Source organism: Strix aluco, chromosome 4, assembly GCF_031877795.1.
Source record: "Strix aluco isolate bStrAlu1 chromosome 4, bStrAlu1.hap1, whole genome shotgun sequence".
NCBI lineage: Eukaryota > Metazoa > Chordata > Aves > Strigiformes > Strigidae > Strix > Strix aluco.
The window spans coordinates 31,476,228-31,598,123 of NC_133934.1; the positions used below are offsets into that span (position 1 = coordinate 31,476,228).

Consider the following 121,896-nt stretch of genomic DNA (forward strand, 5'->3'; position numbering starts at 1 on the left):
TGCCTCACTTTACATGTTTAACATTCATTTGGTGGATAAGAATTAGCTGGATGGTCACACTCAAAGAGTTGCAGTCAGTGGCTCAATGTCCAAGTGGAGAGCAGTGACGAGTGTGTTCCTCAGGGGACAGTGTTGGGACCAGGGCTGTTTAACATCTCTGTTGGTGACATGGACAGTGGGATGGAGTGCACCCTCAGCAAGTTTGCCAATGACACCAAGATGTGTGGTGCAGTCGACACACTGGAAAGAAGGGATGTCATCCAGCGGGACCTGGGCAGGCTTGAGAGGTGGGCCCGTGTGAACCTCATGAAGTTCAACAAGGCCAAGTGCAAGGTCCTGCACATGGGCCAGGGCAATCCTAAACACAGATACAGGCTGAGTGATGAGTGGATTGAGAACAGCCCTGTGGAGAAGGACTTGGGGGTATTAGTGGATGGAAAACTGACTATGAACCAGCAATGTGCGCTCACAACCCAGAAAGCCAACTGCATCCTGGGCTGCATCAGAAGTGTGGCCAGCAGGTTGAGGGAGGTGATTCTGCCCCACTACTATGCTCTTGTGAGACCCCACCTGTGTCCAGCTCTGGGGTTCCTGACATAAGAAGGACATGGAGCTGCTCCAGTGGGTCCAGAGAAGGCCACAAAGATGATCAGGGGGCTGGAGCACCTCCCTTATGAGGACAGGCTGAGAGTTGGGGTTGTTCAGCCTGGAGAAGAGAAGGCTCCAGGGAGACCTTATAGCAGCCTTCCAGTACTTAAAGGGGGCTACAGGAAAGATGGGGAGGGACTCTTGATCAGGGACTGTATTTATAGGGTGAGGGGTAATGGTTTTAAACTGAAAGACAATAGATGTAGATTAGATATAAGGAAGAAATTCTTTACTGTGAGGGTGGTGAGACACTGGAACAGGTTGCCCAGAGAAGTTGTGGCTGCCCCCTCCCTGGCAGTGTTCAAGGCCAGGCTGGACGGGGCTTTGAGCAACCTGGTCTAGTGGAAGGTGTCCCTGCCCATGGCAGGGAGGCTGGAGCTAGATAATCTTTAAGGTCCCTTCCAACACAAACCCTTCTATGATTCTATGATTAAGTAAAAGCTGATTTTATTCAGTTTCACAGCATTATTTCAAAATAATTTGGTTGTCTTAAAGTAATAGTATTTGCCCTGCTTTCTACAAAGAATTACAAGCATGCGGAGTGGTATTTAAATGTTTATTACTGTTACAGAGGGAAAAAAATGGAATATTTCATTTTACAGTTTACAAAACATTGCATCTCAAAGTTAGCCACATATATGAGGCAAATAAAAAATTAGCAGAGAACCTTCCAGCCTGTCATGCATACATTCAGTAACATATAAACCTAATCCCAGAATGAGCCTTTTTCTACCATCTATTCATTATGAAACAGACACCAGCTTTCATCTGTCACAGGAAATCCTTTCTGTTATCTTGGCACCAGATGTCACCAGCTGCCTAATTAAAACTGCAACTTTGTGGAAAGAAACTACTCTTTAGACACAGTAAAGAGCTTGATCCCAACTAAATACTGTTTTGCTACTCACAAAGGGAAATATTCAGTGTGCACCACATCCCTTTACAATCACTTTAATCTTTCAGCAATACTAAGGAGAATAAACCTAACGTAGTCTAGAAGGGAATAGGATGGGAGACTTGGCAACATATTGGAAAAGTGGTTAGAAATAGTAAACCAGTAAAAGAGATAATCTATTTACATTAATGAGAAGGAACTAAAAGTGTCAGGATTCTTCTGTTTGGGGTACTGTGCACATCAACAAGGAAGATTTCATTCTCAAACTCACATTTCTAGGGACTTGTTTGCTCACCAGAGTTTTACTTCAAGATCAAATAAGTCAGAAGTTATTTCACTTCCCTCTGTTGCTACTGTTCATTCCTGCATCTACATCAACCTCTCCTTCTGCTGGCAAAAGCAATTATAAGGCCAACCTGGTCTGGGGAGCTTATTGCTTCCTGCTGCTGCTGGATCATTTTCAACTTGGACTAAGTCCCCAGTTCAGTTTCCCACACAGCCAACACAAATTCGTGCTGGCACAAGGGAGATTGCAGAGACAGGACAAGCAATTCTCTACACATGGATAATATACTGATAACACACAAGACAACATAAGAAATTTGGACAGGATGACATGGATTGGTAATGGTAACAACTGAGCATCTGAGCATCTCTCTCTCCCTCTGATGTCTCCTAGTTTCCTTCATCACTTACACCAAAAAAACCCAAACCTATTACAAGAATTAAAGTTCAAAGTTTCTACTTCAAAATTTTACTTCTAACACAAGATGACCATTTTTATTACACATGCATGAAAGAAAATTATTATTTGATCAAATCTTTTGCCTTAAAAAAATTACATGAACAAGTTCAGTCACAAACTGCTGCCAAAAATGCCTGACATATTCCAATCTTCCTAAGAAAAGGGGAAATATTTTAGAAAAAAAAATAAACCAGAAAAATTCTAAAGATAGGTTTCATTACATCACATTTCTAAAAATAATGCTGGGAACAAATCCTTTTCCCTCAGCCAAGGTTGACTGAGTTGCTGTAAAAAGTAAGGCCACACCACATCTGGGCTCTAACTACAAGTATACATTAATAATGTGCTTAAATCTAAAAGCAGAACTAAACAGCAAATGTGGTAATGGAACATTAAGGATTTTGGATGGACATGATTTATGCTCCTCAACAACCACCTGAGGTTGCCAAAAGAAGCCCCAGAATGTATTTTGGACTGCAAGAAGGCTGAAAGAAAGTCAGTCATATAAAAAAGAGAAGGCAGATTCAGAAAAAGGAAAATTGTCAGGAATTAGTTCTTGAACAATGTTCTGAATGGTCCCACACCTTCAGAGATCATACAACTCTTTTCAATTTGTAGCATATGCTATAAGATATAAAAGCATCCTAAGAACTTGCTGGTGCAGTTCCCTAGGTGGAAGGAGGTGCTTGGGGACTAAACAGAAGCAGCAACTACCTGTAAGAGCTGAAGGCTGGAGTGAGAAGTTGGGCCATAAAATTATTACAATTTATATTATAATTTATAATTATAATTTATAACTTTTAGTTAAAAATCATATTATAATCTATATTTATAATGCATATTATAATTTATTATTATTAGAATTTATATTTACATAAAATTATTATAAAAATAAGATGTGCTGATACTAATTGAGAGTCACTCACAGAACCATCAAAGGAAGATAGAAACTTAAGTGATGGCAGAGTCAGACATCAAGAAATTATAGGCTTAATATTAATACAGCCAGTTTTGAAGACTTCTGAATGTGGATCAGTGCAGAACAGACTGTTTTCTTACATACACTTTGCACTCTAAGAAAAACTGAAATTGGGATTTTTATTTGATAAAAAACATGAAAAATGTTGTCTTGACAACCGACATTCAGTTTAAAACTGGTTTCTCTTCTTTTGGTAACTTTTGAGGCATAAGAACATTTTAAAACCAATAAAAGTTTCTCTTCCAATAGTTTGTACCAGTTTAATCAAAGTGCAATCAAACCAAATTTTAATTCTGCTTGATGTGGCTGATATTTGTAAATTGGACCTAATACACCCATTTTCATTTATTTGCAAACAGCCAGCAATGCAGTTGCGTGTCGTGCATTAAGCCTCAGATCATGGTTATTGTATGCTTTCATTTATATCTGAAAAGCAACTGCCCTGATATTGACACAAAGATATTTTAAAAAGCCTGACTGATACAAGAAACAGGTGTAATAGACAAACATAACATAAAATTAAGATACTTTTAATAAAACTATTGTTTTCCCTGTTATGCTTCTCTCTTGTGTTTCTGTTATTATATTTACCATTGATGCACATTTCACTACCTTGTCTTTTATCTCCATTTTTCAAATCGGACATATTTCTCATGAAATCAATACTGGTTTTAATGTCACAAGTGAATTTATTCACAGCATCTCTATGGAAGGGACATGGTTAAATTAGAGTTGAATTTGACTCACTATACAAGAATATTTATCACTGTTCTGCAGTTGTCTATTCAATGACCTGATGTAAACCCCAGAAGTCAGCTGCAGGACTCCAGTTAATGTCAATAGGGTTTAGACCTGATTGTCAATGAAGCTAAAGAGAAACTAAAGAAAATTAACAAAGACAGATAGATCATCTTATCTATAATACCTGGCAGTATTACAGTCAGGTCTGATTGTCTGATTTAGATCAGAAAATTTTACCTTAGAAAGTTGCATATTGTGTAGTGTTTTTCCTATAGCAAATCTGCAAGAATACGACTGAGAACTTGCAAGAAAAAATTAAAGCCATAGCTCTGGAGAAAAGTGCAGAGTAAGAAAAAAAAATCAGTAAATCTGATGATAGAAAAGCTGGTGTCAGGTTCCTGGAATGTGTTAATTAGTTTTAAAGTTGGTTGCTCAAAGACGATGACACTGTAAAATCATAATGTGATGGTTTAGCCCCTGCCGGGGTCTGAGACCACGTGGCCGCTGCCCCTCCCCCACAAAGGGAGTGAAATACAAAGCCCCAAGACTGAAATAAGGAAAGGTTTAATACAACAGTGCAATAGCAACACAACAAACAATAACAATAACAGTAATAGTGATAGCAATGAACAGAGCAAAATAGCTACCAAATACAGCAGTGAGAGGAGCAGATGTACAAAACCACGAGTGCACCGCGCTCCCGCGCCAGGAAAATGTGACCTGCCAGGATGTGACGTCCGCATGGTATCTGAATAACCCGGCTAGAGCTCCCCCCCCACTGCTGGGGAAACTTAACCCTATCCTGGTTAAACCAGGACACATAAGGCCAGTTCTTTGACAGTATTTAGGCACCTGAAGATGTAAATTCATACTTAACAGAATTTTCAAAATGCATATTTAAACCCTAAGTACTTTCACAAACTTTACTCATATGTTTGTGTGTCCAAAGTGTTTGGAAAGCCAAGGTTACTTCAGCTAGATCATGTTTATCTATGTGCCTACTGAATCCTCCAAGGAACCTCAATAATTCCATGGGACAGGACCTCCTTCCACAAAAGCCACACTGATTCTTCTCCACTATATCATATTTATTCATGAATCTATCTATTGTCCTTATAGTTGCTTCAAAAAAACATATTCTTAGGATTTCTACATATTCTACATGTATGTATTGACTTCTGTAATGTGTTACTTATTTTATATCATAAGATAATTTAGACTGTAAGTTCATCAGGTCAGTATTTGTCTCTTATACAACAAATAATATAGCATGAGGAATCACCACTTATCTCCTTTAAGCTAACTTTCTGTCTTTTAACTTCTAGTGGATTAAAAAACATCCAGAAAGACTCAAATGCTTTCAATGACATAAGGAACAATATAACATAACATTGTTACACAAAAGTTATACTTAAATTGTGTGAGGCAAACAACCCCACTAGATGAGAAGGATGAGAAAGATTTGGAATCTGTTGTGCAGCCATTCATGCCTTAAACTGATCTCCCTCTGTTCAAACTTCTGTAGATGCACCAGTGGGGACAAAGTTGATGTTCTTCTCATTGTGTCACTTACACTCTGGGTGATATGATATCATGGAGACCAAGCACTGGGTAGCCACCACCTGCAGACTAGATGTATCCAGGAAGGGTTTGAAAATCAACAATTTTCAGAAAGAAGAACCATAATTAAAAGGCTTGTTAAAGATGGCAGTATAATTTGGAAGATCCTGAATGTCCAGTCCCTTTTCAGTCTATTTTGCTGATTTTCTGTCTTATTTCATTCATGATCACCGTTCTCATTATGCTTTTACCTTTAGAACAAAATTACACTGAGCTTTGACTGATCTCACACAATAAAATATGTGTCACCCCATTTCCCTTCATAGTTTTTATGAAAACACACCTCAGTGAGATAGACAGCTTACACACAATATTTAGGTTTTGTTCACAAGGATGCTGCAGTCAAAACACATGACGCAGTTTGAACCTTGCTGGTGAAAGCTTGCATGTGGTCGTGCTCTCTCAAATCAAAAGATGACCTATTCCAGACAGGAGGGTGCATCCATCCTGACCAAGAGACCACTCTACACCGAGGAGTTAGTGATCCACATGACAGTTGACCTGAGTAGGCAGTTAACGTGCTGCATTTTGCAGCGTGGCCTTCAGGCTGCGCTGTGCTGAACCACTTTCCTTGGCCACAGGACAACCTCAGCCACCTTACTGCAACACTGGAGCCTGTGGGCAGCCAGCACTTAGTACCAGCAATTACACCACCTGCATGGCCTTGCCTTTATCTAAAAATACAGGAAGAAGTTCTCACATGAATATCCTTTATGAAAAGAGTTGTTTTCTTGTAAGAAAAGTATATAATAGCTCGAACATCTAGAAAGAAGGAACCTCTCTCCATGGAGGGGATCTGCATAGCATGCCATGGGAAAATCCACCCAGGGTCTGTCTGATGCTGCATGAATGTGGGGTGCCCGGCATCTTAAGGGGATTTATTCACTATCTATATTCCTCTTTTTATTATGTCTTATTAAAGAGCTATTTTATTAAGTCATTTGTTCTCAGGCATTTCTTACCGAAACCCAGACAGAACACTGTACCATCTCTTTCTCACCTCCCCACCTCTGCTGCTGGTGAAGAACAGAGAATTTACAGATGAGTTTGCACTGATATAAGTAAAATTATAAATTAAGATATAACTTTGGTTTCAGCTTGTGCCAGGAATTCTTTAACTCAAAATTTACCTCTATATCTGATACCTGAGTCATTGTACCTCTCACTGCCCAGTTTTTTCATCTAATGAAAGGAACCTGCCTAAAAACTGCTGAAACATATACTGAAGATGCGAGGTACTATGAAGCGCAAAACATTGTCACTGAAAATTCTTGGGGCACATGTATCAGTCTGGAAACTGCTGCTCAATGATCTCATGAAACCATAAATAGAGCATCATGCTGCCTTCTGAAGAAACTTCATAGGATTTGAAAGACCCCTCAAGCCCTTCACACTTGGTTTGCTTCTCCAGTTATGAACTTCTTCAAAAACAACCTAGCCTAGAGGTGAAAGCACTGCATCGAGTAATTAAAGAACAACTGAGAAACAAAACCTTAATTTAAAGAGCAAGTGGAAGCTCCACATTTACCTCTGCCAGGGACAGCCGGTGTGCCCAGCAGCAGGGCATGCCTTTAGTAAGACAGAACCTTACTTTAAAAATGTGCCATCAGGTCTATTAGGGAAAGCATCAATAATTAAAGTTAATGCCTGGAAACTGGCATCAGCTACGGGCATGATGACTCAATCTCTTGGAGATCCATTCATTACATTCAACTACAAAGGCTAGAAGTTATAAAAAATGCATGAATAAATTCTTTAAGTATTAACACGCTACTTCTTTCAATGTTTGTTCTGACCCAGGTGGCACTGCTCTGACTTTCTCTGCAGCTTCTTTTCACTTAAATGACCTTAGATTATTGTAGCTGTCTCTCAGGATTAAACAAATTACTCTCTTAAAAATGTATTATTAAAGGTTCCTACTTTGTAAGAGAGAAAATGCTCTCTGGCATCCTCTCTTCAACCTCATTACAAAATGTTAGATTTCACAGCAAAGATTAAAATCTTACATTTAAGTATTTTGAGCTAGAAATGCCATTTGCTAAATTCACTTCTGGGCTGGGCAAAATTAGCTAAAATCAGGCTAAGAACTACAGAAGATACCCTTAGTTTGTGTCTCCAAACCTCACTAAGGTAAAGCAGGTAGACACAGTTTCACAGCATATCTTCTGGTCAGAGGTGGTAACACTCAATTATCTTCCACATCAAATCAACAGCAGTCACAAATGAAAACAACCTTATGGAGATTTGGGCATTTTTCATGTGGCAGAGTGAAAAATCTTTTCTGGGATTTGGGGCTTTAAGTTTCTAGATTGCATTCATTTGCTATTTTCCTTAAGTTTGGTTTTAGGGTGATTTATTTCAAGATTCCTTGTTGATGGGTTATTTTTGGTGGTTTTTTGCTCCCTGGTAGGGTTTGGCTGGAGTTTATAAATCCACAGATTCACAGATCATCAGGAATGTGATGATCTTGAACTTTTCTTTCCAGAGCAAGAGGAGTCAGTAACATCTTGCAGATGAAAGAAGAGCCAGATATTTCAAAGCAAGAGAGCTTGAACCTTGCTGTTTCTGGCTCTGCAGCCAAATATCCAGAAATTGCAAGCTACCTGTCATTCTTTCTCAAAAAGGTAATCTTTAAAAAAACCCCAAACAGATTAGTTAGCATCTGGGTAAAAAGTAATTGAAGTCATTACGGCTGTATTATATTACTTAATCCAAGCTAGAAAGAGAAATCTGGACATTGTAGGAAATAGATGTCTTGACTTAGGAGGCATATAGCGAAAATTCTACTTTTGAAAATCATCACCATTTTAAGTACTGCTACCTAGTTTCAAAAAGATCCAGTTCTTCAGCTCACATATTGCTGCTGTTGTCCTAGTTTTTCTGGACCACCCATATGTTACACGTTTCAAGTGCAGACTTGACCATTATTGACCATTCGTCATTATCCTACTAGCTGAATGCTATAGCATCTTTTTGTTATCCCTTAGTACATTCATGAATCAATCACTGCTGGTATACTGCAGTAAATAAATTTTTTTTCAAGTATGCATACATTGGGTTGGATTTTTCAATTCCATTTACATCCTTCTCTGCAAAATTATGGGGTTGAATCCTGTGATAGTTTGAGAAAAGCTTGCCAGCTCTGTAAAGTATTGAAATCTCAGTTCCCACTGACATTAATGATGGTCGAAAAATAGCGAGCGCATCCCTCCCTCACAGAGTCAGGCCCAGAAAGTCGCACAGGGGGAATTCCTTCTCCACAAAGCAGGCAGCTGAGAATATAACCAAAAGGCTTCCTATCATGACTTAACAATTCACCACTTCTGGTACCAGCAGCAAGAATATTGCATTGGAGTTGATTCTGACAAAGGCAAATGTAGTAACGTGCTGTCTAACTCAAAGCCCCTTGATGAAAGCACATTACTGCAGCACTTCCAGCAAGTGGGGAACTGCCTAAAGTGTGGTTATGGCCAGAAAAGTGGCTATGGAGGAATGACACCTTCATACCACACAGTACTGATCTTAGTGGTGTAAACTGCTACATCACTTTTGTTTATCTCATCAGTAAAAATGCAAAGGCACCATTTTTTGACTACTTTTAGTGCCATGGAATGAATCCAGTTACCAAAGAATATAAAATATTCTTTTTTGAGTCAACTTGTTCATATTTTAAAATAAATTCCAAACACATATTTTTTACCATAAGGTGTGTATGTCTGTAAGATACATAGCTAGATATTAATCATAACTGACATAACTTAATTGGGAACAGTTATAGCAGAAAAAAAAGTAATTTTATGTGCAAATTTCCATTAAAACTTTCAAGACTGACTGTAAAAAATAGTATTTTCATTCAGAAACTAAGCTAAATGCTGATATTTCTTATCAACACCAAAACTGAACAGCTAGAATTACTTACATAGTCTGTTATCTAGTTACTAACAGTCAGTAAGTCAGTAGATAAGTAACACCCACTGTATGTAAAGGTGACAGTGTGGCCCAGAAATGGCTTTAAAACTGAGACTAAAAACGTGAGTGTTACAAATTCCATGTTTGTAATATGTCTTTAAAACAGAACAACATTTTAATTCAGCATGATAGTTTTATTTTAACGAATTTCATAAGACATCTATGAATTTTTTCATTGAATTCATGAAGAATTCACATCAGCAATCTACACAGCTGATTAATAAGCTGTTACAACATTAACTGCAGTAACTACCTGTTAATTCAATCTAATTACACTGTATACCTTACTACATTTAAAAGCCATATGAATTATAAGCCAATTAAAGCTACAGAAGAGTGGTATTTAGCATTAGAGACAGACACTGTCTGACCTTCATGTGACTAACTACAGGAGAATCCAGATCCCAAGCTAGCTATGTAATTTCTTAGGAGAACATGTGGAGTAGAAATAGGATTAAGATACATCCTATTTCGACCCCAAAGAGATTTTATGTATGGTTTGAAATCCCTTTAGAGGACTGTCCTACATCCTGGGTGACTGCTTTGACCAGAAATAAAAGGGCTGCCTTTGTGGATGGGGAGTCTGAAGAAGTTTAGGGATCAGTACTTTGGTACCTAGAATCGTGGAAGATACAGCACTTCTGGGTATCAGCCTGGAAGGCAGAAGATTGTCACGCTATCCTGATGTGGTCAGTACCACAACTCCGGCACCAAATTAGTTGCTTATCATGACAGTTATGTCTTATTCATTACAAAAAAAATTCCAGCAAAAGTGATGCTAAAATCCTTCCTAGGATCAAGTTCTTGTGCTTCACTACCTTTATAATAAGTTCTTGAGATCTAATGAAAACCTTCTTGCTGCACATTTTGTTTTGTCCATTGTAGGTATGACATGAAGAAAAACTTCATCACCCTTCTCTTCACAGAAAGTTTCTATACACTGAGAGTTTTATTTAGTCCATGGAAGGAAAACAATGAGAGGGTGAAGCAAATTTTCTCCTCAACAATCTGATTTTCTAAATCTCTGATGACAGTTTTGCAGACCCTTGGGATTCTTTCTTCCTATTATTCACATGTGGATCCCAGACTAAATGGTGTGCTCCAGGAACCTATAATCTCCAGGAATACCTTCAAGATTTATGTACCACAGTTGAGGAAAGGATGTTCTTCTAGTGCTTAAGGCTAAACATGAGCCAGAAATGTGCTCTTGCCTCAAAGAAGGCAAATGGTATCCTGGGCTATGTTAGAGAAGTATTGCCAGCAGGTTGAGGGAGGTGATCCTTCCCATCTACTCAGCACTGGTGAGCACACACCTGGAGTCCTGTGTTCAGTTCTGGGATCCTTAGTACAAAAGAGATACAGACACAGTGGATAGAGTCCAACGAAGGGCCATGAAGATCATTAAGAGACTGGAGCAGCTCTCTCACAAGGAGAGGCTGAGAGAGATGTGACTGTTTAGCCTCAAGAAGAGATGGTTCAGGGGCATCTTATCAAAGTGTATAAATGCCTGAAGGGAGGGTGCAAAGAGGACAGAGCCAGGCTCTTTTCAGTGCTACCCAGTGATAGGATCAGAGGCAGTGGGCACAAACTGAGACACTCTGAACATCGGGAAACACTTTTTAGCTGTGAGGGTGACCAAGCACTGGAACAGATTGCCCAGAAAGGTGGTGGAGTCTCCATCCTTGGAGATATTCAAAAGCCCTCTGGAGACAGTCTGGGGCAACCGGCTCTAGGTGGCCCTGCTTGAACAGGGGGGTTGTACAACATGACCTCTAGAGATGCCTTCCAACTTCAACTGTTCTGTGATTCTGTGATAACAATCTTAATATAAATTTTTTTTCATGGAGACTTAGTATAAAAGAAACCAAATTTGATCTTTGCCTGAATATTACAATTGGTATCAGCTCTTACTGGACAGTGCTGACCATTATGTAGCAAAATATTTCAAAAGGGGGAGTTTACAGCAAACATCACTGCTTTGAGGTCTCTGCAATATATCTGTTGACTGTAATTACCATTGCTAAAATACTGAAGAAGCTTGTCCATGCTTTTTATTTCTGTGCCACTGTTTATTCATGCAAGAGGTGGAAAAAGCAAACATTTACAAGAGCCACCCCCACACTGGACCTCCCAATCCCAAGAGCTGAGAAGGTTTTTAAACTTTTTTTCTGTATTCCATTACCTGGTTCACCTTAAGTAGACAAATTCTTACAGAGTTTAAACTGCAATGTCTTTATTTATAAAATAAAGACTCACAAGCCCTGCTGACTCTATGATAATAATGCATAAAAATGTAGATGGACATCTACCGTGTGAGTGGGAGATGTTCTCCTTGTTTTGAGGGCATTTCCACCATCAAAATATAGTGTAAGTATAGTGAAATTCATAAGGAGCAAAGTAAAGCAGAAGAAGCATCCCCTTGAAATGGTTAGACTACTGCTGTCTAACTATGCACATATTGTTATTGTAAAAAATTATGTTTTTCTCAAGGCCACTTAAACTTTTAAAATGTATCTGTCACCATAACGGGAGTTGAAAAGAAGATAGAGGGCTTAGTGGTTCTGGAAGATGGTCACTGTCCCCAAATGGACCACTCAAAGCACAGATGCCTTTAGACACAGACGTGAAATAACTGGGCTGATAGTAGTAGATGGATATGCTGAGGAGATGCGTTTCCTCCTGGATATATTTAGTGCAAAACAGAGACCTGCAGACATGAAATCATACCTATCTTCTAAATAAACAGACCAAGTTTGTCCTTTGTGGAAAGTGACTTGCAGTTCTATGTAGGCCAATATCTGGCTTTTGAGGTATTATGTGGCTCTCAAACTAACCAAGGCAGCTTCCCTCTGGAGCTACAGTACTACAAGACAGGTGAAGGATTGTGTTGGTCTGGAGGAGATGATGAGCTACTAGGCATTTTCAGTGTTAACTGTAATGCACTACTCGAGACTAGATGTTTACCCACCCTCTTCATCTGCAAAGGAAAGCTGTGCAAGTACCGTCATCACCTTCTGGATTAGCTTCTCCCTTACTACATAGTTTTCCAAGGTATATGAGATATTTCTTTCCATGGCTGATCACACAAATATTTTGGCATTCAGGTTATAGAATCAGAAATGTTATCGGCCTTTGAAACAGCTAATATTAAGGGAGTGAATCAATAAAAATATGATCCTTTGTCTCAGGACACAGGATGCTCTCCCATGCTCATGCCTATCACATGATGAAATGGGATGGTTCTCATACCCTGCTCCTTTAAGCTGCTCTGTCTCAAATAGTCCTTTCAAAGAAGAAATTATTCCAACAACTTTGAATCTTAGAGCAAAACACTGAAAAATTTCTTCTGGTTTAGTACGATCCAAAATGCAAATTCACTTTTTTTAAAAAAAAAAAAAAAAAAAAAGAGGGGGAAGGTAAAACACAGTTTGCTTGCTTTGTGCCTTAAGGTCTTCACAAAATTTCCATGATCTCTTTTGGGTTTCTCTCAAGGTCTTCCACTCCCTGGATGAAGCTTATTTTTCTGCTTCTGCATCTATATGTGCCTTTCCTTCCCCTACATATTCATATACACATGCAAGCTAACAGCACTGAAAAATGTGAATTCTACCACTGAGTAAGATGAAGAGTGAAAACAGAAGAAACACTGATACATTGAGAGGCTATATGAACCATTACTTACTAGGAATACTATAAAGTCTCCCAATGTTAAAAAAATTAATTCTTTATATGGGATACTAACTCTTTGTGCCTATAAATGCCCATTCAAACTCAGTGAAAATCTCTTGATAAGGCCAAGTAATAACACTCTCTGGGAAATCACACACAGTCCACATCAGCACCATTTCATTCATTGTCTCCACTAGTAGTTGATTATTATTCTTAGTGAAGAAATGTCAGTGGATTATTGTGCTCCCTCTCTCCATTCCTCTCTACAATATTTACATAGGGAACAACACCTCTTACACATTATTTCTTTAACAGCATATTATATCACATTTACTACTTTCACAGTTTTGGAAGAACAAGAAACTAGATTTCAATGTTCTGTTTAAGTTCTTTTTTAAATAAAAATTCACAAAACCATGACCATCATGAACCTATACACTTTGCTAAAACATACAGAATGTTGCCTTTGACATTTTCAAATTGAGTTACGTTATTGTAGCATAGCTTGGACATTGTTCAGAGGTTGATTTATCACTGCGAATTTTAAATATTGCCTTTTATTTGCTTAGTATTGACAAAAGAGTCTGATTAAAAATACTTAACCTTTTATACCCATCTAGAACCATTATTTGATTCCATTAAATAATTCTGTGAAGTCTCTCCTTGCTTTCCTGTCTATGTCATTAAACACACCAATAACCAAAAGCACTCTGGGCTATCGCTGAAGACCACAAAGTATCCTACAGATACACTTCAGTGTTCTAATAGGGTCAGTAAGTTCCCCCATTTCTCCATTCTCAACAGAGACGAATCAAGTTTCTTACTTCAAAGTTCCCTGCAGAGAACATAATCAATTAACTCCAGTACCTGGCACATCATGATATAAAAACTACTGCTTTCATTAGAACAGGAATACACTGGGTAAATAGCATTAGAAAAGTACTTAGAGAGACTTTTAGCCTCAGGGACTGATCCTTTGAATGAAGACTAGGTCACTTAAAAGTGCCTTCATTTAAGTGCCTGAAGTAAATAGTTTAGAAATATAAAAAGAATCCTACAATGGGCAATAAAAATTTTCCCTTATTCATAATTAAAAAAAAAATCTTCAGCTTTATCTCTAAAAAGACTTCTATGTCAAATTGTAGTGCTGTTGACATACAAACTATATCTTGATTGTTATAACATCAGTTACTTATATACTACCTCATCCTGTCATGGGAAGAACTCGAAAGTTTTTCTCCATGTACAAAGTCTACCCCAACTCGCCATTTCTTCCTGTACAGATGTTCTTTCTGCAGGTCTAGAACAAATGCTGCTGTCCCAGTGACAGTAACATCATCTCCATGAGTCTTCCCATTTATCAATGTAATATAAGCTATGCACACAAAAATCATCAGACAGCACTCATCATCATTCATCACCAATATACGCTCATGTGTACAAAAGTATAGATTTCACTATTTTGACACTGTAAATAGCATTCATTTCTTAATAAAAAGAATAGCAAATAATTGTCAAAGCACTGACCTTCCTTCTTTGCCTTTGAAAATACAACCTCAAATATTTTAAGGGCTTTTAAATTAATTTTTTAAATTTGAATGTACACACCTAGAGCTATGAAGTCTCCTTCAGCTTCACATAATATTTCAGAAGCAAAAGTCTGAACTTTGAAATTTTCAGTGTCTCTGAATTTTCCAAACTGTATTAAATAGCATTCACCTGGTGCATGTCCTTGCCTTATAATAATGGTTCAAACTTCACACCTAAATACACATATGTAAAAGAAAAAAACTAAACATGATGCAATGTCATCAGTAAATAATTATAAAATGTTGGCAGCAACATGTAGAGATCAGAACACTTAGAAAATCAAACATAAGATTCCCTCACTGGCACGTTATGAAGTGTTATATGGCTGACAAGACTATTTTTAAGTCATACTAGGGTCAGAACAACTCACAAAGTCACTAACATATGCATCTCTCCTGTACAATTACTATCAAATCAACATCAAAATACCTGATTAATAACTTGCACATACGTTTACTTCAGCAGTTCTCCAGCACATCAGTCACACTTATGCATTAGACATATAAATACTAATTTTCGCACAAAATCTTTGTACCCAGTATTCTAAAAGTCTGATTTTTTTTACTAAGGTATTGATCTGCAAGTCTTTTAAAGGCCTAAAAAAAGGAAATAGCAAAGTAATTGCAAAATTCATTTATGCTGTCTTGAGACATGTCACACATGCAGGTCATCCTTTCAGAAATGTTTACAAAGGAGCAAATTTTCCAGTGTAGTGGGTCCCCAAAACCATGGAAGCACTACAGTTTTCCAAAGGAGTTGACCACCCCAGTTCCCTTTGACCTCATAAGTAGACAGATATACACATACCCTTTAAAAATGTATACCTATATATTTATTTTTGTAATAAATCCTGGGATGGTAGATATAGGCTGATTCACTAACATCGATTACATGATTATATGTGCTTATGATACAAGAAACACTAACAACAGTCATTTGTTAATAGCTGGTGGAGTGGGGGTTGATCAGCAATCTAGTTGGGATCCATCTGGCTGCAGAACAGAATGGAAATATGAAGTGACTGGTATGCAGCAAGAGGAGGCATGTGCTTCCTACCTCTTTCCCTACAATGCCTTGGATCACAAATGGTATTAAAAATGTCAAATATTAAATATCTTACTAGGTCCGAAGGGATGATGTGTCTAACGGTCTCATACTGCCAGCCCAGTCTCATATAGCCTTCATCTATTCTCACTACAGCCTAGGCATAAATGTGTTACATTATCCCACAATGCAAGAGAAAAGAGCACAAAAGAGATCTGAAGACTTGTTAGCATGTTCCTGGTGCTTATCAAGAGATCAGTTTTGCACAGCAAGACCTGCTTTTGTCCAGTATTCATGGGCTTTTGTCCACATCCTAAGCCTTGAACAAGGCAACCCCCCGAAAGTGAGAGAAAATTTTGGAGGGATGTGGAAGACAGCAGGATAACCTACTTGAGGCTGGGAAATTTCTTGAACAGTTTGAAAAATTTAACATCTAAATAATCTTCTTCAACATTTTAAAGAGTATCCTTCTATATAGCATGCTGGTTTTGTTATGATGCATAATATTGGTTTTGCTGCAGTGGACGTTTACTTCTTACCTAATTTGGACACAGTTTGATCGGGCTGTGGCTTAAATTACAAAATGAGAGAAAGATACTTGCCAACATTTCATTTTGCAAGGTCAAGAGTTTGAGGTATGATTAACATTTTTTTATGAGACTCGGGGTTTGGATTTATTTGAAAATACTGCTTCTTTGAAGAATGGTACAATGTTCTTTCCTCTAACTTTTGATAAACTACAGTTTGGCAGGTGTGTTTTACTAGATAAATACTGAAATGTTCTGTTCTTCAGAATTATTTGAGTCTTAAAAAAAAAGAAAAAAACCCCAATTTTCTATTAATAAAGAGCTCATGGAAGCTGACAGAAAACACAAGAGCTACCTGAAGGTGCACTGTGGTGAAGGTGAAGTTGAAATCTGCTGGAAACTACTGGCAGGAAAGTTTGCAAACAATGCTTTTGTTGGCTCAGTCACAGCAGTACTTCTATTGCAAGGTTAGTGCTAGTTTGGTTTGTCTAGTTCTGTCTTATAAGGTCAGCCACTGCATAAAAAAGATAAGCCATCTCCTTGCTTGAAAGTCTCTTTTGTCGCATATTCCTTCACCTTCCTTGAATAGGAGGCATACTACCCCCTATATAACCTATTCCTCTAGGTCTTACAGTGAAACTATTCACCTTTATCATCCTCAACTCAGGGCTTTTCTCACACCTGAAGTGAAAGGGGACAGAGGAACAAGTTGTACCAGCTGTTCCCATGCCCACTTCATTGCCATCTGGCCTACAATTTGCTGTCCCTCATCAAAGTGCACACAGGACTATCCTATCTCACCACCTTCTGATAAAAAGAGAGGGGAGAGGGTTGCAAACTTCATGTTAGTCAAGTAGAGGAACAAAAGGTGATGCCAGCCATGATAGCCTCTTGGAAGAAGAAAGTGGAGTAAGGCTCAGCTTTTCTAACATCTGAGGAAGAAACTGGTGAGGGTGCTACTATGGGAATGAAGATGTTTGTCAGTACAGGTTACTGGAGATGCACACTGATGTTGAAGAAGTGAGAAGAGTGTTGGTGGGTCCAAAAGCCTAAATAGTCCCTAAAGCAACCCACCACTAACAATCCAAGAGCCGAACTGGAAATTACCTCATCAGTGTGAGCCACAAGACTTCACGTCATTAACACATTTGCCAAATTAAGAAGTGTTTGGTAGAATACAGCACTGATTAGACTGTAAATTCTGTGAACTGTCAAAAAAAGGCTTACAAAATTTTTAAACTGGAAGCATTACAGAAGTGATATCTAGTTTATCAGTTACCTTTCTGATGAATGAGACAGCCGATGCTGTCAGTATTTGCCAAATGCTATAGACCAAGCCTCATGCTTAAAGGTTTATCCTATTAGCGTAGCTAAACAAAAACCTGTTAACTCCAAAAAGTCTGTCTATTCTGTATGCACTAAAAAAAAATGAGTCTAAATTTCTTTTCTCATTATTATATATGAGGATTACTCTATTTAAAGTGCAGAAAAACATCTTGCCCCTCTATATCCTTCTTGTCCTGCTGAACTGTGAGAAAAAACTCAATAACCCTGTAGAGATTGTCTTTGAACTAGTTTGAAAGTCTAAAAAACCTCATGTATTCAGAAGTAAATTGTCCATCCTGAATTCATTGTCCTGGTATTAAAGAACTGTTTTCATGCATCCTTAATTATCTCATTTCACCCTTGTTCTTACTCTTTCCCCTCTGCAGAATGTTTTCCCCAGAAAAACAGCAAGGACTCAACCCAAATTGCTGTTTCAATATGAGAAATAGTCACAGTTCTCTCAATGTACCAGCATATTTTAGTACTCTAGTATTTATGCCTAATAATATATACTGAAGGGCCAAGCTTCCCCAGAGTATACACATCGCCAGTGTTCAATACTGTCATCTGCTCTTCTTTCATACCACAGAAAAGACTGCCAAGTGCAGGTCCCTCAAGATCAGGAAACTGGTATCAGCTAGATTAGCACTCTTACACTCAAGGCAGGAATGACAGCTTCAAGTGAAATAGTCTAAAATGTCAGAACCATCAATAATGTTGCACACTCCAAGCAAATGCTCTTTCCCCTTCTAAATGATATTTGCATAGATGTAATGGTTATGTATATGAGGCACCAGTATTACTGGATTAATTATTTATCAGCAGAAATCTATTTTACTTACCTGCCTGCAGTCTTATGGGCTTCTTTGCTTGGAGCAACTATTCAGCAAATACTTACGCTTTTCAAAACCTTTGCTCTGAAACAAGGGGAATATGCAAATATTGGTCTCTGCGATTACATGGATTATATCCCACCTTTCCTCATGGATACTTAACATATTTTAATTATAAAAGTTTCTGCAGTACCCATGGGGAAACATCTGAGATATACAAACTTATTTTTCTTCAGAAAAAGTACTGAAGTACATCTTAATCTAATCAACAGATTCTTTATAAAATACAATAATGTGCAGGTTGTGAAATACTTAACAGAAAATAGTTTTATTTGAATGCTTTCTACTACACAAATAAGAAGTCAGCCAACAGCTACAGCTTTCTATTTTGAGTTTAAGCTTTGTATTGTAGCTAATTTGGTGTCTGCTCAGTCCACTACAGAGTCCAGATCTGAAAGGTGTTGAACTTTCTGGTCTGTTTTCTTACTGCTGCTTCAAGAATATAGGAAATGGTAGAAAGAATGCATTGGGATCTGTCCAGGCAGATCATTACATTTGGTCAAATATCCTATAAGTGAAGAAGGCTGTACATATATGCAGGGTCAGCACACATAGGCAGACTACAACAGAGTTGAGGACTGAATGGGTAAAATGAAGAATAAGTCTCCTTGAGTAGACAACATCCTGACAACATCTTGTGAAAGACATTGCATACCACAAAAATTGATAGGGATTGTAATATTTAACAAGATAAAAACTAACACACGCAAAACAATCTATTAGGGAAGAAACTGTGTGCTTTGCGGAGATAAGTTGTGGTTGTACATATATTAAACTGTCCAAAAAGAGTTGACAATCATATTGACACACTGTCCAGCTGATGGAGTATGCACAGATTTCCAAGAGATTTCTACAAGCTCTCACCAAAGTCTCTGAAGGGAACTAGAAATACAGACTGACATAGCTAAGGCTCACACAGGGTAAAAAGGAAATTCCTCCCATGAACCCATGAGTAGGGAAAAGAGAGAGAACAAAAGGCAAGAAACAAATGGTTAGTTTTCATCATGAAAAAAAGTTACTTCAGGTTCTTCAGGGATCTGCACTGGAATCTAAACTGCCCAATATATGGACAAGCGAACTGGAAAAAAGGGAGTAAATAATGAGGTAACAAAATTTATTGAGAATTCAGTTGTTCAGGTTGGTCAAATCTAGAGCTGACAATGAGTAACAAATAGGTGATATTTTGGTGGGCTGCTACAGTCAGCTGAGAGGTCCTCTCCAAAAGTAGAACAAGAAAAAACCTGAGGCAAATGCAGCAAGATTGATCAAAGATAGAAGGAGAGTGTAAGCAGGTTAGGGTCTTTCAATTTACAAATTAAATGACTAGGGGGGAGGATGTGATAAAAGCCTATAAAATCACAAACAGTTTGGAAATAGAAAATAACCACTCACTATTTCTCACAACACAAGCACTAGGAGATGTCCAAAGATATTATCAGATAGCAGGTTTAAAACGAACAAAAGGAAATACATTCTTATCCAACATACTAACTGATTTATGGAACTCACTGCCACAGGATGCTAAGGAGGATAATAGTGTAAATCCTTTAAAAATGAAATTAGGTAATTTCATAGAAGATGTGTCTACTGGCGGCTACTAAGCATAATGGACTGAACACAACCTCAGGCTTAGAAAGTCCCTAAGACTCAGCCAGAATCCCACTGAGTTTAGGAAAGACCATTCTGCCTGTGCCCAACTTGGATTCTTTCTGTACCGATACTCCATGTCAGAGTGAAAGCAGGATACTGAGAAGCAGGGGAAATCTCCCTTTTGGCCTAATACGGTGGCTGTTTTATCTTCTTGGTATCAGAGGTACTCTTCCTGTGCACTCTTACTATGGAGAATACATGAACAGTAAAAACATCAACCAGGTTACTTGTAAAATAGTCACTGATTTTGAACAACAGTTCTCTTCCAACATGAGAGCCTAGGCTGAACATTGCCCACTGCACTGCTGGACTCCTGCCAATGTATCTAGGAAAAAAATAAAAAAAGGTGTACAAAAAGTTGTTACTTGAATGAAAGAAAAATACTTCAAAACGGCTTAAACATTTATGTATGTACTTAGTTTTAAATGAGAACAGTTAATCCGGTGAGATTATTCATTTGCTTCAAGGGAAAGCAGCTGGAGAGGAGCAAAGCAATGAAAACATAGTGTACACCAAGGAAAGAATGCACACGTGTTGCTATGTGTACATTATTTAAAATGTACATTTATAATTTAAATCACCATCATAACCATCTGCAACATTCTAGACTAGAAAATATGGCATCCACAATTGTGCCAAGTGCACATGTGCAAGTACATGCAATCACTATTGCCACATATCAATTTTTTCCATCTCTTGGTTAATGTTACTGACAGACATTTGAAAACCTACGCAAGAGAGAGCACACCCAGACCAGTAAGTGCTTCAGCTGGAGTTCATGCTCTATCAGAGCACCCACTCCAGAAGAAATTGAAACTGAGGTGGTGTGGATTCTCTGGTGTCCAATAAGACATTAATTCCAATCAAATTTTTTTCTGCAGTTAGGACATTCACAGCAGCTCTCATCAGCTTGGTCTGATGTCTAAGCAGGGAATAGCTCCCACACAGCCATAGCGCAACTCTGCTACAAAAATCAACCAGCCACCAGGCAGAAGTTCTTTGGAAACCAAGTTTAATTAGTTCCAGAACAAATTAATTAATTAATTAATTAGTTCAACGCAAGGGCTTGATTCTGAGATGTTTTTATGTTTGGCAGATGCAACGAAGCCTCGCTATCCTGTCGCAATATGCTTAAATCATTGTGGGGGGAGGGTGGGTGGGAATATGTTACTTTTATTCAATATTGTTTCCAGGCTATTGGAAAAATTTACCAAAGAATTAAAAAAAAATTGACAGTCTCTAGACTGGATTAACTAAACAGTGAAATTGAACGAACCTTCTCAGCAAAATGACAAATCTGTTGGTAATTTTATGATCAGTGTAAACAACACTTTTTTTTATAAAGGCTGCTTCTGTCTGTTCAAGACTGCAAAAATCATGAAGTATTGTGCTGGAATGAAAGATACTGTTTTCTCTTTTTATTCAGTTATTGTTTGGTGAAAACATTTTTAAAGGTGACAAATCTGAGCAGTTTTGAGTCCCAAGAAGCAAAGTAGCAGAAACATTTTATTTATATGCTTAATGCATTGTGAAGATAAGTCTTGCCAGGCTTCTGTATCAATCACTCACATGGTCACAGTGTGTAGACTTCACACTACTGCCTCATGATTCAATCATGGCTTTTTATACAATAAAATATTACCCACTTATTTACAATTTTAATATAATATTTTACCGTATCACTTTGCACAACATCTTTTCAACTTCAAAGACCCATAGTAATTTTCTCTAAAATTTCATTTAGATAACAACTAATTCAAAAAGTCCATGTAAACCAGTGTTTAGTAAAGATTTCCCCATAAATCCAGCTACTTGACTTCAAGCATATACTGCTTGTGATAGAAATAAGAGGTACAGCACCTGAATTTCCCGCTGCCAATGTAATCAAAATAAGGCTATGCTTCTTCCGGAATTTAGTGTCTAAATGAGTGAGTGGAAAAGCACAGAACCTTTTCAAGCTTTCATTCTCCAGTTGCTGAATGGAGAGAGCACTTGAGTTCACCAAATACAGGAAGTCTGCAACACAAGAAGGATTTTGCAGGTGTTATTCTCCATGACTGGCTTTAGGCAACAAACAGGAGGGACATTAGAAACAATATTAAAGATCTGAATTTGAATAAGATAACATGCAGCATCAAATAAGACTAACACACAATAGAGAAAAAAGCTAGAACACTTGACCTAGTTGTTCAAACTGATAAGGCCAACAAGTCTGCATCCATCTATAATAACTTGAATATACTTGAAATAAAGACTAGAGAACTGAGGAAATTATTTAATGACTGAATTGGAATGTAAAGCTTCTTATGGAAAACAGACGGGGAACAGATGATGCAAGTGCAATCCAGGTTATGAACTGAGGCCTGGCAGAGACAAAAAGAGGTTGACCCACACTTTCCCCATCTTTCTGCAATATTCTCTAGTTCAAACTCAAAGTTCAGAAAATAAAAAATATGAAGCACTCTGTAATTCTATTTTATTGAACTTACACTAATACGCTTTTTTTTTTTTTCCAGTTATAGGGTGAAATGTAAGAATTGAATAAAGACTAAGAAAAAACTATAACGAATCCAAGTTTTCATCACCAAACATCAAGGAGTTCCCAAGTCAAAAAACAGAAGTTTGCCCTGGTCACCTACTCTTTCTTTCAAATGCCCTGCATCAAATCATGCTCATTTTATGCACCCAGAGAGCTCTAAGACTGCCAGGTGGGTAAGGCAAACAGGGGGGTATTAGAGTTCTTTACATGCTGCTGTTTGGTATATGAGACTTTATGACCACTGTAGAAGTTATGGCTTTGATTAGGAGCAGACCAGACAAATGAGCTATATTGGGTTGATCCTGCCTTGAGAAAGGCAAATGACCTACTAGTCTTGTGAGTAGTTTCAACTTCGAGTAGTTTCTTCCATGTCCAGGAGTCCAATGAAACTGGACAATGCAGAACAGCCATTTGCCTTCACTGCAACAAATCCTTCTGGCTCCATGAAGAGGAAGCTAGAAACTAGTTTAAGATCAGATCACATAATCTACAAATGCTGGGTCATTACGTTTCAGTTAATTATCCTTGTACTGAACCCTGTACTCTATAGTTGACTAAAGTTACTCTTTGACAATGCCAGCCACCTTTGAAAGCATTTGGAGATGTGTCCTCCATTCCCTACTAGCTTTTCCCATGATGAATTAAATGTATTCTCAACATTTTTGTATTTTATTTCTTCTCTAAACGTATTTGACATTAACCTTTTTGAGTAACTGACAGAATAGGAACTTATAAATATCTCTATAGAATAAAACGTATTTTAAGCCGCACAACTGTCAACTATGTGCTCATCCCCTAAATACAATATCCATACAAATTATGCAGTTGTATAGATTCCCGACTCTTTATGAATTTTTTAAAAATGGATTAGCTATCCAGCAGAAGTTTATAGTGTTTTAAGAGTGCTTTGCATCACGTTGATGTATTGATTTTAAATATAAATCCACTTTAATCTGAAGTAATTGACTATCTGCATTAATAATAATGTTCAGTTTTCATGAGGGAAGAGAATGGTTCTGGTGCCAAGACAAATGAAATTTATTACTAGAGACTACAGAGGTAGAGATGAAAATCATTATTAAAAAGTATGAAGAGGCTTTTGACAGAAGATCTGTTAAAGTTGCTCTGGGTATCTCTTGAAGAAAAACTGGGTTTATTCAAAAAATGTACAAGCAAATAAGAACATAAAAGGGCAGTTTGGCTGGCATCACAATCTAGTTTAGTTCATATGTAATTAGGAAGATACTTCTTGACTTCCTGGTCAATGTAATTCTCTACTGTGCTTTCTCCCCTGTATGTTTATGAAACACACCACCAGGAGTTACTGTTCTGAACACAGCTGTCAAAATCTTGAGCCAAGGTCTCAAAAGCTTCCAGCTGTCATTGATATGCCTAGAAACTCACAGGATTTTTTTAAACTTTTTTTTTACTATCTTTTTTTACTCTACTACTGTCTTTAGGGTTTTACCTCCACAAAGCAAACTGTATGACACTGAATGGGTTATATTTGAATAACAAAGTGCTGAATCCATCAAGCCAGGATTTTATGCTGTTAATTAAATGTGGCTCCAATTCATCAATGTGTTATTATGTGCTTTGCTGAATAGGAACCTAAGCTCTTATTATATAAGTTAACTTATTTAAGGCTCTAATTTTTAGCTCATACATGTGTAAAATTTAACGTGTAAATTCTTCATAGAGGAATTGGATACTTCCTACTTATATGTTATATTTCAAAATATGCTTCTAAATTTCGACCCTAAAACAGCATCAGGTTACTATTGTATGAAGAACGAGTATGTATTTTCTGTTGAAAACAAAGGTTTGGGTGAGATGTTGGCATGGTGTGGCATCATTTGTCCCAATGATGGTCATGATTACATTTTGAGGATGATAAACTAGTATAACCTCAGTATAAACTTGACAAATTTGAGCTTCAGTTAAATAAAATCTCAAGCAAACTCTTTTCTCTCCTTTCTTCCAAGAAAAGAGAACAGCACTACTTTTTTAAACGCAGAAATTACATCATACAATTAGAGAAACCAATCATATTTGAGTTTTAGTGTTCTTTACCAGAACTGATGACATCTTGAGTCATCCTCTGAGCACCCATATATCCTGAGGTTGGTACAAGACTCTTTTAATGGGATACCAAAAGGAATTCAGGAGAAAAGTGGTTCTGCAAAAACATTTTAACCAACTGGTGTCTTCTCCAGCATGTATTTCTATGCTGCTATTTTAAACTCTATGACTCAAGCCATACCTCACTGAATAGCACTTCTGCATGAAACACTCTTATCTCTGCTGCTTCAAACAATTCTCAGTACAACATAATGAGGTTTATGCTTCACTGCACAAGGATCTAATTTTATTGGCATAGCTATCAAAACATGTGAATAAGTAACCATAACTAGGAGGCAGATCATCTATAAATGTCAGTGGGAAGAGACCTGAGAAAAGTAAATCATTAGTAAAAAGTGGGGGAAAAACAGGTGATGATCAGCTTTGGAAATCTCTCTATACAGCCAGCTCATTATAGAATGTTTCTTATTAGTTCTAGTTTATACTCTAAAATCTCATCTATGATGTTAAAATAGTGGTCTGGAGTCCTAAAGCTGTCAAGAATACTTACAGACAATAAACTAAGTGTTAACAGAGAAAACCATACCTGGCTGAAACCTCAAATAGAAAAAACAGCTATAGGAAATTTAAATAAAATGATAAATTCTGTTTTTCAGTCTACAGGGGTCCTTTGCAGCTCTGAAATTATTCTGAATGTTGCATTTTCCTTCCTTTTATTTTGTAACATTGTCAACCAAGGAGCAAAGGGAAAGATGCTTCCAGCGAACACTGCTTTGTAAGGGTGTGCTTCTTGCCAGGAATTTGAGAGACCAAATGTACATCCTCTGGAGGGATTCAACATGCAGAATACAGTAAAGTTGCACCTAAACATGGTGACTGTTCTACTGTGCCAGTAATGACTGACTACTCTGAAGCCCACCAGAATCAAAGCAAATTTTCTTATTGACATTAAGGATTTTGGATCAAGCCCCAAGTAATCAGTTACATGTATATGCTAATGCACATTAGTAGATCCAAAGGAGTATAGGGACCCATCATATATAGTCTTTCTAAAGCTGGTGAATTGATTTTTACCAGAATAGTGTGACTGAGAAATGATCAAGATTAGAGAGATTTATCCCTTCTAGGACCTGCTATGACATCTATCGAAGTTAATGTCCTGGGCACAGCAAGGAAAACTGTATCTGGACATGGGAAAAGTTTGCAGAGGAAAGACAGGGCACAAAAAGGAATAGAAGTAATTCATATTTAGCAAAAAAGATCTAAAACACTCCCCTGGTGACTACTTCATGTTGTAGACCTTTGGTCTTCCTTTGTAGACTGCTGTGAGCCTGGGTTGGGGTTGTGCAGCTGTCACAATCATCTGTAATTCATCTCTCTGGACACTTACAGGTAAATCCCAGTTAAATTTGGATTTAAATTTGCTTGTGGCCCTGGTAACAAAGAGCTTAGTTTGTTCTGGTTTATGTCCATATGACCCACATTCATAAGTGGGATTAGCTAAGGTAGGGACAGCTGGCTGGAGTGTTGGATGACAGAATGGGAAGTTGATCCCGGTCCATGGTTAGTGTGTTCTTGCTGGCTGGGTAAGTTACTGTCAAACTGTTGGTTTTCAGTTATGAACTGTTAGGATTTGGGCCTACAGTACTGCAGTTAAGGTGGATCTGCAATCCGATCGCTCCAAACATCTACTCATCTTTTTTTGCATTCAGCAATAATAATACCAGCAAGAAGAAATATTAAAGCTCATAATGGCAGGCTTTGAGTGGGATGAAATTTGAGTGACCTGGAGAGCTTCAAATTGCAGACCACTGGGATTTTCTATCATAGCCTCGAATCGCATATGCTTCTTTTCCAGGGAAAGCATGCTTACACATGTGCTTACACAGTGCTTACCTGCTCTCAGTTAAACTCTAGTTTTGTATATGAAATCTGTGTTATTTTTTGCATGAGTCATCAGAAAAGAGCTTCTAAGTCCGTAAGAGGTATATGTTGCAGAAGATGAAAGAAAAAAGAAAGAAGAGGTATAATATTGGAAGAAAAGCAACAGGCAGAACACAGAGCAAGAAAACAGATGACAGAAGAATGCGTAAGTAGGCAAGAAGCTCTGGGCAGGAACTGCAGATGCTCTTTACCTACTGTAAGAACCATCCTTCAAAATTTTTAATATACTGACAACAAAACAAGGAGAAGTAAAAATTAGCTTTATGCATGCTGTAGAGGAGGGAGATTCAAAAGCCTACCAAGCCTTATTTCCAGTCCATCCAAGTCAGCAAAGTCAGAGAGAAATAGAGAGGAAGAAAATTATCTTGTGAATCACCTCCAAAATGGAATGGTCATTTCTCCCCATTGTAATCTAGTGAGGGAGAAAAGATTGTGAAGAATAGGGTAGATATGAATAAAATTGTTTATGGGCATTATCCCAAATACTACAGGAAGTCCTGATACCAGCTGCACCAAAACTGTCCTACATTTGAACAGAGGATGGGTGAATAAAGAATCAAAAGCATCAAGAGCAATAGTGTGCTGGGTTTGTGTGTATGGCAGGGTTTTGGTAGCAGGGGAGGGGCTACAGCAGTGCCCCCCTGTGAGAAGCTTCTCAAAGCTCCCCTGCTCCAAGTCAGTCCTGCCTCTGGCCAAGGCCAAGTCAATTTGCTGTGCCTCTGTGATAATGTATTTAAGTAGGGGATCCTAGGAGGAGGAGTGGGAGTTGTGAGGAGGAGTTGCAAGGATACCAATGCGAACACCGAGGTCAGTGGAAGAGAGGAGGAGGAAGGAAGGGGAAGTGCACCCTGGATCCTCCCCCTGCCACCCATGCAGGTCTACGGTGGAGCAGATGCCAATTTGCAGCCTGTTGAGGACCCCACACTGGAGCAGGTGACTGCACTTGAAGAAGGCCAGGACTCTGGGGGAGGAAGAAGCTCCCGCTGTCTTAGTTTGGCACTGGGAGGACTGCAACATGCGGGAGGGATCCACGCTGGAGCAGCTTGGGAAGGGCTGTGGCCCATGGGAAGGACTCATGTCGGAGAAAGTTTGTGGAGGACTGTCTTCCATGAGAGGGGAACCACGCTGAGCGGAGGAAGAATTTGAGGAGTTCCCCCCAGCCCCCAAGGGGAAAGGAGCAGTGGGACTGACCACACCCCCATCCCCTTCCCCCTGTGCCACTGGCAGGGGGGAGGTAGAGAAATCAGGAGCAAAACTGAGCCCTGGAAGAAGGGAGGGGTGGGGGAAAGGTGTTTTTAAGATGTGGTAATGCTTCTCACTGTCCTATTCTGTCTGTTAAGTGTTGTTGTTGTTCGTGTCTGAATTAAATTGATGTTTTCTTCCCCTAATAAATCTGTCTTTTGCCCATGACCATAATGGGTGAGTCATCCCTCTCTGTCCTTATCTCGGTTCCTGAGTGTCTTCTTTAGTTTCTGCTTCAGTCCTGAGGGGGAAGCGGGGAGTGAGCGGCTGCACGGTGCTTGGTTGTCCTCTGGGCTCAAACTACGTCAAATAGTGAATTACTAATTTTTCTGGTTTTTATTAAAACATTCAACATTAAAATCACCATTGTACCTTTCAGCATACATACTCAGAGTGGTTGTTTAATGTAGCATTTGAGAATGCATTAAAGGATATTGTAGAAGTAAATTATAATACTTTTTGAAATATAATTTGATTTAAGAGAAGATATAAGAAAAGTAGTGACATCACAGGATAGGCTCTTCTGAGCACTATCTGCATCCACAGCAGCTCAGAAATAAATCCAGAGGAATCTTTTACTAAAATCTATATAGCAGTTTTCTTTGGGGTTTTTGGGCAGCTGCATTTAACATGTAGAAATGCTTAAATTATTACATAAGTCATCAAAAACTTTTGCTCCTTTTCCAAAAGATTTCTAAATATGAAAACTGTAATTTATCTGAGTCTATGCTTTAAGAGTATGTGGTTTGGGATATAATATGCAGATATTTATGAATGTGTTTGCCATGAGCCTCACATTTACCCAGCGTGTACCCAGATGCTCAAGTCAGTATACAGACAATGCTCTTCCCATACAGTGAAATCTAAGCAGGCATGGCCAGAAGGTAGGAGGTAGAGGAGCAGCTGAACATTCATTAGTACTGCTCAGAGAGCAGCTACGCAGCCCTAAAGCCCCACCTAAAGCCCAGTCATGGCTTTCAATGTGAAGCTCTGTTAATGCACAAATTTCTACTAGCCATGTACTACTGACCAGAGTGGCACAATATTAATATACAAGAATATCCAAAAAGACAAAAAGTTTAAGAGTATTAATATATTAAGCCTCAAAACACTCGTGAAAACTGAGGCAGAATGACTTACAGTTTGATCAAATTGTGAAAAATAAAAATCTAACTCAAGAAAGGCAAGAGCAACATACCACTGTTGTCTCAGCTCCATCACTTCCACAATGCCAGTGAGGCTTCACTCACCATCTAGGCAGTTTCTCCAGTACCAGCTGAACTTTTCAAAGGGCAAAAACTGATGGAAAATTCTTCCAGAGCTGAAAGTATTTTTCTGAGGCTATTTTTGTCTGTACATTTGTTGCTTCACAACTGCAAAAAGAAATTCAAACAACTGAGAGGCAATGTGAGCTACAGACTGGCTGAGTCAGAATCAGCTTCCTAAGGAGGGCTTTGGCACTGAGTATGAACACCGAAACTTACAATCATGATGCTATTAACACTGGTGGTAATGAAGAGAAGTCTGGGGTATGGGCCTTGACAATTCTGCCAAAGTCCGGCACAAAAAAAGGGACCGTGAACTGCAAGGCAATTTGTACATCAGTCCCATATTCACGGGGTGGCCAGGTCATCAAAGTTGTGGGCAGGCAACTGGGCATCCCTGAGCCTCAGCTATGCTGAGGAAGGTCTCCATATCAAGGCACTTTCCTGACATGCAGTTGTCTCGGTGTGGAAGTGAGCATTATGCTCGTTTCCTAAAAATAAGCCTTTACAGGGAAGAGGTGAAATTTGTCCTTAAGCCTTGTACTAATAAAATATATCCAAAACCTGAAGCTTAGAGTAACTTTACTCTCCCAAAGCAGGGATGAAAATTAATCTATAGATTTAAGAATCACAACCGTGTTTCCAAACACATGGGACCAAAAGGGAGCAGAATAAATCAAAACCTTCTAGTTTCTTTGCAATCCCTTTCCCACTCATCTAGCCAATATGCTTAGTATCTATAGCAGAGGACGATTCTCCCTAATTTTTAATTAATCATCACTTGGGATGAATGGCTAAGCTACTATCTAAGAAGTCATGGCAGTCCAGTGAAGTTCCCGCTGACTGGAAAAGGGGAAACATAACCCCCATTTTTAAAAAGGGAAAAAAGGGGAACTACAGGCCAGTCAGTCTCACCTCTGTGCCCAACAAGATCATGGAGTGAATCCTCCTGGAAACTATGCTAGGGCACATGGAAAATAAGAAGGTGATTGGTGACAGCCAGCATGGCTTCACTAAGGGAAAATCGTGCCTGACAAATCTGGTGGCCTTCTACAATGGGGTTAGAGCATTGGTGGATAAGAGAAGAGCAACTGACGTCATCTACCTGGACTTGTGCAAAGCATTTGACACTGTCCCACATAACATCCTTGTCTGTAAATTGGAGAGACATGGATTTGATGGATGGACCACTCAGTGGATAAGGAATTGGCTGGATGGTCGCACTCAAAGAGTTGTGGTCAGCCGCCCAATGTCCAGGTGGAGAGCAGTGACAAGTGGCGTTCCTCAGGGGCCAGTGTTGGGACCAGGGCTGTTTAACATCTCTGTTGGTGACATGGACAGTGGGATGGAGTGCACCCTCAACAAGTTTGCCAATGACACCAAGATGTGTGGTGCGGTCAGCATGCTGGAGGGAAGGAAGGATGCCAGCCAGAGGGACCTGGACAGGCTGGAGAGGTGGGCCCCTGTGAACCTCATGAAGTTCAACAAGACCAAGTGCAAGGTCCTGCACATGGGCCAGGGCAATCCCAAGCACAAATACGGGCTGGGCAATGAGTGGATTGAGAAGAGCCCTGTGGAGAAGGACTTGGGGGTATTAGTGGATGGAAAACTGACTATGAACCAGCAATGTGCGCTCACAACCCAGAAAGCCAACCATGTCCTGGGCTGCATCAGAAGTGTGGCCAGCAGGTTGAGGGAGGTGATTCTGCCCTGCTACTATGCTCTTGTGAGACCCCACCTGCAGTACTGTGTCCAGCTCTGGGGTTCCTGACATAAGAAGGACATGGAGCTGCTTGAGTGGGTCCAGAGAAGGCCACAAAGATGATCAGGGGGCTGGAGCACCTCCCTTATGAGGACAGGCTGAGAGAGTTGGGGTTGTTCAGCCTGGAGAAGAGAAGGCTCCAGGGAGACCTTATAGCAGCCTTTCAGTACTTAAAGGGGGCTACAGGAAAGATGGGGAGGGACTCTTGATCAGGGACTGTATTTATAGGGTGAGGGGTAATGGTTTTAAACTGAAAGACAATAGATTTAGATTAGATATAAGGAAGAAATTCTTCACTGTGAAGGTGGTGAGGCACTGGAACAGGTTGCCCAGAGAAGTTGTGGCTGCCCCCTCCCTGGAAGTGTTCAAGGCCAGGCTGGACGGGGCTTTGAGCAACCTGGTCTAGTGGAAGGTGTCCCTGCCCATGGCAGGGGGGTTGGAACTAGATGATCTTTTAAGGTCCCTTCCAACCCCAACCATTCTGTGATTCTATGATAATTTTACATCAACATCATTTTACTCCATTCAATTTTGCTTCTCATCAGCCAGGCCCCATGTAGATCCATGGCACTAAATTATTCTAACAATATTGTCCAAAACCTTTTTTTTTTTTTTGAATCCTTAGATTTTTTTTACCTCCCCTTCTAAATCTTCACTGCAGCACTCAGTTTTATTTTAAGGTTAGATTCCTTTCTAATTTACATTGAGACTGTAAGAATGAAAAACCCAATAAGGTATTTAGGCCTAATAAACTTGAGCATAAGAATTAGAGGAGAATATCCAAGCTCTATAAGCAGCCAGAAATGAGTCCAAAGGGAAGACTCTCGGGCTCCTGAAGATACTGAAATTAGACGAGTACTTGCCCCAGGAACTTTACGCACGCACCTGGAGAATGGCAGGAACAACAAAAATTTCTGCACATCTATTCATGCCCGAGGTAAAGGGCCCCTCGCCTGTCTCAGCACACCGCGGACGGCAGTTTGCTCTGGTCCCCAGACTGTGCCCTCCTCTTGCGCGGAGGCGACTTCACCTGCTGTTCCTCAGGAGCAGCATAAGGCCGCTTCCCCCTTAGCTCTGCTAACTGCCGTAACGCCGTTAGTAACAGCCTAGGTAAGGCCATCGTGTCGCTGTTATAAACTCTCGTAACTCTTTTATCTGCTGACAAACGAACCGCGCTAACTGACAGCTCCTCTTTCGGCCCGCTGCCTCGCCCTGGCTGCCGTGCGTGCCCGTTCCCCCGCTCAGGCTCTCCCCGCCGGCCGGGGACGGCCCGGGCCCGCGCCCCGACGGCGCCTCTGCCCCGCCGCGGCCGCCGGGACCTCGCTCCCCACCGGCGGGGCAGCAGCGCCGGCCCCGGCCCTCTGCCACGGGAGCGTCCCGCCGGGGCGGGCCGCGGGCCCCCGCCGGCACGGAGAGGGCGGGCACGCGTGGGGCGGGGAGATCCGCGGCCCGGCCTCCCCCCGCGCCGGCGGCCGGAGCCTTAACGGCGGCTGGCCCCGGCGGTGCGGGGGGCTGGCCGGGAGGGAGCGGGGCCCCGCCGGGGGCCGCTGCTGGCGATGCCTCCCCCGCGGCCGGGGGCCCCGCGCGGCCGGGGCGCAGCCTCCGCCGCGGTGCCCCGCGGGTGCGGCGGCTGCGGGGCGCGGGGGGCCGGTACCCGCCGCTGAGGGGCTCCGCGGGGCGGGGAGGGGAGGGGGGGGGCGATGTCCTCGCTGGTGAAGGAGGAGCTGGCGAAGAGGCTCTTCGGCCCTCGGCGGCAGCGGCTGCACGAGTTCATCGAGGTGGAGGGCTCGGGCGCCGAGCGCTGCTACCTGTGCGCCGCAGGTACCGGGCAGCCCGCCGGGCGGGGGGCGGGCCTGGGCGCGCAGCGGCGGGGCAGGGGGTGCCCGAGGGTGGCACCGCGGGTGGGTGCGTGGGGACGCGAGGGGCAGCGGGGACGGAGCGGGGGAGCGGGCAGCGGCCGGGGCCGGGGCCGCGGCAGCCCCGGGCGCGCCCCGCCGCCCCGGCAGGGTCCCGGCAGGGCCCCGGGGTGGCTCAGCCCCCGCCCTGCCCGCCGCTGCAGGAACGGCGCTTTCCCCGCTTCCGACTCGAACGGGCTGGAGCTTCGGGAGCGGCGGGGAAGCGGGGCACTTCCCACGGCGCTGCTGGGAGCGCTCGGGACGCGGCGGTGCTGCGAGTGCCTCACCGCCTCTGAAAGAGCCGAACCCTACTCCGGGTCTAACCGGTTTTTCCATGGGAAAGCATAGCAATACCTTAACACTGCGGGGAGCATTGGTAATTTTTAGCGCTTTTGCACTATTCCTGGTCTAATGTCCTACATCTTGTCCCCATTCCTTTGGGAACAATAAACTAGACTGTGGTTTAAATAAATAGACATTTGGGTTAGTAATTAGCACAAACCGTGAGTAAAACAAGATTGCTGTGAGTGGTAAATTTAATTATCTGTTTCTTTACTAAAGTTGAGTTCAACGGTATCTGTTTCATAAGGCTTTTAGAAAAAGGTTTGAGAAAAGCTTGTTGGTTTTGTTTGTTTGGTTTTTAATTTCACAACACTGAAAGATACTCAAAAAGAGCAATGCTCTCATTCCTAAGTAGGTTGAAGGGAATGTTTCTCCCAGTCTGTTTCCTCTTCAGGTCCAAAATACATAGAATAGGTAGAAATAATCTATGTACTTGAGACATAGATTGGGTTAATATCCAATATGGGATGATGTCAACCATGTTCTGTGATCATTCTCTTTCTAAACATCTGAAATCTTTACAATATTTAGGTTGTTTTACAGATTACTGGAAATACTGAACAAGCCATGCTCCCTGTGGTCATGTAATTTTAGTAGAACAGGCTTTGTATTTTAGAACTGTAAAAAATAGTTTTAAGAAATGGATTCCTGAACATCATAGAGCTTCTAAATGTACAGAAATACCAGCCTGACTCATAGTTTATAAAGCTATCTGGTAGAAGTATGTTTAGTTGCATGTGGTAGATCTAAACAGTTTGTTGTTATGAAACATCCAAAGAGGAGAAATAACATTATGCACCCACTAAAAATTTCTTTTTAAGGTAGATGAGAACAAGCCGTTAAAGAAAGCCAGATTAACTGATTGGAAGTCTCTGAAAACATAAAGGAAAAATTATGTAGAGTATTAAGAGTGGGATCTCTCTGGTATCCAATATTAAAGTCTCTTAATATATTCAGGCAAAGTCAAGTAAGTGGGGAGTAAAGTGGAAATCTGATTCTGAAAGATGGGTTGCATCCGCCTGCCAGCAGCTACTGTAGTCTGCTGTGATTCGGTAGGAGCAAAACACATTAGCTAAAATCTTATCCCTGCAATGCAACCACAGCACATGCCTGTTGATTTCAAATTACCATAACAACAAAAAAACCCCAGTCAAAATATAGGCAAAGCTTTAGAAGTCTATGCTTTTTGAAATCTATATTACAACAAAATCTTGGTGTGGATGGCTGAATAATCTTATTTTTGTGCTATATGTCCAACATTATTCCCCGTCCTTTTCACAACAGCAGTCCCAGATCTTGTGTGAGGGCAATAGTATCCTTTCACTAAATGCTTTATGAACCCTGGAATAATGTGCAGCTTAAATGCAGCCACATTCTGGGATTTTCACAACCCAGTATTGGTATGTCCGAGAAGAACGGTAAGGATAACATCGTATTATGCACAGAAAAAAGTGTTCAGTCCATGGAAGACCTAAAGAAATAGTTTGTGCTCTGTGAAGGCATTGCCATAGCCATGCCCTCGCCCAGAAAAGCTTTTAAAGTTTAATAGAATGACATGGTAGATCTGTGCTCATGTTCTATATAAAAAATGAAATTTTCTTTAACTGTGTTAACTGAGTGTAAGAACAAGCAATATCTAAAATGGAGGAAAAGTAAATACTTTTTTCTTTTTTTTTTTTTAAATAGTCCACCCAAGTTTCACCACTGGGCAGGACACGCTCCTGGTTTTGTTATTCCTAACACATCTGTGCTCTGGCCTTATGTCATATGATTTCTGCTCCTGCATGAGGAGTAGGGAGGTGTCAGTGTGTGGGACCTGGGGGCCACCAGGATATCCCCTTGTATTTCTCACAGGGCTGGGGGCTTTGGGTCTTGGTCTTGTTTCCTTTTGTTTGAACTCTGAGGGAGTCAACCTATTCCCTCACAAGCAAGAAAACAAACAAAATAAGAGAAACTGAAAGTATGAAGAGAACTTTCTAAGATTAGCCTACTGGATTTGCTTGCAAATGAAAACCACTGTAACTTCTCCATAGAAGACAACACAGTGCTGGCCCTTTGGTTAAAAATCATTGAGCAACTATGATGGATAGGACCAGGAAAAAAAGCAACAGTGTTTTGTATTTCCCAGGCAGGGAAGCTATAGGCTGAGAGAAATTATAATCAATTTATATATTTTCCACTGTTTTTCTTTGCAGTGGAAAGGAGGCATATCTTCAATATATATCCTTTTTTCATCTTTATTTAATAACCATTTTCTTATAAACAGGTGAGAAGTAAGAGATGCTTTAACACGACTAAGATAAAATTAGTCAGGTTTCAAAATTCAGGCAGTATTTAGAAATTAAAAATTTTGTTCCTGCATCGGTAGCCTTGTGCTATGATGTCAAAATGCTCCTGCCAGACATAGGTGACATCTCGCCCTTACCTTAGGCTACCGCATGGCGTGGGAAAGCGGTCTGCCCTGCAGCCATCATACTGGATGTGCAGGAGATTGTTCAGGCTCCTTTTCACACTCATTATTGTGCGACAGAAATCCAATCTGCTATGCAGTGTTTAGTGTAATCAGCCAATAATGGTAGTTATTGCAAAGAGTGTCTTCATGCTCTTTTTACTCTCCTTTCCCATCTAAGTCGGAAAATAGCAAAGTTGCCCCAGGCAACTTGAAGCTTTAAGAAATACTGTTTATGTTATTTTTGTTAAGTGGCCTACTTAAATATTTTATAGGGAAATAAGGCTCTTGCTTTAAAAAAAGTAATGGCTTTGTAAGAGAACTTCATTCACAGCATGGAAAGTACAGCACAAGTCATGTAAACACAGAACCTTGATAGCGGTTTTGCAACTTTCTGACTCTAGCACACCAAAAGCTTCCCCCTTGAAGTAAGCAGGATAAGTGGATTATCCATACAGATTCAGTGACAGAATTAGGCTTTCATTGCATTACTAGTGAATTCAGCTGAAAGGCTTTTGCATGGACAAGGTTCTCCTTTCACAGGATGGGTAAGGTAAATCCTAAATCTACTAAAAACTGACTGAGAACATGGTGCTATTCCTACTACCTGAGCAAAATAAAACTGTTATGTTCAGTACAGCCCTATACAGCCCTGCCCATCATCATTTAAGTTATTATCTAAAATGTAGTTTGATTAAGTCTTTTATTATTGGAACTTTTGGGAAGTACTTGCTTGCATATCTAAACTATTTTTTTCTTGCAGTGACTAAAAGTGAAGAAGTAGAAATATGTATGGTTAAACACTTGAGAGTGGATCGAGAGGAGAAATATGAAATAGTTGAAAAGTGGTTTTTGAAAGATCTGCAGATGATTGATGGAAAAGAAGCAGATACCGTACGTGTTATGTATTATTATTAAATACATATATTATACTTTTCTTGTGTTGCAATTTGGGACACAAGTATTAAAATGCAATTAAAATGCATTTTCTGAAAAAGAAGATTAGGTAAAAAACAAAACAAATCAAACCTCCAAGGAATTTTGGTTTTATTGCATGTGAGAAGCTCCATAACGCATTTGCACTGTCCTGGGGGAAAGGGGAGGGAGAGATTTTCTTGTTTGTTGTGATCTTCATCTCTCCAGTTGAGATCTGAGGGACAAGCTGGATGTTTTCTAATCATCATAACTGGGAATAAAAGTTCTCCACCTGCAGCATCCAGTGTAAACTGGAGTTAATTGCATAGATTTTCATGCATATTTGAAAACGAAATTTCGTTAAATATTTTTATGGAGAATGTGACCCAGTCATTTGAATGTATGAACCTGTTCTCTATGTGACAGCATCTTGCAAGTGCATGGTTTGGTGTACCAGCTCACAAAGTTGTGCCTCTTTCACATAGCTTAATCTCACATCACTTGGATCAATTAAATAGTTGTGTATTTGTGTATGTAAATATGAAACAGCTTTGGCTAGATCTGGCTGACTTACTGCTAAAAAAGTCCTAATCTCTCAGGTACAACTTCAGAAGGTTAAAACGAGGCTGCAGTAGTACACTATAGAACAATACCAAAAGTAGAATTAAATCCTATTTTACAAAAACTAGAAGAATATGCCAAGGAGAATATATTACTGCATGTATGAGAAGCCATTTTAACAGTTGCCTGTGCATAATAATGTAGTCCAGGAAAAAATTACTTTTTTCCCATTGAAAGTGCTTTCAAATGAACATGAAATAGAATTCAGATTACATTATCCTAGTGAAGGACAGATCAAGAGCCCACAGGAAAGGTTTCAGAGCCTCGCCCCAAGGAAAATGACAAACTGGTTGTTCTCTTTCTGTCCTGTGTACATTGCCCTCAAGTCTGAAACTAGGAACCTGGGAGACAGAGGAGGTGAGCTCAGGTTCAGAGTCTCCCTGCACCCTGCAGTTTAGGCCAGAGCGAGAAAAAACTCCAAACCTAATAATACTTTACATCCTTTCTCCAAGTCGTGGAGATGTTCCTGTCCTTTCCCTAGCCAAGGCAGCCAAAGGATTTCCTCATCTCTTGCCTGCATGAATTTACTTTAGCTTTTTCCTGAAGTATTCTGCTAAAATATCCTTCAGAGATGATTCAGCCTTCCACAACTGGGATGATCAAAATCTGTCTCATTTTTGGTTAAAGAAAAGCCTAAATGAACCTCAAACTCATAATTATAGGGTGATTAACACTGCTATAAATATGCCTAATAGTTACTCATATCCATAGAATTTACAGAATTTAGCTGCAGCTAGGATTAATTTTGCCAAAGAGCCAGAAAGCACAGAGATTTACAATTTAGGCAGGAAGAGCAATCAATATTCCTCTTCTGACAGGCATATACAAGTGCTTTTCATATAGTGTGTTTTAGGCAACATGACAAATTGGTTCATTTCAAAACAAGATTGTATAATCCCAATAAAGTGCTGCGTATCGCTTGAGCAAATTCTGAAAGTTTTACTCAGGCAAAACTCCTAATGGCAAAGAATAGCAGCTAATTATAAATGGCTACTTTGTAAAGTTTAAAAAGACTCTTTAGTATGAATAGCCAAAATACACAAAGTCTTTTTGAATCCATCAAACTGAGAAAAAGCCCTGAAGGTAGCTGGGCAGAGAACAACAGACTGCCATTCTAACATCTGTAATGAATGTCGTAATTTCATTCTCTCTGTTTTTTCAGGATAATCCATATTTTGATATGCACTTCCACAGAGTCTACAATCTGGAAGCATATAGTTGTGCATCTAAATATACCTTTGCTCGAACGCTAAACAAACTGAATGAAATGTACCTTAAGAAGGACTTGAAGATTGTGAACTTTGATGACACCTACCTAAATGATGATTCAATCTGGTCATCCAACAATAGGGATTGCTTAGTACTTATGAGGATATGCTTCTACGCTTCCAACCTTTTATGTCTCTCCCTGTGTCCTTTGTCCTAAAGATGCGTTTTCTAACATTAAAATGACTGGTTGACTTTCACTGACCAGCATTTCATAAATAATCTGATCAAAAAGATAGTAAGTGATATGCAGTATCTGCTTTTTAATGTTACATATAAGTAAAAAAATGGAACATACTTTTTACATAAACAATTGACCGTTCATTTGCATATATTAGGAGAGCCTCACTCTGGCAAATACTGACAAATATGAGAGACTTTCAACATAGGACCAATAATTCTCATGGTCAGTGGTGATTGCTTATGTAAGTAGAGCTCAGCATTTGCTCATATGTTCATGGAGGTATAAATTATCTTTTGTTAATAGCTGGAAAGATTTTTAAAGCATTAAGAGCATTAACAGTTATTTTTTACACCCTAGAAGTAGAAAAAAGAAAGCAACCAAATGAGTTCTGTACAAGAATGATGCACATTTCTGCTTTAACCGCATTAAAGAGATCATGCCTACATCAACACAAGAATCAACCCCGCATCCCGATGAATCGGAGTTTTGCATTCAGGTACCATGGGACCAACTTTTCACCTTTTGGCCTTTCCATTATTTGTGGTACTTAGAAAATTAACGTTCTTAAACAGAATTGCTTTATATATCAGATGTTTCAGAACTTTTTTTCTTTTATATCATTAACATCATCTTCCTGGCACTTTGTTGTTTATGTATATGAATAGGCCCAGTTAGGGAACAGAAATTGTTTGCTCATGTCTCTTCTCTACCTCTGAACCAAGAGTTAACAAAATACTACATAAACAGAAGTTGTGGCAACTACAATTACTTTGTAGGCAAGTGGTAGACTTTTCAAAATTCACAGAAATATGAGAATAATTTTTACCAGTTTATAGCTATTTGTTGGCATATTCAATGCACCACTTAAGTGTGTATTAGTAGAGTTACTTTAACATGGGTTGGAGTCTACTGAGTGGTTTGGAAGATCTCACCCGTAACAAAAAATAACAGCTGGACTTGTGACAGCATGATATTACAGTAGAAACAGAGGATGAATTAAAGCTGTATTGACCAAGAGCTGAAGAGGAACAATGTTGACAATAAGAAGCACAGTGATATTGCCCAGTGTCAGTAAGCTAAGCTAGTTGGCTGCTCTTCCCATAGCCAACAGAGAAAGAAATGCCAACCCAAAAGGTAATCGGGAGAAGCTTCTGGTCAGAACATCCTGCAGGAGAAAATTTGCTTTCTCTTTTGGCACCCAAGAGAGTACAGGGAGACTAGCTGTGGACTAAACCAGCTACATACCTACAGCTGACCAATGTAAATAGCTCCTAGGAAGTCACGAGCTGGTTACTGTCCTCTCTCAGTACCTGCCATCTGTAAAATGGGATAGTTGCGCAAGGGTACTGTGACTCGTACTTCACTGTTGTCTTTCACAGGGACTCCCACCTTTGAAAACATTTGTGTAAATGTACTTTGGATTCAAAGTTGAAATAACATCAAATAAGGAAGAATATATTTGAAAAACTGTATATAAAATGTACAGCTTTCTACATTACTTTTAAAATGTTATCCTATTGCTTGTATATAGGAAAGGCCATAACTTTGATTAGCTAATCTTCAGAAGCTATATATTTATTCTAGGCATATGTTGTAAATTACATTCATTCTAATCGAAATCTTAGTAATTATGCATATCTTGTCAGTTGTGAAGGTAGTTTATATGGGTAACACAAATCTTCTGGAATTTGTAAGAACTTAAGTCTTACATTTGCCACCTAAATACTGTTAGAGAGAAGGACTGTATTTATAGTAATTGTTTATGAAACACAGTTGTTCTTTTCAGACTGTCTTTGGGATAATCCAGTGCAAGGATATGTGTTGTAACATGTGGTCCATAGCTACAACAAGCATTTGCCCAACATCCAGGTTACACAAAACCATCTTCAGTAGCAAGTATAAGTCAGACTACTGTTACGTATGATGCATTGTCTTGTTTGGACTGTGTATTAATTGTAGAGGTTACAATGTTTTCTGTAATGTTTACAAATTCTTTGCTTAATAGGCACAAGGAGATATTTTCTGGGTGGAAAAGCTCCCGTCATTCATCTTGTAATTGTAATAAAAACATAGAACCTCTAATAAGAAGCACTTCAGAGCATTCTTTTGAAATAAAGTACAGGTATAGTGAATTCCTGACCAATAATTGTCTGTATCGTGTTAGAAACTGGTAAGCTAAAAATGACTGTAATGTTCAACAGTATTTAATGGACTTGCATCGGTAGTTTATATCTTTCTATTCTTGTACTGTATAAATGTTAAGTTGACTATATTAGAAGACAAATAACCCCGCATTTTATGTGGAATTATATGCTATTAAAATCTGTTTGGCATTTCTTCTGTCTGATAAAATAATATTTCAGTTATTCTTCACTAAGCGATCAGACTAAGCAAAAGGAAAGAAGTCCATGTAAATTATTTCAGTTATTATCAAAAGGAAAAATACTTTAAAAGATCTTTGCAGACCTAATCTAGGGACTCCTTTCATTTACACAGTTCTTTGTAAGATGTCAAATACCAAGACACTGTGTAATTGCTAGTGACCTGATTGCACTATGGAAAGTCTTTGTCCTGAAGTGCAGGAGACTGTCACTTGCGGTTAGTATAGCACAGCTGCACCACAGGAGATGAAGAATATGCTAAATTATAAATGGAAAAGGTCTGACAGGCTAAATAGTACATCGTGCAGTTAATGCAGAAGTGTTTCCTACATCACATTTCCTGACATTGCATATACAGAATACAGTTTGAAATAATTCGTCTGCTTCTCCTGGAAGACTTCTCCAAAATTGAGTAGGCAGAAACTTACGGGAGTAAAGGGTTATCACAAATGGATTTGTAGCTTCCTTATAAAAGGTTTCAACTAAATGATGAATTAATATGTGGGATTGTGGATATAATGTGAATTTTCTTCAGAACAGAGGAATTGTTACCAGACATATCTGTTGCAGAGAAAAGAAAAAATATGGCAGCCTGAAAAGGAAGAAGAGTGATAGTGAGCAAACAGGACTTCATGCTCACTTGTTTAAGAGGCAGAGAGAGAATAGAGGCTTTCATAAAAGACAGATTATGTTTTTTTCCTAAGTGTATTTTTTTAAACTCTAACCAACATCAGAACTAAGAATATGGGGAGACCTATAACAAAAGAATTTGAGAATATTTTGTATGTAGCATTTATCACTACCAGATATGTCTTATTCTATACTTTAAAAAAATACATCAGTTTCCTGCAGCTCCATGCTATAAAAAAGCATTTAACATCATCATTCAGATACGATAGTTCCATATTAACCAAAAAGACACTGGTGAGGTTCCACTGGAGTTCATGGATTTAAGATAATTCTCACAATCTAAGGACCCATGGCCTTATATTTAAAACAGAAGGGCTTTTCCTGTGTGTTTATCTTTCATGGATAACTAATCTTTTCTTGCATCTTAAATTAAGCTAATACAAATCAATGCAGAATTTTAAAAATAACTTTGGAAGTGAAACAGAGCAGGGAGGGGAGCCTGTTCTGGACTGTGCCTTAGAGGTTATTTCCCCTTATTCTTCACCTTTGTATGTTGGAGTCATACATAGAGTAACCCACCTCTTCCCACTGAAAGCCTGTACTACTTCTTTCTCTGTCATCTACCTATTCCCCAATATTTTCAGTCACTTTCAGCATATAAATCTATAATTATTGCAGTAAACTGAGGGATTGTATTACATAATTTGTAATATGTAATTTACAAATAGTTTGTCATGAGTTGAAGTCAGCATTGGAAGATCAAAGCCCCTTTCTAAAGAGCAACTGTGGGAAGCTGAAGTAGGTGAGGAGGCAATGGCACTGTGCATCCTGTAAGATGATCTCACATCAGTTTTAACATGTGTAACTACATTTTAGCACGAGCAAACTATGTTTTGTTTTTTTGCCCTGAAGCAAAATTAACAGCTAAAGATGAGAAACTAGAAGAGTTTTGACCACCACCACCAAAAGCTTTATGAAACCCTGTCTAATCTTTTATGGCTGCCTTGCCCAGTCTTTATAGATCTAGCCAGAGACAGTTACATTTTTGTGGCTGAATTGAGAAGTTACCAAACTGTAACTTCTCTTTTAACCTTGGCCCTCATGAATGATAAATTGTAGAAGTATACAGCATATTGTTTTGTAAGTCAGAAATAGAAGTACATTCAGCAAGACTTTGGTCAGTCATGTTTAATGCTTTCAAACAAGCGGAAAAATTATATAGGAATGATGAAATCAGTTTTACATCTTAAAAGTCCATGTTTTGGCTATTTATAACAGTAACTTGGAAAAGATGTCTTCTGTTGTTCTTCATGTGTCATGGCCTGGCTAATAAATTTTATCAACCATACCTTAAAGGCATACTTATGTATTAACATGAATAAATCATGCAGTTCAAGTAATCTGCAATGATTTCAGCCTTCCCTTAATTCTGCATGCAAGCCTTGAAGAAATACTGTATTAATTTATGTGAATAGTGCTAAAAATGAGTGAAGTATCTTGACCATGTGGAGAACCTCTGTCACGGTGAAGTTTGAACTGGAAGGTAGTTCCAGTTCTCACTGAAATCAGCAGTGGCCCAAGTAGCTATGGCCAGATTTGGACATCATTTCTCATGGTGAGATTCCATATCCTAAATGTCACTATCACTAGTCACACAGCAACATTTCCCTCTGAGTTATCACTGCCATCAAAGACTGTCAGTTATTAAGGGTGCTTCTGCTTAGGGGTAAAGCGAAAATCTGAATGCTTTTCACTGAAGTTATATTAATCCTGAAGCTGTGGCCAAATTGCATTACAGTCGTTCTGTTGCAGCTGCTGTTGGAGATGGACTTGTAATTTGAAATTCTAAGATACTGTCATATCGTAATGTGTTGTGTGTATCTTTCAATCCTGGGCATATCTGCATTTCTTTTGTGAGTATACTTGTCTCCTAAAAGACATAAAACTTCCTAATAACTCTGCCATGAGGTCAGTTTAGGACACAGACATCAGAATCAAGCTGACATGACATTGGTTTTGCTTTTGGTGCAACCCATGTTATTTCTCCCATGTCATTTCGCTCTTCTGTTACAAGCTCTTTGACGGCAAGAGCTCTCCCATCATACCAGCATGTGGAACACCTCTTGCAGGTTGCAGTACAGAGATCTTACTTGCTTTCTTTCTCCACTCTTCTTGCTGGTTTATGCCTTGTAATTACACTGCAGGTTTTACCAAACAGCTGAACAGACCTAACCATTCCCAGCTACTGGAGGGAGCTTCTTCTCTTCAGCTCGTTAGAGTCTGGCAAGGTTTTTCAGGCTTTTTCCTTGTTTCTTCCCCTACTTGAATCACCCCACCTCAGAGCTGGGCAGGAGCTGCCTCAGGAAGGCGCACCCAGACACAACAGAAAGAAGGGGGACCACCCTTTACCAAGGCACCGCTAAACACCCTCTGGGGTCCCTTCACCACCAGAGAACCCCTGGGGGCTCACGGGGCGCTGCCAACTGTGCCACCGGCGAGGCCCGGCTCAAACTAGGCCCGGCCATTCACAGTTACCGCTCCTGCCCTCCTGCCTAGCAATGCCACCTACCCGCCCCGTAGGCTTGTAGTGCCCAGGCTGGCTCGGCACCGCTTTTAGGGCCATAGCACGACGCCGGCGCCAAGGGGGGGTGTGGGGGAGCAGCCCCTGACCCCGCGCCAGCCCCAGGCCGCTCCCCTCTGCCCTCACACCCTATGGCTGCCCCCGCCCTGCCCCCGGCCCCGCCCTCGCTCCTATTGGCTTGACTCGAGGGTAGGGAGGCTCTGCAGAGAGATCTGGACAGGCTGGAGCGATGGGCTAAGGCCAACTGTAGGAGTTTCAATAAGGCCAAATGCCGGGTGCTGCACTTGGGCCACAACAACCCCCAGCAGCGCTACAGGCTTGGGGAGGAGTGGCTGGAGAGCTGCCACTCAGAGAGGGACCTGGGGGTGTTGATTGACAGCCAGCTGAACATGAGCCAGCAGTGTGCCCAGGTGGCCAAGAAGGCCAATGGTATCCTGGCTTGTATCAGAAATAGCGTGGCCAGCAGGGACAGGCAAGGGATCTTACCCCTGTACTCGGCACTGGTGAGGCCGCACCTCAATTACTGTGTTCAGTTTTGGGCCCCTCACTACAAAAAGGACATTGAATTACTCGAGCGTGTCCAGAGAAGGGCAACGAAGCTGGTGAAGGGTCTGGAGCACATGTCGTACGAGGAGCAGCTGAGGGAACTGGGGTTGTTTAGTCTGGAGAAGAGGAGGCTGAGGGGAGACCTCATCACCCTCTACAGCTACCTGAAAGGAGGTTGCAGAGAGCTGGGGATGAGTCTCTTTAACCAAGTAACAAGTGACAGGACAAGAGGTAATGGCCTCAAGTTGCGCCAGGGAAGGTTTAGACTGGATATTAGGAAGCATTTCTTCACAGAATGGGTTGTTAGGCGTTGGAATGGGCTGCCCAGGGAGGTGGTGGAGTCCCCATCCCTGGAAGTATTTAAGAGTCAGGTTGACACAGCGCTGAGGGATATGGTGTAGTTGGAAACTGTCAGTGATAGGTTAACGGTTGGACTAGATGACCTTCAAGGCCCCTTCCAACCTAGATGATTCTGTGATTCTGTGACCCACCCCACCCCGCGCCGTGGGCGGGGCCCCTTCCGGCCGCTCCAGGCGTGGCGCCCTCCGGTCCGGCAGGGGGCGCTGCGCGGGCGGCCAGGGCTTCCCAGCCTGCCGGCTCGCTGCTGGCGTCACGTGAGCGGAAGCGGCACCGTGGGCAGCGCGCAGCGGCGGGGGGTTACGGTCGGAGCCGCCGCGCCTGGAGGCGGCCCCTTCCCCCTCCCGGTCCCGGTCCGGCTGGCCCTGGCTCCGCGGTGAGAGTGAGGCGGCTCCGGCACCCTCCGTCTCTTCCCACGCCGCGGGTGTGGGGGTCTGCCGCTCCTTCCTCCGGGGGCTGGGCTCCACCGGTCGCCCCGGGGCGGCTTGGCCGTGTCCGGCCGCCGGGCTCGGGGTGGAGCGGTGGCGGGAGGGGGGCCCCGCGGCTGCGGCTGTCCCCTGCCGGTGGTTGCGCGGAGGGCTGTCTGCGGGGCGGTCTCTGCAGGACTCGCAGGTGGGAGGCGGTGAGGCCGGTGCCAGACGGGCCCTTGGGAGGCCGAAGCTGCTATAAGTAACTTCCGAGTTCTCCTGTTAAACGATTGATCTTTTGATCGACTTTTGACTATGAAGGGCCTTCCCGGGGACGTTACACTTCCCATGTTTTAACCGGATGGTATGCAGAAGTAGCATGTTTTCCCGTTTGCACACTTAGGCTAAGCAGTGCTCACTGGGCAGCCTTACCAGATTGCTCTGTTGGATCTGTCCCGTGTGTTTCCTGGACAGGCTATGTCTGTGATGTGATGTCTTTGATAGATCTCATGTAGCTGAGGCTTTGTCTGTAACATTACTGGAAAAAACCCCAGTGCAGCACTGTCTGAAAAGATTGTTGGAGACTGGTGTGGTCTTCAGCTCACTTGAAGCATTTTTCTGAGGAAGCAGCTTTATCTCCAGCTCTTTATGCTTAATTCTGTGTTCTTTGGGACAGCAGGATTCACATGTGAAGAGCTTAATGATGTGCTTGGTCCTGGCACATTGTGAAAGTTTTGGTGGCTGTGACTAAGGGGGCTGAGTTTGTAATAGAAGTTGGACTATATGTCAGAGAAAGTCTTTAATCTTGGGTTTAGTGTATTCTGTTTTATGTGAAAGGTGTATTCTGCACAACCTGGACAACTTGTGTTAGCACTGAAATGGGAGAGTCAGCAAGTTGCAGCAGTCTGAATGTGACTTTGAGCAGAAAGTAAAATCCTGAATCAGGAAGGAAAGGGGATATTTCTGAAGTGCAGCAGGTTGTTGGTGTTTTGTGTGTTTGTCACCTGCTGAAGAGTAACAAGAATGACAACATTTGATGCAATTTGGGAAACAAAAGATGGGCCCAGCATTTGATGAAAGGGGAGGAAAATTGTTAGGCAGACTTTATGGAGTGTTACGTTGCCATAGGGGTGTTGCATAACCAGCATTTCTTTGGATGCCCTGAGTGAGCTCTGTACACTTGATGCTGCTGATCCCTGCTTGGTATGTTTGCCCTTGTTTTCCCAAAGCCCTTGGGTTACTAATCTTTATAACTGCCAGATTGCCCAAGATGAGAGATGTGGTGGTGGGCAGTTGAGCTGAGCCATAGTGGGACATAAGACTAAAAGAAAAGTCAGTGCCTTTTCTGTTTCAAGCTCCGAGGGAACATTTTTGTCTCAGCTGTGTGTTTGCCAGAGAAAGCAACCCAGGCATCTCCAGGAGAAAAATCCAACCTAAAATTTAACTCCATATATCATCTCAGCATCAGGCAGTGTAGCATGTGATGTATACTAATAATGTTTTTAATGCAACTGTAGCATTTTAAGGCACAAGTTCAGAGTAATATTGGAGCTTCCATATTTAAATAAAAACATTGAAATGGGATGTTTAAGTGTTGCTCTTTTTAATCTACCTACAATCTCTCTGTAGTGTGAGGAACGGTGAATATTGCTAGTTACTTAATTTTCTGGAGCTTGGTGGGGTTTTTGTTTTGGTTTTGTTTTTTTCTTATATGATTCATCGGTGCAAGCTTGTGTATTGGGTGGTGTTGTGCCATTCCCCCCCCCCCCCCCCCCCCCCCCCCGATTTTCTAGAATCTGGTAGGGATGAGACCACGCTTTGTTAGGGAGCCAGGTGATTATACTGAAGTCTATCTCGGAAGTCTCTTTAAGAATTTTGTGACTTCCTTGGGATTTTATTTTTGTTTGGTGTGTGGTTAATTTAATGTTGGTCTTATTTTACCTCTGCATATTCTTCATCATAATTGAACATGGTAGAAATACAAATGCTTTCTTTTTGAGTATGTTGCAAACTTACTTGAAGGCATTGCCAAAGAAAATTAGAACTCTCAGTGAATGTTTTTAAATAAACCCGTTGTTAACGCATCCCCTAATCTGAACAGCTTTCTTTTCTTACAGCCCCCTCTCACCCTTGACTTTCTCCCACTGCTGGTTGCTGTTATTGCAGAGGTAAATCACTTGAAGGGAAACCCCGTGAACAGACTCAACTCCTCTCTTCTCGCTACCTCCTGCAAATCACCTGAAAACTGCTCCTGATGAGGAGAAAAACTAGAAAGCAAACTTTTGGGTGTTGTTAGGAAAGTACTTTTGCTGTTAATGGCAGATGCACCTCATTTATGCAGCCTAATGGTCTGATCTGGTGTGTGACTAAGTCATGGACATTAAACTGTATCTGCCAGTGTACCGAAAGGTGTAAAGGGCAGTCCTTGATGGCCTTGTACAATCTCCTGTGTTTGCTGTTACAGGCTATGAGAATGAGTAAGTAATGTCTATTATCTTTCAGCAGAAGTCTGTATTTTTAAGCATTTGGTTAGAGCACAGGGTTCAGGGTCAGCACTTGATTCCTGGAAAAAAATCTCTGGATTTTTTACCAAGTGTACATGCTTACTTTCTCTTCTTGAAATATCCTGTTACTCCCTTGCTAGATAAGAAACTTCATAATTAAAGAAATGTTCCATTTCTGAGCTCCAATTCATGCGTCCAAGAAAAGGCAGCAAACTAGTCAAACCTAATGGACTTATCTTGGCAAAATTGTGTTGTGGCCTTTTCAGATCTAGATAGCCTTGAAGTCAAACTTTCTACCAGCTACAGAGATGCATTTCTTTATTCTGCATTACTGTAACAATTGCCAGATTCTCATTTGAGGATAGAAAGGAAGAAGAACAGTGTTACATTTAATAGTGTGTGGTAGCCGGCAAGAGCTCTGAAACAGGTCTTTTTTGTAAAACATTAAAACACAAAACAAACCAACCCAATGCTGTATTTCTGGGGGCTTGGAGACTTGTTGCCCTGGGTCTGTATCTGTCCCCATAGTTTGTGTCTTCCAGGGGCTGTTCTAAGGAAGCTTTTATGAAAGAGACTTCAATATCCAGAAGATAAATCCGACTTAAGACTTCAGAAAAACTTACTAAATTCTATTACATGGGCCCTCTGCAGTGCCTTCTGGTTTTATTAATTAAAAAAAGAAAGTAATTTCTGCTTGCTGGGTAAAGTTAGGTTATAAACACGGTGCCACTCATATGTTAATAATAACTTTCTAGTAACTCTCCAGGAATTGGCAATGATGAATTTGACAACAGATAACCACCACCAGTGTTCTTTACAGAGGTATCCTGGGAAAACTGTAGTACAGACTGGGTTGGGTTTGGCTGGTTGGTTTGGGGTTGGTTTTTTGCCACCAAATAGAATGTGGTGTACTTTGCTTTAAGAAAGCTGTTTGAGCAGGATACTTGAGAATACTCTCGTAAGGTCAGATCAAGTACTAATTTAGAATTTCTCTTACGATACCAAGGGAGGAGGGAGTGAGGAAGCATATAGGGACACTGATCCTGAATCAGAATGATTTTTTCCCTGTTCCAGAAGAGAATTAGGATGTATATGTGGTACACCAAGACTTAAATGTAATAATTTGTTAGTCTTGAAACTGTGGCATTTGAGAGGTGGATTGAAAGATTGCTATGATGTACTGTATTCAGAATATATTCCAGAAATCTTCCTGCAAAGCAGGGAGCCAGACACACTTTTTCTCCCTCTAAATGCTACATTATTTTCAATTTGGTCTGCCTGAGGTATAAACTTGATTTGGTGAAACAGTCCTGAAAATGTAGTTGAAGGTTTTAGATATATTTGAAGGATTCTGGACTTTAAGTTTCATTTAAGGTCAGCACTGTAGTGAATTTAGTTTCACGTTCTCCATCCTGTCAAATTCTGTGGGTTTTTTCTGTTCACCTGTCTTCACACGGATTTTTACCGATCCATGGCATTCATACCCGTTCTAAAATTCTACCTCTTCGTGAGGGAGTCTTTTTTCTGCATTCCCATTTCAACTTCTTTTGTTAATGCCTCCCATTCCACTTTACTGCTAAGAAGCTTTTTGTTCTCCATTAAATTAAGCAGAAGGATCATCCCAGTGTTGATAAATTACGGTTGTCTAACTGAAGTAAGGTAGTGAGCTTTATGTTGGACTTTTCCCTAAAGTGGACTCATCTTCTACGTAAATGATGCTTCATGATTCATTAAGTTACCTGTAAAATTTAATTTCAAAAAACTGTAGTTGCTCTAAGTGACTGGTTCTTTTTGTGTGTGCATGTTAAATGTGCCTGAATGTATTATGACTTCTCAAAACCTTTCAGCTGAGAGAAAATGACTGCAATCAAGCATGCTTTACAGAGGGATATTTTCACTCCCAATGATGAACGCTTGTTGAGCATTGTGAATGTGTGCAAAGCAGGCAAAAAGAAGAGAAACTGCTTTTTGTGTGCCACAGGTATGTAGTAATTCCACACCATATTTCTTGTCTTCACTTCTGTTCTTTATTCATTTGCATTTGTGTTAGCTTTATTTACAGTATTTATCCTTGCCCCATATAAAACAGATGCTTTCCATTTCTAATGGAGAAAATCAGTTGTATCTTATACTTCCATTATTGCTTCTACTAAAAAAGGAAAAAAAACCTCTGTACTTTTATTTCCAGATCACATTGTAATTTGAAATGAAAGAATCAAAATTATTTGCGTGGACCTGCTGGGCTTTTGAAGCAGGCTTTATATAGTGCTGAAAAGGGGATTTGGTAGGCATCTAGGGTGATCAGCCTAAATAAAATGTAATAGAGTCCTGGGTAGAGGCCAAGGCAGAGGGCTCTGGAAAGGCACAGTAGCTGAACTGAGTTCTAGTGTTCCTTTGACTTTATGTGTATTAGATTGCATCTCTTCAAAAAATTAGGCGCTTTGGTTCACTCTGTCAATAAATTAGCTTGCTAGAATATTTTTTTCCACAGAGAAATCTCAGAAAACATTTGTATTCTGACTATAATCTCTACTTGCCTCTGTGCTTTTTCAGTTATGTGGCCATGGTCTGAGGTCTGCTGTATCAAAGAAATATCTGTAAATTGGGTTCATTATTTCACAAGCTGTGTAGAGATGTGTATCTGGTTGAGACTTAAACTGAACTGTGGATATTGTGAATGAAAATGTTTCAAAGGGTCTCTTTTAATCAAGTAATTATCATTAAATCTTCCCCACAGATAATTCCTTTCAGAAGTTGAAGTAATGCAGAAACAAATTAAAGCAATTTGTGCATTTTGAAATTACTCTTTTACTTCATTTAACAGTGACAACGGAACGACCAGTGCAAGTAAATGTGGTAAAAGTGAAAAAATCTGACAAGGGCGATTTCTACAAAAGGCAGACAGCATGGGCACTTCGAGATCTTGCTGTTGTTGATGCCAAAGATGCTGTTAAAGTATGTGTAACTTTTTTTGGTTTAGTGCTGTGCTCAGAACATCCTCTTGGTGCCAAGTTAGAGTAAACTTCCTTGATACTGACTGCTCTAAAGCTTAGACTGAAAACACATTAATTAGGAATTAGGATGATACATTCCTGTGCTGCTTATGCCTGCATTTTCTTCCAGCCTTTCCAAGAATATAACTCAGGAAAACTGAGTAAGAGTGGTCTAGATATGCTTGAATAGCAATATTCTGAATATCTGCCCTGTTTACTGTAGTGATCTCTCAGTGACTGTAGAGTGCTTGTGCTAAGGACCAGTACTTTTTTATTTGTTTCAAGTCTTAAGTAAATTTTCACTCCAAGCTTAGTTTCCCATTAAAAAAAAAAAGACCATCTTACTAATGACACTGAGCTACATGTAATGTTTTTTTCCAGGACACTTAAAACATTCTTAGTGAGCAGTATATAAGCTTGAAGGTGAGCTCTTACAACTTGTTCTCCAAATCATGACATTGGCCATTTGTTGGAAAGCATGCAGTCCTGAGGTGGTGTTCTTTTCCACAGAACAACAAGAGCAACTTATTTCTGACCATTTAAATTTATCTGTTGTCATAAACTAAGATGTACAAACAGACAGAGGTGAAAAATCTTCATCCCATGATGTCTGGTTTTATGTTCTGTTAACTGGTGATTTGGAAGAATAGTGCAGAAAACCATGAAGTTGAAAATTCTTTGCTTTCCCCCTCCCCAAGTGTAGGTTAAATATGTTTTGTTATTTCAGTTATCCATGTACTTGTTGGTTAGATTTAAGATTTTTTCCTTGCTGTTCCTAAATACCATGTTAGAGAATTGCTTCTTTCAGATTAAGGCTCTGTTTACAAGTATACTGTTTTTCAGGGCTTTTTCTTGCAAAACAGAATTCGGTAACTGTTTTCAGAAATATGCTATAATGTATATACCACTCTGATGAGAGATTTGGAAATTTTCTTTCAAAAAACAAATGTTGCATGCCAAATTCTCTCATATTAAAAAACATCAGAATTAAAGTTGATAGGTGCATCATGTTTTGGTTTCCCTATGTGATCATATGCAATGCTTTTGACACAGGCCTTTCCTGCACTAGCTGTGTAACAGCTCAAATTGTATGTAATGATATTGTTTGTTTAGAAATGTATGGTAATTATCAATATGAGCTACAGAAAAAAGCAGAACTGCTTTTATTGTGCTGTACAGGAAATACCATTTCCTGCCACGTGTGGTTTCGTGTGCAGCCTGCTTCTACAGATAGTAGTGACTATATAAGTAATAAGTAGCAACAATAGTAGCTTTTACAAACTATATATAAGTAAGAATTTAACATGTATCAGAGGTAGTATTTTTCATCAGAAGGAGGCTGGACCTTGTAAAAGGCTTGTAATGTGATCTTTAAAACAGACTATTACCAGTTACAGTCCATACTGAGTTTGTAAGCGGCTGTAGAAAGGAAAGCACTTTATTCAGTTGTTATCAAAGTAATGTTCGCATCAGGAAATAAATCTAGTTGAAAATACTTCTCCAGTAATTTTTTACCATTAAAATGCCAAATGGTCTTTTCTATCCTGTTCAGTGCTATCAAATACCATCCTAGCTATAAAATATATAAAATGCTTATAAATTTTTTCCCTTGGCTGTTCCCCTAAGTCTCCTTCAATTGTGTTGTATATGTTGTCAGTAATTCCAGCTACCATTTTTAGTTTCAGAAGGCTAACACACGGCATCAGTCATTCTGAGGACAGTGCTTCAGGGCAGACCACACTGTCAAATGTTTGTTGAAACTGTTACAGATCTCTGTATTATGTGTTATTGTTGCCTTATCTGGCTTGGCAAAAGACTGTCTTCATAGTGTGGATTCTGGTTTTTCACTTTCAGTGTTTTAGCACCTTCATTAAGGTGCATCAGGGTGCCAGAGTTGATGTATCAGCTTAAGGTTGGCATCTGTGCAATTTCATTTTTATCCTGTCATCTCAATAATTAAATGTGTAAACAGTCTTTGCTGCTCAGAGAATCAGTTGACTGTTGAGCCTGTAACATATCTCATCTTTTGCAGGAGAATCCTGAATTTGATTTGCATTTTGACAAAGTGTACAAATGGGTTGCAAGCAGCACAGCGGAAAAGAACACCTTCATTTCATGTATCTGGAAACTCAATCAGAGATATCTTAGAAAGAAAATTGACTTTATTAATGTTAGTTCACAGCTTTTGGAAGGTAAATTTCTACCACTGTATGTTAAGTATAAATAATAATTATTGATGTAAAACAGACTAAAAAAAAATCCTAATCCTGATGGTTCTTCCTATTTAATTTTATTCTTTTATATTTTCTAAGTCTTCAGATAAGCAAGGTGACTAGATAACAGATTTTCTGTTAGAAAACTGAGAACTGGAACAAAATACTTTATTAATATTTAGAACTTCATTAACAAGCTTATTGTATTTCTAAGACATTCTGTTTCTTGAAAAGAATAAAATCTACCTGCAAGATGTGGTAAGTCTAAATGTATCACAAATCTGCTTTTGTTCCCATTTTCATTTCCTCGAATTAGAAAAATGTTTTAAAAAGTGACACTTCAGTAGCATGTTAAAGGTTATATGAGGTTTTATATGATATTTCTATTTGATAAACTGTGAAACGTGTGTTATTCTGCTGGCCCTATTACAGTTTATGTGACTGGTTGCTAAGAAGGCTTTGTGTCTTGTTTGCTCATGCTGTAGTGAATATTTTTACAGTCAAATTCTCTTTTAATAGTTAAAATTTTTTAGTAAAACATATTTCATGTTGAGTCTGAGTAAGCATATCTCATGTTGAGTCTGTCAGAAGTGGTTAAACTGTTATTAAGTACTAGACTGGCTTGTGCAGAAGAATTTGAATTAGAAATGTAAAACAGGGAGGATAGCATTTCTGTATTTTGGTGTTGACTGAAATTTGTTTTTAACCAACATCTAACTTTTCAAGTTTGTGCAGTATTAAAACATTCAAACTTACTGCCACTTAAAAATACACACACTGTTCATGCTTTGTCTAGCTAACATTCTCTGCTTCCTTTCCTCTGCTTTTCCATACCTTTTAATTCTTCAGAACTACCTAAAGTTGCAGAAGGTGCGTAACACCTTTTTCCTTTATTTTGCTTTGTAAGCAATTTTTCTTAAATAATATGCTTTTTTTTTTTTAATAGTGATTTGGATAGCTTTTCAAGTTGCTAGACGTGAGAGATGTTTCAAATGTCCTTTATAAATGCTTTCTGGCTGGACTACATTAATGTTCTGTAAATCGTTTGTCAGCCTTTGAATGGCTTGTTGAATTAAGTAAGCACTGCTGTGAGAAATCATAGTTCACGAAAACATTGTTATATAACTTTCACTTACCTCAGTACTGATTCCCCTGCTGCAAAACTTATCTTGAGCATCAAGATAATTTTTATTTATTCAGTGATGTATTTCTTAATCAACTTCAGTATGTTATACTCTGTCTACCAAAGGAGAGACTCAAACTTCTACTGATCTTCTGCTAACAAGTCTAGCATAATACTGTAAGATATTCTGATGGTGATTACCAGCATGAGAGGTGAATAAACCAAGATGGTATGTCCCTTTATACATGCAGTGAAGGAAGGTGGCTATTTGTATTTTGCTTATATTGCCTAATTTGGAAAACATCACTGTTGGGAACCAGTTCTGGAAATCTTAATGAAGCCCATGGAAGACTGAGACTTGAAAAAAAGTGTATGTAGGTAGTAGGTGCTTGTTATGCAAGTTGTATCATTGTTTCATTTACTTAAAGATAGTTGAACATACTTAAGTACTCTTAAAATGCTTGTGACTTTCTGCACTTGATAACATGTTTTCTTTCCCTTCTCTACATAAGAATCTGTTCCAAGTGGAGAGAATCAAAGTGTAGCAGGAGGTGATGAAGAAGCTGTGGATGAATACCAGGAGTTAAACGCAAGAGAGGAACAGGATATTGAAATAATGATGGAAGGGTGTGAATATGCTATTTCTAATGCTGAAGCCTTTGCAGAGAAGTTGTCGAGAGAGCTACAAGTGCTAGATGGGGTAAATATTTCTTCTAATGTACAGTGTGTTACCATGTGGAATTGTTTTCATTGATACTGACTAGGTAGTGTTCGTTAAGAAGATAACTAACATGTTCTGCCACAATTTAAATGTAAATGTGTATCTGCTTCTAAGCAGAGCTACATCCTGTCTATTACCAGATTTTAAAGGCTTCAATTTTGCTCTTTACCTTTCAGACCTTCTGGGGTGAGTCTCAGGCTTTCAAAGAAGGAGTTGAGAAGGAAAAAGGGAGGCATTCTGCATATACCTTTCTTGAAGGCAAGGGTGCAGGGAGAGAGAGGATAGACATTCATGTTCATGTCCATGGATGTGAACTCTTATGCCTAAAATACTACTCTCGGTGTAATTAGGAAACTGGTTTAGTATGATATCATTGCAGTATTCAGCTGTCTGTAACAGTACCATATTGTTTGCCATTTTGCTTTTTTAAACCACACAACACTCTAGAGGTCACTTAGAAAACTTTAAGGAGATGCAGGGGATACAGTCTTGAGGGAACAGTCAACAACTTCCTCAAATTGTCGAGTTCTATGTTTTTGTTAAATTTTGAAAATGGCTGTTATCATAGAGATAGCTGATCTTGCAACAGAAAATGTGACCTTATCACCTAAGTTGTTTTTCTGAAACCACAAACGTTTCAGTATAGTAGAGATTACTGTTTGGTTTTTATTTTTGTACAGATTGATAATGTAAGTTCTAAGTTTTGGTTTTGGTTTTCTATCTTTTCTTTATGGAATAAAGAAGTGTCCTAGACTGAGGAACTGCTGTGTTTACTAACACTTTAAATGAGAAGAATTACAAGCTTATATTGTTTTGTTCCTTTCATCAGGAGTTTTGGAAAGTGTTTATTTGACAGTAATAGAGACAGAAGGAGATACCAGAATGCTTTTGAGATACAAAAACGTCTCTAAAATGTTTTGCCTTATTTTTGCGCAGGCAAATATCCAATCAATTATGGCCTCGGAGAAACAAGTGAATATCTTGATGAAGTTGCTGGATGAAGCTCTAAAGGAAGTTGACCAAATTGAGCTAAAGCTGAGCAGTTATGAAGAAATGCTTCAGAGTGTAAAAGAGCAAATGGACCAAATTTCAGAAAGCAACCACCTAATCCATCTCAGCAACACAAATAATGTGAAACTGCTGTCGGAGATAGAGTTCTTAGTGGTAAGCATTTTTATTGGTTACTGTGGTTGTTCACATCAGGTATAAAATTCTTTTAGGTTGCTACCCTTTTTAGCAACTATAGTTGAGGTTCATTTAAAATGATGAGTTTATTTTTCTGTTTTATTATTGCACTAACTTCAGTAAGTTTTTGTAATGATGGAATTGTATGTATTGTTCTTGGTTCATCAGCATAACAAACTAACCTGCTTCTGGTTTATGTACAGTACTATCCATTCTTTTGTAGAATCACATGGATTTGGCTAAAGGTCATATAAAGGCCCTTCAGGAGGGAGATCTGACATCTTCTCGAGGCATTGAGGCCTGCACTAATGCAGCAGATGCCCTTCTGCAGTGTATGAATGTAGCTCTTCGTCCAGGTAATGGTTTTGTTAGACTACAGTCTAACATACCAAATTTATTATGATAGTGCCTTTATTGTATGTGCCTTTCCAATTAATCTCACATTTTGTTTCTGTAAATTGGGGGACTTATGGTCTTCTTGGTTCCCTCATACAATATATTACTATATATTTTGTACTCTGTGAAGTTCTTTTTGTTTTTAGGACATGATATGCTTCATGCAGTGAAACAGCAACAGCAGCGGTTTAGTGACTTGCGTGAGCAATTTGCACGGAGACTCGCCAGTCATTTGAACAGTGTATTTGTTCAGCAGGTATTACTTCTTACTATTCTATATGAAATTTTCAGTCACAAACTTTTCCTGAGAAGAAAAACAATCCACCCAAAATTGGACATGTTCTATGATGTAATTAGTAAATGAATGGACTACTAGAGGAACTTCAGGCAGAGATATTACTAAGCATACCAAACTATAGTTGCCTGCAGAAGTATCTTGCATTTAAAAAAATACCTCTTTTTAGTGGGTTTGCTATCTGAATTAAACACATAATGTGATATATAAGGCTTTATTTTAATTGTAAAGCTTGATTAATTGAGGAGAAAAAGCACTGACTTTTTTTTAAGGGTGTCAGAGGCTGAGAACACTGAATTCTGAACTTCCAGGGCCACAAAAAAAATCAAACCCTAAAGTAAAATGTCTAAACCTTTATTTTTGAGCCTTAACTTGAAATACTCAGAAATCACTGTCCTGATACTTGTTTCCTAAAGGCTGAATGTCTTTTTCAGCATCAGTTTTTTAATTTCTGTATTTTTTTATCTCCAATTAGTTTACTCAGACCCTCCTTCAACTCTATAACAGGTCCTACTATCTTTCAGTTCCAGTGAGTACATCAGGTTTGATACAAGCTTTTCTAACTATTTTTTTTGAGCTTGACTTACCTAACTAGCAGCTGCATCTTCAGCTTTACAAAAAGAAATTTGTCTTTACCAATTGCAGAGCATCAGACTTATGCCCCTTCTCGCTTCCATTATTTTTATCAGCCCTCAGGCTTTGTTTATCTGTTTGTGAGCTAACATTCATCTGATCTGTTCTCCAGAAATTGCTAAGAGACAGATTGAGGTGTATGGAGGTAGAATATTTTCAGGAAACTGTATATGTGTACAACTGTACAGATAGTGCAGTTGTGTGAAATTGTAGTTTTATAAATAAAAAATTATGTATTTATATATATTAATGCAGTCAAAGTTTTAGTTTTTATGTATTAGACTGCATGCAGAAAATGCAATAGAGTTATGCTGGACAATTGTATAGAAACTTGCATTTGGGAGCACCTGCCTGGCTTTTTATGACACACTTTGCAGAAAAATTCCAGTTCTACAACATGTTATTTTTTTGTCTTCAGGACAAAGTTCTTAAGAAGGTATGTTTCTCCTGTTACTTTTCGTATTTTGAAAAACTGTGCACAGACTCTGTGTCCTGGCCTCTAAATGAGCAGGTAGAAGCTATGTTGTATAAGTCCTGTATAAATGCATTCCCAAAGTTTGAATGTTGGACTTTTTTGTCTGAAAAAACAGCCACTTTCAGAATGCCTTTTCTGTTGTTCAGTTCTGAAGATTTTAATTTAAAAAATGGTAAGAGATTAGTATTACTATATAATACTATGTATATTAATTAGATGAGACTTTTCAGTGCTATTGAGAATGCTATTATCAATTTGCAATTTTAATTTTTTTTTTAAATTCTAGTACTAATAGTGGCTTCACATTGTTTTTCATATAAATCTGCCCTCTGAAAAGTTTTAGCCTGCTGTTAGCTGTGAGGTATTAATCAGCAGATAAAAAATATGACCTCGCTGTAAGGTTAAGCAGGAGTACTTCATTAACTGCAAGAGATGAGCCTCTGCAAAGCCTTTTGCCTTGTTGTAAAAGAAAAAAAAAAAAGGTTCTGTACTTTGTTTTGAGGTACGGATTCAAGTGTTGGAGGTATAACAGATTTTTTTGTGTTCTCTTACTAAAATGACCCTGTTTTGTTAGTCTGATGAATAGAGATACAGCAATTTCTCAGTTACATGTTTTTGAAAAGTCTAACTGGAATACTTTGTTACCTTTAACATCCGAAGAGTTGCATTATTTGTTTAGAGTGCTTCCTTAAAAAATAAATTGAAGCACTTAAAAAAAAACAACTAAGGCAGATAAAGAGTTCTAAATTAAAATTGCAAATGAAAACATGATAACTAGGCAGATGCTAATACAAGCAAGACATATTCTGATTCAGAACTCATTAGATATCAGTGCAGCTTTGGTTTTCCATTTTGGCCTAAATATATTATCCTGGAAGTATGAAATTGTTCTTTATCTTTAAAAGCAAACAAACTCAATGCTGTGATTCAGACTACTGTTGTAAGATACTAAGATGCTTCATCTCATTTACATAATGAGAATAAATCTTTAAAGTTTTAAACAGAAATGCAACTTTGGATTGCCATTCACTGCAGTGTTAAAAACTGTTTGCAGTAACGTTACTAACAGTTAATGTAGTTGTCTTTATTGTGTCCTAATAATATTTGATTAACCTTATTCTGTGTCTATAACTTTAAAGACATTTTTTTTAACAACTGTGTCAGCATTCAATTAAAAGGCAACTCTGGGCGTTCTGCCTTTGAAATACGAAATAATTTGAAGCTTTGAAACTATGAAGTAGTTGAATAACAAACTTGCAGTATCATTTGATAACAGTTGGTATGAATGTAGGTGTAGTGAGAGGGAGGAGGGAGCCTGTTAATTAGATGGAGGAGGTACGCCTAGAAGCTCCACAATGTTTTGGGGCAGACTTGAACAGGACATGATTTAGGATAACCAGAATGATTAGTCCCATGGAAAAGTTGCCTTGGAGAGAGAAATTTATCTCAGGAGGGGATTTGTCATCTAGCTTTATGAAGAATGCAACTACTAAGCAAAAATAAAAAGTTCAATGTAGCAAAGGGACAGGAATAAAACTGGTATATGAAAGAAGCAATAAATATTTGGATAGCTGAGTGTTTCCTAGCAGTAATATGAACTAGCCTTTGGACTGACTTAGTTGAAGAAAGCTGTGAAAGCCACCAGGTAAATTATCTTAAAACTATAATGAACTTGAACATGACGATGCATGCTGTGGAAATGTTGCACACCAGGGAGTAGGAGAGAGAACCATAAATGGTTTTCTTGATCTAGTTTTTATAAAAGCATATCAAAGATCTGTTTGAAAGTATTTGCTATATGCATGCCCAGAAGTACACACAGTATGAGCGTGACCTCAGTAATTGCATCAGCAGCTGTGTGGCTAATGCTGGCTGGATTCCAATTCCAAATTATATATTGCAATAATTACAAAGTTAGCTTTTTGTTGGAGTCAGAGTACAAGATTGTTTTTAGGAGTGAGATTTATAGTGTGACCCTTCCCCACTGTCTGTGAGAATAAATGAATGAAGTTGATTAGGACCTGATTCTTTGGGCCCATTTGTGTCTCAGTTTATGTAGTTAAGAGAACAAGACTCAAAGTAAATGCATGTTCATGCTGGATACAAAACAGGAGTTCAGCTTATTCAGAAGCTGGCATGTTGGCACTGCATTACTTAGTAAAGGTTAGTCCCTTACAAATAATATCAAAACTCCTATCTTCATTTATTTAAAACAAAAATCTGTGAATATTCTGTGGAAGGTTTTTGGGCTTTTTTAACCGAAGACTTGAACTGATTAGTACCCAGTATAATAGAGAGGGGTGAGCCAGCTTTAGTTGTGACTCTGTGGTCCAGACTGGCTTCTGTTCCAACTTAAAGACATGCAAAGGTGGTTTTTAAACTGTATAGCTTATATTCTGCCAGCTTGTCATATCCAAGACAGAGCTGTCCAGGAATGCTTCCCCTGTCAGGGACTGACATTGACTGACCTGCATCAACCACCCGCATGTTATGCTACAGGAACTGGAGACCAATTAGGACAATCCTTCTGTGTTGCCACGGCACAAGCTATACTTAAGATTAAATTCTGTTGCTGTATTTATTGCAAGCCTGGTAAAAAAGACTTTATAGAAAATAATTAAAGCTATTTTGAAATTAAGTGCTCTCCTCCCTTCTGTTACCCCAGGGCTAATGGTTGTGTGTTCTGCTACGTGGCTGAACTGTGGTGTTACCTTCCTTCCCAAGTTGCCCAGGAAGTTTATGAGTTCAAGCAAGTGAAAGCTTAAAAAAGCTAAATCATATCTTGTTCAAGCCATATGATGTGATCTTCGCTTAAAGAATAGTGTGTTTTTCAGGAGATAAGCCAGAGAAAAGTAGGAGTGTGAAATTAATAGCTTGCTGTTAAAATGGATTGGTTTATGCTGCAAGTTGTAAACTGTTTAGTAAATGTTTACTGAAAGTGTGTGTCTACATTTGTGTGGAGGGAGAGAGAATGTGTGTGAACTGATGTTTTTAGGACTTGATCAAGGCTTGGCCAAAGCAGACTAAAGTAGCTTGAATTGGAGCAGGCTTTCAGAGGTGTAGCATAAAGCTTATTAACACCTAGGCCACCCATTGACCAGGGACTTGAAATGTCTTGCAGTATATGGGAAGAACATCTTTAAAAAGAAGCAGCTAAGGATTTTTTTTTTTTAGAGAAATAATGTAATAGTATCTTAGAATTTTTCAGAAACAAATGAACACTTGGCATTAAATCTTCACTCAGGTGTACTTCACATTCTGGTGCAAAAAAATGCTGTATTGACTCACCCTGGAGGCAAAGTGGTAACCAAGAACCTTACAATGAGCAAGCTTACTAAGATGCCACAATAGAATATCTCAGTGTCTGTATTGTTAGGTGTCTTTTCAATCTCTATCTAGACTTTGTTTCTATGCAATGTATTTTGATGCTTTTCTGTGTGTCTGAATGGGATGCTGTCTTCATGTTAAGTTTTTCGGCAACTTCTAGTACATCTGTATAGTGCTTCCAGATTTACTTTAATATTTTGTTTTATCAAGGGTCATGATCAGAGTTCTACTCTTGCCCAGCACTCTGTTGAATTGACATTACCCAATCACCATCCATTTCACAGAGATTTACTTCGATATGCTAAACTCATGGAGTGGCTCAAGAACACAGATTATGGAAAATACGAAGGGCTAACAAAGGTATGTGAAGTGCTCAAATGATGCTAGAGAATGTACATAATATATTATTTTTGAGAGTCAAAAGAATTGCCTGTGTGTATATGCATGTTCTTTTAATATCCCTTTATATTAAATTTAATTCACTGCTCCTCTTTTCTTGTTCCTTTTTGGAATAGGAAACTTCATTTTTTGGTATTTGTGACACCCTGTTTTGTTTTTTTTTTCTCCAAGATTCTATGTGTCTCTTCTGAAGTATCATAAGATACTAATATTAATGTAAAACAAGTTTGCCATTTTACAGTCTAGTAAGCTATTTTCATGTTGATGTGCTTATTGCTTGTGTGCATCTTTATTTCAGCAGATCTTCAATCCACTTGAGAATCTCAAATTTCAGAGGTCTCCTGTAAAGTAGATTAAATAGAAACCTTTTGGCTTTGTATATATGTAACTTTTAACTCCCTTGTTTAAAACTGACATGGAGTGAAAAAATTACTGCAGAAGTATAGAAAACGTTTAGATAGAAGTCAAGGGAAAGTTAGTCCTTACAGAACAAGTCTTCTTTTATTGAAGTACTGTCATTTGTAAAAACTCAAACATGGAAGATTTAAATTAGACTCTTAAAATGGCTTTTAAATAGTTGTTCTTTTGCCTTCAGTGTAGACGTATTTATGTATTGTGTGCTAAGTAACAAAATTTTGAAGAACATAGAAAAAAAATCTTGGGTGATCTTTGTCAATAAATAAAATATTATTACAACCTTTGTACTAAAAATCTAAACAAACCAGATAATCTTCAAACTTATTTCAGTTGTGCCTCTTGTCTTTTTAAAATTTGAGCTTAGTTTTGGCAGTGTTGCAAATAAATTATTTTGGGACTGATTGAATCTTACAGTAAGTAGGCACGCAGAGTTTGTGCCTCCCAGAATTTTCTGGTCTTTTGTTTTCCTTCTGAGAATAGTAATAAAGGAGGTCACATAGTCAGGAAGATGTGTAGGAATGGCATCCCGTTTGCTTTGTTTTGGCCATAGTAAGAGTCTAGAGAAAGAGACTACAGAGAATGGTGCTGAATTCTCTCCATTCTACCCTTAAATTGAATGACATAATGCTCTAGTACTATTTGTATGCACCACATGGCGTATCTTCCCTTATGGAGGAGAAGTAGCAGTTTATGATTGATGCTCAATGAATTTGCTAGGAAAATGAATTTAACCTGCTTAAATATCATGACTATATTTTTGTGCATGCTACATAAATATATATATATATCTATATATAGTCCAAAGCAGTTTGTTATTTAGTAGAACTTGCATACTTGCCGGGTTTTAAGAACTATTTAACTGTAATAGAACAAAGTCAGTATGTATACCTGTTAACTAACTTTACATTTCTCTTTAAAGAATTACATGGATTATTTATCACGACTATATGAAAGGGAAATAAAAGATTTCTTTGAAGTTGCCAAGATCAAGATGACGGGCACAACCAGAGAAGGAAAAAAGTTTGGTAAGCTTCCAGGAGGCACATATCTTGCTTTGAATCTTATTATTTCCTTATAAAATCCTCGTTACCACACCTATGACCAACTTTATAATGGTGTGAATTGTTTACTTTTGGCGTGGTAGAAGAAGTTGGATGAAAAATATGATTGGTAAAACCTCTGACTTCCATAAGACCAAAGTAGCACAAGTGAAATCTTGTGAAATTGGTCAAGATAGAAAGATAAAATGTTTATATTTCTTAGATTTTCACATCTGCATTCACTTTTTAACAAACTACCAACCGTATTTTTATTACTTGAACTATCTCACTTTTACTGAAACATATTTGAAAAATCAACGCTTGTAATTAAAGAAAGCTTGGGCAGCATGTGTGTGTGTTCCTTCTGCTACTATTTCTGCTTTTTGGGTAGATTTTGAAGAAGCTAGTTTTAATGCTAATTCTGCATAAGGAAACTTATGTATTTCATTGTGCTTTCAGTGGGATTTACCTATGTAGTCTGAGACTAGAAATCATACTTTATTATAGGCCTTTCTGTTTAAGGGAATATGTATTCCTACTAGGATTAAATAGTCTAGTGTGAGTATGGAAGTGAAGCTTTTAAAAAAATAACCTGAATACTTAGAAAGCAATAGTGACATAGGTGTATTTATAGATAAGCTATTCTACATTTTAAAGTGCCCTGTTTCAAAACTTAAGACATTTATATTTGCCACAGTTCACCAGTTTCCAAATTCTGTATTCAGAAATTATGTGCAGCTTTAGCAAATAAGTTCTGTCAAGCCTATTTTGGGTCCTGAACTTCTGCTTTGAAGTTTGATGGTAGAGAATAGAAAAAAGTAATGAAAGGAAAAAAGCAGAAGAATGGTGAGGCTTGATTGAGGGAGGGGGAAGCTGGAAAGATAAGTCTGGGCAAGCTGTTGGACACGGAGAGCAAGTGGTGCCATAATGTGTCATTGTCAGAACAGTTAAATTCATAAATCTTGAAAAGCTATCTTACTGCAAGAAAAAAACTTTATCCTAATATACATTGATTTCTAAAACATTCTAAGCACTTTTATCTTGGCACTTCTGTGATCTCCGTTTGTGAGGAGACAGTTTTTGTAGCAATTTCCTAACTTCTATAAATGTTATGTAGTGATCAGGCATTTTGGAGAAAGAGGTCCTTCAGTTCATCTGCATAAGAGCTGCACCTTGAGAAGGCTTCTGTCGTGTATTTGTGCACATGTATTTATTTTGTAACAGCTTATAATGGTGTGTAATTTCAAAGGCTTCTATGTTGAAGGTAGTAGTTGTACTATTACTAGTTGCACATTAATTCAAAATACATCACTTCTTAATAGTAAACTTATTTAAGGAATAGTGTAGTTGCATAATGCTCCCATTGTACTCGGACACTAAAGATGACCTGTTTCCAAGCTGTGTTGGTGTGTGTTCTTGCCTTTTTTTGTGCTTTGGGAATAGCACTGCTATTTGAATGCCTCAAACGCAGAGGGGATGCTGGGAGAATTCTGGCATTCTGTGCTAGTGCAAGGTTCTTTGTCTGCATTTTTATGGCAAAAAAAAAATCTGGGTCGTGAGCATTCACACTTGTCTTAAGTAGTCTTTTTTTTTTCCTTCTTTTCTGATGAAGCCAAGACTTTGATACTTAAATACCATAAAATCAATGTGGGAAAGAGTGCTACTACTGTCATGTTTATATGCAGCTTCTCAAAAGCCACTGTGGCTCCCCTGATTGTCCAGGGCCTGATCTTTGCCTGTAGTTCTTTACATTCTGTAATTCAGTCCCATGCACTTGGAAATTGAGGATGATGAAGTGGTGGGACCAATGTATGACAGATGCATATGCCAAATGTATCAGGCCTAAACCTTGTTACTCAAAAATTGCCAAAACCCTCAAGATCTAAAAACTAGGCTGGAATTAAATTCAAGTTTGACATTATAATTGTCAGTAGTGTTGCCTACTTGAGAACATCTGGTATTTAAGACATGTTTGTGGCATTTAGAAGTATTTACTCATTCTATTACAGTAGGTTCTGCTTGCCTGCTCCATTTTGGGGGGCTTGTAGCATCCATCCTCATCAAGATCTTCTTAATACCACATACTGCTTTTAGTGTATGTATGCAAATGCCTTTTACTGGTTAGGGATTCTCTATGCAAATGCCCATTTACTCTAAATTTCATACTGAAGTCCACTTGAGGCAACTGTTTTATTCTGTAAAAAACCAGGAAAAAATTAAAAAAAAAATGTAAATTTTTTTACTGTATACTTATTGTTTTCATCCTCTCCAAATTTGCAGTCATCAGTTTTTGGTGCAGCATGAATACAAAAGATGTATTCTCTATGTAAACATCCTGATTTGCAAACAACAGAAAAGGATAGCCAGTCTTACTGTTGATATGAATGATTTTGCAGTATTGGTGTGTTTTTTAAACTGAAGACATGGACAATATCTCTGACTCAGTACTAAATTACATAAGTACATTTTAATTTCTTTTTGTCTATTATCGATATGATGATTGAGCTTGAAAACTGAGTCTTTTGCAGTATTAACTCTGACAAATAAAACCTTAATTTAATGGACTTCTCAATTTTGGAGAACCTAAATACATGTTACGAAAATTGTTCTTTGAACACACTATATAAGAAAAAACAAAGTTTAATACCTAGAAACTTAACTCTGTTTTCTATGTAGCTTAGATACTGAATTTCTAGAATAGTACCTCTCCAACTAAATGTGTTTGCAATGTAGTTACTTGCTGCTTATAGTTCTCCGCATGTTTCTTTCCAGTTAGAGCTTAACTTGCATCTTGTGCATGGTTTGTGCAAACTGCATTTTAACTTGTCTTTGTCTTTGCTTGCAACCTAATCCATCCCAGCTACACTGCCTCGAAAAGAAAGTGCTGTCAAACAGGAAACTGAGAGTGAGTATAACTAGTTGCATTAGTTGGTATTGTCAATGCATGTGTGTCAATGTAAAGATGTAGTGCTTCATCATGGAAAATCTATCTAACACTGAAGGACTCCGTTCAGAATGAAATAAGCATTAGCAGAATCATTGTTTTTGCAAGGCAAAAATGAAGCACGGCTAAAATGGCCCAGCATAGAAGTTGAGAAGGTTTACAGGTAAAGGCAACATCTTTTGGTTTTCCTATGCTACTGGTTGATCCAAAAAAAATATATTTGTACCACCTTAGAGCTTGTCATAGTTTTCTAACTATTCCAGTAGGTTGAGATAACAACTCTTGTTAGATCTATAGACTTTGTCTTGTGTCCCTAGACTAGAGGCCAACATAGCAGTTAAATGAAACTTGCAGGATTGCTTTTAAGTTTCCTTGTGGTTGAGATGTGAGAAGTTTATATGGACGTCAAATACTGACGATTTCTTGGTCTTTTTTGTTACTAGCTTTCTCCATCCTGTTCCAACATTTCTGAAAATTTAGGGGAAAAAAAAAAAAAAGATATACTCCTCACCTAGGAGAAGGCCCCACAATATCAGCATGAAACACATCATGATCAAAAGGAGGGGGGAGCATTAGCAGTAGCGTTACTATGGGATTGCAGATCCATCAGAATAGCTGGAGCAAACTATGTAGACAAAAGGATGTAAACAGCAGAAACATCAAGTTCAAGATGAAAAAGTGCCTGTGTGTATGTATATCAAGCTTTTTAATTTTTTTCCCTTTTTGTGGATTAATTCTTCTGATTTTGGCAGCCTTTGCCCAAAATACATTCACAAAGATCATAACTGATCTTTGCTTCCAAGGGGAATATCTACCCAGTGTTCCTGTATTTCACAGTTTTGGTCCTTTTATGCCTTTTTCCATACTTTACTGTTTTATACTATATTGGGCTTATATAGCTACATTGTACTTTGAAACTTGGTGAAGTATTTCAGGTACTTTGTAAGGAGAAAATAACGTGTTTGTAGCAAAAGCATTTGCAGCTTAGACAAAAATTAGTTGTGTGATTTTAATGTAGGACTACTAGCAACTCTTGATCTCATATGTTCTGTAATGAACCTGTTCATCTTGAGTATTTTATTCTGCCTTTTCTTCCCTCCTTCATAGTGTCTTTTATTTCACAGGTCTTCATGGAAGTTCTGGGAAGCTGACTGGATCTACTTCTAGCCTAAATAAACTCTCTGTTCAGAGTTCGGGAAACCGTAGGTCTCAGTCATCCTCACTGTTGGATATGGGAAACATGTCTGCTTCTGACCTTGATGTGGCTGATAGAACAAAATTTGATAAGGTAAAACAAAAATGTTGCATAGGATTCCTTCTTAGTTTTGTACTGGAAGTGTCTTACATATCCTTCTTGTATAGTTTAAAAATCTTTACTGTTTAAATCTTAAAACGTGCCAATTTCAAATCTGTATGCACCACACATCTAATAAAGGCAGTTTTGAAGAAATATGTAGATCAGAGTATTATTCTCTGATTATAAGATTCCATTTAGTTCCTTTATATGCTGCCTGTGATCTTTAAAGAATATCGAGCATAAAAAAAGTCTAAGTTTAAGCCCTGTGGGCGTTTTTAAGCAAATAGGAATTGAACTGATGGATTCTTCAACTGATTGTATTTTTCTCAATACAAATATTCATGTGTTCTGTTGCATTTTGCCAGTATGTAAGCAAAAGTGAAAAATAAAGCATAAATCTTCTTTTAGCCAGGACTTGAGCATGGCCATAAAATGTTATTTATACTGGCTTCACGTCAAAGTTATCATCAGTTTTCAGCTTTAGCCAGTGGCACTAAGTTGTTATGGGAGTGTCCTCAGCATCTGTGTGTTTTAAAGGTTCAGGAAAAAAAGGAAAAGTGACAGTATTCCTCACTTCTTGTGGGATTAACTCCTCAGTACTGTGGAGGGAAAATGAGCTGTTAATCAGAGTGGGAGAAAAAAATAATTTTCTTGTTCTCTATTGAATTATTTGATGGAAATGAGTTGTTTTTCTTCTAACTTCCTGAAATCCTTGCTCAGTCTTTTTCTGGGAAGAAATAGGTGTCTTAATATTAACTGTTAAGTTATTACACACCTGTAGCAGCAACTTGTCTAGAATTAAAATGCTAACTTTTTAAAACAATTTTATACAAGTACAAATATTGTGCTAATTTTTTCAACAACTTCTGACTTCTCTCTCACACCCATCAGGGACATGTGAGTGTGACTGAGGTATACAGAGTTGTAAGCTATTGAGCTGACCTAGTAGGTTTTTTCAATCTTTGTTTTTCCAGGGGAATATTCAGGAGTGTGAGTTTACTATGTGGCTAGATTGGTTTCATTCATGTAAATCATTGCATATCTTAATTCTTAAACCAGTCCAGAGAAAATTGTGTTGTGTAAAGGTGACAGAGAAGAATGTCTAACACCTGACTTACAATTTCAGTAGTTAGTATTAACAAAATTATTCTAATGAATTATTGCCAAAATAGTGTTTCTTTTTAGATTAAATCTAAAAATCGTGATAAATACTTCTATTTCAGTACAAAACCTGATGTTGGTTTCTGTACCAGCTATGTAGAAACTTTTTCTGCAGAGCAGTTATCTTCTACATACCCAGTTCACCTGTTTTTCTTCCCTGAGGCTTTTAAGTCTGTCTTCTTCCTCTCAGCAACCCAGGCAGAAAAGAGGGTGGCAGAACCCATGACTTGCTAGGCTGTGACTAGAAAACTTGTAGATGTGGAAAAATACAGATTGTTCTTTTCTTCCCAGTGCCATATGGATGAGAAGGGACCATGTTGAAGATGCAGATATCACTTTTAAACATACGAGTACAAGCTGTTTCCATTTCTATTAAGTAGAAATAAGCCTTCTAAAGCTTACTGAAGATGAAGTGTACAATCCTATGCAACGAACATAGGATTACTAGTATTAGTAATTAGTACTAGTATTAGTAATTAGTATTACTAACTGTTCATAGTATTTGGTGTGTTGATAAAATATTTGACTTTCTTTAGATTTTTGAGCAAGTGTTAAGTGAACTAGAGCCTCTGTGTCTGGCAGAACAGGACTTCATTAGTAAGTTTTTCAAACTACAGCAACACCAGAGCATCTCGGGAACAACAACGGTATGACTCTTCATTCTGTCACTGAAGTAAAAAATACTGAACAGGCCTTATAAGGGACCTGTTTAAAAGATAACTTCTGATTTTATCTGGCAGTTATGTGATCCAGGTGATCAATGCTTTGTTTTTTCTCCATTAGCTAGCAGAATCTTTATTTTTGGCTGACCAATAATACAAAATCTATTAAAGGAGGACTGACATGTTTCTTGTGCCATGGCTTTGTTTTCTCATAAGATCACAGTAAACATGTCATCATGCTATGTAAGAAGGCAATAGGAAGTAATTGCGGATAGTATTGAATTTGGTGGAACATCACCAGAAAACTACCAGAACCTTGCAAGCCACTGTATTTGCTACTTTGGGGGGTGGGGGTGGAAGCTGGTAATTATGTTGGTTTTGTCAGATACACTTATCACTTAAATACAGAATCTGAGACAAGCTTTCAGCTTCCTTTATATACATTGCTTGTTCTCACAGAATGAAGCGGAGGAGATGGATGGAGGAACATTATCTCGTTCATACACTTCTGGTATTCCACAAACAATATCATCTGAGTATGTGCTGCTGGTGTTTATTATTGATTCTTAAACCTACATGTGAATTTATTTGGCATATAAAACTTTTTTCTATAATCGGAAATTGTTCCCATTTAGTGAAAGTGAATAGTGATCTCTTTGTACCTAGACACTGAATGTGTCAGTAAATACAAAAATTTTTATATACAGGATGGATGTTTCTGTCTATAGTAGTGTAAAAAAGATGCTTAATTCTCTAATAGTTTGCAAAGTGAAACTAGGCACTGTAATATGTAAAATATGCTTAGGCAAATATGCTTAGCAAAGTTCTGAATTTGAGTGTGTGGCAGCTTCCACACAAAAAATACTTCTTGGAATATTTTATACCTGTGATTATTGATTTTTTTTTACTGTGTGGCATTGGCATTTTTTCCCTTAGCAACATTCTGAAAATCATGAGATTTGTTGATTGCAAATGAGACTACTATATCCAATAAATTTGTCCTAAAAATGTTATCAAAGAACATGTAAAATAGCCTAGTAAACTGTCAGAGTAATATTTTTATCTTATGCATTTTTAATAGGAAGGACATGATCCGACAAATGATGACAAAAATATTTCGTTGTATTGAACCTGAGCTGAATAATCTTATAGCGCTGGGGGACAAGATCGATAGCTTTAATTCCCTTTATATGTTAGTTAAGATGAGTCATCATGTATGGACAGCACAAAATGTGGACCCAGCTTCCTTTCTCAGCACAACACTTGGAAACGTTTTGGTGACTGTCAAACGGAACTTTGATAAATGCATTGTAAGTTCTTTAGTTATTCCTCATTAACTATAGTATAGGAAGCCCACTCCTACCCGGTTTGATTTTGCATTTCTTTATGGTTACATTTTTGCTTTTAATTTGAAGTGAAAATGAGTAACTTTATTGCTCTTCTACTGGCCACACCTTCAAAAAAGGTAAACTAATTGGTGGTTGTGTTTCTTTTTCCTCCCCATTCGAGTTTTCTTCAATAATTAGCTATTTGTAACACACATGACCACTCATTCACTGCTGTGAGCTAGCTGACATTTTTAGTTATTTAAACTTGTACTCTTACTGAGATTACTGAAGTCAGTGAAGTAAACTATAGCGCTCTGCCTTTTTTTACTTAGCAAAACAAAACCTCATGAATTTAGGAGGGTTTTGCTTTTCTCCTTTAAGTGTAATATGCCAAAGAGACATCTCTTCCATGTGTTCAGTTATTTCTATCTTATATCTAACAAAAACTTGGTTTAGATAAAATGGCAAATCTTTTGGCAGTAGTAGAGGCAGCTTCTACTGTCAAACTTCCTTTTGCCAATACAATATGACCGTTATATGAAATATGGCAAGTTTAATGAAAACAGCTGCTGGTATAACTTTTTTGTATTGTCATAAATATAATTCGACTGTAGGCCAACATAATACCAGTTTAATACTTAAAATACTTTGAAGATGATTTTTTTGGATTATACTCAGAAATAAAATTTCAGTAGAAGATTAAAGACACTTCCTGTAGCAAAAGGAATTGTTAGCTTGGCTGAATCAGAAAAGTGAAGTTCCTTGTTAGATTGTAGAATAAAAATTGTTAATTGCTTCTGATGGATAAGTTTGGTGTGGATTTTTTTTTTCTTTTAGTGCTAAGTAAACCAACAAAGAATAAAAGCTAAAGATTTTACTTGCCCATCTTCCTTTTTTCTTTTCAGTTATTTTATTTCTTAACAAATTTTTGAGGGTAAAAAGGAAGACTAAGTAGATATACTAATTCAAAGATAAAATTATTTCCATGTTTGAATAAATGCCAGTTTCACAGTATACCTGCATTTTTCTTTTATTTTACTAGTTCTTACACTGTCTGGAGTCAGAGGCTAACATCTGTTCTTGTTTTGAATTTAAGAGTAATCAAATGAAGCAGATGGATGAAGTAAAAATCTCAAAGAAGAGTAAAGTTGGGATCCTTCCATTTGTTGCTGAATTTGAAGAGTTTGCAGCCCTTGCTGAATCCATTTTCAAAAATGCAGAACGACGAGGAGATCTAGATAAAGCCTACATAAAACTTATTAGAGCTGTTTTTGTCAGTGGTAAGTCTTCTGAGGTTGTCATAGTTACAATGATTGTTTCCTCCCATTTATAATTTTGCTCTAATTAACAGACGATTTTTTTTTTAAGACTGTCTATTGCAAGCCACGTGACCAATATTGTGCTGACATGTTGGTCGTCTCTGTTATCAGGAGGAGAGCAAGTGTAAACCTTTTGATTGTAATATACTTTTTAAGAGCAAACTGTAGATATTTCCCTTTGTACATACCTGTAAAGTAACTTTCAGTTATGACAGAGAAGTGGTTTAGACTCTGGAGGGAGAGAGGAGGTAGCAGCAACACAGCATGTTCAATCTGAAGTGGTTTCCTGTCTTTTCTCTCCCAGTTGAGGAGATGAATCTTGATGGAATCCCTGGCATTTAGCCCTAATGCTGTTCATCTTCACAGCCCTGTCTAAAACAAATCATTTGAATTCTAGCTATGAATTTGACCCTTTCTTGGCAGGTTAGGTCCTTTGTGTCCTAGCCTGACACAGCAGAATGTCTCTCCAGTCCTCCCTATTTTCCCAGCTATGGTCTGGAAAAACAGCAGCAACACCCTTATTCTATGGGTTTTATTTAACATTAACAAAAAAAAAAAAGGCCAGGGGGAGAGTGATATGCAAGCCAATGAACTCTGGGAAAAATGTCATTCCCTTTTAAAATGGAGGGAGGGGAACGGACGGACACAGATGGACCGGCCTCTCCATACTGATTCACCTGCAGATTTTCAAACTACTCCATGTATAGTAATTTCCAACCACTGAGACTTACCTCTTTTTTTAGGGGAAGATTGGGCAAGAGGAGACAGTAGAGGCAATAAAGCTAGTTTGAGGAAATGACAGCATAGCAGCTCTGAAAGGTTAGGAAATCAGCAAGAGACATTACTTCATAGTACAGTAGTCTAGAGTCCATATGTAGTCAGCAGGAGTATCCCAGCTGATAGGAAAGTCAATTTTGAAAACGTTTTCTAATTGATTGCACTCAACTTTTCTGTCCTTAAGAATTTACTGTTCAGGTGATAAAGCTAAGCAAACACCAATAGATAGGCAAAACTATACAATAATAAAATAACTAGTGTAGGAAGAATTTAGAAAAGTGTGTTTTAAAAGGGGTTCAGAATGATAGCAGACAAACACCGAAGAAGAAACAATCTGTTTCAGACAAGTACAAAGTGAACTTAAAGAACAAAGAATTATGATGGGGGAGGATAAGGGATAGAAGTAAGTAATGAAGATGAAATAAAGTTATGTACAAAATCAGTGCAAGCGGTATGTTTAATGCAGTAGGATGTTTAATTTACAGGTAATATTTGAAATGGTTCAGAAAGATGTAGTACTTCAGGTGGAACTGGGGGTGTGGTATAGGGTAGAAAGTTATATGGGAAGAACAAAATTGGCAGTAGCAGACTTTTCTTAGTTGGCAATTCAGTGTTGTGACTGAAATGAATTTGTGATCTTTATTCATACTCTGGTGGCCAGGATCGTTTTCATGGTGGGCATCCTGGTAGTATCAGGAAAATGATTAATGGATGAATGGGCATAGAGACTGAATTGCCCTCTTGGCTGCAGCCACCCTCTTTGAGCCTGCTTTTCGGTGCAATAAGGGAGTGATAGGTAGAATTTCTTTTGCCTGCCCTGGGTTTTGGGTGGGGGGAATGAAAGTAAGAGACCTATGTGCGGGATTATCCATTTTTATTATTAAATTTGGGGATTGACAGTAACTTTGACCATAAAAGTAATAAGCAAAAATTGAGAGACTGAGAAGTACACTTTAAAAAAACCCCACCACCTTATTGAAGATTTTGTTCTAGCAAAGAGGGAAATCAATTTTCTTTGATTTTTCTTAAACAGTTTAAGAAATAGACTTTTCTTAAATTGTTTATCATGTGAAATTCATTAGGGATAACGGAAGCCTCCTCAGAATGTGGGTTCTCACTTCTGTAAATGAGATGATACATAGTCACTATTTTGTATCTTTCTAGAAGGGACTTTTTGGCATACAAATTTCATGGTCTTAGAGCCTGTATGTATTTGTTACTTCTTTTGAAGGCTCTCGGATATTGATGTATTTAGTGGTAATTACAACAATCACTCATACAAATGGTTATCACTGACATAAAATCCCAAGTTCCTTTTCTGACAACATTATGATTATTGGTTATGTTTTTCTGAATTTGGTTGTCCTTTTGGTATTTTAAGTGTTCTGCTTCCTTTTTCTTTCAGTTGAGAAAGTAGCTAATGAAAGCCAGAAAACTCCCAGAGATGTGGTCATGATGGAGAACTTCCATCATATTTTTGCAACACTTTCTCGCTTAAAAATTTCTTGTCTTGAGGCTGAGAAGAAAGAAGCCAAACAGAAATACACTGATCATCTTCAGTCTTATGTAATCTACTCACTCGGACAGCCTCTTGAAAAATTAAATGTAAGTGTATAAACTTGAGTTTATATACATTTAAATGGTAGAGAGTAGTCTTTCTCAAGTTTTTAGTTTGCACTATCTGATCTCTTTATCACTGCATCCATCATAATCTCTATTTTATTATTTCAGACTCAGGTATGCCTGGCAAAAGTACTCATGAGGGTAATAGTCTTGGATTAAAAAAACGCCAATTTTTCATGCCAATTAATAGTACTGACTAAACATTAGTTGTGTCTTAAGCAAATGGTTTTAAGGAAGGAAAAAGCAAAGGGAAAAGTAATCCGAAGCTTTGGGATAATTCTCCCCACCTCAACTGCAGAGAAAATTGCTGTAGTTTCTGAACTGTTCAACAATAAGAAAAGTTTTAGGAAAGTTCTGGATGTCTGAAGTTGAACTAAATGTTAAACTGAATGCTGACTTAGGTTCAGACTCAGTTCTGCCCACTGAATGTTTCCCATTGTTCACTGCTTTTTCTATAAGCAGGATTTCAGCCATTCATCTTTCTGAAAAGTCTAAGTAAGATGTATTCTCTTTCTGAAAATTAAAGTGCTTTATTGCTGCTTTCCACTTGTTGTGGGTTGACTCTGGCCAGCACATAAGCTGCCACGAGTACTTGCTCACTCCCCCCTCCCCAAGCAGGACAGGGGAGAGAATAGGAAGAGTAAAAGTGAGGGAGTGGAGATAAAGACAGTTTAATCAGTGAAGGAAAGGGGGTGGGGGTGGGGGGGAATAAGTGATATCAAGGCAGTCACTCACTACCTCCCACAAGCAGACTGATCCTCAGTCAGTTTCTGAGCAACAGTCACCCTGAAGACAACCACCACCCCTGCCCCCTCCCCTAACCCTAATTTTTATAGCTGAGCATGATGTTACATGCTATGGAATGCCCTTGGACCTGTTGGACAATAACCAAATAACCAGCAATAACCAAAACATTGGTGTGTTGTCAGCCCTGTTTTAGCCACAGATCCAAAACACAGCACCATATGGGCTGCTATGAAGAAAATTAACTCTGTCCTGGCCAGACCCAGTGCACTGTTTCAAATAATGTTGTAGCTCTACATGTGTGTTCCTAGGCATAGTTCTCTCCATTTTTATTATGCTGAGCCAACTGGTGTGGGGCAGTGAGAGGGCAATTATGAACAAGTATTGCTGTTGTCTAATTCTGGTTTAAGTAGAGAAATCAGGTGTTTACTCAGTTTATCTGAAAGATCCAGTATTTTCCCAGGCTACAGCCTCATTAATTGAGGATTTTGAGGCTGATTCAGTATTAGTTACAAGAAAAGCTTGATTGCTTCTAGAAATGCTTGATTTCAGACTTACACTGGTACTTAAGAGTGGTGTGTTGTTGGGCTGTGCTTTTAATGTTTATAGCTGAGCACTACTTCATGCCCAATTGAAAAACAAAAATGGGGGGGAACACACAACAGTTGACAAGCAGAATCAAGACTTAACTATACATATGCTTGTTCAGCTAATTAGTTTAGATTGGTGATAATCATTAATGCTGTTCTTATTTGTTAGCATTTTTTTGAAGGTGTTGAAGCTCGTGTGGCACAAGGTATACGAGAAGAGGAAGTAAGCTATCAACTGGCTTTTAATAAACAAGAGCTTCGTAAAGTTATAAAGGAATATCCTGGTAAGGAAGTGAAGAAGGGATTGGATAATCTTTACAAGAAGGTAGATAAACATCTCTGTGAAGAAGAAAACTTACTTCAGGTAAACTAAATCATGGCTTAAAAACCTTGTAATGTTTACACAAAGGCTTTTTATTATTGCTTTTGCATATGTATTGTGAGAGCTGCTTAGCTTCAGCATAACTCTGAAAAATCATTAATTTTGAGTGGATTTTTTTATAATCTCACTTTGATTCTATTTGTTGTAACATTGATTTGAACTGTGGGGGTAAAGATAGAGTTCAGAAAGAAACTTCCTTCATGATTCCCTAGCTGATCATTAATGGGTGATCTCTGTTCTGCAAAGTAGACTGGAAGTAGAGAGAATGAGATCTAAATGAACCATTAACCTGGTATAAAATTTAGCTAGTACACTATAGCAGAATGTACTTTCAGTTACATCTTTTCCAATAGTTACATTATCTAAGTTTTTTCTTATACTCTGTAAACTTTCTCACTGGAATAAATAAGTAGATTTAAGAGTTTAACATGTATTAACAGTTTTTTTTTTTTAAAGTCTGATATGTGAATTAGTAGTACTGTTCTGGTTTGGGTGTTTAAAGACAAAAGCAGTACCTCTTTTAGGGCAACTTCCTCATCTTTACCATTTTATGCTTTGCAGCTCTGATAGGAGTCATGTAATCATTGAAGATCTTAAACTTAATGGGTAAAAAGCTTCAATCTTTTTTTTTTTTTTAATGCAGCAACTCAGTTTACTGAACTATGTTGTTAGCAAGCTTTAGTTTTAAAATGACACCTGAACTGAAAACCAATTAATGAGCCAATGTTTTGTAGTTCACATATAGTGCATTGTGCTAGTTGACATTTCCTAAAGTTTGCTTTCTTTGGCAGGTTGTGTGGCATTCCATGCAAGATGAGTTTATACGACAATACAAGCACTTTGAAGGGCTGATAGCTCGCTGCTATCCTGGATCAGGAATTACTATGGAATTCACTATACAGGATATTTTAGACTACTGCTCCAGTATTGCACAGTCTCATTAAGTTCTAGAAGGGGAAGGAGAAGCTAGTGAAGTTTGTGCCTGTGTATAAGGGAATCAAACACTATAAATGCTATTTGTTTTTAAAAAGGTGAATTTCCATGTGTAGTTAACAGCCGTATGTGTCAAGTTACACTCCTGCTTCCAGTGTCTTTTGGGGCAGAATGAAACCTACGGGGATTTGTTGCTCTTCTGGGTTGAAGTACTGCTAGAAAGCATTAATCCTGTGAAACACTTTGGATATAATTTTTCCCTTCCCCTAACGTTCAGATACTTTTATTTATAATATCTTCTCTTGCTAAAAGCAGTAAGCACTACCTTCATAGTATACAAAAAAGGATACTACTGTTTTCACTAATATTTTGCATCTTGGAAATTATGTAAGCATTAAAGACTATAATATCTTTTCCCTTATTGTAGAAAGTATGGATGTGGAACTTTATGCAGTGGGAATACTGAATTCATGCTCTGAAATGTATTGTGACTGTGGCTATAATTCTTAATTAAACTCTGTTCATCATATTCTTTATGGAGTGTTATTTCAAAAAGGTGAAAATGCGGAGTTATTTCCATTATTTTGTCTCTGAGCGTTGAAGTAGAATTGGTCTATTTCTTAACATGTTTAGTTTTTTTTCTTCCTTTTAGTAACTGTGATGTAGCATCAGTATATTCCTGTCTCATGTAACCCCATCTTCCACCTGGAGCTTCAGCTGCCAGTGATTCAGGACCTAGTTTTCTCTGTACAGTTTGAGGAAATTGCCAAGTTGTTGGATAGAGCTGGGGTGTACATAGCATAGAAACAGGTACAATAAAGGTAAATGTGCAGACAAAGGTAAGATTTCTGAGATGCAAGAATAAAAATCAAACAGTACTAGGAATGAGAATGTTGTAAAACTCAGAAGGAAAAACTAACCTGCTAGATGGCAACTGCACCATTGAGGCACCTGGATTTGGGTGAGCATACTAATGCTTCTTGTAGCTCATTAACTCCTAGTTGTCTGTTGTTTACTAATAAAATACTTGATCCAAGTTGTGTATAACCTGCTTACAGTGTCTCTGCACGAGACAAAAGGTAGCTGAAACAACACCAAGGGGAGAACTTCCCTTAAAGGAGTACAGACAGCTTATAAATGAGGAGTACCTGTCACTCTCACATCAGATACTCCGCTCCCCCAAGTCTGGCCACAGCAGCTACGCACCAGGCAGCTCTACTACGGGCAGTAAATGCAAGTAAGGCCCTGTGGAAAAGGATCACGAGCGGCGGTAACATCCGCCGCTCCCCTCTGGCCGCAGCTCCCCTCTGACAGGGGGGACAGTTCGGCCGTCAGCCCCGCGTCAGGCCGCGTGTCAGAGTGCCCAGTGCAGCCCCGGGGGCCGCCGCGCCCCCCGCGCCCGGCCGCGCCCGCCCCTTTCAGCCTCGGCTGCTTCCCGCGCCCAGCCTGAGCGCGCGAGCGCCCCGCGTCACCCGCGTGCGTCACCCCCATGCGTCACCCGCCCCTCGGCGCGAGGGCTGCCGGGCGGCGGGGCGGGGCAGGCGGCGGTTGGCTCGGCCGGCCGCGGGTGGGGGCGCGTGCCCCGTTGCTGAGGCGACGGGGCGGAAGCGGCCGCTGCTCCGCGCGCCATTTTCAAACCGCCGGTGCGGCCGCGGGGGCTGCGGAGCGGGAGCGCCAGCCCCGGGGAGCGTTGGGGGCGCGGGCGGGGCTCGTGTCCGCCGGGGCGGGGCTCGTGTCCGCCGGGGCGGGGGGGCCCTTAGGGGAAGGACGAGGGTGCTGTCGGCGGGACCGCGGCTCCCCGCAGGCGGGCGGCGGCGCTCAGCGGCTAGCCTGGGCTCCCGCGGTCGCGGCGACGGCCGTTGCAGCAACCCTGAGGACAGCGTGGCGCTGGGCCGCTTCCGTCTGCTCAGCCCCTGGGCTCGGCACGTTAGCGTGAGCAGCCCCCACGGCGTCTGGCCTACACGCTGGTCTCTTGTTCCCGCGGGGCGCTGCAGCCCCCCCTTCCCCGCTGGAGCTGCATCTCTGCCGAAGCCTCACGGAAACTTGTCGGCTACTCCTTAGTGCCTCGTCCTGCAAGAATTTGCTTTTAACGGTATGTCTGGTAAAACCGACCCGGAGGGAGGGTGCAAAAAGTAAAACCAAACCAGTTTAAAAAGGGACTGACTGCCCCTCGGTAGGTATCGGTTGGGGTTGCCGAAAGGTCTATGAAGGTTCCAGTTTGGGGAGACAGGTGATGAGCAGGCTCATAATCGCTAGAGTTCTCTTGTACTGTAATGTAAACTTACAGGTTTTGGTGACAATTTAAGGAAGAAATATCTTTTTTTAGAGCAAGAGTTGTCTTGCTACTGGCAAGGTGGTGACACTTCCTAGCAAACGTGGTGTATGAATACTGAGTCAGAAGTGAACTCCCAGCAAATCCACTTGAAAACAGACTGCCAAAACAAGTGCAGGCTCATTCAGTGCATCTTGAAAATGGTGCTGCAGTAACAGCATTTCACAACGCAGCCTTCAGTGTCCATGGGCTGTGTAGAGGCATGTATTAGGGCATTGCTGTAGTCAGATGGTCGGTGCACTAGGTGCATTTTTTACCTGGGTGAAAACAAAACTAGCTCTTTCTAGCACCACGAGCTACATGACCAGTAATTACAGGACAGGAACAGATCTTTTGTAAATGTATTTCACATACATGCAAAAAAAAAAAAAAGCCTTTAGCATATCAGTTTTGATGAATGAATAATCCATTTTGGTATTTCTCAGAACTGAGACTGGAGACTCCAGTTCATAATTGTCTTTGGTGTTAATGTTATATACTCAATAAAGAAATTGATTTCATAGCATATAAATTTGTCCGTGCTAATTTTTTTGTGTTCCATTGTAAGCTATGTAGTTTTATCTTTCTTCCCTATGGCTCAATGACTGTATTATATCTTCCACGGCCAAGATACATCTTTGCTCTGCTTTTTTATTATTACATTTTCTTACTCATAACACAGGTATTGCATCTGGAACAGTTCTTAACCTATACTCACCATCAAATTTGCCGCCTTGTTTTCAGACTGAAAGCAGGGCTTCAATGTGCTAAAGCTTTTCTGTTTCATATTCTACCTGTAATGGTTAGTCTAATACTTACTAACATTGCTTCTTTCACACAATTTTATGCAAACTGATTCTATGCTTACAGCCTGAAGGAACTGGATTTGAAGTTCCATTATTGCCCATGTTTCATGTCAATGTTCGGTTTCAGTCACTGGTGACTTAGAACAATAGGAAACAGTTTATAGGTGCTAACTATGACTATTTCATAAACATCCAGGTCTTCAAAAGAATGCTGGCAACCATCCAGGCGTGTCACAAAATGAAGCACATGAAAGTTGTTCTCTTTAGCAGTCTTTGTTGTTCTGGTTTCTGCTGGGATAGAGCTAATTTTTCTTAGTAGCCAGAATAGTGCTGTGTTTTGGATTCAGTATGGGATTTGGTATGAGAAGAACATTGATAAGACTGGTGTTTTCAGTTGTTGCTAAGAGATCAAGGACTTTTCAATTTACCATGTCCTACGAGCATGCAGGTGTACAAGAAGCTGGGAGGGAGCACAGCCAGAGCAATGGAGCCAAACTGGCCAATGAAATATTCCATATCATATAACATCATGCTAAAGGTATAGATGAGGGTCAGCTGGGAAGCAGGAGCTCTTGCTTCCAGGATTACACTTTCGGGATCTTTGCTTCTCTGGGATTGCTAGCCAGGAATGGGATGGGCATTGGTCAGGGGGTGGTGAGCAATCGCATTGCGCATTACCCGTTTGTATTTTCTATTATTATTATTTTATTGCAATTATTAATTTTTTTTAATCTCAATCTACAAGTCTCCTTACCTTTACCCCTGCAAGTCTTTTCCCCATTCCCCAGGCGGGGGAGGATGAGTGAGCAGCTGCGTGGTGCTTGGCTGCCGGCTGGGTTTAAACCACGACATTCGTGAACAAAGGAGAAACGAAAAGTGAGGCTATTGGCTGTGAATACGTCTTCTGTGAGTAACTGAAAGATGTACTCATTTAGACATCTAGATAAATCCTTGTCTGGAAATGCCTGAAAAGTACCATTTAATTTTCCCTTCTTGTTTGCTTATCTGGTTTTCTGGTTTTCATCTAAAATGGAAATAATATTTTCTTCCTACTGGAACTTAATTACGTGAAATATTTAGATAATGAATGATGGGAACTATTTATCACATGGGAAATGCCAAAGGTGTGAAGAGTGCTTTCCACTACTTTGCAAATTTACAGAAAAATCTAGTAAGTTCAACATACCTTTCATCACAACTCAGTCATGATTCATGAGGCTATTAAGTTTCTTTAAAGAAAAGGATATTCTGGATTGAGTTGACTGGGTAGGAATGATGTAGAAAACTTGGATTTCCAAGAAGATTTTGAGAAAGTTCTTTACCAAAGGCTTTTAAGAAAGCAGGTCTCTTTCAGAAATGGAGAAAAGGTCATTTAATAGCTCACTTAAGTGGTTAAAAGAAAAGCTAGAAAGTACTACCTTATGGTGAATGTGCAGAAGATTTTCTGTTGTTTAACACTGATCAGCGATCTGAAAGAATGGGTTAACAGCGAGGGACAAAATTTGCTCATCATAGGGATGTGTTAAGAGCAGTCCAAGGGTTGCAGAAGAGTATCACTGGACTGAGTAATAAAGTGGGAGTTAAGGAACAGTGTTGATACAGGCAAAGTAATACACATCATGGGCTCTAAAGTGGCAGGTATCACTTGGAAAAAGAGATGTTAGTGTCACTGTGAATGCATCTAGTTGATGCTTTGAGCAATCAGAAAGGCAAGTGGTAAGTTAGGAATCATGAATAGTGAAGGCTGCAGCAAAGAATCCTTCAGAGTGATCTCAGTCACAGAAAAAACATGGAAAAGGAGCAAGCTGTACAAGCTACTAGAAAATTTTGGAAAACAGATTTGCTAAAGATGCCATCATGAATGACTGAAAGCATGAATAAGGAATTATTGTTTAGTATGCCTTACAATAGAAAGAAGAAAGGGGGGGGGGGGGGGGGCATACACACATGCCCATGAATTTGTTATATACTTTCCCAAACATACAGTTAAAATCAGGAATTCATTGCCACAGGCTATAGCAATGTAACAGTGCAAAAGATTCAAGAAAACAATTAGACATGTCTAAGAAAGGTCTATCAGGTACTATTACAATGATTTAAGGTCAACTTTAGGCCCATCAAGTCCCTGCGCTATAGGCTTATAGAAGGACATGGTGCATAGGAGTAAGATTTGACTCATGTTTTTATGCTCTTGCTGTGGCAACTCAGAGACATGGGGTATTGGGTCTGACTGATCTTGGATTCAACTGAATCAGTATAGCAGTTCATATATTCATTTTATATTTCCTGAAAACCAAATCTTCCTGATGGAGAAGTTACTAGAAAAAGTAGAAGTTACTACTTTTTGATGTCTTGGTAAGAGTAGTGATAGACTTTAAGTTTAGGATATGAGATTTATGCTATGGTTGTCTGTAATGACAGAGGTCTGGAATTACTGACACATAATTTCTTTCCAACAAAGAGTGTACAATGAGTATTGTCCTTGGAGACTTTAAGCTCTCTGAAATAATGACCCTCAATTCTTCTTACTTTCATTCCTGGACATCTCTTAGACTTATACTCCAGCTACTTCTTTCCTGGAGTAATTTTGGATCAGATGTGGCTTTAGGGAATATAATACCCTTTCTTGTTTGATTCTGGTAGCATTAATGTCTTGAATTAATTCCTAGCCTTTAGGAAGCAGAGTGATTCAACCAGAAAGCTGTTGGTACCTCTCAATATTAAGGTATGTTTAGGTAACTACACCTCACTTAAACGTCCATTGCAATGATTTAGCAAGATCCTGTATCTACTTCCTAGCCACAGTTACTGGAGTGCTAACATCTGTCCATTTATTTTCTCCACAGTTACTCTAGAAAAACTTTATTCCTTTACAAGCTGTGACACAGTTTTGTTCTTCATGTTTCTTCTGTAAAACTTTCTCAACGCGATTAGTAGAAAAATTCTTTCTCTTTATAAAACACAAACTATTAGTTTAAAATCATTCATCAAACTTAATTTAATCTTTTTAACTGATCCGGGTCTTGTTAAGGAGAAGATGGGCTCAAGAGTTATCAGCTTACTTCTGTAGTAATACAAGATGTATTAGAATCATAGAATCACAGAATGGTTGGGGTTGGAAGGGACCTTAAGGATCATCTAGTTCCAACCCCCCTGCCATGGGCAGGGACACCTTCCACTAGACCAGGTTGCTCAAAGCTCCATCCAACCTGGCCTTGAACACTTCCAGGGAGGGGGCAGCCACAACTTCTCTGGGCAACTTCCAGTGCCTCACCACCCTCACAGTAAAGAATTTCTTCCTTATATCTAATCTAAATCTACCCTCTTTCAGTTTAAAACCATTACCCCTCATCCTATCACTACATTCCCTCATCAAGAGTCCCTCCCCATCTTTCCTGTAGCCCCCTTTAAGTACTGAAAGACTGCTATAAGGTCTCCCTGGAGCCTTCTCTTCTCCAGGCTGAACAACCCCAACTCTCTCAGCCTGTCCTCATAAGGGAGGTGCTCCAGCCCCCTGATCACCTTCATGGCCTCCTCTGGACCCACTCAAACAGCTCCATGTCCTTCTTATGTTGGAGGCCCCAGAGCTGGACACAGTACTGCAGGTGGGGTCTCACAAAAGCAGGGTAGAGGGGGAAAATCACCTCCCTCAACCTGCTGGCCACACTGCTCCTGATGCAGCCCAGGATACAGCTGGCTTTCTGGGTTGTGAGCGCACATTGCTGGCTCATAGTCAGTTTTCCATCCACTAATACCCCCAAGTCCTTCTTCTCAGGGCTGTTCTCAATCCACTCATTGCCCAGCCTGTATTTGTGCTTGGGATTGCCCTGACCCACGTGCAGGACCTTGCACTTGGCCTTGTTGAACTTCATGAGGTTCACAGGGGCCCACCTCTCAAGCCTGCCCAGGTCCCGCTGGATGACATCCCTTCTTTCCAGTGTGTCGACTGCACCACACATCTTGGTGTCATTGGCAAACTTGCTGAGGGTGCTCTCCATCCCACTGTCCATGTCACCAACAGAGATGTTAAACAGCCCTGGTCCCAACACCAACCCCTGAAGAACACCACTCATCATTGCTCCCCACTCAGACACCGAGCCGTTGACTGCAACTCTTTGAGTGTAACCACCCAGACAGTTCGTTATCCACTGAGTGGTCCATCCATCAAATCCATGTCTCTCCAATTTACAGACAAGGATGTCATGTGGGACAGTGTCAAATGCTTTGCACAAGTCCAGGTAGATGACGTCAGTTGCTCTTTTCTTATCCACCAATGCTCTAACCCCATCGTAGAAGACCACCAAATTCTTCAGGCATGACTTGCCCTTAGTGAAGCCATGCTGGCTGTCACCAATCACCTTCTTATTTTCCATGTGCCCTAGCATAGTTTCCAGGAGGATCCGCTCCATGATCTTGTTGGGCACAGAGGTGAGACTGACTGGCCTGTAGTTCCCCTTTTTTCCCTTTTTAAAAATGGGGGTTATGTTTCCCCTTTTCCAGTCAGCGGGAACTTCACCGGACTGCCACAACTTCTCAACTGTCATAGATAGTGGTTTAGCCACGTCATCCACCAGTTCCCTCAGGACCCGCATATGCATCTATCTCATCAGGTCCCATGGACTTGAACAGCTTCAGGTTCCTTTGAGGATCCCAAACCTGATCTTCTACAGTGGGCAGTGTCACACCCTCCTCATCTCCCCCACCTGTCCTTTCTAAAGGGCCTGTATCCTTCTATTCCAACACTCCAGCCATAGGAGCCATCCTACCATGTCTCCGTGATGCCAATAAGATCATAGCCCTGCAGGCATGTGCACATCTCCAGCTCCTCTCGTTTATTCCCCATGCTACATGCGTTTGCACAGAGGCATTTAAGTTGAGCCCCCAGTGAAGCTGACTTACTGGCTGGAATTCCTTTGTGCTGCTCTTCGGATGCTCTCCTGCTGATCTGTGACCCCTCTCCCGGCTCTGGGCATCTATTGCTGGCACTGGCATCAAGCTAGTAGGAGTGGGATGGATTGAGGTTCCCCTCCCCTGGCAACTTTAGTTTAAAGCCCTCTTCACCAGCTGGGCAAGTCAGTGTCCAAAGATGCTCTTTCCCTTCTCTGACAGATGGACCCCATCAGCCCCCAGTAGACCAGGTTTCCCAAAATGACCCCCATGATCTAAGTAGCCAAATCCCTGGCTGTGGCACTGGTCCAGTAACCAATTGTTGATTTGCAAGATTCAACTGGTCCTTTCAGACTCCTTCCCTTTGACTGGGAAGAGTGATGAAAAAACTACCTGCGTTCCAGAGTCCCTTACTGCCACTCCCAGGGCTCTGTAGTCCTTCTTGATACTCCTCAGACTGCTCCTGGCTGTATCATGTTGCCCACGTATTCCTGAGGCTAAATCTAGACACAGTAACAATCACTGTTTTCCTGAATTCAACACAGAATCCTCAACATTAATGCAGAAATACCAAGATCTCATCATCAAGCTTTCATCTTTGGCTGCCACAGGAGAACGAAGAGCATTTTGTACACTGGCTTTAGTACATTGACTTCTGCTTAGTACATTGATGGTTACCATTTAGTGGTAACTTAACCATCCCAGTACAATATGTAAGGGATAGTTCTCTATGCCATTGCTTAGTTGATATCTCAATATCCTGAATGTCTTTAAACAAATATTTTGGCAGCACCTGCTGTGCTCATAAGACTGGTGATTTTCTCTCATCCATAGAGCAGTACCTGGCAACCACAGTCCTGTTGCTAGACTTATTTGTAGTGTTTTGATACAATGAGATGAAATCTTACTTTCCAGCCTCACACATGAGAGAAACTTGCATGCTTTCTCATTTTATTATTCATACATAGCTTTTTTTCAAATACCTTCATATATTTATTTAATATCTTTTTTAAATCTGGGGAATTGTGAAATAGCGTGGTTTAAATGGTATCTGTATGCTATCCCCTTTATGTGAGATGCAAAGAATGCTTCCTTGGACTCATAGTTTGGCTGCTGAGGTCTTGCAGCCAGTAGGTGCGTACTGAAACTCCTGAAGAAATGAGAGGGAAAATGTTTTATGGAAAGAACTATTTTTCAAAAATATTTCTGACTATTGAAGAGATGTTTTCACTGAGGAGCATCAACTTTAGTATTCCATTTCTTTTCTCATTCTATCTCTAAATCCAAAAGGACATAATGATGTAAAAATTCTTCCTCCCTCAGAAGTACACCGCAAAACCAAAATTCTCATCTGGATGCAGATACAGTAGTGCTGATCCAGCCACTTTTAGATCAGGTTAGTAATAAAAAGGTAACTAATCAGTCAAAAGATCCTTGAACTGTATTTTCCAGAAAAAGATGCAGGTAGCATTATAGTACACTGGTGGGTTTTTTTCTTTCCTGTTTTCCCTCATAGAAAAAAAGATGTTCAAAGTTAATAATTCTTTAAAGTTTTAGACATTTCATGCAATTTTACAAATGGTTGGCATAAGTTATGTTAAGTACTGCCTTGTAAACTTTGAAAGTAAGATTTACATATAAAAGAAAAAAGTATATGAGGTTTTTGAGAATAATCTGTCAATTTGCATTGTGGAAGATACCATGATGACCATGATTCAAAAAGATCAGAATCTACTTCTTAGTCTTCCCAGATAAAGACCTTTTCAGACTTCAGTTCTTACATATTGGAAAGAAAAATTTATGTTCGTACACTAAGATGTTAGGAAAGAGAAAACTAATTGCCAAGGCCATAATTCTTTTTAAAGAAATATGTAAATGTGTTTGAACTTTTTAGTTGCTCTATGATTCTCTTTTGGTTTATTTAAATTTTAAGGACACGCTTATGCACTGTATTTCCTACACAAAAAATGTTTTTTCCATTACTTTTTCCTGTATTATTCCTTCTTTAAAGGACAAATGCTGTAACAGACAATCTTTTGCAGGTGTCCTATTTTTCCTGACTGTGACAAAAGCTGCTTTGGAGGTGTGTTTACAATGACTACAACTGCAGAGCGAAGGTTCATTAATCTCAGGAAACGTCTAGATCAGCTGGGCTATCGGCAACCATTGGCAGTGGAGAGTTTACCTTTGGTGGAAAAGCTTTTTAGGTATTAAATAGGAGATTCATTAAAAAACATAGTAATCATATAGTAGGTATTGTTTGATTGTTGACATATAAGGGGAATGCTTAGTCTGAAGATTATTTTCAAGCAATATTATTTTGGAGCTTACATTCACTTCCTGTGTATGATGAAGTTAAATGAGTTTGATTAAGTGATGTGAACATCTTAAGATTTAATTTAATTCAGTAGAATTATTTCTAAGGATATATGGTCTAGGAAAATTCAACTTTTCTAACCTCATAAGAGAGCCAAGAATAGTCACTATTGATATGCTCTTAAAGGACACACTCTTATAACTGGTTGTATAAAAAATAATCCCTGTTGTCTGTACTGTGATTTAAAATAAAACATTCACAGCTCCATTTTTTTAATGATCTCATTTGGAGAAGTTTAAATTTGCTATCCCTGCAGTTTTTACAGGTCATATAACAGAAGAAAAACAAATTTTCAGGTGACCTTATTAATGTATCTGCCATTTCATGGCTTTGATGTGATTACAAATATAGAAATTTCCATAGTAAGCCAGTTTTATTTGGCTAAACAAGCAAATGGAGGTATTCTGGTTCTGTTGCTCTTTACCATCTAATATGGATGGAAGAACCGTAGGTAGGCAGATGTGGAGTAATCTGCTTTCAACATTGTCTTATTCTGGTGCCTAACATATAGGTTTAATCTCTCAATCACTAACTTTGATCTTATTTTCACTAAAATGTTTATAGCTACTTACCACTAGTCTCTCTTATGGAGCTTCTGATCTCTTTGTAAATACTAGTAACCTTCTGCCTTTTTAATTCTTTACCTCAAGTTTCTTCTGTGGTAAGTTGTGCTACAATTTACATAGTGCTTTGAGGAAAAAATCATCTTGCCAATTTTGAATATCTCACTTTATGTAGAAAAGAGAGTTTATTGAATTATCAGGTGTAAACTCCTGATATGCTTTCTAAATGTCTTTATATTTTATTTGTCCTGTCCTTTCCTATTTACTTTTTTTTAAAGTGAATGAATCCTGTCTTTCAGTTTTTCTTACATGAATGTTCTCTTTGCCTTTCTTTGAACCCATTTGTTCTACAGTTAATGTGGTCTCAGGGAAAGGGTTTTGTTTCTCAGGTCACAACAATCTGCCTCCTCACTGTAAAGGCTATAACATTTCTAACACATCTGATGCTCCTTTATTCTAGTGACCTAGTTCATACAACTGAGAGCTTGCGCAGTGCAAAGTTATCAGCTGGAAAATCTGAAAAAGAATGCAGCAATTACGATGCTATTTTGGAACCTTATAAAACAGAGAACGCTAAACTTACCAGGGAAAATAATGAACTGCATCTAGAAATATTAAAACTGAAAGAGCAATCTGATCGTCATGTTAAAGGTAATATAAGAGTCATGATACTTTTTTTAAATCCTTCCGTGCCAAAATAAAATTGCAGCCAAATCCTTGATCCGCAGATCCATTTTTCTGTACTTATACATGAGTGTGAGTGGTCATTGACTGTGGTGCCTTTAATGAATTAAGGGTCATGCACAGACATTTGTTTTGTAGTTAAAAATCTTCTGAGGTCCTACAAATCACTGTTTCAATCAAACATGAAAATGTTAGAACTTTTTAACGTAAACTTTCATACCTTGAAATGCTACTTTTTAATTTAAAATGAAATACTGTTGTTAAATGTGCCTTTCTTTTACAAAGGGGTTTTATTTGTAACATATAAATATATTTTTGTGTGGTTTTGTGTGTATATATATGCACATATGTATGTGTATTTGAAAATTTCATGTTATGGAAAAGGAATATAGGATTCTCTTTATGCCTGTTTTGGTGCTACTAGGAAAAATAATAATGAATAAGAAAGATAATACTGCTTTTTCTCTCCCTTGAAGATTTGAAAGCCTCCTTAAGGAGGGTTGAGCATGAAACAGCTGACTTGAAATTTCTGAATAATCAATATGTACACAAAATTAAAATGCTGGAAAAAGAGAACAAAGCCAAGACTGAAAAAATTCAGCAGCTTCAAGAGAAGAATCTGCAAGCAGTGGTGCAAACACCTGGTGAGTGTAAATAATCACAGATTACTTACACAGACTTTTCTCTGGTCTTTTTTTGGCTCTTCAGAACATAAGCTTTTTTTTTCTTCTAGGAAGAGAAGTTACTACAGTAACATAACTATCCAATAGAATACTATTACCTTTTGAAAGTTTTGGCTCTGAATTCACTTTTTTTCTGTATGGAAGAAATGTCATTAACACATCACCTGTATTAGAGACAAAACTGCATACAAGCTTATATTCATTAGAAGACTATTAGGTTAAAATCTGACTGGAAAGCACTGTTAATCAGCAGCTATTTTTGTTTTTTTAATGCTGCACCTAATTTAGTCAGAGGCAGGTTGTTTGACACTTGAATCGTTTTGACAGCTAATTGATGATGTGCAAGTGACTAATTCAGAATTTTGTAACCAAGATCTAAAAGCAGCAAGATGCAAAATATGTCTACAAGTAAATATTCCAGCCTTCTGAAAGCTTACAGTATTTAACAGGTCTTTTGATGACTTATAACGTTCTGGACATTACTTTCAGGTTAATTTCTTTCTCTAGGGTTTCCTTTTTCTTCTTTTTTTTCAAGCTAAGGGAAATACTGAGAAGTATTTTGTAAAATTTTGAAATTTTTTTTTCTTTCCAAGTCATTGAATTACCTATCTGTTTTTGGCATCTGAAAGCAGTGAATAGGTAGTTAGGTGAAATTAAAATTCCTCTCTATTTTTTCACACCTTTCTGCATTTCATGCCCTTCGCTTCAAAGATGCCATGTTACGCTTTTGTCTGTCTTTCTGCATACTTGCTACAATGTCACCAGTATTCTGGGATTCTTCTATACTATATCACCAAGTATTATATGTTCTTATATAATATTGTGATGAAGAGTAATTGTTCCTTCTGGAAATAATACTGTGTTTTGCTTTGGTTTTAATATAATGTTACCATCCAAGCAAATAACCTGTTTTGCTTGGTATGCTTATGATATTCATTCACTGAAATGACAGTAGGATAGAAGGAAAAAAAACATTACTAAACAATGCAGAGGTTAGTTCAGTCATAAAACAGTTCTTAAATGTGGAAAAAAAAAGTCTTTTGTGATGTTTTAATTTAGCTTTTTTAGTAAGGTAAATCACTAACAGATTCAACAAGTTTGAACTGTAGAATATTTAGGGTATGAAACATCAGGGAAAAGTACTTATACCGAACTTTGCATATTTACGTATTATAAAACTGAACTTTGACAAAGATGATACCAACCTGCAAGAATGGTGTTGTCTAGAATGTACAAATTTTAACAACTTATTACAGTAAGATTAAAATGGTGAAACATGCCAGTTCAGCAGCAGTGGAATAAATAGGAAAATTCATTTTGTATTAAAGAAGACGACTCCCTTTCTTTAAGTAATAGGCCTTTTGGTTTGGGCTTTCAGGTGGCAGAAAAAGAAGCATTCCCTTCAGGCGTCAGCGCATGCAGATAGACCAGCCTGTCCCCCCATCAGGCGTTAGTGCCTATCCAGTTCCTCAGCCAGAGGACCCTTATATTGCAGACCTTCTTCAGGTGGCTGATAACCGGTAATCTAAAGAACTTCTAAATTTTCAAGTATAGGTGTTAAATATCTGCAGTGATTTTCCAACTCCCATCCTCCTTCTGCCTTTCAAATTTGCCTCAAACAAGATGCTATTTCATGCTGTTTTAAGAGCACTAGTTCTTAAATAGGATTTTGCTTAGTGATTGACAGTACTGCCTGTGATGATGTTGCAATGGATATTATAAGCTGCTTATTTCCTTAAAGGATTTCTCTTAGGATTTCTACAATGGTTTTACTGTTATACCTAGTTTTAGATTGGGTATTCTGGAAAAAAGCTAGCTGTAATGTTTTGCATAGTAGTAAACTGATTTTTCCTATTGATTTTGGAAGACTAAAATATTCTTGATTTTTGTAATACTATTTTTGGCTTGGGAACCTGTATTATGAAAGGTTCACATAAATTCTTTTTTCTTATTTAGAATAGATCTGTAGAAAGTTTACATGGCAAGGTGTTGGCAGCAGGGGGACTGCAGGGTGGCCTCTGAAAAGAGACACAGCCAGTTCCACCTGGCTTCAAAACAGACCCATCATGGGTCACAACTGAGCCCATCAGCCAAGCTGGTGGCTCCCCTGTGAAAATGTATTTAAGAAAGGGTGAAAAACAGTGCTGTTCAGCAGCAGTGAGAGGGAGGAATAAGAAAAATATGAGAGAAACAACCCTGCAGTCACCAAGGTTAGTGAAGACGGAGAGGGAGGAGGTGCTTCAGGCACCGGAGTACAGATTCCTCTGCAGCCTCTGGAGGAGACCGTAGTGAGCCAGGTTGTCTGTGCAGCCTGTGGAGAGCACCACATCAGAGCAGATACCCATGCTACAGCCTGTGGAGGACCATGTTGGAACAGATATCCACGCTGCAGCCTGTGGAGGACCCCGTGCTGGAGCAAGTGGATATGCCCTGAAGCAAGCTGTAGCCCATGGAGCAGGCTGTTGGCAGGAACTGCAGCTCATGGAGAGGAGCCCACCCAGAAGCAGGTTTTCTGGCAGGAGCTGTGGCCATGAGGGACCCGTGCTGGAGCAGCCTGTTCCTGAAGGACTGTACCGCGCAGAGATGAGCAGTTCGTGAAGGAATGTATACTGTGGGAGGGACCCCATGCTGGAACAGGGGAACAATGTGAGGAGGAAGGAGCATCAAAGTCGAAGTGTTACTAAGTGTTACGCACTGACTGCAGCTTCCATTCCTCATTCTTGCTGCACCACTTGGGGTAGGAAGGATTTAAAAGAGTCAAGTGAAGCCGTGAAGCTGAGCTTGGAAAAAAGCAGAGGGTGGAAGGAAGGTGTTTTTAGTTTGTCTGTGTTTCTCACCATCCTACTCTATTTTTAATTGATGATAAATTAAATTAATCTTCCCGAAGTCAAGTCTGTGTTGCTCGTGACAGTAATTGGTAAATGATCTCCCTGTCTTTATCCTCACCCGTGAGCTTTTTCATCTTATTTTTTCCCCCATCCTGTTGAGGAGGGGGAGTGAGAGAGCAGCTGGGTGGGGGTCTGGCAGCCAGCCAAGGTCGACCCGCTACAACAGGTTCTGCATTAACATTTCGTATGAACAAAACTATTTTTTTGTGAAATATTTACATTCAGGAGCAAAGAGAAAATACTAATACTGAATTGTTGTGTACATAGGATTCTTCCTTGAATCCATATAAACGTTATATTGCTACATTTCAGAATTCATGAACTTCAATCAGAAGTAACAGAGCTAAAGGAAAAACTGGAGATATCTGAACGTGGAATGAAAAATTATAGCAAACAAGTATGTTTACAGATTTTATTATTATTTGGCTGTAGTAGCCTTGATTATAATTTGTGTTTTAACCTCATTGAGAAAGCATTGTAGGGCTTATGAAATATAATTACTCTAACTTGCCTATGTTGAGCTATTTCCTCTGCTTTTGGAGACAGCAGCAATGGTAAAATACTTGCCCGCTGCTTTTGCTGATATATTTTGTGTATTAAAATTATGATAAATAAGCTAAACTTAATGACTGTAAGTAGAATTTGTGTATGTCTAGAGTTTTTTAGTGCAGAAGCATTAACTGGTTCAAAATAGTAATTTGATCTACAGATACCCCAGGATAATTATTTTTCACTGTTTGGACTAGTTGTATTTTTTTAATTTTTAATTTTTGAAAGTTAATTTATGAACAACAGCTTTTACAATACTTTGAGTGGATTGATAAAATATGTATAATCTTTAAGTGAGGAAATTGCATCAATTGTTCATACGTTGTTGTATCTTTCAATATCTGGGGATTAGTGGGCACCATCCTCTTTTTTTGTTCATATCTTGGTTTTCCTCCTCCAGCATTCCCTGTTTTCCAGTGACAGAAATAGTCACTGAGTTAGCTGATTTAAAAGCTTTTTCCCTAATTTTAAGTGCTAGTCTTGGATGGTTAATTTGCAACATTTATTAACCACTTTAAATGAAAATTGTTGGTTTCTCTTCAAGAAAATAATCTAGTAGGAATTGTTTCAGGGTTTTTTTTTTCACAAATTCTATTTGATTCATTTATTTTTCTTTCAAAGAAATAACTTTTTGAAAAAAAAAAATCCAGAATTTAAAAAAATGTATGTTAAAGATAAAACTTGCATTATTAGGTGCACATCTTTTTACTGAATGCTATATAGGTGTTTATTTGAACAGAAGTTCTATTAAATGGGATAGAAGATACCAAGGAACTTTTTTTTTTTCCCTCAAAGGTTGAGCTGAGAGACAAAGAAATAGAGCGCTTAGTGCTAGCATTGGATGGTGGGCGTTCTCATGAGGTTATCTCTCTGGAATCAAGAAGTAAAAGTAATGAGAAGCTCATCACCCATTTGAATTTGCAGGTAATGGATTTATTACTGTTGTTTAGTCAAAACTAAAAATTCCAGCATTCTAAAAAAACCCACAGAACTTCCAGCTCTTTAAAAAATAACTGTTAGATATAATATCAATCAATTTAACTTGCTTTGCTTCTTAGGTGGCAGTGTTTCTTGTCTAAGGAAATTTAATTTCTTGTCTTAAAAGTCTATTAGAATGGTTTTGTTAAAGAATTCTATGAACTTACATCTGTACATAGTAATATTAATCAGAGAGTGTTCAGAAAAATTCTGTATGATACGCTGTTTTCACCAAGTTTGAAAATACTTATTTTCTTTTGTTTAAATTTTATTTTCATACATACCATTTATGTTTTAGGAACTAACAATAGTATATGTACTTACAATAAGGAGGCAGTAGTCCTGCAGACAATCTCATCAGATAGTGGGGAGAATCTTCCTCACTGAATTCAAATGGTGCCCGCCTTTATTTCAACACAGACTTTCAAGGAAAGGATAAGCTTAGGAGAAGGATGTTTGTGTTTACTGAGCATATTAGCATATATTCAATATTGGTCTCAGAATGAGGATTTGAAAAAAATATTACAAGACAAACTGGAGTACAGCTCAAAGTAAAGCCCATCTCTGGATTTATACCATCAATTCTCTGTTTTTCCAGCTGAGTTAGATGTTTTGTATACTGATGGTGCATGATATACAGTGGCATAAGATCCACATTGCAGAGTTTATTAGCTTAGGTTCAGTACTGCAAAAATACAGAATGAGCTATGACTTGGAAGCAGTACAGCTGTGTTCAGTGATCCCAAATTAGTAAGTCATGCTGAACAAACTGATAGTACAAAGAGTGAACCCAGAGCTGCCTACAGCTGTTTTTGGGCCATCAAAACTATTTGCTTAGGCTCAGTGCCATACACCACTTTTATTATCTGACAATAAATGGATGGATATGTCTATGTAGTAGTATTCATGACTATGACAGGGCTCAGACTTTCTTGGGTGTTTACAGTAATACTTCCTTCTGGAGTTTTAAGGAAAGTTGCATGGAGATGGAAGTGGAGCACCTCTGTTACCTTGAATCTTTCAAGATACTCCAGGCTCCTGTTTTCCTGGGTAGTGTAACTTCTGTGTTATTTTTTTATTCCTACTCTACATCCCTGCCTCTCTTCCCTTTACTCTCAGGGAAAGGTGTACTGGGAAAAACAATGTCTGTAGAGCAGGATTTCTGAGGATGTTGTGTTTAAGGTGCTGAGATACGTTGGGGGCAAGATAAGCTTTACAGATCACATTCCTAAAACCTCACTTTCATGAAGGAGTAACAGTGAGACTAAGCCTACCAAATATACTACAAAGCTGGAGAGAAGAATGTGTCCTCATATCTTGTGAAATTTAGGGAAACTCTGAATACACTGGGTCTACTGAACTGGTGTCCAAGACCGTTTTCTATACAGTTCTCTGCTTTTCAGTACTTTGCTTTTAGAATAAACCTCAGGTTTTGGAGACTAGATAACAGTGTAGTAATGAATTCCTTCACCTTGCACGTTTGTAAAATCATTTTTTTTCATGTTGATAAACTTTACGTTCTAAAAATAGAAAAGCTTGCCACTTTTAACAAGATGTCCCTTTTTTACTATGGATATAGAGATACTGTATTTCAGAAGATTGGGAGAAATGTTTGCTACCAAGTTTAACAATACATGTTAATGTTTTAATGAAAAATATCTTTCAGGTTGAATATCTTCAGCAAAAAAACAAAGAACTTGAAAATCGCATTCAGGACCTCTTGGACACTAAACAAAATGTGACTAGTGAGGTAGTGCATTTAAGCAATAAGAATGAAGAACTGTGTCAAGAACTGAATGAAATAGACCACTTAGCACAGCAGTTGGAAAGACACAAGGAAATTGTTCTCGAGACTGCAGATAAGGAAATAGGAGAAGCAAAGGTAATCACTAATATGTTACAGTGTGAAGAATCTGCTCAGCTCTTAGGTGGCTTTAAATCTTTTAATTGCAACAAATGACCTATTGGCTTGTAAATGAAGATTAAAAGAATATTTTTTCCAGTTTATTAAGTATTATACAGAATTTCGCACTAAAATGTGATTAATCACAGCAATTTTGTTTCTTCACTGTGTAAGGTGAGATGATTTTAGTTAAGAAGCAATCTGTCTTCCTTCTTCTGTTAGCTTAGTATGAAATAAAATTCTGAGATACTTAAAACTATTGATAGGTAATAGATATTTGCAACAGTGATGCCTGTGTTTGGAGGTTTTTTCCTATGAGGAGTCATGCAATGATTTATTTAATTGTTGCACTCCAAAAGAGCATGGGTGTGTATACCACAATTTTGTGTGCTTTCAGTTCATAGGAGCTTTACTACTTAAAATTTATAACATTACAAGGAACTAATTATACTTTATTTCTTACAAAAATAGCCTGTTTCCTTAATTTTTTTGTAACAAAGCAATTGTCATTTTGAATGTGTAACTTTTAACATATAGGTTAATTTTCATTGATAGAAAGAAATTGAAAGAAAACACAGTGAAATTCAGGATCTCGAAGAAACAATAACAAGGCTTAAATCAGTAAGTAAAAATACTTTCAGTTCTTGTTTGTAGCATATTTATCATACTGTCACCCACATGATTCTTTCATTTATAATAAAATTTAACAAGAGAAATTTTATAGTAACCCAAAACTCTGTTGTAATAAATTACTAATTAATAAATGAAAGAGCTAAAGAAGCTACATCATATTGTTACAAAAATAAACTGAAAGAAACCACTGTAGGCAGTATGGTTGACTATGTCCTTATTGTACCTTTCCTTATTTCTGCTATCTGAAGTTGTAATTTCCATGACGTAATCATTTTTACCACAAACGAGTTATGACATCCTGGAGGATTTTCTTCGTTTAGAAACTACTTTGTCTCTTAATCAGCATGTGAATAATTATGCAATACTTGGCTCACTCAGAAACAAAGCATAGTAGCCCAGATGAAAAATATCAGTATTATCAGCTCCTTGAAGACCAAACTCTTTCCAGCATATAGCTAGTTGTGTATTAGTTGTGTACAGTGTTTTGTTTTAGTATTTCCAGTGAACTTCAAAATACAAAAATATTTCATTTTCAGGTCACCAGATTATAGGAAAGACATGCCAAATAGGATTTGATTATCAGCAGGGTTGGGTTGACTGAGATGCCGTATTGTGATGTACTTTAACACCAACAGTGTTACTAAATGCCATTAAAAATTATTTCTTGCTTTAATTATCACTTTTTTCCATGTTTGTACCCCACTATCCTTCTGGTTAGTTTCTTGAATTAAACAAGGCTTAATCTTGCTTGTTCTGTTACTGATTGCAAACCATGTCAAAAGTAATACTTTGATGTCATAAAAAGTCGTATAAAGCAATGATACCCTTTAACAAATGTTAAAGCATAAAATATCCAGGTTAAACAGAAGTAAACAGTGTCGAATATTAAAAGTTTAACAAAATGTTAAATATTTTTTTCCAAATGGCGCTATTGGCACTTCTAATTTTTGCAATAATATTTGTTACTTTAGGAGTTGTGCTCATGTCGTAGGGAGAACGAGAGACTGCGTGAAGAACTCTTTGGAAAAGCAGATGATAAAGAGAATCTTGAACTGTTGTTAAGCCAGCTTGAACAAGAGAAACAAAGGCTGACAGAAAAAACAGAGAACTTAGAAATTAAAGGTAAATCATCAAATGTAGATTCCTGTAAATTATCTTCCTATAATTTTTGAAATAGAAAAACTTACTTAGTTAAGATACAATTAATAATACTAAAAGACTTGATATATGTAAATTAAAAGAAGACTGTAGGTCTTCAGTCGGAACTGAAGTGAAAACTTTTGTCACGGAAACGTTTTCATTCTGTATGTGAGAACTGAAAGTTGAGCTTTTTACTGTGATCCCACAGGATATCCTAATAGTACTCGTGTTGGAGTTTCATACAAAATAATTTCTTTTGTCCAGAACTGTTTTTATTCTCTGTCTTTCTGAGTAAGTGAATTCGGACAGTGTCTCTTGAGAGCTTTATCCAGCTGGATCTTGAAAACCTCCAGGGATAGAGATTCCACATCTCTAAGCAACCCATTCCAATGTTTGTTTATCCTCAGAGTAAAAGAATTTTCCCCTGTATTGCTTGTAATTGCCTGTAGCAATTAATCGCCATTGTTCCTTGTTTACCTACTGTGCAGCTCCATGAAGAAACTGGCTCCATGTTACCTATAACCCCCTCTTGGTATTGTCAGTCTGCTCTTGGGTCCCAGCTCTTCTCCAGGCTGAACAAGCCCAGTTCCCTCAGCCATTCCCCACAGGGCAAGTATTCTGCTCCCTGACCAGCCTGGTGGGCCTCACCTGGACTCACTCAAATTTATCAACATCTTTCTTGTACTAGGGGGAACAAACTGAACACGGTATTGTAAATGTGGTCTAATGAGTGCTAAGTAAAGGGAAATAATCACATCCCTCAGTCTGTGTCTCTGCTAATACAGCCCAATATGCTGTTAGCCCTCTGTTGGTTCCAAAGCATGCTACTCACTCATGTTTAGCCTACTCTCAACCAGGACTCCTACCTCCTTTTCAGCAGATTTGCTGCCCGGTTGCTGGGAGTTAGCCCATCCCAAATGCAAATGATGTCTTTGTGGAAATTTATGAGGTTTCTATAAAGTTGTTTCTATTTCTTTTGCAGAACGAGAACTTGTCCTAGAAATAGAAAGAATGAGATTAGAATATGGTATAGCCCTAGGAGACAAATCTCCATCTCGCCTAGATGCATTTGTAAAGACTTTAGAAGATGACAGAGATTATTATAAGCGAGAATTAGAATATCTTCAGAAAATGATAAAACGAAGGCCTAGCCCAAGCCGTAGGACTCCAGAGAAGGTAAAGTTCCTGCTGTTAAGACAAGCTGAAAAGTAATTGAAGTACTGCAGAACCATTTAAGGAGCTATCAAATATATTTTCAAATTCAGTAGCAGTAAAGGACTGTAGTAGTTTTTTAAATTATATTCTTAATATAAAAAATTAACAGAAACTCCAGTGAACTTGCGTTTTATTTTCCTTTTAACATTTTACAGTAACATATTATTGGTCAGTTTGTTTGAAGTAAATAGAACTAGATGATAAACAGAAAAAGACTGAAATCTTATTGTTAGATATTTTGCTTTTTCTTCTCTACAGTTAAATCTTGTTTAAACTATACCACCAATGCCAGGCTTTTTCTTGCAATTAAAATTTATTATGTATGTATTTCTCCTATATTACTAATAATGTGAGTTCTTTATTTTTTGTATTAATTATCCAAATACTTTAATTAGTATATTTAATGTAAATTTTATTAATCACTTTGCAGAGTGAAGATCTTAGATTGATCACCAGAGAAAGAGATGAGCTACGGTCCATGTTAGACAGATTTGAAAAACACATGATAGAAATTCAATCCAATGTCAAGTTATTGACTGCAGAAAGAGATAGATTAAATGTTCTTTATGAGCAGGTAAGAAGATATTGTTTATAATTGACATAACCGATTAACGCTTGTTGTGCTGTTGCTTATTTCAAATGAAAAAACTCCTCTCTATAATAGAACTTGAGGAGTATAGACCTACTAGAATACAATCAAGAATAATAAAATATACACCTATTTTTATTACTTGCTAATAAAATTATGTTTTGCAAAGTTAGTGTATTAACTTCAAAGCCATTATAACTTACTGTACATTTGTAAATGAGAAAGATCAGGAAAAAATCAATAGAATGAAGGGCAAGGATATAGGCTAGAAAACATGGAAGAAGTAGTAGTTAATTGATAAGAAAACAGTGAAGGTAGGCTATGCTTGAAACAGTAAAAGGGTGATGACTATGTTGGCAGCATAATTTGTCATGCCACTGGGAATATATTTTAGTTATCTAGGGAAAAAGAAGACTATAATAGCACTTCTATTGTAATAACAGCATTGAAACTCTTTTTTGTTAGTGTATACACTGTTAATTGTAATCCATGTATGCTAACAAACAATAATCTTTTAAAGTCTCGGGGTGAATTGAACAGGATGAGAAGAGAAGCAAAACATAGTTTAGTTTCTCAAAGTCATGTGGAAGAAGAAAGAGACATTGCACTGACTGACTTTAGAAGAGTAATGGCAGAAAAAGAGAGCCTCAGAGAAAAATTAAAGGTGAGCTTTTTTAGTTTCTTTGCTTACAGTGAGGTGGCATATAGGGAAGGTTTATACAATAACGCTGTGTTTGTATCTGGCTGGCTGTCAGTTTCCCTCTTCAGTAACTTTTGAACTCATCTGATTTCAAACTCACTTGAGAGAGCTCAATGAATTGTCTGAATTATCCTTGTAAACGCAGTTCCTAGGTGGGGATAGGGGGAGAGGAATATGCTTTAAGTGTCCGGGGGCAAGCATGGCATCACCTTGTGTGAAGAACCCTGATATGAAGCCCCAACCACAGAATGTTTTTCACAGCTACTTCAAAGATGCTCATGTGTCACATGTGGTTCTTACTGCACAAACTGGGGACTTTATGGAGTTTCTTGGATTAACTAATCTTTAGTTATTGCTGCATCTTGTAGCAGAGTATATTTTAAATGGCATCTAACTGAACCATCAAACATGAATTCATAGTGATCCAAGTTTAATTATTTTTAACTTTAAAAAAAATACTTGTTAATGCAATAATTTTCCTGTTACTCTGGCCTTTTAATATCTGGTATTAATGTACATTAATATCTTATTTGGTTTTAAGTCAAGAGCATATGATTTCAGGGGGCTTTCCCTGACTTCTTTATTGGGTACATTAATAATGTATACAGGTTTTCAAAATGTCCTGAAAATTCAGAAATTTAAAATCGTATTAATGGACTGATCCAAAGACAACATATGTCAAGATTGACTGTACGATGAACGTTTCCATAGTTTGATTTACTACCACGAAGATAGAGAACTGTAGTGTATCTGAATGCAGCACCAGTAACTGACCTCTTTGCTTAAACCATGTGCATGCAATGGAAGAGATATGCTTCCAGCTCCATCCTTTCTTCTTGTAGGTGACTGCCAACATTTTGTATGTGTGTCACTTTGAAATACCTGCACAAAAACACTTATCTCATGCATTTTTAGGAAGTTTGAGAGTTTGCTTAATAATTTCACTGCACTTATGCAGACAAGTCAGAGAACAGACAAATCATTTAAAAAAAATTTCTTCATAGACTTGGAGAAAGACCAGTTAGGCTTTGTAATCTGTCATATATTTCATATTAATTATAATTTCATAAATTAATTTCAAACCGCTTAGGACATTAACCTATACATCCTTGCAACCTTTCATATGGCCCTGTAGCTCAGTAATGTTCCTACAACAGCTCACAAATATTAATTTGGTTGGGACCAAATATAAATACACATTTCTTCAAAAAAACCAAATGCACAACCAATCACCAAAACCAAACTCAGTGGCGTATTTTCAGCTAATGCTCTGTAGTTTTAGAGAGAGAATTTGGCACTTGGTCATTCATCTAAGAAAGCAGAGCAATGTTTTCTTAAGCATTAATCTTAAATTTCCATGGTTAAATCTAAAAATGTGTATATTATAACATGTAATTCTATATTTCTGTCTCAGATTCAGCAAGAAGCAGCTAACCTTGAAAAATCAAAGATGCAGCATGATATTTCAGAACTGGAGAATAATATCCAAGGAGTAAGTGCATTTGTAGGAAGTAAGCTTTTATTACTTCTAAAATAGGATAGGCTTTGCAAGCAATTGATTTTGCTATCTGTTTTCAACTTAAAATTATTTAAAAGCCAAGTTGTGATAGCTTTCTACAACAATAACATGTTTGGCTATTGTTTTTTAAATTGCAGTTTGAGATGGAAAGGTGTGAACTAAAGACTACAGTCTCTATCCTGAAAGAAAGAGTAAACTCTTTGGAAAATGAGTTAAAACTGAAGTCCAGTAAACTTGCCCAGACATCTGATGATTCTTCTCAATTTAAAGCTGAGATTTGCTCACTTCAGTAAGTATAATGCAAAATGGGGTGGTCTTTCAGAGATCCTAACACCATGTTGTTTGCTCTGTGACCATATAGCAGAGTTGAGTTTCTGGGAAAGGCCATAATATATTTTCAAAATCACTTGGTACTGTTTTTGTCTTAAGGAAAAATATGAGTAAGGAAAGTGCTGTGGTGGCTTTTCACAGCAAGCTCCTCCTGGACTTATTTGATGACCAGGTATACTGATAATTTTCGTGGCTAATTGTGAATGAAAATTTTCTCCTCCTTCTAGATTTGTTTCCTCTAATAACCATGTTCTCTGCTTATGAACATAGCAGAACAGAAAATTTCTAAAAGGATTTCCAAATGCTGTGTGTTAAAAGGAAGACAGATACCTTTCAAACTGCAGCAGTAGGAGTAAATTGTGCCAGTTTTACAGGGTTGTCAGTAATACTGAAAATTTTGTGCCAAGCATTAGGCAATGATATTCCGCAATTGCGTGGTTCATGGAGAGTCATTTTGTAATGGCATTTTACTTGAACTGGTTTTCTTGTGTCACTCTCTTTCATGTGGTAATACTATCACACACATACTACAGTTTTGAAAGTTGATATCTCACAATCCATATACACAGCCTGTGGGGATTTGACCAACTTGCTCAGAACTGGAGGATCAAGTATACCCATGTATTTTAAAGGTCTATTTAAACTTGCAGGATCATTGCTGTAGTCTTTTAAAGTTGTTTTAGAAAAGAGGTCCAGGCAACTATCTAGGTGTGAGGGAAAAAGAAGGAGACTTAGAGAAAGTGGAAATAGAGTATTGAATAAATCTGGGCAGAAATTTGGAAATCTGGTATTTGGTTTAGGTGGAAATGACAGCCTTTGATGTAAGAGGTCACTACAGGATAGGTAATACTGTAGATGAGATCTTTTGGATGTTTTACAAGGGAAACCAAGGTCCTTGGCTCACACCCCCACCCCTCTGCCCCCACCTGAACAGTACTATACTGCACTGTATAACAGTACAATAGCAGGGTGGATAACTGAAGAACTGAAGCTGAGAAGCAGGCCTTTGAGTTCATCTAATGCTCCCAGTTACAAAGAAGGCTGTTAGTAAAGCAGTTAGTGTATTTGTTGGTAAAATAGTGACAACATTCATAAAACTGAAATATCTTGTTAGGTTCCTTATAATTTTAGTGGAAAGCATCGATATTATAAAAAGGAGGAGATAAGGAATAGGGTTACAGAGATTTCAGCATTTGGTTCTACTTTGTGCATGGTATAGCTGTGTTTGAGGTCCCCCCCTTTTTTGTTTCCCCTCTAAAGTTTCACTCTAAACTGAGTGAGAGCAATCTTTATCTGCAGACATGCTGTGTTCCAGATTAGTGTCTTTTTAAAAAATTATAAGCTTCTCTAGCTTTTGTGGTATCCCACTTCAGAGGGATTTTTATTTCCTGACCTGTTTTGTAAATAGTCCATTTAATTACTTTGGAGTTTTGTTTTGCATTTTTTTTCCTAGGTCACTCCAATATTTCTTGCTAAGCAAACAACTGTGTGGGTTGATGGTTTCATGTATCTTTCAGGCTCTATATTTCTTAAAAGTAGGATCAGAACTGTAGCTGTCAATTTGGTTGCTCCTTAAAATGTGGTATGGCTGATAATCACTGCTATGAGGTACATGTCAAAATCTTGATAAAGCGAAGAGTCAGAAGACACAAGTAACGAGAGTTACATGACGAAGAGTGACAGAAATCAGAGGAAATGAATGTTTCAGATTATGATGGTGGTTCCACCAAGGTTCCATCACTCCATTTTTGGAATGGTGTTGAGGAGGACTTGATGAAAGGGTCCAGAGCAGCCAAGCGGTGTTGGCCTCAGCAATCCTCCAGAGCGGGAGGGAGGGGACTGGTGAATATGGCACAACCCCGTGCTGCTGGCTGGTATGACACAAGCCTGCCATGAGGTTATGCTGGAACTGTTCCAGCACTTCAGGCAGCTTAAGAGCCATCAGCTGATGGCCCTGAATAGGTCCCAGACTTGTTTCAACTGCATACCGATTTTCCAGGCTCTTAAATGACCGACTGCAGAGGTCTGTTGAAGATTTACAGCACCGACTGTCCCTGAAAAAGGATGAACTGCAGTCAGCTCAAGAAGAAATTGTAAAGCTAGAGGAGGAAATAGGTAATCCCTAGTTATTTTTATGCTTATGTCCTGTTTTTAAAATAGAAAGTACTTATTTGTGTCTTTACAGATAGGTTAAACCAGAGGAGCACTTCGCAGGATGAAGCAGTCAATGTGCTTAGAAGTACTATTACTGTCTTGGACAAAGAAAAGGACAGTCTTCAAGAAACGGTAGATGAAAAAACGGAAAGAATTGCATGCTTAGATGACAACTTAGCTAACAAGGTATGTGCAGTAAAAGTGTTCCTTTGCAGTCGGTCTGGGGATTTTTACGGCAGTTGTGTTTTAGGGAGACATTTTGCCTTGATGACAAAGCGTGTGCAGAGCTCTAGGCCTCACATAAACACTATGTTTGGACTTGGCCAATACAAAGAGTCATTTGCCAACTCAACGGCATTTTAATTATGGTTGTTAGTGTATTCCCTAAACACTCCAAGAAAACAAAGAAGTATTTTTTGCATTTTGCACTAGGAGGTATTTATTGAGATATAAGGTTCTAGCCTGAGGTGACAGAATCTATAGCTTACTTCTGTTTTTTTGATGACAAGACAATCCTTTCTCAGTAAAGACAATAAGCTTGTAAATTTGAATTTGCAAAGATGGAATTACTTATTGGTGAAGGGTAAAATAAAGGTTTAAATGTAATGTTCTTTAACTTGAAGTATCCTGTTATGCTGCAGTATAATAATACCTAATACAACTTTTGCTTTTATTTTCATAGGAAAAAACAATTACTCATTTACGTCTAACTCTCTCTGAGCTGGAGTCCTCAACAGAGTAAGTAAAGACTAGGATGCCTTCCTCAGTGGTTTTATTTTATCCAGTGGTTTTAAAGTGAAAGTAGATGGCTATTTTAGTTATTTAGGTGAAATGGAGTTAAGTCGGTGTAAGTCAAGTAAAGGACTGTAGTGTGATGAGAAAGATGTACACAACTTTCGAAGAGACTTCCCTGCAATTATATTGCAGGCTGCTAAAATACTGTTAAGCCAGCCATTGACAATTGTTTGTCTCTTATTTTTCCTAAATTGGTAACGTTTCTTAATTCTCAGTTAAGAAGTAGCTTTATAGTATTCTAAGTCCTCCACTAGATATTATTAGATTGACCTAGGTAAAACTCAGAGCTGAACTCTTAATTATTGGCAAGCTAATTCTTCCAGCTTAAGCTGCCAGCGCACTCTTAATTAAAATATGTAGTTTTTAGCTGGGCTTTATCTGATCTTTCTTTCTTGCCTCTTTGTAAGTATGACTTTTAAAGCTATAACTTTTAAAAAGAAAATATTTAAACATCAACATTTAAACATCTGAAGACCAGTGTAACTGACTATTTCGTACATTGATGCATGATGTGTCTGTGGCAAAAAACGAATGCAAAAGTTTACTTCAATTCACACATATTTAGATTTCTACTTTTTGTTTAATCTCTTCCTTACTGTTTTGATTGTTGTCTTTCAAGTGTAAGCTATCTGCCTTCTTCCTTTACGGTTTATAAAATATGCAATGGATAACATACTGTAACCACTACGAAACACAGATAAACATAAGTGTCTGTACTTGCCATTTGCATAATAAGATGCATCTTAAAAGTTGATTAATTCCATTTTATTTGTGCATATTGAAATTTTACATCCTTATGTTTATGTTTAGACTTAGTTTGTCAGCCTTCAGAGTGCAACAATTTTGTTTGAATTTTTTTTAAAAAAAGCTTTTCCATATCCAAAATCCACATTTGATCATTTTCAGCAGTATGTCGTATAGTATGAGAAGGAACAACTTAAATAAGATTTTCACTTGATAGCCAGATGAAGGACATGCTGAGCAACAGAGACCGTGAGATATCTAGTTTACATCACCAGCTTGATGCGTCCCATGTAGAGCTTGCAGAAACAGGAAGAGTAAAGGAAATAGCTCTGAAAGAAAACAGACGACTGCAAGATGACCTAGTTACAATGGCCAGAGAAAACCAGGTATGAAGGCAGTACGTAATACTGAAGTAGTAAACTATTTATTGCTTGCTTACATCTAGTGGTACATCAAAACTGCTGTATCCTCAATTTTGGTTTCGTATGTTTAATTATTGGTATTTCTTGAACACTGGGATATTAAAAATGACTGGGCAGAAATTGTGAAAGCAATTACTTTAGATACTTAAGCGTTGTCAACACAGTGAAGGAGTAATAGACAAACTTTCAGTTTAGTCACCCTTCCTCAGATTAAAAAAGGAATCTAAGTAAAATAAATCTGGGACATAATTGATTACACTATAATGAAATTATGTTAATTGGTTATATCACTTGGTAGCTGGTATTTAATTGGTAAAAATTAGTTTTTATTATCTCTGGAACAGGGGTTATTGAGAGAGAGCAAGAAACCACAAAAGCAGGTATTGGGTTATTAGCCAGGTGAAAGGGAGAGGGAGGAAATTGCTAGCACACTGGAATTTGTTCTGGTGCATAGCGATTCATTAGCTTCCTTCATCTGGTTTCCATGAAGCATTGGATGTATTGAGTGGGGTATGCCATGTTTTGAGATTAGAATGTTTTGGAATGCAGATGTTAATGTTTGTGTTCTGTGAGCCTTGGTAATGATGGTGGTTAAAGAGGTATTGGCAGGTTTTGACTTTCCAGTTCTGGCAAGGTTAGTTGCCATGCATGTGTGTTGCTCTGCAGGGACTTTGCTTTCACTGAGGAATAGGGAAAGGTTAATGTTGGGGAAGAAAGTATAAGAGGGTTTAAAAGCTACAAGACAAGGGATTGAAGAAAACTTATTTTTAAGGTATGATAGTCCTGAATAGTCTGAATTTGTTTCCTGATTTCAGGAATGGATAAGGATGCACAGTCGATGGGAATAGGAGGGGTTCCCCTTCCATTGTGTCAAGGTTGTGTGGGGTTTTTAGATGGTGAATTCAAATGTGCCATCTATTTCCCTAGAGGAATGTTCTTATTGGATTGTCTTTGCCTTGGTAAGGTAGGTGTCATGGTGAGGTTGTATCTTAGAGTTCGGCTGTATATTGCATCTTTTTTTGTGTGTGGCTTTTGTTTTTTGTGGACATTCTGTCCAGGTACTTTATTTGACTGCTTGCAGAGTTTTCTGTTATATCTTTGTATTTGTATTAGTTTTATATGATTTCATCTTTCCTTAGCTCTGCAGTAGTTTAGAGCCATAAGGTACCTCCATGCTAACAGCTACCCAGTCAGTAGCTTTAGGCCAAAAGGCAGGTGGGAAGTGGGTTATGGTTGCCCAGTGGACGCTTGAGTTGGTTCATGTGTCTTCGCAGTCAGCTTTCCAGTTGGGAGGTATACAGTACTTCTCAGCTGCTGATGGGCAAATACATTTCCTTGTAAAGTGCATGCTGTAAAGCATGACTTCACTTTACATCAGTTACAGAATGAAAGTTGAAATAAAATCTTTAATGCCTTGAGGAAGGCATTTTCGTAGGGTATCGAATATTTTATTGAAAGCTGAGCTATCTCAAGTTGATGGTGTAGGTTAAATAAAAACTTTGCAAGACAGAAATAGTTGACAGACTCAGTGAATTAAACTGTTTGATTATCATCGTTATTATTCTTGTGGCATCTTCATCTGGAGGTGTTCTCTAGGGGTCCATAAGTTAAACCAACCATTGGTGTGTAAGGCTCATTCTTCCAAGAGCATAAGGGGCTTATGTAGTATACGTCTGTTTGCACTCTTCCCAATCACCATTGCTCCATCTCTTCTTCCTTGGAATTCTCTGGGTCTGGGATCCATGGCTTGGAGAGCCTGAAGTGCATTCAGTCTTGTTAATCCCTTACATTGTTTGAGGAATAATGAGTTGGTTTTGCACACCAGCTGGTTACTGCTGCCCAAAAGCCTCCCAGATCCAAATGCATGACGTGGATGTCCCTGTACAATAGAGGGTGCATATGGACAATATGTAACAAAAATGTCCAGTGTTTTATAGGGTAAGTAACATTTTTTTTATTGGGCTAAACATTAGAAAGACTATGTAGAGAATATGTGAATGTGATTTACAGAACTAGCCCAGAATTTTTTTGCAACTCATTACATTCAATTTGTATAGCAAATACAACTATTGCAGCTTATCATGAGACTGAAATGCCTTGTACAATTTTGATGCTGAGATACAATTGTTTGTTTGAATTCTCTGTAAATGCCAACACTAAAAATAATCAGGGCCTTGTTAGCTAAAACATTTATTTCAATTCCCCTCAGTCAACCCATCTGAGTCTGAAGCTAGAAAATACAATATAGCAAGATGTTTTAAGTGATGGAGTACCCTGAATAGTTCTTGCAAAACCTATGGTACATAGATACATAAATAGATATGTGGGTGTATTATTGAAATTAGAGATGCCATTCACACAGGTTTCTAATAAGATGAAATATGAAATATTATCCTCATGTGATGACGAAGCTTTCCCAGTGTGCTTGGGAAGGCTACCACAGAGACAAGCAGACTGATTTCAGCATACGCTAAATAAGGCACACAGTTCTAAGGCTGCTGTTAATGAATATCAAGATACCACAAAAAGAAGATGGGAAAGAAATAAGGCAATATCCTTTATTTCCCCTACATTTGATAGTAGGGATAGAAGAAGATATTTGCCTTTTTGGCTCTCTGGGCTAGAGGACTCAGAGAAAGGTGAGAGCTGAACATGAAAGGGCCAGAATTAGCAGTTCCCACATCTCAAACAAATTCCATGGTGCATTTTTGATGTCTAGATATGATCTTAATAATGCATTTAGTTATTTTATCTTGCAATTACACTTTAAAATAAATGTTATTTTGTTATAAAGTTGACTTCCTAGAGACACAAAACTTGCCTTCGCTCAGGGATAGTGCATCTTAAGGCTAGAAGAATCCCAGCTGCCAAACATCTGTATGTTGAACTTTCCAAAGATCAGTAGGGAAGCTGCAGATTTTATGAACTGGTATGATATTCATTGTTTTCTATGATTATTCTTGCCCAGAAAGCTCTTTGGTGTATCTGAGGTGGTAGGGGATATTTCTGAACTCTACAAATCCCCAAGGACTTTGACTAAATTACTTAAAAGTAGACTAGAATGAAATCTAGGGCATATGCAATTACTTTGATTTAGTCTGATACAGTAATATACAGTGATTAATTTACTCTAATGCACTGTTTTGCCTTTATGTAATCTCTTTAGGCTATCAGTACTGAGCTTGAAGATGCAGTACGTGAAAAAGAAGAAATGAAAAACAGAGTTCATAATTATATAACTGAAGTGTCCAGATTTGAGACCTTGATGGCTTCGAAGGTAAAAGTATAATCTATAGGCAGTCATTCCAGTTTTCAATAAATCCATTGGGTTTAGAGTATAACACATTCTCGTTAGGATACAATAAAAAAAAAAAAAATATATGGTTTGGGTCCTGTTTTCCCTGCCTGTCCCATTTTCTTCTTTTTTTTTTTCCTTCTTTGCTCTGCAGTGTTTCAATCTACTAGTGGATTCATGCAAACCCTTATTAGATCTGAAGCACTGATAAATTCTGCCACATCACAATGTCATTAATTATGTTTCAATTGGCTGTAACACTGGAGAATAACAAACAAATCATGTTTGAAAGTCGTTTTGCTTTTTGAGTTTTGACAAGGCAACTAGTAAAATATCTGGTACTATTTCATGATTCTAGGCAACAAGCAGCTTATATGATGGTTTTTAATATTCTACACCTTTTAAAATGAGAAATTTTATATGTAGTTCTGCAGGAAAGTGAAAAATAGCACACTGGAATGTTCTCTCTGTGAATAACAATTCAGCGTTTTTGCTGTACTGACAAAACAGTTGTCTTGTTAAATGTATTTTATCCTGATTCTTGGGTTCAAAAGTGTGACGTGTGTATTAAAACTTAAAATCATTTAAAACAAATAGAGTTTATGATAAGACAATGTGAACTGGCAACTTTGGGAAAGAAAGAGTTTTGATCTGACTTTGACTTGTATGTCTAGATGAATGCATGTAAATTCAACCACATTTTACAAGTAGGAACTGAATCATAGAGAAAAAATTAAGATCAATAGTATCTTAGCTTAGAACTCTCAGTTTAAAACACTTGGAAGTTTAGTTTTTAAGAATTTTATAATATATGTCCAAAGCACTTCAGCTACAGATGTGGTCACATCTTTGGCAAATGAGTCCAGTTATTCAAGTCGGGTACCAAGAAGCTGTAGAATATACAGCCAGTGACCAGTTACACAAGACTGGTTTCAGGGATTTGCCTAGTGCTACATCAAGATGTTGCCTGTGGAGATAAGGATTTACATTTCTGCACAATATTCACTTGCTTAATCATGAGTTTCTGTTTCCTAGTGCCCGGCCTCATTCTGTCTGCACAGTTCAAGTTCTGCAGGAAACAGAATGAATTTCAAAATCAGTAGCTTTCCTCATTGGATAAGTTTGGTTCATACTAGCAACATGCTTATCCTGCTGTGCATTACATGAACAGGGGAAGAAGGGAATGGAGCTAAATAAAGAATAATAATTAATCACTGCTTTATAATATGCACTTGCAGTTAGGTCAGATGAAAATTCACAAGCAAGATTTGTTCTATCACTGCATAACTTGTAAGCACTAAAGCTTGCAGTTTTTACTTTTATGATGGACTGCTTAGGTGTATATGCCTGAATGGGTTATCAGTCTTTCAGGTACTGCTGTAATAAAAATATTTGTAGGAGGACAGCAAGTAAAAGAGCTGAAAAAGGACTCCTGCTGGAATTTCTTGAAAAAGGCAGCACCGGGATCAGTACACCTCAGTAATGTGACCGTTGACAATGCAGAGATCCAAGATAACTCCTCCCCTGGGAGCCTTGAAACTCATTAGCAACTGCTAAGTGTAAATACTTCCATTTAATAAAACTGAATGCCATCACTGTATTTATTTAGTATTTGGATTTGCAAAAGGGATGATGCCCTTTAGTGATTGCTAGATAGTGGGATTAAGAAAATGGAGAACATTCTACTTTCTTCTGAGAAAACTAAGAGATTGTAGCGAGTAGGCATGAAATAAGATTAAAGACTTTGAAGATATGTTGATCACTGCAGAGTAATTTACTGTTTCATCTAGGAAAAAGAAAACCAAGAATTGCTAGAGAAGTTCCGAATGCTGCATACGCAAGCTGAAGACTGGGAAATGAAGGCTCATCAAGCTGAAGGAGAAAGCAGCTCAATCCGACTTGAACTCCTTTCTGTAGATACAGATCGGAGACATCTTCGGGAGAGAGTAGAACTTCTGGAAAAAGAGATTCAAGGGGTAATAACTTGTGCAATGAAATGCTGTCAAGGAAAGTGGGATACATTCAAGTGTTTTTTAACAAAGTCAATATACTATTTTTAATGCTTTAATGGAAAATAATTCCTATACATGAACGTTTCAACTGTGGACACTGAGTTCTTGAAACAGTAACTGAGTTTGGTTAGACATGCTTTCCTTCTCCCTTCCTTGCTTTCCCAAAATTTCAGTCGCAGCATATACTTAAATACCTTTAGATGTCTTCTGTTGGGTGATCATTGCTATTAGGTTATTGTCTCTGTAAGAATCTTGTTTCGTTGCTTCAAAATATTTGCACATAACATTATGAGTATTTGGTAAGCTTAGTTCTTGCATTTCTTCGAAGCTTTGAAGGAAGCATTTGAAGCATTGGTGGCTGGGGTAAAGGTAAAAATCTGGTAGTAGTAGTCGTAGTAGTCCAAATCCAGAATCAGGATTCCATAATACCAAAACCCAGACCAATAGCATAGAAAATACTGAGGTTTATATTTTAGAAGAAGTAACTTCATGGAGATCAAGGAAGTTTTAGAGTATAATAGTTGTGGATTGACCATATTTCGTCTCATGCTTTTAATTACCCCAAAATGTGAGAGACCTTACTATTGTAAGCTGAATAAAGAATAGGTTGTATTTTGTGGGATTTTAAGCTTTTAATTCTCTTCTGAAGCTGGAATCCAGCCTCATTCCACTCTCATATAGTACTTGTGTAAATTCTTCACAATGGTGATTAAAAATTGGAGAGATGGTTTATTAGTTGTTCTTAGCTGTGATTTAGGGAGAGGAAAGGAGAGGAATGTAATAGAAAGTTAATCTTATAGGGAAAGTTGACTTTGAAGGGAAAAGAAAGTATTAAAAAACCCCTCCTGTTATCCAACAGAGAACTGTTAACATTTAACACTGAAGGGGTATCCATATTTGTGTTTTTTTAGCATATTGTTGCACATCAAGCATATGAATCCCAGATCTCCTCCATTACAAAAAATATGTCCAAATTGGAAGAGGATGTTAAGCGTGAAAATCAGGACAAGTCTTCTGTGTTGGCGGACCTGGCTTCTGTGAGGGAACTCTGTGTAAAACTTGAGTCTAACAAAGAACTTTTATCTCGACAGCTGACATCCAAAAGCATGGATTATGAAAGGGTAAGCAGCAAAGGCAAATTTAATTTGCTATAATAAAATACCTTCCTTTGCTTTTAATGGTTTTTTGGAGTAAAGAATAAATTACTTCTGAGAGCCAAGTAAGACAATTTACACCACTTGTTTTGCATTTATATATAAATCTTGCAGAATACAGATCTATGTCTGTGGTTTTTTGTACAAAAAGAAAGGAGTTTCTTTCATTCATTATCACTACAAAATGTGACAGCAGTGGTTTTTGCTATACCACAGAGACAAATTATATATATTTGGGTTTATGTACTGTTTTTTAATTTACTCCAATTTTAAACTTTTCATAAAAAGTGAATAGTGCACTTCTTATTTAGCCATTGAAGACTTTTCCCTAATGGATTTTTTTAAATTAAATTGAAATGTAAACTCAGCTAAAGTTCATCAAATATTTTGAAATAGTTTAAACACTTCTAAGTATCCATAATTTCTGAACTTTTTTCTTTACAGCTGATTGTTGTGTCTACTTAGCGACTTGGTCAAGCTTTCTGTTACTGTAATAGTCAAGACCTTGAGAACAGTAGTTCTCATCCCCATAGAATTTGTTTATATTCATTGAATTAATGAGGAAAACAAGCATTCTTATCTTTTCAGCAAAAAACAAGAAGCTAATTGTGAGCTAACCTCATCAAATAGAATGAAGTATAGTAAATACTATTTTTCTACTTGTGCAAGTTCCTACTGCTTTTAAAAGCCAATTAGTGTTCTGGGTATTCACCTAAGCATTTCCAGCACTCAGTAATCCAGTCCCCAGTAAAACATCTGACAGATGTACAGCTTGAATAGTTTTTAACTAAGTATAGTTTTAAATAATTGTAGGCTTTAATTTGTTTTGTGAGCTGTTTCCTATTCACTTTTACGAAACTTCCAGTCATTTCAGTTTTTATAACAACTCTTCGTGAAAGTGTGTTTGTAAACCAGTGTATTAATAATGTATAAAATTTGTGCCCTAGGTTCTAGGTGAATTAGAAGATATAAAATCAGAAGCAGAGTTGTTGAAAAAGCAGTTATCCAGTGAGAGACTTACAGTTCAGAATCTTGAAACATTGCTGGCTACTAGTAGAGACAAAGAATTTCAGAATCATTTAACATCCCATGAGAAAGATTCCGAAATTCAGTTATTGAAAGACAAGCTAACACTCGCCGAGAGCAAACTGTAAGTTTTAACAAGCGTGTGTATGTCTTACTTGGTTTACAAAGAAACTTTTTTCTGTGTGGCAATACTTATTCACAAACTCAAATTCTTGATGTTCAGTTTGGCTGGGCAGATTTTTGCAGCTACGTCTTTTGGCCTTTTGTGGCATTGTTCACTTCAAGTGATCTTTCCTATTGCTTTCATTAGTCAGGACTGTGGTGGACAACACTAGTACAAGCAGTAAACTTAAACAGGAGTTCCAAAGGAAACCTACTCCAAAAGGAAGGAACACCCTGCTGAGTTTTCACAGTCTTGAGAATAAGCACTCAGTTTCTCTCTGGATTTGTCCCCAGTCTGACTCCAGAAAGTTGGCTTCCCTTTCTCTGCTGGTCATGACTCTTTCTACCTCAGTCAGGTACAGGAGGTGATACCTTTCCTGAAGTTCACTTGTCTCATAGAACTCTGCTATCTTTTCAGTGCAATCACTCAAATCCTTTCCTTCTAAGCCTCTTAGTGGACATAAATACCTAATGGCAAGTAGCTGATCTGTTGCAGACATAATTTCCACTACAGAACCAGCCAACCCATGATAATTTGTAAATTAATTTCTCTGTTGAGTACATCTATAAATGTATGTATGCTTTGCAGCATGATTTGGATATTTAACCTTTTCATCAGAGTGTATCAATTCTCAAAATACATAACCACCTCTCTCACAGGTTATGATTTTTCTGCTTAGCTTCAGGAAGCAATTTAATTCAACTCTGCTTTTTAAGCAAAACATATTTTTACTTGGCTTTGAAGAGTTTAACTGTGAGTTTAATTATTAAGAGAACACAAATTTTCTTAGTCTTGAACTATGTTTTATGTTCTTATATTGGAGAATATTCTGAAGTCCTAGCTCCTTTAGAACAATGTGGATTCATCAAGCATCTTAAAGCAAATTGAAAGTAAAATTTTAACATATGTGTACTGCTCACAAAAAAATACCAAGTAGATTAAACCCATGGTGAATGTGAATTGCGTACCTGAAGATGCCTGTTGTCCTTACTTTGATTAAAGTAAGAATCACTTACATAATAAATAGTGAAGTCATAGTGCTTTAAAAAAGCAAAAGTACTTTTGCTGCTATTAACTGTTAAGGAAAAAGTCTTGTATTGTTTAATATTCCTTTGAAATATAAATAGAACTAAACCTGACACCTACACTAAATGTGGCCAGCACTTTCCATTATAGCTAACTGCAACTTCTTATGCCATGTATCTGCCTAGAGTAGAAATAACTTTAACACTTTTATGGAAGAAAGACTAATCTGTTTGGAACAATTAAGTTAAGGGGGGTATATTTTGTGTATATGAAATTCATGTATGAGAAGAGGGGGATTTAAACAATTTTCTTCATGATATGGAGCAGGGAATTTGAAGTTTCCATGATATGTGTCATCATGACATGGTAATTCTCCTGGGCATACATACACTAGCCAGTGACTGTAGTGGTTTCTGCATTAAATAGCAAGAAGGAGGAGTAGCAGCTGAACGTAGATGGTGGTGAAGAGTAAAGTCAAAGTAGAATTTCATGAAAAGAAAACCAGATACACCCACTTAGTAAACACTGAGGTAGGGAGAGAAAGGAAATATATGGAAGGTAAAAGGACAGATAATGCTTCCTTATGAGATATAGAATATAGCATACCTAAACAGTTAAAAGCTATCTGTATCTTGGTGACACAAACGTTCAAGAACAATGCTTTTGGTTGACTTACATAAAGGCTACAACTCACCGCTGATGATGGTCCACCTCAGGTAGCAGTGATCTCAGTGAATATGTATATGATGACACTATTAATCACCCCTGTGCAACTCATTGCGTCATGTTTTAGAATTGTTGGGTTTTGTTTACTTGGGGGGAAAAAAGTTAATTGTGAAAAAAAAGTTAATTGCATACAAAGAACAGGAACTAATCGAGTGTCCTGACTATGAAATTAAATGTAAAAGTTACAAAAAAACCCCAAACCCAAACCAAAAGGCAAACCTCAGAAAGGAAAGAAGGAGGTTTTCATTTAATTTAGCTTCTTTAAGTACAAACATTATGAAACTCTGTTTAAATAACTTCATAGTAATTTTTTCACAATTTTTCTTCTACACACATTGTAGGGTTCCCTTCTTGTTTGTTTTAAATATCAGTACTTGCATTGTTAATAGGATGCGATATTCCAGGAAGAAGGCAAATGTTCTCTTGGCGGAATAGTGGCTATTCTATTGAATTGTTTTCCTCTGTTTATCTCAAAGGTTCTGCATGTTGCTAGGCAAATGTTCAGGTGTGAGGAATAGATAGTTGTATATACCTTATTTTCTACTCTTCAGTTTGTAGTAGTTGCCATCTAAAGAACAGGAACTTCAGATGCTCACACCTGTGACTGAAGTATGTGACAATTATCTTTGTGTCTTGCAAAATATAAAAATTCATTTGACTTGGCAAAATTTCAGTTCTAACTGACAAAAATCATGTGTCAATATTTTTGGACATTATTTACAGTTTTGGCCTTATTGTGCCTGTGCTTCCACTCTGTTTATAAAATGGTACTGATAGAACCTCTGACTTCAGAAGGATTCTCAAAATCAAGTTTAGCTTGTGAAGTTCTCCAGCGCTGTAATTTTGAACTCTGTGAAGAGTGAGTAATTGTGTCACTTGGTGCTATTTGGGTGATAGTACAGTAAATGAGATCTTGAGGCTCTACAGTGATTAATTATTAAATAAACAGAGAATATTGAATAGCCAAAATGTTTGTTGAGAGCTGTCTGTATCTAGTGTGAAAGAGCCAGATGTCCTGTGAACAAATAGTATATCATCATGTAATCTTACTATATGTTTATTACTGTGCATAGGGGTTCCAAATTAAAGTATTTCTTAATTTTTAAGTGATTTACTTCACAATCTGAATTTTGTTTAAATGTCATTGACATGGAATAACCTTAGAACTCACAAAACTATCTGCTTTTCTTTCTTTATTTTACAATAATGATACTGGGCCCTGAATTCTTACCTCCATCCTGAAAGCATATGCCTGTCTCTGAAGGACTTAGAATAAGATATCATCGAGACCTCTTGTCTTCTGCATCTGTTCTCAACATACTGGATCAAGATACCATTCTAGGAATTTTACTGATGAATAGGGAAAACAATTTAAAAATATTCTGCTGTTCTCGTTGGATCAAATCTCAAGTAGTTTGCATCTTCCTGGAGTCAGAGACCAGCAGGTGCCAGACAAGAAGTCTGTGACCGAGCTAGGAGTGGAAATCGTTTTCAGAATTCAAGTTCAGTGCTTTAGCAATAAACTAGTACATCTCTACTTCTCCAGAAGTGACTTTTGAGCACTCCACCTCATATTGGCTTTGAAGACTCTAAGGAATAACATATCTGTCTAGATTGTGGTTTAGACAACTTGTTGTACACTCAATGATTTTTTTTTTTTTGGCTTGCTTTATAATGCAGTTAATCATGTTTTTCAACCAAGCACTGAGTTGTCCAAGCTGATGATTTTTCTGGGTAATATATTTAATTTTGTTACTCAAGATTTTCAAGGCTGCTTTTCATTTTGATTCTTGCAGTTGAAACAGTTGGGCCCAAACACCAGGGGTGTAGTTGATAAGCTTTCAGACTCTGGGTTTTGCTTGTCTGAGCTTGCATTAATACAGCCTTTACTTAGTTTTGATTCAGTTGTGTTCATTGCTAGCCAGATAGTTCCAGCCTACTTGACAGAATTTTTACTGAAGCCATATTTGTTATATTTGTATTTTTTGTGGATAGTTACTACTTTTTTCATCTTTTTTTAAGTGTACATATAGATACCATCTCGCGTCGCAACAGAGGGCAGTAAAACAATAAACTGATGATTTAATTGTTTTGTCTGTTTTTATAAAACATTTGTGTTTACCTTTGTCTGAAAAAGAACATGATGTATTGTAGTAAGGGTGTAGTGAGAGGCTTGCCAGCTTTTCACTTCTTTCTCACCCTAGGCTCTTCCAGAAACATTCTGTTGCGTTCACTTGGTTCTTGCTGCTTCTCATTTGTCTTTGATTTGATCTGTGTGAAACACGTTCAGTATCTATTTCTGTTTTATCTTGTTCCAATTTGTCTAAGCTCCTAGCTGGCGATGTTCAAAGAAAACTTTGTTGCTTCTCATGATTTTTTTTAGAAGCAGCTATAATAGAGAGGTTCCCATACTTCGAAGTAAAGTTGCACAGCTGCAGACTGACTGTGATGTTTTAAAAAGGCAACTGACAACTGAACGATTTGAACGGTAAGAAGCTGTTTTTTCAGTGAGGTGACTCTCCTCATTTCTTCTTTCTCACTTTTAAAACTGTTGCTTTTTTCCATAGTGAGAAACTGTTATGGAAAATTGTGTTCCTATTATCATGAAAAATCTCATATTCTCATCTTGAAAACTGCTTAATTAAAAAAGAAAAAAAAATTCACACAGTTTCTGAGTTCCCTCAAAAATTTTGTGAGTTTACCATTGTACCTAAAAAAGAAAAAGCCTTTTCTCATGAAAACAAGAAGTTGAGTGACATTTTGAGGAAACAAGGCTCTTTAAAGAGTATTGTGAAAATCATCAAGTAAAAAGATGGAAGAAAAAGTTACGTTTTCTTCCTTTAACATCCTGCATTACTGAAGCGTTATGTAATTGAAATTGCTATCTGTTGGTAGAGAGCGTGCAATTCAGGAAATGCGTCGACATGGTCTCTCTACATCATCATTACGTGCTTCACCTCCTCTCAGTTCAACATTAAGGTCTCCCTCACATTCTCCAGAACGTACCATTGTAAGGACAACTGATCAAGCAGCAGCTGAAAAGTAAGCGATTTGACTTTAGCAGATTGTTTCTGTGTAAGAGTTAGGTTTAAACTGTTTCTAAATGATACTTTTTTAATTACATTAAATTTTCACACACTTTAGGTGGTTCTAAGTTCTTCTTTTGTTGACTCTCCTACTATAAAATATTGATTGGAAACGATAGATGCAAAGGACTCTTCAAAGACCATGTAATGTAATGGATTCCCATTCTTGTTTTCGTTAATGGTCTTGCACGAGCTGACAGCTTCCACATATATTTCACCTGCTCATCATTACCACCAATTATATCCAAATATATATTGCAAATCTATTATTGTTATCTCCAAACAAATGGCTCATATTAAGAGAAATGCCATGAAATTCTCTCCAAGGACAGCAATGAAGGAAAGGCACTCCGTGGGAGAGAGTCCAACTAAAATGCATTTGAACCCTACAGATTAGATGAAACTGTCACTAAAACAAGTGCATGAAAATAATGAATGCATTTTTCATTGTTAATGCTTGAATGTTATGAATGTCTTAAGATCATGGTCACTAGAATCCATAAAAAAGAAAACAAAATCAACCTCTCACCTGCTCATTTTCACTGACATTTTCGTTCTTTTAGAGATCCTTGTTGTTTTAGATGATGTCAGTTTTGTGTTACAGGCTCGATATTGACTTTATAACCCATCTGTCCTATAATGCATGATAAATTGCAGTGAAGAGTGGAAGGATAGGGAGAGAGAAACAGTGATTGGTGATTGTTTTAGGAAATATGTGTGCTATAACAGCTATACAGTATACTAGAACAACTCATGAATCTAACTGCTAAACTCCAGGAAATGGAATTCCAAACTTTAAAGATTTTAAACTTTATTTTTGTTGGTAAGTACATATGGCTTGTTCTTAAGCTCACTTTTAAAACGAAAGTTTCCTGAGAACTGAGGTTGGCATGGCATGATCCACGCTGTCAACAATTTTTCTCTTCTGCGAGTTTTTGGACAAAGCAAAAAAAGGGAACTGTAGCAAATGAGATATTGATAGTAGGGATGAAACAGAAGTTATGACTTTTGATTTACTGGTGAGACATTAGGCAAACCCTGTTACATTGCAAATCAACATTTTGACCGAAATAATGATAGATAATATATTTCTGAGAATGAGTATCATCAGTAGAGAATTGTCTTTAGTCTTCCTTGCTTTCCAGTGAGTCCCAAGAGCAATAAGAATAGTCCAGTTGCTATACTTGAAGAATACCATACAGTGAACTATTTTTATCCTACTGTTTGTATACTTAGTTTTAACAATGACAGCTCTGTACCATATCTTACCAGAAAATATCCCATTTTCATTAAATATATATATTTAAAGAAAGTGGTATTTAACAACTGAATTTATACACAGTTTAATTTTTTACTATCTTGCCTTTTAAACCTATCAATGAACTATTACATTAGAATGATCTTGGTAGTACTATCACCATCTTTCACCCTACTTATTTATTCCTTCCTGGGAGCTTGCCACAGTAAAGTGTACTCAGTAATTACCGTTCTGTAGTGTTACAACTGTTTTTTTCTCTAATCTGATTTAATCTTCTCAATAATTTTTCTCTTCCTCCTCATCTCACGTTTACTTTGTTAAGCATTTGAGCAGTGAGTCAATGAACTGAATGTAGAGTCTTAGATAGTATGCTAATAGCTGATATTCAGGAATAACAGAAGAAAATATGAGGAGGCTAAGTTTAAGTATTACTTTTGATCCTAACACTCATTATTAAAATATAATAGATAGTTTTATTTTTAATTTTTTTCTTTCTCTGCCAGAAATGTGAGCTTCAAGGAATAACCAGTACTTGAGCAACTGAAGCATTACCTTGTTACAAGGACTTTCTTTTGAAAATTATGAAGGCTGACTTGTATTCTACCTCTGTTTTCTTCAAATCGGTGATTACCTTTGAAATTTCTGAGAACCAGCGAAGTAATCAACTTTGCAAAATTCTGGTTTCCCAACTGGCTGGGGTGACTCTTTTTTGCTGGCTGTTTGACAGGTTTTATATCAAGGCTGGCTAAGTTTTGTTACTATTTTGCAAATGTAATAATTATAAGAAGGAAACAAGTACTTGATATGACAATCTCTTGTTTTCATTTTACTATTTTAATTCTGTTTGCTTATCTCAAATGGTGACAGAAGTTGTTCATCTTAGCATGAGCTAACATAGAATAACATACACGATTGTCTTAAAAATGCTGAGCCAGTGTATGGCTGATGATTTCCTGTTTGGGCTTTTAACAAGTGTTTTCTGTTTACAGGTCATTCTTCATGGTATTTAAAAGTACTGATTATCTATTTTGTGAATGCATTTTGTTTACCTTTTCTTAATAAAAAAAATCAGTTATTGTTTTTGTCATCTAACAACTTCTCTTTGTTTAATCTTTGTGTGAAATTGCATTTTAAATATCCCAATATTAAATAAAAAGTGAAGTGAAAAATTATATTTTTAAAGATGTATTTAAATCATTTAAATAAACGTGTGGATAATCACTGCTATGAGGTACATGTCAAAATCTTGATAAAGCGAAGAGTCAGAAGACGAGAGTTACATGATGAAGAGTGACAGAAATCAGAGGAAATGAATGTTTCAGATTATGATGGTGGTTCCACCAAGGTTCCATCACTCCATTTTTGGAATGGTGTTGAGGAGGACTTGATGAAAGGGTCCAGAGCAGCCAAGCGGTGTTGGCCTCAGCAATCCTCCAGAGCGGGAGGGAGGGGACTGGTGAATATGGCACAACCCCATGCTGCTGGCTGGTATGACACAAGCCTGCCATGAGGTTATGCTGGAACTGTTCCAGCACTTCAGGCAGCTTAAGAGCCATCAGCTGATGGCCCTGAATAGGTCCCAGACTTGTTTCAACTGCATACCGATTTTCCAGGCTCTTAAATGACCGACTGCAGAGGTCTGTTGAAGATTTACAGCACCTACTGTCCCTGAAAAAGGATGAACTGCAGTCAGCTCAAGAAGAAATTGTAAAGCTAGAGGAGGAAATAGGTAATCCCTAGTTATTTTTATGCTTATGTCCTGTTTTTAAAATAGAAAGTACTTATTTGTGTCTTTACAGATAGGTTAAACCAGAGGAGCACTTCGCAGGATGAAGTAGTCAATGTGCTTAGAAGTACTATTACTGTCTTGGACAAAGAAAAGGACAGTCTTCAAGAAACGGTAGATGAAAAAATGGAAAGAATTGCATGCTTAGATGACAACTTAGCTAACAAGGTATGTGCAGTAAAAGTGTTCCTTTGCAGTCGGTCTGGGGATTTTTACGGCAGTTGTGTTTTAGGGAGACATTTTGCCTTGATGACAAAGCGTGTGCAGAGCTCTAGGCCTCACATAAACACTATGTTTGGACTTGGCCAA

At 38.2% G+C, this 121,896-nt stretch overlaps 3 protein-coding genes across 11 annotated transcripts; all 3 read left to right on the top strand.

Moving 5' to 3' along the window:
* The first annotated feature begins 32,830 nt into the window (after positions 1 to 32,830).
* EXOC1L (exocyst complex component 1 like) lies at positions 32,831 to 41,084 on the top strand. The gene is made up of 3 exons (XM_074821394.1): positions 32,831 to 32,951; positions 36,580 to 36,710; positions 38,515 to 41,084. Exons 1-3 carry the CDS (start codon positions 32,831 to 32,833, stop codon positions 38,776 to 38,778), a joined length of 516 nt encoding a protein of 171 aa, XP_074677495.1. The 3' UTR covers positions 38,779 to 41,084.
* A 4,479-nt stretch (positions 41,085 to 45,563) lies between these two features.
* Positions 45,564 to 77,714, top strand: EXOC1 (exocyst complex component 1). Of its 8 annotated transcripts, XM_074822595.1 has the most exons (22): positions 45,695 to 46,068; positions 47,822 to 47,872; positions 50,056 to 50,189; positions 51,033 to 51,163; positions 53,234 to 53,393; positions 54,264 to 54,284; positions 55,050 to 55,237; positions 56,195 to 56,422; positions 56,667 to 56,799; positions 56,986 to 57,095; positions 57,610 to 57,663; positions 61,780 to 61,929; positions 63,305 to 63,410; positions 66,286 to 66,330; positions 67,494 to 67,657; positions 69,364 to 69,474; positions 69,949 to 70,025; positions 70,571 to 70,799; positions 71,914 to 72,097; positions 74,319 to 74,518; positions 76,040 to 76,234; positions 77,044 to 77,714. In XM_074822595.1, exons 3-22 carry the CDS (start codon positions 50,066 to 50,068, stop codon positions 77,194 to 77,196), a joined length of 2,763 nt encoding a protein of 920 aa, XP_074678696.1. In that variant the 5' UTR covers positions 45,695 to 46,068; positions 47,822 to 47,872; positions 50,056 to 50,065; the 3' UTR covers positions 77,197 to 77,714. The 8 variants fall into 8 exon arrangements, with proteins under 8 accessions (XP_074678695.1, XP_074678699.1, XP_074678700.1 ...); XM_074822594.1 differs by lacking the exons at positions 45,695 to 46,068; positions 47,822 to 47,872 and adding an exon at positions 45,564 to 45,673; XM_074822598.1 differs by lacking the exons at positions 45,695 to 46,068; positions 47,822 to 47,872; positions 66,286 to 66,330 and adding an exon at positions 45,564 to 45,673.
* A 1,243-nt stretch (positions 77,715 to 78,957) lies between these two features.
* On the top strand, positions 78,958 to 120,973 carry CEP135 (centrosomal protein 135). Of its 2 annotated transcripts, none has more exons than XM_074822604.1 (27): positions 78,958 to 79,277; positions 86,480 to 86,585; positions 87,232 to 87,396; positions 88,590 to 88,780; positions 89,290 to 89,457; positions 90,875 to 91,016; positions 92,697 to 92,781; positions 93,729 to 93,857; positions 95,578 to 95,793; positions 96,370 to 96,435; positions 97,419 to 97,569; positions 98,570 to 98,763; positions 99,233 to 99,376; positions 99,912 to 100,055; positions 101,506 to 101,583; positions 101,748 to 101,899; positions 103,940 to 104,055; positions 104,126 to 104,280; positions 104,777 to 104,832; positions 105,851 to 106,019; positions 109,222 to 109,332; positions 111,141 to 111,326; positions 112,274 to 112,483; positions 113,464 to 113,666; positions 117,841 to 117,945; positions 118,353 to 118,499; positions 120,305 to 120,973. In XM_074822604.1, exons 3-27 carry the CDS (start codon positions 87,284 to 87,286, stop codon positions 120,324 to 120,326), a joined length of 3,453 nt encoding a protein of 1,150 aa, XP_074678705.1. In that variant the 5' UTR covers positions 78,958 to 79,277; positions 86,480 to 86,585; positions 87,232 to 87,283; the 3' UTR covers positions 120,327 to 120,973. The 2 variants fall into 2 exon arrangements, with proteins under 2 accessions (XP_074678705.1, XP_074678704.1); XM_074822603.1 differs by having other exon boundaries at positions 86,513 to 86,585.
* Positions 120,974 to 121,896: the final 923 nt, after the last annotated feature.

Bases quoted from the DNA above. Each gene is read 5' to 3' on its own strand.
- EXOC1L (XM_074821394.1), top strand. From the start codon at position 32,831: ATGTCCTCGCTGGTGAAGGAGGAGCTGGCGAAGAGGCTCTTCGGCCCT. The intron at 32,952-36,579 runs GTACCGGGCAGC...TTTTTCTTGCAG, and splicing joins CTGCTACCTGTGCGCCGCAG to TGACTAAAAGTGAAGAAGTA. The intron at 36,711-38,514 runs GTACGTGTTATG...CTGTTTTTTCAG, and splicing joins ATGGAAAAGAAGCAGATACC to GATAATCCATATTTTGATAT.
- CEP135 (XM_074822604.1), top strand. From the start codon at position 87,284: ATGACTACAACTGCAGAGCGAAGGTTCATTAATCTCAGGAAACGTCTA. The intron at 104,056-104,125 runs GTAATCCCTAGT...GTGTCTTTACAG, and splicing joins AAAGCTAGAGGAGGAAATAG to ATAGGTTAAACCAGAGGAGC. The intron at 112,484-113,463 runs GTAAGCAGCAAA...TTTGTGCCCTAG, and splicing joins AAAGCATGGATTATGAAAGG to GTTCTAGGTGAATTAGAAGA.
- EXOC1 (XM_074822594.1), top strand. From the start codon at position 50,066: ATGACTGCAATCAAGCATGCTTTACAGAGGGATATTTTCACTCCCAAT. The intron at 50,190-51,032 runs GTATGTAGTAAT...TTCATTTAACAG, and splicing joins CTGCTTTTTGTGTGCCACAG to TGACAACGGAACGACCAGTG. The intron at 51,164-53,233 runs GTATGTGTAACT...CATCTTTTGCAG, and splicing joins ATGCCAAAGATGCTGTTAAA to GAGAATCCTGAATTTGATTT.